Consider the following 115576-nt stretch of genomic DNA (forward strand, 5'->3'; position numbering starts at 1 on the left):
GAAATCTAACTTTTTTATTCATATATTCTACGTACATTTGTGCTTTTAGTAGATAATGTCTAATTTTCACTTTCTGGAAAAAAATGAAATAAAGAAATTGCACATTAGATATCACAACATTAAATCCTATAGTTTATAAAAAAATAACAAACAAGCAAGGTAGCAACTAATCAATTTCTCTTTTTCTTGGGATTTCATTGCCTAAATATACATTTCCCTTGATTACCTGGGCTCCCCAGAAACACTCCAGTTGTACTCCATCTACTTCCACCTCCTGAATGCTGAACATGCATCAAGCTCTGTTAGCCTGGAGGGACACACTGTCTAGTTATGTCTTTATCTACCTGCCTCAAAACTATTGCCACATAGCTTTTAACAGATAAAAATTTTCTGCAGTATACAATGAGATAATATATTGGTCTTTGTACCTTCTATTTCTACCTTCCCTTTCAGCCCATTTCTAGTTTCCCTGGTGACTTTTTCCCTGAAGTCAGCAACCAGTCTGCTAAGTTATATTCATTAGATATGAATATTTCCCTGTCTGCACAGGTAGAAATCACATATAGAGCTGAATGAAGTGACAATGTTATGGATTTAATAATACTAGCAGGTATGGAACTCATCTGAGTAAATGTAGCTAATGCACCTATCTACACCTGCGTAGTTACCCCAGCCCTGTTACTGTCAGCAGGGAGAAAAATGCTTAGATTAGAATATGGCTAATTTCATTCTAAAATACCTGTTTAAAATAAATTGGAAGAATTGCTCCCTAAGAGAACACAGAAAAGATGCAGGACTTTAACTCCTTTTTCCTGTTTGGAAAGCACTGTCCCCAGGACATGGTGCAGGTGCACTTGTCAGGTGGTTATTTTGTGCTGTTTTGGTTAAACTCTGATAAATGCTCTGTACTTGAGCAGAAATGGATATAGTAGAAAAATTGTCCCAGTATCTCCTATTTCAGTAAATATTTCCTAAAAATGGTTTACGGCTTTTCTTTGTACTAAGTGATGTACAAGGGTTGTCTGCTGGAAGAGCAAAAAAAATGGGCCCCCTGACAATCCCATTTTGCTGGCTCTTGGTAACACAAAGGGAGAGAGGAAATCAGAGTTTACTGCATATGACATCTTATAATCCATAAGAAATCACATCAGTATTTATTGGCAGAAAAGACTTAGTGGAGATGAGAGGGAGATACTAACTGCATCTATGTAAAAAACAGAAATGGAAACATAGTCTGTGTAATAGTAGGCAAAATACTTCCATTCAGGAATTGGGTCCTTGCTGCTCCTACAATGTTGAGTGGGGGGGTCAGGTGACTGTGATGAAGAACTTACAGCCTAAAAGATGGAGTCAGACAGGAACCATGTTTGGTTCATCAGCATTTCTGTCATTTATGGAAATGCCTCAAATTGCAAATATGATTCATAAATAAGCACTTTCTGCTACAATTCTCTGCTGTCTCTGCTATGCCTCATAACAGTTATATGTAGCTATGTACTACTGGCACTTTGGAGACCACCCAAAGGGCTGCAGAGTACCATTCTCACCAGTGAGAAGGTAATGTCCTTCATAAACATCTTAAATTAACACTCCTTATGGTACATCCCTTTCTTTTATGACTCTGTGTATAGCTGCATAACTGCTGCAGGAATCTAGGCCTAGGCTCACAGAATTTTGTTCTTTTTCTATTTAATACTGTCTATTAGTATGAGAATGAAATTAAAATGTTTCAGCTGTTTTGTTTGTGTTTTACATTGTAAACCAGTTGGCAAAAAACCCCTGCCATCTGATTGAACGAGTGAATGAATAGAAAAGAACAGGATCCAACATCTGGCAAAACGTACTTGGACTTTCTTCTTGAGTCTGTTTCAAACACCAGGTGTCTATCACCTGGGGTGTAGTCTTACTTTGGCAAAGTAAATCTATTACTAACTCTCTGAAGAATGCTGTCTCTGAATGATGCTGCTGCTAATGGAACACTGATTTACTGCCACAACTGTAGAGAACCTTTTTTAACATTGTGTTACACTTCCCATCAATTTAGATCAACCAGACCTACCATATGTGAGAAGTTATCTGCATTTTTCTCCAATAAAACTGAAATGATGAAAGCTTTGCTTTCCCTGAGGTATGACCCACTATTGGTAGCCCCATTGTTTTTCCTTTAGCCCTCATCTTCTTTGTCAGGGCTGGAGCATATTATCCCTGCAATGCTTGCCAGAATTCTATGGCTTATTTGTTGTTTGAGACTCACCATATGTGTCTTTGATCCTTGCCTAGTAGGCACCTTGGCTGCTTGCCAGTTTGGCTCTTATGATTATCAGCAGTATGAATAGTTCCCTTGCTTCTGATTCTGTCTTTCTTGCTGTCATCAAATCACTCTTTAAACAACTTTCTTATTTTCTTTTAGATGCTTTACCATGCCTCTCTTGGCCAAAGTTTTGTGTTACACTGCAGGAAATCCAGCAGCTTGGTTTCCACTCCTAATGATCTGATGGCCAATTACCTGTGTAATTGCATGGGGACAGAAACATCTCTCATGGTAATAGTTTAAGTTTCTCTGAATATTACATAAATTTGCTTCTTCTCCTCCTCTCTTAGGCATGGTGGCATGGCTCTTATGAGAGATTATTTCTTTTAGTGAAAACATTCACTTTAATAAGCATTTTAAAACCTTTGACCAGAATACAGTGTGAGCCAGCAACAATGATAGATTCAGAGGAGTATCAGAATGTTACATAATTTTATGAGACAGATGGAAAGCCAAAAGTCAGTCATGAGAAATTTCTATTTGCTAGTCTGATGTAGCACTAACATATCTGAGTCCTTCCATGTGTTCTAGTGAAGTGGAGTTGTTCCAAAACGCCAAATACTGTTGAAAAAACATAAGGAATCAAAATAAGGAACAGCACAGGGCATGTAAAGGTCCAGATCATGAGAGGCCTGTATGCTGTTGCAGAAAGATCTACCAGACGTCCTCATTATTCTTTACATGATTTTGCAAAAGCTTAAATCAGTAAATATACTGGTACTACCAATGAAAGTAGACAAGGTTAAACAGCATATTGCACCAAATTTACCTTCAGATTAACTCACAAAGTAGGGTGGACTAAGTTTTTAGCCCCTTCAAGCAAAGAACAGAGAGCAACCTGATTATGCCTGCCTAAAATGCACTCTTCCTGGAGCTACTTTTACATTGTGCTGTCCCATTCGTTTAGAAGTAACAATTTGATCTAGCTCTAAAGCTTTTGACACACAGTGCTTTTTCAAAAGATAAATTATCATGTCCACCCCCCAGAATGGGAGTTTCAGATGACTGCATTTTATTTATATGTCTCCTACTTTTGAAGCATCTGCATTCATGGAATTAGAAGCACTAGTTGAAAAATTCACAGCTAAATTGGCAAGGGTGAAAAACAAATTTTGATTTCAGGGAGCATGAGAGGTGCAACAGAAAAAGCAATGAGGGGATGTTGCATGAGAACCCAGATTATTGGGGATTACTTTATAATCTATGTCTGACATATATTGTCTGCCCAACAACTCTAGGATTTCAGTTAAAGATGCTCCTTTTCAGCATATCCAGAGGCACACAGTTTTCAAGAAGTTTGTGTCAAATTGTGCACTCTAAAAATGTATAGAAAAGTGCAAAACAAAATTATGCACCTCAGTAAAGTGCTTTTCTCTTCATGTGTATCATATCATAGATAAACTGCCTCCTGTTGGGAGAAAAAAACAGAAAGGCTTGCTACTATGGATAGTCTTTCCTCAATTTATCCCTACCTGAACAGGTAATATGACTAAAGTAAGTATTCAGAGTCAGAACTTAATGAAACTTTAGTGGAATTTGCAACTGTGAAAATATAAGAATTTTGACTACACAAATATTTTACTGGAAGAAGGCAGAATACATACGGCCTCATACTGTAGTCAGTAGAGAAACCCCTGGCAATTTTCTGTGGCCAAATTTAAAATTGCAGAGATGCCCACTAAAAATATTTTAAAATAAATTGTAAATATTTTATTTCTGAAAAGCTACTACCCTTGAAAAAGAAAAAAAAACAAACCACAGCATATGAATGAGCACACAGATTTGGTTTACAATGGCACTCAGGAACAGGGAGGCTTTGGATGCACAAAAGAGTTTGTAATGTAAAACAGCAAAAAGAAAAAGGTGATTTGAGAGCATCGTGTCTACCAGTAAATGACCAAAACAGGGAGATGGGTGCAAATCTGGTAACCTTTTGCAGAAAATTACAGGAGAAGGTCGTGAATTCAACAGAAAATCCCCATTACCCCGGAAAATGAACGATCCACAATTAATTTCCAATGCATACGGTATTTCACTTGAGAGTGTAAAGTTGGCTGACACAATGAAAGCTGAAGGAGATGACAAAATATAACCTGCTGCTTCTGAGAGCGCTGTTAAAAACCCAAAAGTATTCAATTTGCTACGTTCGAAGTTTCTGCTACCCGAATGAAAGGTGTAAATGCAAGCGTGCGATAGTCTCTGCCACCTGAATGGCGGAGTGACCACGGCGGGTTTTATTCCGCATCTTTTGTGCAGCCCCAGGATCCCACACAGCGACCCACAGCAGCCTCGTCCCTTCTCGCTCCTCTCTCTCAAGCTTTCAAAGCTTTGAAAAGAGTGACCCCCATTTCCCAAGGCCCTGCGGGCTGAGGGGGGGGGACGGCTCCCGTCCCTATGCTTGAGCCTCCCCCGGGCTCTGGGCCCGCTGGGTCCCCGAGCCTCCTCGGGGTTTTCTCCTCCCTCTCCTCCCGCAGTGGCAGGCTGAGACGGTGCCGGCCGAGCCCGCACCAACGCGAACAGTCAGCGCTCAGCACAAGCGTCCGGGAAGGTGAAAAGGAGGCGGCGAGGAGAGGCGGCGACCCCGCGGCGCTCTCCGTGCGGACCGCTCCCCCCTGCCTCCGAGCTCTCCCCCGTCCGCGGGCGGCGGCCGGCGGGCAGAGGCGGCGGTTGCCGCAGCAGCCCTGGGAGGGGGCGCGGCGGGGGTGCCGCCGTCCGCCAATCACAGGCGCTGCTCGGGGCCGGGCTGCAGCCAGCGGCGGCTGCGGGGGCTGCGGCGGGCGCGGGGCTGGCGGGGCCCCTCCTGGCCGGGAGGTTGCGCCAGGCCTGCGGCTGGCTGCCGGGCGCCCGACGGAGCTCCCCGGCGCCGCGCCATGGGCACGGTGCCGTCAGCACTGAAGCACTGCCTCAGCTACCAGCACCTCCTCAAGGAGCAGCTGTGGATCGGGGAGCCGGCCGCGCCGTCGCCTGCGGCTCCGCACGCCGGGCAGGTATCGCCGGGCGGGGGTGAAGGGATGCGATGGTGTCGGCCCTCCCCAGGCGCAGCCGCCGCCAGAGGGAGGCCGGGGCCCGCCGGGCTCCGAGGGCCTCCGCCCCCTCGCCGCCGCCCCCTCACCGCCCCTTCGCCGCTGCCTCGCCCCCTGACGCACGGATTCTGCGTCCCTGATGCTTGCTCTGCCATTTCGCCCCACTCCCTGCCAGACCCGGGAGCCTTCCTGCCGGCCACCGCCGGGTGCAAGGGTTTGCATGGAGGCGTGGCTGCCTCTCTTACCCCCAGGTGCCGCTGGGCCTTTCCCGGCCAATATTTCAGCGGATGGGTGGTGCGCTGACGAGTAGTGCGCACAGAGGTGGGCAGCTCCAGTGGCGCTGGGGGCTGGGAGGAGGCAGCGTTAAAGAAATCCACTCATCTGCGTTGCCCACAGCTGTTTCACACAGTATATCCACTGTGTGAAAAGTAAAGTTGTAGGATGACAGATATTTTGGCAAGGCTGCAGTGTCACCCTTGCTCCCCCGAGTTTGTATTTCTCGAACTGGAGTATGGTGGGCCCATCGGGTAGAGAGTGGCAGCAGCTGTAAGGGTGCAGTGACAGAGTCAGCTCCTCTGGAGCAGCTGTATTTTCCCTGTGGCTTGGGGTGAGCACAGGATTGAGGGGGTTGTTATGGAGCAATGAGTGAAAATGGTTGCTTGCTCTCCTGTCTTTCAGCTACCAACAGTTGTGGAGGGTGGCTGGAGAAAGGTGAGTGGAAGAGGAAGTAAGATCAGGAGGGATGTGGGGCCAGGTGGCCAACCAAGTGATGTCCATAGGACTTTCTTAACATGTCTTTGGAAGAAAAGAACTGAAGGGAAGGGAAAGCTGCCATTTGCTTTTAGGGAGAAGCTGCATCAATGTGGAAGGACATTTAAGGAAAATTTAATATGAAGTACTCAATGTTCAGCATGGCATTGCCTTTGTGATAACAAGACACTTAGTTGTTGGAGCATATTGTGTCTGCACTGCCATTCATTCTGGGTCTGACTTCAGTAACCAGTGTGTCGAACATTAAAAAATATGTGCCAAGCATAGAACAAAATTAGTTTAAAAATCCTGTATTAAAAAAAAGCACATTTTCTTCATTGCACTTTCTTTTTCCTACACCTTTCAGATATACTGGTAGTATTTCTTTGATTTTTCAGTAGCTATGTAATTTCAGAGGTCAGGAAATAATGAAAAATACAATATTCTGAGTGCCTTGAAAGCTGGCAGCATTGTAATTTTGCTTCAGAGGATCTGGGCGTAATACCTGAAAAGCTACATAAATGAAGTATTCAAAAGAATGCTGTTGTGAACACAGAGCTTTGTATAGCTGAACTCCATGTAGCTTCCACCTGTCGAAATTCCCTGAGAATAGTGTCTATCCAGTATTGACTTTTAGGGAAAAAAAAACAAACAGAATTCCTTCTGTTATTTCTGTATAAGTGGAAAAACATTTCATTACTCCTGTTTTATTTAGCCAATAATACTGTAGTATTTTTACAACTGTATTTGACTTCAAAACATTGACTTGCTTGAGGAACAAAGATATTTGAAAAGGTGAAAATAGAAGGTAATTGGGGTAATGGCTAGGTAGAAAGTAGAGAATTTTCTATTTGTTAGTAGAATTTGCTAATATGTATTTCACTTTTATTTAGACTTCTCTGCGATAGGTAAAAAATACCTAGTCTGGTAAAAATCAGTCTAGTAAAAAAATAGTCAGTACTGTTGATGGTTGTCCTCTGGCTTAGCAGGAACCCTTTGGCTGGGAAGAAAGGTGGTCTGAGAGCAACTGACATTGGTCTCATCCTACAGACAGTGCTTTTTTCATGTAGGTTTAAATGGAATTTTAATGCATTAGAAATATGCACACAGCAGGGAAGATCTGAATAGCTAAAGAAGTGGTGTAAAACACTGAGATTAATTTCTAGGATACAGAATGACTAGGTACTTTGAGAGTAATAGACTTATAAAGCAAACTAGAAATTGTGACATTATCACTTAGAAGCAACTGAAAAAGAGAAGAACCTTGAAATACTCACAAATCATAGGAGGACAATGAGCTACCGATACAATACAGCTGTTAAAAAAATCAAATTAAGTCCTTGTATATGTCAGATCAAGTATTTCCAGTCAAACAGGGAAATGTTAGTGCCATTGCAAAAGGCTAAGGCTTGTTCAGTTTTGGTTAGTCATATTCAAGGAATTGAATTCCAGCTGGGACAAGGTAGGTCTTGCACCACTGGAATGATCAGGAAAATGGTGATGAAATGCAAAATGACTTTGGCTTGTTTGATATCTAGTGTTAAGACATGGAGAATGGGAAGTCAGGGAGGGAAGAAGAGGAAATTGATGTTTAAAATAAAGGAATATGTTGCACAAACAAATGCTTATAACCTGTCTTCATATTAAATATAGTGTAGAAGTCAAAAGGCTAAGTATCAACTGGTGGCTTGAACAACTTAAATCAAAATAATGAGGGTCAATAACCTGTATGATTTAGTTTAGAAAATGGATTATATGATATGGTCTCCATAGTAGTGAAAATTATTGGATCCTTAAGAACTTTTAAATTTTATATAATAAGGAAGAGAGGAGTAGGTATTTAAATAGAGACAATTCCAAACCCAGTTTTTAATTACATTCCATGGCTTACAATAGTTTGGAAGAAACAGAATTAGCTAAGATCATTATGTGAATATTCATCTTTTGACACTTTAAATCAATGCATCCTACTCTGCTGTACAAGAGGTTAGTGGCTTGGTTAGACATAGCTCTGTGATAAACATCTTTCTCTTAGACCATTGTGGTTTAATGTGCCATTAGCTACTTGTACTAAGAGGTATAGTGTATTTGGAGTACATTAAGTGTTACACAGTTTTGTGAGGACTGCCTAAACCTACCACAAGGAAAGCAAAAATAAGCCAAAAATAAAACCCCAGTCTCTTGCTCTGATGGATGTAGCTGTGACTCTAAGAGGCATAGATTTATCTAAAAAATATGCTAATGTGTTATGTTATCCTGTAGGATTTCAGACACAGATTTAGGCTGTCATGTGGGATACAATACTCAGAATTATTAACAGTTGTTCAGAATGTTGTCATTGGAAAGAGCAGTGTACATGATTGTCTCTTTTGAAGGCAACACTGCAGAGTTGTCTCCAGTGTAACTCCAGTTTCCAACTGGAGAGGAACACAAATTCTACGTGATAAATATGTATAATAACGAGCAAAATATTGGATCCTCTAGTTTAGACAGATAACTTCTGTTTCAGTGCCTGGGTTGCAATGGTTTATATACTACATGTCTAAATATCCAGACCTAAACCACACAGTTTGAGATTCCCTTATCCCCTCACTGCAACAACACTCTTGGATCACCAGCTGGACACAACTGTCTTCATTTTGCAGACTTTATTTGCTGTATTTTTCAATGTATACATTTTAAACATATGCTAGAAACCTCTCAGATTTAAGGAAACTCAAGGAAAAAAGTGAAAACCACAGTCCATATGACAATTACGTGTATTTGTCTTAACCAACTCATGTACTTGATGGTTGATTTTTGTTTCAAATTACAGCATAAAAGATGAGGCATATGGTATTATGATACCTTAGAGGATAAGGCATGTCTGTTTTATTTGAATCTTTTAGCTACACCTCAGAGCAAGTGATTTGAGACAGACTATATTTTATGTTCTTTTTATCTTCACATAATTATATATTCCAGGAACAAATTCACACTTGCAGGCTTTCTTTAAATAACTGTTTGGATTATTTTAATTTTCTATTTAATTTATTTAGTATAGAAGTAAAATAAAAATTTGCTGTCAACAATATTGTAGTTGTATTTTTATCATGATAACTACAATATGCAAGAAATATATCGTAATTTACTTTTTTTTTCTGATTGCTGAATAAAGTGCAAATAAATAAAGTGCACAGAGAAAAAAGAAGCTAGATGTCCTGAACTCTGTATGCAGAATTCCTGTTTCTTGACTTTTTGAAGGGATGACAGTATTTAAAGAGACTTAATGAAATCCATATAGAGCAAGCACATTAATTGGATGGGACAAAGATCTTGTATCCTTGGGTTTCTTTTCTCTCCCTACCCACCATTCTTCTCTGTTTTTATCCTGAACTTCCAAGGTATATAGAATTTATATTGTCTTTCAAGTAATGTAAGATACATAAATTCCTGATTTAAAAGCCCATATTCCTCTGTGTGGGGAAGCCTTGTCAATATATAACTCAGTCTTGATGAATGCATCACAAGAATGGGACTTTTTTTGTTTTGCTGCAGATTCCTGAGCAACATTTGTGTTGGTTTTTTTTTAATGTTTGCAAGATGTAAAGCATGCAACATTATAAATACTAATATAAAAATAAAGTAGAATAAAGTATAAATAGCATTTGGTACATGCTGGCACTGGAGTTAATAAATAAAACACAAAACTACAATCCATCCCACTGACTTTAACTTGAGAAGAGAGAGTTTAGTGCTCGTCTCTTTCCAAAATTTTATTTAATCAAGAGGAGGTTGCATTTTATGCGATCCGGTCAGTAAACTCAAGCCATTTTTTTTCAGCCAGGTATTCTTTATGCTCAAGAGCATTGCTGTATAAAATGCAGAATAGAGCAAGTCCCAAAAGGCTAAGTCACTGCTTTGCTAAAGGTGCCAAATAGCATGTTAGCAGTTAAGAGTCTGTTAAGAGTTGAAGTTTGACCTCAAGTTGCTGGAGTCACTGACTTGTAGTACTTCATGCCACTGGACTGGAAACAGTAGAAAGGTAACGGGACTTTTTTAGTTGATACAGATTTATCCTACATTGGGATTATTATGTGGGGTTAGAACTTTCATAGAATCATAGAATGGTTTGGGTTGGAAGGGACCTTAAAGATCATCTGCTTCCAGCCCCCCTGCATGGGCAGGGACACCTCCCACCAGATCAGGTTGCTCAGGGCCCCATCCAACCTGGCCTTGAACACTTCCTAGGAATGGGCAGCCACAACTTCCTTGGGCAACCTGTTCCAGTGTCTCACCACCGTCAAATTAAAGAATTTCTTCCTAATGCCTAACCTAATATGCCTAACTTTATAATACAGCTGGAAATGTTGTAAAGGATTTCACAGATCTTGCTTTGCAAATTTGGGAATTAAAAAAAACACACAGGAAATTTCTACTCAGCCCCAACATCTGTTTTTTGGTGAGATCCTGTTTTTGACTTGTCCCACCTCCACCTCCTTCAAAGCCTACATATGGGCACAGTGATGTTCATTTCCTCTCTTGCCAGCTCAAGGAAAAATTAATTTCAGACACCCCATATATCAAATCATCATTTTAAAATTCATACATCTTGAGATCATTCCTCTTAATTAACTTTCTCATTTGCTTAGATGAGAGTGAAGATAAATGACTTGTCTAAGATCAACTAGATCCGAATTTAATTCCTACTGAAATAAATGGGAATATTATCTTTATATCAGGTTTTAAGAAGGATTTTATTTACAGTTTGTGGATCTTGTAGTTTCTAGTTAGAGTAAAGAAATCTCACAAGTGCCTTATAGGACTACAGGAATTTTGTATCTTTGAAGTGTCTGATAAGGTGACTAATAAATAGTACTAACAGTTGCCTGCAAAGTGCCTTGGATCACAAGTTATTTTTTTTTCATTTAGACTTGGCTTAAAGGTGGAATCCTGGTACCTAGAATGAAGTTAAGACTTATTTTCTCTCAGTTTTAATGATAGGAATTTTTTGGTATTTCAGAGGAGGAAGTTATCTCCAGTTCTTGCCACATCTCTGTTGAAAGATTAACTTGTTTATGAAAGTGTGTGTTCAAATTTCAGTTTCTATGTGAATATTATGCATTGAGAAAGTGGTGCAATGTAGGCACAGTTTGGAGATAAAGTTGAAATGAGTTCCTGTCACCCTCTGCTCTTTCTCAACATAAATATTTGAGGCATTTAACAAAGGTGATGATTTTCTGAAATTTTTGGAATTGGAGATTACTGAGATCCTTTGATGTGTTAAATGTGGAAGGAGTTGTGTTTAAAGAAGCTGTGTGGGACTTCAGAAAAGTAGTTACTTAGTACTTCAGGCTGCGTTTGCTTCTATTGTTTAGCTCTATCATTCATTTAACAGAGGTGAAATATTTTCTTTAGCATTCTTCTTTTCCCCCAAATGTATATTTAAAAAGATAAATGAAGTATGAAAGAAATGTGTATTAAAGAAGGCATGTGGTATTGGGAACTTACTGGGGAATATGTACCACCTTACAGTGTGTGCCAGTGCACATGGTAATACATATGTGAACCTTGACACACAGTGTAACAAAATACTACACGTTCAGTAAGGCTCATCTATTAATGAATTTCAGAAAACAGTGGAACAGAAACATTTTAAGAATGAGAATAAAAAGCTATCAGGCACAAATTTATAGGGAAAGGTTCTCTCTGGCTGTCTAATCCTGCCATTTTCTGTCACATAGAAAAACTCAGCAGGATATTGGAACTCTGAAAAGGTTGCTTTATTGGCTGATCTGGAATTTCTGAGATAAGAGCATGTAATATGAGGCCTGTAGCTCCATGATCAAAATCAAGCTTTCATACTGTGCTAAGTACCAGGAAAGCTAATTCAGCTTCTTTCTTTCCAGCAAAAGGGAAATATTTTATTACCACTATATTAATGTAAAGTCCTTTTGGGGCAGAAATGTCAAAATGTGGTGCATCTTTAAGTAGTGCAGTATTTCTAACTTTTTCTATTTTGTAGTATGTTGATTTTACATAAGTTTTCACAAATAGTTTATTAAATATGAGGTTATGAATCAGAGATAGCCTTTTCTTTCACCTGAATATCTGGTCTTCTGATCTTTCACTCAAAAGGAATCAGAAAAATGATAAATGCATGATTTACATTTCAGGAATAGTTTTATAAGGTTTCTTTTTCAGTCTTAAAGTATTAGTGTTGGAAGTAATCATCTCATGACTTTTCAGACTATTACTGGGTTATACAGAATAATGGCTAGTGAAGATTTTGATAGTAGTTTGTGACCAAAGTTCTAATGTTGCAAAAGATGCTGCAGTTAATAAGTAGATTATAGTTACTGTCATAATGTTGTTATAACTGATACTTTTAAAAATAGTTCCCTTGTTATATGGGGATTTATTTTGTGGTTTGGTGTGAATGAGTGAAAGTTACTCCATTATATTACATTTAAATTTGTTATTTAGATTAAATATACTTATGAGAGCGATTCTCAACAGCTCTTATGACAAAAAAACCCAGATTTATTACATGTAAAGACTGCTAAAAGGTGCATTGGTAAAAACCTCTGCTGGGTAGACATTTCTTCTTTGTTTGACTTCTTTTGTCCACAGATGTTAGCTGTTTTGTATGGAAATAAAGGTGTTAGTTTATGAGTTTCTTGGAAAAAAAAGGCTTTGAATGCATGAGATGTGTGGACTGAAGCATTAGAGGACACTGGTGGAATGTTAGATGAAACCCATAGGGAAATAATTCCACAGCAGCATCTGGAAAGGTACTGTATGTGGCTTTAGGGTCTACTTTTAATGCAAGTAGTTAAGATGAGATTAAATATAGGTGTTAGTATGTGAGAAATGGGGGAGCAATGTAAGTGATGAAGGTATATCATGTGGAACACTGGGATTAGGAAAAAGATTTAACAGAATCCACAGCTGATCACAGCTGAATTTTTAAAAGCCTGGGAACATAATTTGAATTGAACTATATATTGGATTCATATAATGTAAAACAGCTTACACAAAGAATTTGTTGAGGAAAGAAGAGAGGGTAGACAAGTTCCTTGGGCCTGATGTGTCTCACTCCTTGGCCCTGAGTGGTATGAAGATGATGGAAAGTTAATGTACTACACCAGCTGGCTCTTGGCTATGCAGAGAGAAGGCAGCTGGTGATTCAGGATTGTGTCTTATCTCCCTGCCTAGGACTTGACTCAGTGGGTTAAGCACACTTGTCTGGTACCATGTGAGGTGCCCTAAGTTGGCTGAGAACACTTGTAGGGTTGGCAGGTACTAAGCAGGGTATAAGGGAGACCTGTGCCTTCTGGCTCAGTAGTGAGTATTTAAGTGGGATGCATCTCAAATGCAGTAGTTGGCTGTAATTAGCCATCTGACTTGTGCCCTTCCTGTGCAGATAAGTTGTTTCATAATGCTTTGGGCAGTTGCTGAAAGGTAATTCTGAGAAATGGCTCAATTCAGCTGACCATGCTTCATTGCTGATGCTGTTTAAGCTTTGCTTCCAGCTGCCAAAAAAAGGCACAGGTCCTGAATCCTATGTGCCATATTAAGGGAACCTTAAAACATTATATGTGAATATGTAAATTGACTTTATTGGGATACCTAGCACACCTCTAGGCATTAATCTGTTGTAGTTAAGTTCACTGTAGTTAGTTAAGTTCAAATGTCTTAAAGTCCACTGACATTCTGACATAAACATTGCAGGACATTTTGAGCTTAGTGAATAGTATGGCTGGTTTGTCAATTAATCCCTAAGAATATTCTCTGTCATCAAAGTTTAGAACAATCCTTTGGTTAAGATTATGTGTTGCAGCAAAATGAAAGTACAGTTTGTAATAATACTTTTAGATTTTATTTATTTATTTATTTATTTCATGCTTAGCTTAAACTGACCCACTGGTTTTATTAGCATTTTTACAAGAGCAGAAATTTCTTCCTCATCTGTTATACAATTTATTATCTGGAATATGGAAGCTGAGAAAAAATCTTCCTAAATTTGTGAAATTTAGTAGTGGAAGCAATAAAAATTTAGGAAATCTCATAATTCTTTTTGCCATGGCAACCTTTAATCTTCTCAAATAGTCTGAAATTAAATGATCCCACTTTGGTTTTGTCTGTCTTGTAATTTCAACAGTGTCAGTCTACTTTCTTCTTGCTCCAGTCCCCAATTTTCAGGTTACATGATTAGAATATGCTAAATCTAATGTAGTAAACTGAAAATGGCATCTATTCAGCAGAAGCTGTGACATATCATTATATATAAGTATTTTTTAATAAACTCATGAAAGTGATAATTTTTAAAAACTTTTTATTTAAAAATAAGGCATTATGTTTTTTTTCTAAATCTTATAAAAGGAGAATTTTTAACAACTCTAGTTATTATCAGTTAAATGGGCAGAAAACTATGTTCTTTAAATATGCTCACATTTGACTGTTTCCATTGTGAAAATGTAACATTTTTATATTATCAAGAATGTTGTAGCATTCAGGATATCATAATTTTCTCCCTACTATTGGGAAATTATTAAGGTAACACTTTGCAGATGTTATTGTTCTAAAGAGCTTTATCAATTTGAAATTCTCATGAAGGATGAGTTGCCAACAGTGGCTAAATAAGTATTAAACTACTGTCATTTTTATCAGTGATTTTTGGGAAGAGAACTATGGAAAACATAGTTGTGGGCCAGCTGTACTTGAATTAAAGATTTCCTTGATCTTTTAGGCACTGCCTTTGACACAAGGAGGTGATTTTGATGACAATAATAATTGAGAATACTTGATTTCTATCCAGCTTTTTACTTGAGTTCTTAAAGATGTATGCATAACACACTTTTATTGACATTAATGTATTTAAAGAGACTTATCTTATAGGGTAGATGGGCTGGCTATATTAACTTTTCTCCCCATTGATATCCCAGAGCATTGTAAAGGGCAAATTACTTTCACATGTTGGTCTTTTAAGGGTGATCATATCTCTGCTTTTTCAGTGTGTGTGGAAAAATACCACTGTTTCTCTGCTAAAATTCTGTCTTCAGTCTTGCCTGTAAAACACCATACACACCATAATACTATTACCATAAATAATAGTAAAGGAAAGTGTGGGAGGTTTTGGCTGAAGTGTCATCAGTATTCTGTTGATCTCAGTTCTCTGTATGCTTCTCATCCAGCCCAGATGGCAAAGTATAATTGCTTTTCCAGGCTTTAACCAAGATGGGGATCTGGATGACAGTGAGTTGGCTGCAAATTAACTCGGTTAATGGAGAAATGATGCCTGTTAGCCAAGGGAAGCATTTAGGGAAATAGGAAGAGGTAATGTATGCACCATGTCCTGAAAATACATTTTTAATTTTTGCTAAAGTGACCGTATTGGTCTCTTATTAACAAGAGGTTTCTGGTACCATTTATTATTAATGATTCCATTGTTCCATTGTAACACAAGTCTAACTGTGGCTGTCTATGCCTCAGCTACCACCTGACTCTAGTAATACACCCTCTTCATAATTATTTTGCAATTTATCAAAAATCATCTGGGACTACAGCATATGTCTGCTTTTTTGTTGCATGAAGTAATTAGTTGCAATTCACACTTCTATTCAAATCTCTGTGATTCCATCTGCTCTTCATTTACTGAAAATAGCAACAAATGTTTTTAGAAAATAGTAAGTCAAGCCATCAGTGATAATTCAGAAAGTTCAGACTTATCTAGGAGACAGTTATTTGACAGATTTGGTCTGTTTTTTTGTTCTTTCAGATGGGAAGTAGTTTTATGTAAAAAACTGACATTAATATTAAAGGAGGGTTTTCTTCGTTTTCTAAGATCGTTAACAGTCTTTGGACTTGGTTTTATCCTTCTGAGTGCTTGTCCTGTAATACTACAATTTTTTTGTCAGAGTATCCAACATTATGGAAGAGAATTGGACATGGTTTGCAGTCACTCTTAGAGCTGTCTGTTAGGCATTAATTTCCCAGTTTCTGAGATTTCCTTTTAGCAGGGCTATCAGAACAGCAGTTTCAATAGCCTGCATCTTCCTGCGGAATTTTGTGATCCACTGGAGTTTGTATTCAGCAAATTTTAAGGCATGACCACCAGAGTTGTTTGTGTTATTCTACTGACATGTGACAAGTTGTCCTTGGCAGTATTGTTAGAATGTAGCATGGACTGGCATGATTTTGACAATCACAAATTAAAATGAGTAACTTCATGCAGTTCATGAAGTTTTCACATTTCTTACCTCTGCTTACTAAAGTTAAAGGCCTTCAGGGGACTGTAAATATCTTCACATCGTAATAATTTTTAGACACATTTTCCACTATACTTCTACTGGCTTTTTTAAAAAATGGAATATCAAAATATTTGAGCAATAGGTTTAAAACTCAATTAAAATATGTAAATTAATGATAAATCTAGAATGTTCATATTTATGTCTATACTTTCCTACAATATTGATTCCTAATATTTGAAATAATACTAGTAATTGCATTGTATGTAATAAAATTATGTATGTTTCTTCATGGATGTTTATATTTTGAGTGGATGATCTTTAAAGAGATTTTGCTCTTTTCCACTATGTAAAGTGAAAAATACAACTTTTCTTCATTTTCTATCCAGCATAGCAATTATTGTGTACCTATGATATAATCACTGGTTGTGTTCTGTCATTTCACTGTATCTGGGCTTTGCACAGTATTGGGGTTGAAATCAATATATGAAAAGTTACAAAACAAGGATATAATCAGAACTGAAGGTAAAGAATAAAGAGTAGAAATTCATAATTTGTGGTTTTAGGTATTGCTACTGGGAGAAACACCTGACCACTGTATTAGTTCATTGTAGCTGTCATTCTTGGAAGAAATAGTTTCATTTCTGTGTTGTCTTCAAGTAATGGAGACATCAAGAAGAAAATCTAGTTTATGAAGAAACTGAGAAGATCTTAAAATACAGGAGAATAGTGTTGCAAGGTCAGTATGGTAAACCATGTAATTTGTTTGACTAAGAGCAGTAGTCTCAGAACACATGCAAAACCCACAACAAGATTTAAAAAAAAAAAAAAAAGAAAAAAAAAAAAAAAAAAAAAAAAAAAAAAAAAAAAAAAAAAAAAAAAGAAAAAGAAAAGAGTGAGGGAGAACTCTTAAAGCTTGTTTCTTCTGAGCTCAGCAGTTGTTCATGGAAGGGAGGAGTGAGAAATAGTCTAAGAATGAATATCACATTAGTCTTTGATGTGCTATGAAAAAAAGTACAGCAAAAAGCAACTGCCATCCTCTCGTGTATTTAAAGATAAGTAAGTAAATTATTAGAGCTTATTCTTGTGCTTTTAAAATAAAAATGTAGGTGGACACCTCCAAACAGTATTCAAATATATGACTACCATTTCAATTAAAGAGAGTGGCAAGAGTTTCAGTTTGTGTGTGTTCATAGTTCAAGGTGAGTTCACTTGAATTGGTTATATGAGGGAAGTTGTGTGTTGGAGGCAGCTGCAGGTTTTGTTTGTCTCCACTGTCAGCAAAAGGGTAAACTGCAAATCATAGAAAACAATATTCAGCAGGTGTTTCACATGAAGTATGTGAGATTTGAAGTCTTCTGATCTAGTATAAAGAAAAGTAGCCTGAGAAGTGAGGAATTCCTTCTCTTATTCCCTCAGTTAGACTCCTGCAGGCAGAAATTATATTGATTTATTAACTCTGTAACTCTTGGAAAGTGTGCTATTTTGTGTTTAGCCTGAAAGGAATGTCCTTTCACATAGAAGGTAATTGCTTATTTTGTTTGTTACATCGTGCTACATTTTGCTAAGACCTGGGAGATGCTGTTCTGTGAAATCAGTTGTACACTTGGTACACCTTCAGTAAGTCATTTAGCACAACTCTATACCATGCCTCAGTTTTCTCACTTATGAGTGGAGTTGTACTTGCATATTTTTTACTGCCGGATTTTGGGGTATTTTTTTGTGTCAAACTCTTGTTTATTGCTTGACAAAGACATTATCCTTTGGGATTACTCTCATAGCATCTAATAGCTGTAGCCTCCGCTGGATGAGAGGACTGGAGATCCAGCAGGATCAGAGAAAGTGCTAGTGTACAGAGCACTAGCATTCAGACTTACTTGCTGCTGCTGTGATCTGGAGTATGTATTATTACTGGTCTCCATCAGCAAAGCTTCTGCTTACAGTGCCATTATCAACTACTGCACTTTCTTTGTAGGTAAATCTGATGGAAATGGGCAAAGAGAGGGAGAAATAGGCTACATTCTACTCATAGCATCTATGATCTACGCCTGAGGTGAAGAAATGCTCAGAGGGTATTTATATGAACTGAACGTCAGCAAGTAATTGTCAGATATTGCAATAAAATTTGGGATAAAATTTCTCTCAGTTTGCTTTTCAGGGAGCAGTGAGGGCCAACAGCTCCCTAAGGGCAGTGGTAACAGGGCAGGCCGGTCACCAGTCCCTCAGTAGCTATGTGAGGTGAGTAGGGGAAGCCCAGAGGTGGAAGCCAGGTACAAGCAGGACTACAGGTCATCAGGCAAGTTTGTGATGATAAGGGATGTCCAAGGTTCAAGTGGGGAGTGCAGGTCGGTGAGTCAGGGTCAGGATTTGGTCCAGTGATGGTAAATCAGCGTTGACTACCCAGCCTAGTGACAATTGCAGATGTCCATGCTGATGAGAGGGGCCTAATCTCAAACTGGAAAGTCAATCCCTGGGTCAAGGTCTGGGTCAATGTCAATCCTTTGATTACAGAGGAGTTATGGGAAAACAAGGAGGCAAGAATTCAGTTATCTGAATTGCTTCTAATGCATAGCTTGGGCAGAAGAACAGAAATCAGGCCAGTTGCTCTGAATAGATGCTCTGAAACAGGAATTAGAATCCTCTTCATTGGATGCTGCTTAAATATCCATGTGCTACATGTTACCTTTCATATAACTAGGAAATTGTTGATATGTAAGGCATCAGTTGCAGAGGCAGTGTTTTCAACTGAAATTATCAGCTACAAAGGATAATGTTACTTCCTCTTGTATATTTTTCTTTATTCCAGTTTTTCATTGAAGAGTTTAGTGGCAAAGAGGAAATGTGACAGAAGGATGGATTTGGAATCTTGTAAGCAAGGAAGTGTGAAAACTGATTTTAGAATGACAAAAAGAATGCAAAAATGCAAAAAAATACCGAGCTCTTGGAGGAATTTGAAGTTCCTTTGATTTGTCTTGATAGCTCATTAGACGGTGTATAGTTCATTTAAAGCAGATGTTTGGGATTAAGATGTCTGAGTTCACACATAAGTAGGTGTCTACAGCAGCTGAAGTTCCTGTGATAGCCAGTGCAGATGTAGGACAGGATTGAGATGCCTAAGCATAGTTGTGTCATGCTGTTTGAAACACCTGGGATATGTGGATGTGTACTTACAGGGTAGACACATATTGTAGATAGAATCATAAAATCATAGAATTGGCTGGGTTGGAAGGGACCTCAGAGATCATCAAGTCCAACCCTTGATCCACTACCACTGCAGTTACTAGACCATGGCACTGAGTGCCACATCCAGTCTCTTTTTAAATATCTCCAGGGATGGAGAATCCACTACTTCCCTGGGCAGCCCATTCCAATGCCTGATCACCCTCTCGGTAAAGAAATTCTTTCCAATGTCCAACCTAAACCTCCCACAGCACAACTTAAGACCATGCCCTCTTGTCTTGCTGAGAGTTGCCTGGGAAAAGAGACCAACCCCCACCTGGCTACACCCTCCTTTCAGGGAGTTGTAGAGAGTGATGAGGTCTCCCCTGAGCCTCCTCTTCTCCAGGCTGAACAGCCCCAGCTCCCTCAACCTCTCCTCATAGGGTCTGTGCTCGAGTCCCTTCACCAGCCTGGTTGCCCTCCTTTGGACCTGCTCCAGGACCTCGATATCCTTCCTAAACTGAGGGGCCCAGAACTGGACACAAGTATTCGAGGTGTGGCCTCACCAGCGCTGAGTACAGGGGCATTGTAAAATACACAAGAAACCTGTTTTCTTCTGGATTAGCTTTCAGTCCCCAAGCAGTTTTACAAACCTGGTAATTGAAATCATCAGCAACTAGGTGTGTACCTTAGGGTGACATTAATTATTTTTTGTGTCATTCAGCTGCAGTGGAAATTTAGACATCTAGCATACCTAATTTAGACATCTGCATGAAGGAACCATTTAGGAGCTCTGTTAGGTAGTAGGTAGGTATACCTTAGTACACCTTAGGTGTACTTAGTAGGTGTACCTAGTACCATTTTCATAAATTGATTAGTGGAAATAACAGTAGCCATGTTAGGGCTTCTAATGCTAGAAAGGAAGGCTCAGAGAGATCTTATCAATATGTACCAATACTTAGTGGGGTCAATAAAGGACCCAAAGTCACTGACAGGACTGGAGGCAATGGGCACAAACTGAAGTAGAATAAATGCCATTTAAAGATCACTATGAGATTTACTATGAGGGTGGTCAAAACTTGAACCACAGCCCAGAAGTCTCCATCTTTGGACATATTCAAGTCCAACTGAACATGACTCTGGGCAACCTGCTTTAATTTACCCTGCTATGAGCAGGAGGTGTTGAACTAGATGATCTTCAGAGATCCCTTCTGATCTCCATGATCATTTAGTTTATACCGTGTAAGTTAACTCTGCTTTTAACTAATTTAATTCTGTGATGTTTTACTTTTATTTTACATTTTATTTTCCTATTGATCTCCGGTTGATTTAACTCTTGTTTGAAGTAGGATTAGATTATTTGTATTGTGATTAAAAAGAAATTATTAAAATTATTTTTTTGCCCCAAACTAGACACAATATTTGTACTCAGTAAGTGGCAAGCCAGTGTTTTATCTGTGGCATAGGATGATGTTACTGACTCGTGTTTAGTTTGTTTGTAATTAATTTTAATATCCCAGTCTTTTTCTATAAAACTCTTTACTCAGGTACTCTCTGTCTTCTCTTTTACAAAAAGCCTTTTTTTTGGGGGGGGGTGTTAAAATTATGATTGAGAAATAAGTGTGATAGAATTTGTAAAGGACAATATGCAAAAATTCTTTTAATTAGTCAGGCATCATCAGATACAATATGTCTTAAACACCGTGTTATTGATTTTATTGAAATGTATAATATTTATTTCTCTAGTATGTCAATGAATTTTTAAGTTTCAGACCTTTTGTGTAAAGCACTTGCAGTTGCTTTGTTTGTAGCATTTCTGTGTCATCTTTCAGGTCATAGATCTACAATGATATAAATGAAAATTTACTTATTGAAGACTGATGAGTGGCTTTACTAGTCATGGCCAATTCCTGGCTGCTTTTTTTCCATTGGTCACGTCAGCAGCATATGGCAGAAGTTCCAGGACAAATATTCAGTTTGTCTTTACTGAGGGATATTAATCAATTTTTGTCCCACTGTTTCCTGATTGTTTGTAAGTGGTATTTATATCCCATAAGTGAATCTTCCTCATTTCCCCCATGGTTAACTTGGTAATGAATATGTTTTCTGTGTTCCAGTACTGTGAACTATATAAAGTTGTCTCTGCAATAACCCTTCAATCAGTATTCGCTTATGGACTAGGTTTTAAATTTCATCCTGTTTATTTCCTCTGTGTCTCATGAAGTTTAGACACATCTGTGTGTTCAGAAGATTGACCATGTTCTCTTTGTTCTCCTTCCAGCAATCATATTAATCTCAGAGCCTTCTCCCAGTTTTGGGGCATTTGCCCATGTCACTGCACTTACATGGAATTATTGAGCCACTTCCCTGTTGATCCATGGTTAAAACTGCTCTCCTCAATAATTCTTGCTTGTACAAAATGCATCTACCTTTGCTCAGTTGTCCTCTGTGCCAGAACACCACCTTGTGGAAAAGGAAAGCAGAGCTTCATCTGCTTGGTTACAAAGATGGAAAAGACCTGAATCTCCAGATTCTTCCCCCTTACTTTTTGGTCCTTTCCTTTTTGAGCATCTCCAGGGAATACCTGACAGTGCTATTAATGTCCACACAAATGAGCTGCATGGAACGAAAATCAGAAGGCTGAAGGAACCTCAGCACATTTACCAGAAATAGTGAAGGAGTGAGAGCTTGAAAAAGTGTGTTTCTTTAATTTGATTAGATTTATGGTTATGTTAAGAAGATTATTCTGCTATAATTACAGGTTACTAGGATTTTCTCTAATAAACGTGAATTTTCAGCTATTTATAGATCAGGAAATATGTTTCCATACAGAAATTTGGCATTCGGTGTCATGGGCTGAATGGTATGGTTTTCCTTTTTCTAATTTTTTTAAAAAAGACTCTTTGGCTGCATTCTGTTTTGAGGAAGGCATTTTTTGTGGTTTTGTATGCTTTTAGTTCTCCGTTGGCAAGGCTTGATACATGGAAAAAACAAATTTTCCAGGCTCTTGGTCTTTTATGTCAACTATTTCCTTTTTGATATTTCAAACATTACTTTTTAACAGAGTCACTATGTAATTCAATAAGCAGTCACCCCTAAGTACCTACCATATTTACATTTTATACTTGTTACATAAAAAAATACTACATAGAATATAATTTAGTCAATATTATTTTCTGAAACAAAATGATTTACACGTTTAGTGTCTAAGTACTTGTGTATTTCTGTAAAGTTCACTTTTCTATGCTCTTAAATATATAAAAATATTTTTATTTTTTAATTTCTATTTGTATTTTATATTTATTATCTGTGGACCATTTAATGACATGTTTGAATGTGTCAAAATTCTCTATGTTTGTCTCATTGTTGGTTCTGAAAATCATTTTTGTTACCCAAGGTAATAGTGTACATTTGGAATGCTCCAGTTAGAGTTTCATGAACTCGATCTCTCAGTTAAAAAAACCCAAGTCCTGCTTAAGGTCTAATGCCATTCAGATAATTAAGACTTGTTTAAACTGCTTAACTTCTCAAAAATACTTCAGTCTGTTCTCTGAATTTGAAGCTTGCCTAGTGAATACAGAGGGCATTAAGCCTGGCACGGAATGTGACTGGTGGCTCAAGTGACTTCTTCAGTTGTGTTTCAGGACATGTCCAGATATTCTCGAGTGTTACATTGTGATCAGAAGGCTTCCCAAGAATGCAAGGAATCTCTTTCTTTCTTCTCAGGAAGTCTGCAAGTATATATCTCCAAAATCTTGAAAGAATGTCCTAATAGGTAGTTACACAGTATGCAAGGTGACAGGTGACATTAAAGTGAAAAGATACTTACTTACTCCTCTGATTCAGCTTAGGCCACAGAATGGAAAAATGCTAGAGTCATCTTAGCAGAAGATGGTACATGTACTCTCAAAGTCCCTAATTTGTTTCTTCATTTTATAGGGAGATTATCCACTGCAAAATGCATAAATAGTACACCTAAGTACACGAACCTAAGTATTTACCTTCCTTTTACTTGCTTGTTATCTAAGCTTCAGCATTGCAGCATCAGAGAAATTACTGGTTATACTGGGGAGAAGGATGGTCAGTGGAGAATTTGTTGGATGTGTAAGAAACTGCCTGAGGAGGAAATAAGAGATAACATAGAAAGCAGATTTATTAGACAAAACAAAAACTGCTCGTGGAGTTTCTCAGGTGTTTTCTAGAATGTGTTTCTTTTATAGCACTAACACATTTTTTTTTACATAATATATGTTTGTGTTAAAATAAGGTTATCTTGTTTAGCCCAAATGATTTCACCAGAGACTATCAAGATGGTAAGATCTGCTGAAGACTGAAAGACAGGAGACATTATCAGTGACACATTGAATGCCATACAGGAGAAGCTGAGGGATCTTGAAGACAGGAGCAGTCAGTGTGCTGTAGATGAAACTAGATGAAATTCATTGCAAAGCAAGAATCTTCTGGACTCAGAGCCAAGATGTTTGCTCTAAGCTGTTAGGTCATCAGCTTGCAGAGTGTAAGGTTTTGTCTGCCTTGAGTTGCCCCTGTGTGTCCCCTATGATAGTCATCCTGTACATGGTCCTTAGGGTTGTGTCTGAGAGCAGTGAATTTGGGTTGGGACTGACTAGTGGGCAGGAAGGATGTAGACAAAATCAGGGGGTGAGAGACCTAGACTGAGGTTCAAAGAGATTGTGTACATGTAGTATCACAGGTGGAGAATCAATATCAATACTTGTATGCCTTTTGGCAATGTCCCTGCCAAACTTGTCACCTGTGAAATCCAAGTCTGCAGACATCCTCTGAACAGATGTGTGATTTCAGCAAAACCTTTATGACAGTAGGAACTGTATAGTACTTATGAGATTTGGTCTAAAAATTGAATTTTTTTGTCACTGAAGTTTTGTGGACATTTCTTGTGCTCTAAGTTTTGGGTAACATAATCTATTCTAGCTCTTTTTTTTTATTATTATTTTTTTTTTCCCCAATCCTTTTTGTAGTCAGTCACAGCTTTACTCATAGAGCAGCTGTGGCATTTGTCTTGCAACAAAAAGGATCTGATAATCATGAAATAACCCAGATTTATGCCTTTAGTGCTGAAGCAGTGCCATATTTGTGAAAATAGCTTAAAAAAAGGGAAACCGTGTGCAGCATATGTGAAGGTTTTACCTTCACATATAAGTAGGTTTATACAGTCAGGGAGTGTGGGCTTAGCAAAACCTGACAGAGTTTTACTTTCCAGATGTTCCACATGATCAAATAGATACTATGCAGCTGTTTCCCATTCTATTTACTGGGCTGAGATAAATACACAGTAAATGCTCTGAAATATGTTTATTGTATTTTGGCTAGAGTTGAGGCTGTTGCTGCATAGATCTTACTTCCATCCATGGACACTGAGAATGCAGGGGAAAACTGAAGGGGCTGCAGGAATGCCCATTTTCTGTTACTGTGAATAAAAAACTAGTGACTATCTGACTGTAACAACCCTAGTGATACCAGCCAAGGAGGGATGAGAAATGGGTTTTCCTCTGTTTGCGGATGATATGAGATTGGTGACTATATTTGCACAGTGCAGAAGTGACTTCTGGACTCAGGGCAAGCTGTGACTCCTGTGGGCAGGAGCTGACTCCCTGAGCTGCCAGTGTTGTCCTTCCCATTGCATTTACATCCCAGAGGAGGGGGTGGGTGCAGCAGGAGCTCCTGCTTAGCGTGGCGTGGGCTTTCAGGACTGGCATAGAGCCACCGGGTTGCCTTTTGTATTCAGCGCAATACAAAAAACGGGGCATCTCCAAAGCTCCTGGTGGAGCTGCCTGCATCCCTCCTGTCTACTCATACAGGTGCAGGCAGTGTGTCCCAAGTTAGCCACAGCTTTTTGGGGATCTGTCTGAGAAACTGCTGTGAATGATTTCAGGACTGAAGAGCCCGGGTTGGTTGTGTTAACCACCACACGCGTCGACTTGATTCAATAGCAGAGCAGCGAAGTAATGAAAAAGGATGTTTCATTTCCCTTCACCTGCTTTTCTGATCTTGTTTCTCCTTCCTTCCCCTCCAACTCCCCATGCTCCCCTTAGCCCTCTGACCTTACTGTGCCTTCCTTCTCTCCTTTCACTGTTGGTCTCCTCTCTTTTCAGATCTTCCCTTTCACCTGGAAAATTCTTCTTGTCTACCAGAGGCCTTCCTTGTTCTCTTTAAAACCTTCATCTTCAGGCAGAGGAATTACTTTTATCTTTCATTAATAATCTCTTCAGCATTTCTTGACTGCTCTATTCTTTTCGAATTTATTGTCTTGCAAACATTTACAGAAAAGTAACTGTTCAGTTAAATTGAGAACATTCATGTAGAAGTTTCAAGGACTGTATCATTTTGGGAAGCTTTTTGAAATGGAAATATTTCTCACTCTGTAAAACACAATGTTCAGTTATGGTTTTATGTACATTTTTATAATAAACATTTGTGGCCTCAGAGGAGCAGTGGGACGTGCATGCAGATAACTTTTTTTAACTTTTACTCTCTAACTCAAGGTGTGGAATGTGTTCTCTAAGATTTTTAAAGGTTATGAACAATGTTGCATTCATGATGGGACTTTATACCCAGAATAATATGAGACCACAAATACAAGGTGTACCTTCAATCTTAATGACTCTATTGCTTTGTGTTTCAGTATTTGTTTGTGTTTCAGGAATCTCAAGCATCTGGACTACCCGAGTATATAAAGATTGTTGAAGTTGGGCCAAGGGATGGATTACAAAATGAAAAGGTAATTTTTCTCTTTTTGGGGGGTGTGTTATGAGCTATATTTTCATTGTGTAAAATACGTTTATCCTGCTTGCTGTGTTTCTTCTATTTTGTACTATAAATATATACTATATATACTATAAATATATTTATTGGGTTTTGGGTTAATAACTGTCTCCTAAATTAGAATAAAAGTACATTCCTATTTAGTTAGATTTTAAATCATATGAATTCTTGCTATACTTGGTTAACCAGCCTTTCTAGTACTCTACTGCTGTTTTATCTCTGGTATTTTTACTGTCAGTCAGTCAATTCTGCCATGACAGAACTGGTAAATGCTGTTAAACACCGACCATTTTCATAATATGTATTTGTGCTACATGGGCTACTCTAGTAGGGCTGGTACAATAGGTTTTGTCAGTCTTCTTCATGGACAGGCATAGAAAGAAAAAGAAATTACTCTTTTGATAATATTTGCCTGAAGAGTTAGTAGGGAAGCATGGAAGAAGAATGAAGGAGACAATGTAAAATATGGTACATATCTTTCCAAGAACAGAAGGATAATCAGTAACAGATTTCATTGTTACTGAAACCAGAAGTATAATAGTATAAGCAGAATAGGAGATTCATTCTGCCTCAGCTGTGGGAGCTTTTTTTTTTTTTTTTTTTTTTTCTGGTTGCACTATGCTGTGTTACTGTTTCCTTTGTCTGGTCTTTGCTAGGATGGTGTTTGGTTGCTACCAATTAGCGAGGCAAGATCTATAACAAATTAAATGCAAGTGCTTCCTCATCCTTATGTGGTGGACAAAAAATGTAGCAGGGTCATGTGTACTGCCTGGTGCTTTCCTTTTGGGGTAGCTTCCTACTGGTGTGAACCAGTATAGTAATGGTGTAATATATGAGTATAGTTCATAATTTAAAAAAAAAAAAAAAAAAAAAAAGAAAGAAGAAAAAAAAAAGAGGTATTGATTATGTGCTTAGGATATTTCACTTACAAAAATTTCTTACTGCATGAAATAATTCATTACACTGTCTCCATGTCCATCATAGGTGATAGTCCCAACTGATATCAAAATAGAGTTAATCAATCGGCTTTCCAGAACAGGCCTGCCTGTAATAGAAGCAACCAGTTTTGTTTCATCCAAATGGGTGCCTCAGGTATGTGAAATCATCACCACTCAGAACTAGTTCAATTTAAATGCCATTCCATGTAGGTTCCATAGTTCCTGTATAATTTTGTAAGGAAATGGAACAGAAATAATATGTTGTTTATTTGTCAAATAAGATGCTATTGTCATACACAATTTACACAGTTTTCAGGTTTTATGCTTTTATTCATATTATTGTGACCTTTTATTCAGGTCAGCTGAAGTTGGGCTAATTATTAAAAGCAGTCAAAAACTAAAATAACCCCAGCAAGCTCTGCAGAAACCTGGTGAAATCCCTAGCTCAGTAGCATTAGGGATCAAGTTGATCCAGAAAGGAAAGGGAACTCAAAGCCAAGCATGATAACAAGTGGAACAGAAGTATTGATTTTTCCAAAATTAAGCAATGCTACATCAGCATTAGAAATACCAGGTTTTCACTTGAGATTAAACACCACAAATTCAGATTTAGTCCTAAGTACAATAAGTAGCTTCTCTTTGTGAAAATTTAATAATCCCCTTCAAATAAGGAAATAAGTCAATGCTTGTCTATCTAATTTAAATTGATTATCAAGGAAGTAGGCACTTGTTTGCATAGAAGCATTTGAGTACTTATATGTACACTAATCCTGCGAAAGTTATTTGCAAAGTAAAACATGAGATTACTTTATTTGAGGTAATACTTCATTTTTTAACATTGTTGCATGTTTTCTGTAAACATCTATATAAAGTTTGGCCTTTTTTAAACTGAAAATGTATCCTGGGCTATATTCTAGGCTTTCCTCTGAGAAAAACATGGTATGATCATAATTTTTTCTTATTCATGAGTTAGCAGAGCAAACCAGCTGTACAGCACTCTCTAAGGGACTCTGATTTATTTCAGTGTTCCCAGGATCACTCGGGAAGGGCCCAAATTAAGAATAATAAGAAAGGAGAAGGGAACAGCAAAAATGCAGAATTTCTTGGTTGTTAATGCTGGGGCAATGAGTTTTCAGATCCATTTAAATTGGCTAGACTAAGTTTTTCCAAGTGCCATCAAACTTTGGCAGTTACAGTAACAAAGAATCATGGAAGGGTTTTTAAACACTAAAAGTAAAAGTCCAAAGCAAATGTGAATTTCTTCCTTTCTTGTTTATTTCCTTTTCCTGTGAGCCATTAGGAGTACCAAAGTTAGCACAGATTTGTCAGTATTGGAAAAAATGAACAATCCCTTCTTATCTTACACTCATGTCTGAAAACTTTATTATAATGGCCTAATTTGTGTTTAAAATGTTTTTTATTTAAAAGATAAGATTGTGTTGCTTTGATACGGAATGCAGTCTTGACTTTGTCTTTTCTCCTTTCTTTTTTCTTTTCATAGGTCATGGGAATAGAATTCACTGTTATGTTTAGATCACTTTCACTTATTTCTTTTTTTAGTATTTTAAAGCTCTTTCATGGTTTCTCATCCACTGTTTTTTTAGCAGAGATTTTTTTATTCACTGAAAAAAGTGAAGAGAAAAAGTTCCACAGTAGCAAGGTGCCTTGCTACTTGCCATATAAAACAGGATCCCACACCTATAGCCTAAATGGCCAAAAATTATGAATACCTACCATTAGAAATCTTTTTTTAAAGAAATTTGGAATATAAATATTTCATTACAATTATAACATGCAATATGTGTTAAAATGGAATTTTACTTACAGGAAAAAGAGTAATAGGACAAAATATAATACATATAATATTATTTGGACCTGGCTGCTTTATACTGGTTGAAAAAGTGTCATTTTGGTTTCCTAGTATATATTTTGCCAGACTATGATTTTCAAGTGTGGAATTAATTCCAACATTTGGCATTTAATTAATCATTTGGTTTCATTCTTACTTGCCCTGAGAAATTTAGATACTATTTATATTGAATTAAGGTATGAAAGATTATTCTTAAAAAAACTAAGGCATTGCCAAAGTTTTTTTGTGAGGTTACCAGATATGTTAGCAGTCACACTGATTTTGATTATGTAGAAACAATTACAAAAAGATGCTTTTTTCCATCACTTGTTTCCTGATGACAAATGAGTTGTGTCTGGCTACAAGATACTTTTCATACCATATGCCAGTGGGACAAGAGGGCATGGACTTAAGCTCTGTTAGGGGACGTTTAGGTTAGATATTGGGAAAAAATTCTTTACAGAGAGGGTGATCAGGCATTGGAATGGGCTGCCCAGGGAGGTGGGGGATTCTGCCTCCCTAGAGGTTTTTAAGAAGAGAGTGGATGTGGCACTCAGTGCCATGGTCTGATGATCACAGTGGTAGTGGATTAAGGGTTGGACTTGATGATCTCAGAGGTCCTTTCTAACCCGGATGATTCTGTGATATCCACTTCCTTATATGTTGGGCTTTCATTTGAGGAGGCATACATGCATTTTTCTGATGTTTCCTTCTATGAAAATGTGTGGAATAAAAATTAGTGACAGGAAGATTCCAGTAGTATTGTCACCTTATCATCTGGTGTAATATCAGATGTTTAGAATTGTGGTGCTGCAAAACTATCAATAAAGTATCTGTTGAAATTAAGGAGTAATAAAAGTTTTGGAGTTCATATATCTTTTTATACGGTACTCAAATGACTTTTCATCAGTGTGGAAAGAATTCAGAAATCCCAATTAATATTGTTTGCTTGGAAGATTTGCTTTTATGAGAGCTGATTTCAAACCCATTCAAATACACTATTCAGTTTTGGAAGAAAATTCCAAGTATTAAAACGTACACTGTGCAGAGAACTGGATTCTTCTATGTTTTTAAGGATAGACTTCTGATTAGTCTTTTTAAATATGCTGATTACAGTGTTCATTTCAGAATCACTTATGCTTTAGACTGTGAAGAGTCCTGATGTTTTCAAGATTTGGATGGTTTTAATATGTCAGTAATTCTGGTAATTCCACTTATTGAGTCCTTTGACGCAAGTATAAAGTTGATTAGCATGATCATAAGTCTACCAGTTTATCATGCAAATTATATTTTTACTGATACACAAAAGAAAAAAAGTGCTGTGGAAATCTTAGCCCCAGTTCTATATTGATATCAAGCTGGAAAGCTTGCAACTCAAATACTCAAAAGTTAACAAATACCAAAAAAAGTGTGTTTGTGCAACATGAATTTGTTTTTGCACTTTTTTGTATGAAATACATACCTGATGAAGGCAAAAACACAGTCTAAGGCAAATACTACTTAGCTATATTGAGTCAGACAATAAGTGTTGATCAATACAAATTAATTATATATTTTAGATGGCAGATCATAAAGAAGTAATGAAGGGCATTGAACGGCATCCTGGAGTCCAATATCCTGTTCTCACGCCTAATCTTCAAGGTTTTCATTCTGCTGTAAGTGCCTTTATAGAAGATGTACACAATTACCTCTTTCTTGTTTCAGACACTTTCAGTTAAATGCTTAATCTAATCTTGTAACATAGTGTTATGATCCCTTTTTATTGAAATGTATTTTTCAGATTGCAGCAGGGGCTACGGAAGTCTCAGTATTTGGTGCAGCATCTGAATCTTTTAGCAAAATCAATATTAATTGTTCTATTGAAGAAAGCCTAGAAAAATTTGAAGAAGTTACTAAATCTGCAAGGAATATGGATATTCCAGTGCGTGGGTAAATATGAAGATTCCTTAGTAAAACAGTTGTGTGTTTCACTGTTAGAGGTTTTATCTATATACTATCAAATTTTTACATTCTACATCAATTAAAAATAATCTTTATTGTTATTTTATAGATAGTTGGATATATTCAGGAGTTTTGCTTTATGTTTTGTAACTGCTACTGGTGACTAGTTTTCTGTGAAAATGGAACATAAAATAGCTGTGTGCATAAGCATATAAATTTTATTTTGAACATTAATTTTATCATCACAGATAACAATAAAATTTATTTTGTGCCACTGAGAACTCACTGTTGCCTGCATCTTAAAAAATGCCCTGCATACCTTTTTTGTATCACTTCATACACTGTAGAATCAATGTATAAAAATTATAGAACAAATTTACTCTTAAGAAAAAAAGTCTCACTATGAGTTATTCTGAAAACTCAAGTTGTCGAAAGTGTGCATGAAACTCTGGAATTGTCCAGTATTTATGCTTCTTTGGACCACCTTCTCATAACCTTTAAATAATTCTGACTGGTACTCACCCTTGAACAATCTTTCTTTTTCATTTCCATTTTCTTTTGCACTACACAGAGCTACTTATCTGAGATTACTTGCAAAGGTCCTTGTGAATGCAAGAAGGCTTATGTAGGTTCAAGATGTTCAGCAGTGAGAAAGAACTACATCATGCTCAGAAAATATCTGGACTTGAAAATAGATCTCTCGGAGACTAAGTGCTTGAAAACCTGTCTGGGAATAAATACTGGCATCTCTCTTTTCTCCAGAAGTAGTGATTTAGTCATCCTGCTGTTCATCTTTTGCACAGTAGAGTGATAGTTTGAGCATTTGCTTTGGGAAAGGGAGATCTGACTTGCAGTTGTATTTCAGCCTCAGAGGATCACAAAACAACAGAATGGTTTAGATTGAGAGAGACCTCTAGAGGTCATCTTGTTCAACTCAAAGATTTTAACACATCCCCATCCAACCAAGGATAGCTCATAAATGCTCGGGTCCTTACTCTTTATCTTGGTTGTGTTTCATTTGGAAAATCACTAAATAGAGAAGTAAGAAATTTCACTGTATTGAGAAGCAATAACTTGTACCAGAGTTTTAATAATCTATCTAGCTGCTAATTGGTCAGGTAGAGTCAGGGTTTGCTTTCCTGAGCAATTTTCCTTATAAGGGATCTGTTAAAAAGGTTTCTACTACCACCATTTGCCACATTTTTCTCAAATTCTGAGCTAAAAACATAACTAGAAATCTGAGTTCTCCAGGAGTATTAAGTGCAGGGATACCTGAATTTTAGTTCCCAGGTTGGTGTGGTTAAGAGAATAGACAGTCAGTCCAGAAAAGACAGCATGTGTGAGACAACAAACCTTAGTCACTGGTGAAAATTTTTACACTAAACTTTTGTTTTCTGGTTTTCTCAGGTGTCTAGGCATGTCAGGCAATATTTTCTGTTTCATATTCCTGTATCTCATTAAGAAAATTCAACCAACTGGCATAGTAGAAGCAACCAATCATCAATGGAATCCTCAAAGCTTATGCATTGTATGTTTTTGGATAGCTATGAGTGTTGACAAGTGGACTTTGCAACTGGCCCAAAAGCAGTAAACTGCCAGTGATGAAGAAGCTCTGGTGTACTCTAGATTGATGTTGGAGCTTAAAATGTTAACTTATCTTCTGTGCACTGACTTTCTCATTTTTAAGAGAGTGGCAACCTGCTGCTTTTTGTTACACAGGTTGTATGGCTAAGGCATTTGAAATTTGACAGTAGCAGTTATGGTGGCACAGGTACAGCGATGTGATGCAAATGACAGTTCCCATGACAGGATTCTACAACATTCCCATACGTGTATTGTCAATTATCTCTGCACAGAGCAGAAAAAAAAGGAGGAAGAAGCAGGATAGAAAGGCAGGCACAGAAAGGAACAAAAAAAGGTCAGAAAATAGCGGAACAGAAGCAAAGCACAAAAAAATCAAAAGAGAATATTACAACAATTATGACTAAAAAGAAGGAATATAAAGCAAGGAGATGTAAAGAGATGAGTAACAAGAACCAGGTAATGAAGGAAACAGAAAAAACAGCAGTATAGAATTGAAGAGAAATATGTTAATTACACAAATAAATAAACTCTGATAAATCAGATAATGATTTAAAAGTGCTTATTTTGTGCACCCAGTACAAAGATCTAAGCAAACTTCACACTGTGTATGCAAGACAGTATCTTGAGTTTGTCATGCCAGGTGAAGTATGTTACACCATGCTTCAGTAGTGGACTGCTTAATGTCATCTATCCTACAGATTCATACAGATTCAAAGTTGTGAATGAAAATGATGTAAATTCACTCCAGCTATAGATTTTTCTTAGGCTTAGTGGTCTAAGAAAAGTGAATCATTCAGAAGTAGGAAGCCACAGAATCATTCACTTTGTGGGATTATAATCGAGTAAAGAATTCAATAAAAGATGATAAGTGTATTGAAGAGAAACTACATTTATGTGTAAGTTACAGCTATCTTCATTTTAGGATATTATCTTGGGAATTAATTTATCTAGAAAAAATTAGATGTTGAGGCATCAGGAGATAAGATGCTGGACTAATGTTACACCTCAACAAATCATACATTTTAGGATAGGACTGTCTGGTGTTTGTCCAGGGGGATTTAATGTAACTCATGGTAAAGCAGCTAATCTGCTTCAAATCTGCTGAATCTAAACTACGGAATATGGAGCCTTATTTCATAACACAACTGGGGAAATAATTCTGAATATCTAAAACATCCCCTGAACATGGATTTCAGCATATAAAAATGTTATATAGAAAGTTTTGAGCATGCTAGATGATAAAAGAGAACTGGTTAGCATAACCTTTTTGCATTTGAGTGCACTTTTAAAAAAACCCTCACGGGGAAAATTTGAGGAAGCAAAAATTAATGAGAAATAAAATGTTGCTGTGGATCAAAGTATAGACAAATACATTTTCAAGAGAATAATTACCACGTACTGTGATACAGATTAAATAAGTGACATTTTTGTACCTCAGTTTCATTCAAAAATTCCCTAACTGCTGAGACAGCTAAAGCTTTGTGGCAAGTTGTTCCTTATTCCATGTTCTTTATGCTTTATATCTTGATCTGTTAGTATCACACAGACAGGTCTAGCAGGGACAGAAACTGACAGTTTCAGAAATTTGATACTTCCTGTTGAATGACCTCAAACCCAGCATTTTAGAAACAAAAGGTTGGAATGTACGTAATTCATCAGTTGACATTCAGTGTTTAGAATTGGTGCTCATGGTTTGACTGATTGCTATTTAATTTTCAAGAGATTAGTTTCAGGCTTTATTTTGTTTTGTGGCTTCTATTTACTGAAAATAATTATTGTTTAAATGATTGTTGTCACATGAGGCAAATCTAAGCATGACCACCCAACAAGTCTGAGCTTGTCATCCTAAATCTGCTTGTAGTTACTTGAAGGAAATAGGCAGCCTTCAGGCTGTGATTTATCATATGTGCTTTTTTGAGTTCCCTCCTTTTGATTAGATAAACCACTTTCCTGATGATCCACCCTTTGGCTGCAAACAAGCTTGGGCTCTATCCTATATTAGTCATCCTGTAGGTGGCCTTTGTAAGATGTAGGCTGTAGATTATTATCTTTGATATCAAAAGTTAGATAAATCACATCCTACCTCTGCATAGGCTAAGGAGTAGCACCTTGTAATTTGTCTAGATTACAGTAGATACAAGAAATTTATTGATAGGCTTTGTGCTGCAAGGTAAAACAAAACTGATTAATGGGCTAAATAGACAAAGATTTGTACTCTGCACTGAGAATCAACACTTTGTTTCAGATCACCTATTTAGAAACTTTTAAAGATCCATGGCCAAAACCTTTGCTCAAGCAACTCTCAGAACTGCATGTTTTGGCTTCTACTATAGATTTTGTAGGCTAAGTATTTTGCTTGTATTACTAAGACAATAAAATACTAATATGCATAAATTTTATTTGTATTAATTTCAATTCAGAGATTGTTTCCTTTCTAAAGCACTCATATTGTTTAAAGTGTTATTTGCAGGAAATGGATAATTTAGTGCCTTGCCTTAACTCCTTAGCTGAGCAGTTGAAAAATACTTCCAAAAATAATTCTAAGGGCTTCAAATTTTATTTCCTATTTTTACTGGCAATTTAGAATTTATGTAGCGAGCATAAATCATTTGCAATCTTTGGATCTTATAAAAAATGCACTCAAACAGTTGAAACTAAACTTTAAGCTTTTACATGTCTTACTGTTGCTACAGCTGCACTAACATTGACTCGATCATCATCCAGAAAGTTTATGTTGTCAGCTGTCACATCGAAAATCTGTAGCACAGTACACAGTTTTCTAAATGTTTACTAGATTAGTTCAAATATTTATGAAGAATTGAAGTATTGTGTATGGTCTTAGAAGTTAGACTATTTATTAGCGTCATAAAGGGGTTTTTGGGGTTGAGGGGTTTTTTTGTACATGCATAAAAACTTTACAATAACATCTGGGACACATTCTGTGAAGACACTGAGCCAAATCACTTATAAACTGTGTGGTCAGCTAATTACTACTACGGATATTTTGCATGTGATATGACACAAAATACTGCTGGTTTTAGAACTGCATTTTTTTGATGCATAATTCAGGTACTATTAAAAATATCACAGCTTTTTCATTGATTAAAAATGAAGTCTAACAGCCAGGACTGATGAAAAACTGTGGCAAATGGTAATTGCAAATAGTCACTTGGGCTGTGTTTTAATTTAAAATTATTTTTTATATGCACAGGAAGAAAACACTAAGTAAATTCTGATTAAGCTAAGTTCTTCCAAACTTTAAAAAGACGCAGAGAGAAATTGCAATTAGTACAATAAAAGAGTAAGGAAGTGAGGACTTGCATTTCCCCTTTTTTAGAAATGGTACTTCACCATCTACTTTGTGTCCCGTGACAGTGAAATAATGTCCGACTGTCTCTCCCTGAAACACTCAGTTCTGTTCTGAACATTCAGTTCAGTATTAGTCCAAATAAAAATAACTGGGAACATAAGAGCTGAAAGGTTGTAATTTTTTCTCTAATAAAAAACACTTTTTCATGACCAGCAGTTAAAGACTGTATTTATATCCCAGCCCTTTTGAGGCCATCTGGACTATTTGCATGTGCAAATATGTATGCGAGTGTTTAGATGTTCAGTGTAAGAACAGATGCAATATTTGCTGTCAAATAACTCTAGAAGCATTTACTGACAAAGCTGCTGCTTCATAAAGTAAATGTAATCACACATTAATTCTGAACTGATTTATGCAATTCCTTTGTTTATAGTTTTATGGTTTTTAATAATGAGCAGCGGGAGGAAGTTCACAATATGTAAAAGCATATTGAAACATATCTGTCTGTTTAGAATTCAAGGACTGGTTGATATACGTGAAATATAGCAATATTTTTTGCTATGACAAGTAGATAACAAGATACTTGCAACTGGGCACTAAATACATGGAGGATTTTGTTTTTTTTTTTAACAAAACAAATGTGGGGGGAAAAAAATCGTGGCCTTATTTGCACATTTTTGGTTTTGGCTTGAAGATTCTCTTTCTGAAAGAATCTTGTTTACTTCTCCTTTTCTTTGTATTTCCCCTTTCCATATAGTAAAGATTGTCTGTTTTTAACAAATGGCTTCCTTTGCAGAGGGACAGAATATATCAACCTCAATATTATGAATTCAGCAAATGATAGACATATACATTTTAGCACGAACATCCAATAAAAATAAATACATCTGCAGTGAACATGGTAAATTATGCGAACTTACACTATAATAATAAACAGGAAACAGCAGCATCTGAGTCTGCAACTGCTTTCTCAGGAGGCTCTGTGCTTCCAGCTGTGGTAGCAGCTGTGGATCTGGCTCTGGAGCTCTTGCTGAAACAAGCTGACAAAGGGCTGATTACAACATGGAGTTCAGTTTCTGCTTGGCTTCATTTTCCTTTTAACACACTTTGGTTATGAAAGGTTTGCTCATTTACCCTGTTTGTGGTTTTATATTCTGCACTTCACAGTCACTGGGCTAGTGTGGTGATTATCACCATTCCTAGTGACCTTGATCGTAGGGACCTTACACTGTCTGTACCATTTGTGGGACATTGCACTTTGGTTTTGGCTTAGTGGAAGAAATTGAAAACTCTCATCCTCTTCCTTCTCCCTCCCCATCCCCTGAGGCTGTTCAGCATTTTTGTTAAACAGTTACTATTACTATCCATGTCCACAGTAATGTTAATGTCCAAAATGTTACACAGTAAAGTTGGTGTTTATTTTTTTTAAACTGTGTTTGTATGCATAGAAAACAATTTAGGAGAAGACAAAAATGATGCTCACTTGCAGTGAAGCCTGTAGAACAAGCAAGAGACTGCGTAAACTCTGCCGACTGAAAAAGCTAGAGAAATTCTTTTTATAACTTTTTATTAAGGAGAGGAATTCTGATTTCACAAAACCTGAGTAAGAAAAACAGCATTTACTTGTGTTCCTAAAGCAGCTGTATGGATACGTTCAGTTATTGCAGGTCCTTCTATCTACCTCTTGTTGCATGAGTTCCTTTCTTGATTGCATGCTAAAGGCATTGTTAAGCTACTAAAACGTCTGGCCTGGATTCAGCAAAGATTTAAGCACATACTTGGAATTAAACACTTCCATTGCAGAGCCTGCTTTGTGAACTCCCAGATATTTGCTTCTGCTCATATTGCAGTGTCTCTGGTGAGTGTCCTGAAACCTAGACAGTCTTTTTCATTACAAAGTCTTTTTTCTTTCAGTCCTGCCATCTTTTTAGAAAACATCTGTATCTTCCAATTTAATTGAATCTTTAAATTAAATCCCAGTTGCCTCTGTAGCTTATTGCTCAAACTCTTCCCTCTTTTTTCCTCTGCTGCTCTTGCTCACATAGGATCATGCTTTTCCTCCTAAGGAAAGGTAGATACAGTATGCTTTTTTTCTGCCACTCTTTTCTTCCTCCCCCTAATCCGTCCTTTTTCTCCTCAACTGTCGGAGCAGCAGGAGTTTCTTGTCTACTTTCCATCTGTACCCCTTCCACTTGCCCCAGTGACCCCATGTTCTGTTCTTCCTCTTATTTCTCCCCTCCCTTACTCGCTTTCTTAATCTCTCACTGTCCTCTGGCTCTTTTCCACTGCAATATAAGCAAGCATTTGCCTCTTAAAAATTGCACCTTTGACCCTACTTGGTTCCTCATATCATATCTCATTGCCTATCTCTCCTTCATTCCTAAGCTCATTGAAGGCGCTGTTTATAATTACTGTCTGGAGACCCTCTTCTGTGATTCCCTCCTACAACTCCTACACTTTGGCTTCTGTTCCTTGCTTGCAACTGCAACAGCTCTCACCGAACTCCCTGATGACAAAATCTCAGAAACAGTAGTCTATCCTCAATCTTCTTGACTTGTCAGTAGTGTTTTCTGCAGTTGACCAGCCTCTTCTTTAAACTTGCATCTTTTGTTGCTTTCTGTTGTTCTGTTTTGTTAATATTCTCTCTAAACAGTTCTTCAAAGTGTTCTTCAAAGATGTCTTGCATTTTGGAGGGGTATGGGTGGAAGTCTTGGGGCTCTGCTTTGGCTGTATTCTCTTAAGCTTCTAGTGCCTTATGGGTTATTTCATATAAAAAAAAAAAAAAAAAAAAAAAAAAAAAAAAAAAAGGACAAAGGCAAAAATTTAACAGCCAAATATATCTAGATAACAGATCTACCTTCCTATTGAAACATATTTCCTCTCACTTAACCTTGTGAATTTGGAACCACACAAATACAAATTGGCTCACACGGTGCTGGCTTAAGTCTAGGATGTCTTGACAAATGCTCAGATGAGATGTATGATTATCTTCCCTCTCTTTACTTCTCTCTTCCTTCTCTCTTTTCTTCTTTCATATGCTAGGCTCTCTGTATCCCTGCTAGCTGTTTGCAGCATCTGTTGCAGCTTGCATTACTTTTTCTACTGATGATTCAAATTGTAGATCTTATTTCCAATAATACAGCAAGAACTTGTCAAATAGAATTTATATTTTATGTCCTCTATTAAAAATGCTTATCTTGATATATAGCTGAAGTGTATTTTACTCTTCTAGAGCCTCATTTTAAGAATTTCACTTTCTTTGTCCCTGCCATCAACTGAGTCCCATTTCTATTGCTTCTGTTCTCTCTGCATGGAATCCCAGAGCTTTTTTTTTTCTTTTTTTCCCTTCTTGTATTGAAGAAATTTAATGTTATCACCACAAAACTACTTTTCATGCCAACTCATTAAATGAAAATAGACAAAATTCTTCCACACTTGTTCTTGATGAACTCTACTGAAAACCAGTTCTTTCATTCTCCACAGGACTTTGTTTTCTCTCTGGCAGGAAGTTCTCTACCTGTCAAATTCTTTCCGTAACCAGTTTAATATTGAATATCAGATGTCCAGATAGATTATATCTTTCATATTTTCCTTGTTTAAAATGTCAGTCTAGTTGCAATGGTTTAAACATGCAGAGAGTTCATAATCTCAAACAGATTTGTACATTGTAGTAGGCAGATTTCTCAGGTCACCACATATTTTCATATCCCAGCAGGCCCAGCTGAATTGTGTGAGCTCAGGCAAGTTTCTTCTCACTGTTGTGAACTATAAGGAGCATTCCCTTGTTCTCTAGATACCTTTTGGCTTGCTTTTATTTTTGTTTGCCCTACTCTATTGTAGATGTCATTCATGCCACTTTAGCCCTACCAAATACACATCCTCTTGCTCTAGCATATATAGCTGTTAGGGACATGTGGAGATATCTGTAATTAAAGGTGAAGATATATGTAATTAAAGGGAACATGTGCACATGCAAACCGTATGTCTTACATTCATTTTGTATTTAGTTCTGGGTTTGCTCACTTCATAGTAAGTGCTGCAAAGCACTTCCAGTATAAGTCTGTATTCACTAGCTCTAGGTAATATTATGTAAAAAGGAATCCTTTGGGTCTGAAATTTTTCATGCTTGGTTTCATTTGAAAAACTGAATGCATAAAAAAATTAGAGTTATTTTTCTGAATTGTTTTTGAGTTATATGCCACTGGAGAGGAGGGCAGTGTTTAACGAATACCAGTAGTTACTTTTTTATCATTAATATAGATAAGAAAATCTAGAATTGTGAAACAGTGACATCTAAATTGGGGGTGATATTTAGTGAAGGCTATCGCCAAGTTTCAAAAACCTGGTTTTCATAATGACATACAGATAATTGAAATAGTGCCTGATAGTCATCTGGACTAAAATTGTGAGAAGAATGTAATAGACCCAACCACTTGTTGAACGAAAATTCATTTCCATTTCTTTGTCACGGCTAATCAAGTTCTTTTTAGGTTCAATATTTGCTTCATTTTTACTGCTACTTCTAGTGTGCCAGAACTGTACCTTTGTGTAAGAGATGGAATATGTTCTATGCATTAAAACACTGACTTTTTTCACTTTTTTTTTTTGCCTGTTACTCATCCTAATTTCACATTCTATCAATCAATTTTTCCTTCAACTGCAATGAAATAATGCATCCATTACCCTACAGACCTTGACTCATACAAAATGTGATTTGGACATTTGCATTATACCATGTATAATTTTGCATGATATCCTTCAGTGCTGAGGGAAAAGGAATGTTGGGAAAGAGCATCTATGAAGCCTCTTGTTCTTCTGTTAAGCAGTCGAGCACCCTACCACTGGGACTGGTGATCTGCCTGCCTCAAATCCATTGGAAACCTCTCTACAGCCACTCTTATTTTGATTCAAAATGGCTGTTTCTTGTTACTTTAATCCTACTCCTAATCAATTGAAGATAAACTATTAGAGGTTTAATTGGAATTTAATGTCTTTTAATAGCCATTAAAAAAAAGAAAGTTAAACCAAACTTTAAGACAACATGGCATTAAGACTGAACAATAGAGGCTTGGTTGTGACTTTTGATTTTTGTGCTTTGTGGAGCCAATAGCTTCTGGGAGACACATTCTGGCTTCCCAGTTCCTACTTGTCCCAAGGCATACCTAAGCTGCAGCTTGCAGTGGAGTTATAATTCTTCTGGGGCAGTAGAACAGAAATGCCTGTACAGAGAGGGAGAAAGCTACCCCATTCACCACAATTCTAGTGACTTCTGAGGTGGCAGAGTACTTATAAGTTGCTTGTGTCCATGTGTTGCTCTCTATGATCTGGGAAGGTGGCACAAGGAAGAAAATGATACCTTCTGAATACCTTGTGTGGGCTGGTCAAGGCAAAACTGAGCTGTCTCTTACAACTTCAACAGAAGTTGAAGTATCCTGCAGCAGGATTGGCTTGGCTGCATTACTAGTCCTTTACAAGTTGTGACATAGATTGAGCATGACTGAAGTGATAAATCTCTGTTCTGTGATTTATAAGGAAAATCATAGATGCTATTTTCATTAGAAGCAATTTTAGCTCTTCACTCAAATATATATTCCAGATTGACTGTCTTAAATATTCAAAATTATATTTAATTATTTTAATGTACCTTTATGTACCTATGTAACCTTTTAATGTCATATGGATGGATACGGATACATCTATATAAAACAGAAGTATGTTCATATCTTCTTTTTATTGTAGGTATGTGTCTTGTGCTTTGGGCTGCCCATATGAAGGAAACATCATGCCAGCTAAAGTGGCAGAAGTAAGAATGAATTTCTGGCTTGTCTTTTTAATGAAACTACATTTTCAAATGTTTATAAATAATCTTCTCTACTTAGTCCTAAAAAGACTTTTAATGAATAAAGTTTAAGGAAGACAAACACAGAATATAGCTAATACTAAAACTCTGTGTGTAGTCCTACTCAACCATAATCAGTCAAATCTAAGGAAAACAATATGTTTTGATAGTTATCAGTCATAAGAAAGAATACTATAAGCTATTTCCTCCTACAAGAAGGTAAGGAAACGCTTAAGGAAGTAGACTCAAGCACAGAGGACCACATTGTACAAAATTATTCTTGCCAAAGGTATCTGCTTTTAAATCCTTTTTATGCTGGCGGAAACATACAGCCCTGTCAGCTACTTGAGCCACTACTACAACACTCTGCTTCTGGTGAAAGCCATGTGATTGACACATGAACCAAAACTCATCCCCAAACTGATTTCCTACTAATTAACTAGTTCTACTGCTATAGTAGAATAAGCTGCACCTTACTTTCCCACTCCATTTTCCCATTTAGAATAAAAGAAAGACAATGTCTTAGTCCAGCCTTTTTTTTTGCAGCAGAGAAAGAGACTTGTAGAACATTTTGAAGGTAGGCAAAGAGGACATGAAAGCTGAAATGGACAGTGGAGAAAGTGGAAAGAATTCAAGAGACACAAGGCAGAATGCAGGGGCCTTCTTCATGGAGACTGACTTATCTTTGCTAGATTTGATCACCTACTTTGATGATCTAGCTGAATCTCCAAACCATTTTTGTTGTTTGTAGCACTAGCAGCTAATCAACATTCATCTGGCATACTGTGTTCTGTGTGTGTGGCTTTCAGGTTCCATTCTCCTGCCTCTTGTATACATTCCAGATGGAACTTGTGATAATGCTTCTCCAACAGAAGCCACATATACTCATACTCTTTGAAAAAAAATGGCTAAATTGGAAGGTACTCAGTATTTCTAAATTAATTTGGTTTAATATGAAGTGAAAGTTAGAAGTGACACAGCTTCAGTTAGAGTGGTGATGACAGATTCAGCTGTGCTGTTGGTGAATTGCTTACTGCAATCTCATGTTCCCCAACAGGCTTTTTTCCACGTGTTGCTTGTTTTTTCACTACTACTCTTGCACAGAAGATCTTCTCTTCTGTTTGCTAGAGGGAGTGCTACTTAATGTTCCAAACCAGAAAACTTGTTCACAAACAGATATTTTATGTTCTCTCTAAATACTAATTAGTGTTTTCTTTCGTACCTGTACTCCATTACGTATGTGCTTAGGAACAAAAGCTGCCTCATTAAAATTATTGAGGCCCTGATCCAGCAAGCACTGATGTTTATATAGAAGCATCTGATTAGCTGTTAATGGATTTTACATAAACACATGCACTTATCTTTTGCTGATTCAGAATTAGCAAAATTACCCTTTTGGAGAGCTGCCTCTGGTCATCATCTTTCTTGGCGTGGGAGCATGTGACTCCCTTGACTGCATTGCAATCGACAGCTCTGATTGCAAGGTTTAAACTCCTTCTTCTGCAGTCAATGACAATGACCAATTTTTAATTTTTTTTTAAGAAAGAAATTTAACTGAAGCAAAAGTAATTATGAAAGGTGGCTCTATAACCAGTCTGCTTGCATTTCTGGCTTACTAGGTACATAACTGCTTTACGCATAGCTATCTAGTGACCACAAACTTCATATGACTTCAGACTTCTAGAATATTTCTAGTACATTCATATCATCCTTTATTTTAAAAAATAATAATGATATTTTAAAAAATAATAATAAATATAATTAATATTATAATAAAATAATAATACATTAAAAAATAAAATCTCATCAATTAAATTAAACTGCCTAGTCCTAGTCCTCTGCTTTTTCTTGAAATGGAATCCCGTGTTTTGTGAATGTCAACGTTAGGCAAATAAGTCTTGGAAGTTGTTGGAAGCACCACCATGAAGCCAATTACATTATCCATTGTCTTCCAGTCATATACTTGTATGCTTTTCTCTTTCTGCCTGCTTCTTTCTCTCCTTAGCTTCCTTTTAGCCTAGAACAGTGGATTCATATAAGTACTATGCAGGCTGATCAGGCTGCACTAAATGTACCTATTCTTATTTGACTGCTGTTGGATTTTTACAAAGTTTCCTCCACAGCACAAGGCCTGCAGTGTATTTTTATGGTGTTACCTCTTAAAATAATCTGTAACTTAATTATCACCTTTTGTATTCACTTTAAGAGTATAGTTTTAGATATTATTTCCAGCAGTAGAATTGTTCACATGCCTCAGAGGCTGAGGTGTTGGGTCACCAGCTCCCATTTTGATCAATGCTTGGTGTCAGAGCAGGGCCCCCAAGGGGAGTAGCACAAGAATCATGCACAGTAAAACTGCTCAGTGCTGCAGTTCAGTCAACAAAGCTGCAAGCTCATAATCACATTCTAATTACACTGACAAAACAATGTGTTCTCTTCTCCCCCATGGTCCTCCCAAAAATCTACATCGCAAAACTTACATGACTATAACTAATGGTCTGCCTCCTACTATGGTAGGATAGAGAATCCACTATGAAAAACTCATGTCCAGCTTCTAAGCATGCACATTCTTCTTGAAATTAAATATAGATCTCATTTCAAGGGTCAGTTTAAGGTTAGATCATGACAAGTTAGTGATGATGCTCAGCTTGTTAGCAGTTTTCCCCTCTCTCATCTTTCAGAACTTCATTTTCAGAAGCCAAAAGACCTAGGGAATGAGCATGGAAAAGAAGTGAATACAACATGATTTCTAGCAATTTATATAGTGTCTTCATTATCCCTAAAATGCTCGTGTAGAAAAACTTTAAATCATGAATGAAAAAGAACTTCAGAAAAGAATGCAGTCTGCTTCTTTTACCTTGATCTTAAACAAAAACTGAAGTTTGGGGATTAGCCAGAGGTAATCTACTAATTGCAGATGACTTTTTTTTTTCTTACAACAGTAGTCCAGTAAAAACACCTGCCAGGAGCTGATGATATAAAAATATGCTGCAAGATAGACTCTTTTTTTGCAGCTTGGTGAATGTCCCTTTTGTAAAGCGTATATTGAGTTTATGTTGATGTGAACCAGGGGCTCTTAGAGAAAGTTTTACTACCTTTGCAGTAGTCATAGCACTTTCAATCTTTAAGCAGAGTGATTCAGACTACTTGAAGTTCTTTTTCAGCTGTTCTTTGAATTATGTGAACAGTAATATTAATCCAGCACTTCCGAGACTGCTGGTACAGCACTTTGTCAAGCTTTCTCAGACATTCACAGCAATCCCACTGATGAAGTCCTGGGAATTGCTTTAACAGCAGAGTGCAGTGCAACTGAAGATGTCTTGGAAAAAGGTCATAGTTTTTCATTTCAAAACAGTTAATTTCTAGACTGGGATTTTGTTCCAGTGGAGTGGCCTTTCAGGATCATTGATGCACAGTGGGGAATGCTAAAGGGGACAAACATACTCAGCAACTGAAAATAAGGTAAAATCTTTTCCAAATCCATTCAGAACATTTAAGATAGAAGGCTCCTACATACAATTTCCAAAGCACTATTTTTGGTGCAAGCATAATTTTTTGCTTCCTAGTGTATGTCTCTCTCCATACAAACGATATGGGGCCAGATCTCAGATCTCTTTGTTGTACAAAGAACTGCTCAAAGACATAACTGTAGAAATATTAGGGGCTCTGCTTACATAAGTAAGAAGTAGATGTATAGGGTTTTGTTTGATATTAAGAAAAAGTTTAAATCTTAAAGTCTAGAATGTTAATTAAGTTACAGTTTTGCTTTGTTAGTATTTTAATGTTCAATGTAATGGAAAGCAAGAAAAATTAAATATTAACTGCGACATGTTAAAACTTCAGTTTTCATTGATGTTTTTAGTTCCAAAAGAAAACAAAATCATGCTTCTTGTTAACTATTTATTGTCATATTTCAGCCATGTGTTTGGCTCCGTGTAATAAGCAAACAAAAGGCAGGTCTTTATCCTGAGCAACTTTTAAACTGGAAAGTACATGGAGAAAACCAAACAGCTGGGAAATCCCCAGAGAGAGGAAAATGTTGAGAAAGGGATTGACAGAAATTTAATTCATAGTGTAAAATCTGGCTTATTTAGATTCTGTGCGAGACTCAAAAAGCAAGTTTTTGACAATTTTGGCTTGGTTGGTTATTCCATTCATGGAAGAAAACTATAAATATGAAATAAGAGGACCTATGGGACTTTTCTTTTGGGTGGCAGTTTTCAAGAGGGTCTTTGATACATAAGCCTATCTTGGTGGGTCAAAACCTGACACACAGAAGTGTGTCCTTTTTAATGCATGTTCTTCACCCTGTTTTATGTACTTTCATCTTGACCTCTTTGTATTTCTCTGTTTCTAATCAGGTATCCAAGCGGCTGTACAGTATGGGCTGTTATGAAATCTCTCTGGGGGACACAATTGGTGTGGGGACCCCTGGAAGTATGAAAAGAATGTTGGAAGCTGTTATGAAAGAAATTCCTCTGAGTGCCCTTGCTGTTCACTGTCATGACACATATGGCCAGGCATTAGCCAATATCCTCACAGCCATACAGGTAACTCAGGTTTTCATTTTATAGATATGATAGTAGCAGTTTTAGTTTAATTCAAATGCACAATTTAAAAAAAAACCAAAACAATCTTAAAAGAAATTACCAGAAAAGGAAAGACGCAGTCATTAAGCTTTCAGAAAGTATTGCTCATGCTCATTGTCTATAGATATTACTGTTGTTGCTTTTGCAGGAAAATGTCTTGTTGCCTTCAATTCTGTACAAAATCACCAAGAAACAGTGATCCATTGATTTTTGATAAAGGAGGGAGATTTTTTTCTGATGTCTCAGATTCCACTTTTCTTAGGAACACCTTGTCTGATAAACTAAAATATCTATTTTACTTACAGAGTGGTCTAAATATAAAATAGAATAATGTATTTTACAAGGCCATGTAGCAATAGAACAAGGAGTAATGTCGTTAAATTTGAAGAGGGTAGATTTATGTTAGACAGTAGGATGAAGTTCTTTAGTGTGAGGCTGGTGAGACACTGGCACAGGTTGCCCTGAGAAGTTCTGGCTGCCACCTCCCTGGAAGTGTTCAAGGCTGGATTGGATGGGGCTTTGAGCAACCTGTTGGGTTGGAACTAGATAATCTTTAATGTTCTTTCCAACCCAAACCATTCTATAATTCTATGATAATTACATCTTGATTTCAGATGCATAGATCTAAATTGTTGTTATTTATGTACACAGTACATAAATAGATCATTTTATCACTGTTAACATGCCTTCAATATGCTTTTTTATTCATCAGTTACACCTTCCAAATATTAGCAACTACATTATGTCCTATTTAATCTGCTTTTGGGTCTGTAGCTAAATAATGAGAAATAATTAATTTCCATAAGAGATATTTTTGCCTTAGTGTTTAAATATATTTAAGAATAGGATACAATACAAGAAACAGAATACCAGTTCTGATGTAGTTCTTGTAAAGATAAAATCTTGAAAAGTATCTTCCTGTGTACATCATCCCTAAGGAGACCTGTTTTTACTAAATCTTACAGTAGGCCTTTGCTGTTCTACTTTATTCTTGATTTCATCTTCTTCCTTGCAATTTAGACAGCCATTTTTAAGGTCAACTTTCCTTTGTCCTGACTTGTTATTTTGGCAAAGCTTATATTATTTTGTTTAGGCATAAAAGCAGTGTTACAGCATTAGCGAGACCAGCAACAAAAAGGAACAGATGAATGTTTTAATATGGGAATCTCTGCAGGTATTTGATTAAATGCTGAATGACAAAGTCTTGTCAAAAGGTTCAAATTTTTACTCACAGTGTTTACTATTGACCCTTGCTCACTTTTTACTGTTGCAAATGTGTGTATGTACCATGGGATAAATAAACTGCTAATTTCACAGTTAGGTTCAGTCACAGATGTAATAGCTAAAACCATGAAAACCCTTGAGCATGGGAGGAGTTTTCTATAAAAATACTTGAAGCATTGTTTTTCAAATCATTCCTTAAAATAATTGCTGTCATAGTGCCTACTAAACAATGAATGATGGCTATGCTTTGTTAACCCAAATATTTGTTGTGATTCTTGTTCAAGGATTACTTCATGCTCCAATGTTTTTGTTTACTTCTTAAATCAACTGTGTAAGAATTAAACAGGAAAAAAGCTCTTAGGTACCTAATGTACGGTTCAGTGTAACTAACATGTAAGTTCAAAAGAATAATAGACCTAAAACAGGAATCCCTGTGCGGCCTTCTCTGATTTCTGGGAAGCAGGGGATGCCTGAGACCCACCAGGAAACTTCCCTATGAGTTCCAATTCCGCTACAGTGCTTGTGTAAAGGTGGGGTGTTTTTGGCTCAGCTGAACTTGTCATAGATGTTGCCAAAAGTCCTTGATGAAGCAGGCATTACACAGTCTCTCTGACTAGGTTTGTTCATGCAGTTCCTTGGCTCACTATAAGGTAGGTCCCCGGGCACTTGGATCCTCAACATCCTCTCCTGTGTCTGGTCAAAGAAATGAGGCAGTTAGCAGCGAATTGTAGGTAAGCAGTAGTATTTCTAAAAAAGACCAATTTTACAGGTCAGCCAGATGGTGAAGTGCCAAACCCAGTGCATGAGTGCCTAGGCTGCCTCTAACTTCTGCTCTCAGGCTTGCCTCTCTGCTTTTCTCTCTGCCAAAGAAACACAAATGGGCACAGTACTGGAGTAAAACTCCTTGTCCTCAGCTCAGGAGTTTCTTTCAAAGCTGAGACTCTTCACAGACGTAATTCCTTACCCTTCCTCCTTTATGGGTCTGTGCGACCGACACGATGTTTCATCAGGAGTGAAATGCGTTTGAGGGCTGTCAGAAATTATGGGCTATGGTTATTGTTTGAAAACAATTTTAAAGCACATTCAGCAAGCAAATTGCTCCTTTCCTAAGAGACTGCAGACCACAACCTCAGACTGAGTACTGTTGTATTGTACATTGTATTTCCTAAGAATTAATGAATGACAGCTGGAAAGCCACAGATCACTCTACACTAATTCAGGCGTTGCTTCGATGGGAGATCTCCTAGGAGTGGAAAGAGGTGCTGGTGATTCACTAAGTGATTTTTTATACAGATCACATTGTTTCATGCAGGATTATACTACCCAGAATATTTTCTTTTGTTTGGGACTGATCCAAAGTCATCTAGAACTGACAGGCCATATCTGTATAAGAAATTAGCAGGGAAGTAGTATTGTAATTTTAGTATTTGGTTTTATGTGTGTTGTTTTAGCAAAAGGATAGGTAGTGAAAGATGGGGGAGAGATTAGCTGGCTTTTAAAGGATAAGTAATTTTTTAAGTTGTTGAAGGGAATAATATAGACAGAAAGCATTGTCTAGAGAAAGGAAATTAACTTTCTTTTTTTAAAGAGAATTGAAGAAAAAATGTGAGGAACATACAGTGGTATTTCCGAACCAAATATTAAATATTTCAACTAGAAACATGAATGGCTTTTGGTTAACTGGTTTAATATTAAAATATCAGAGTACACTATTTACCAGAGACAAATTCAGAACATGGGAAGTGGCAATTTAGTTAGGGGTTGTGGTATTTTGAGTAAAACTACATATGTGGGTTAGCAAATGTGACAAACACAATATGTAGCTAGAAGAAGTAGTAAAACATTTATGGGAAATTGTTACAGACCTCCAAGGAAGAGTAAAAAGATGGGTCAGGAAACTTCTGTGCTGGAGAGGCCCCAGCAAGGCAGACCATTGATCTGGTGAGGTTTGAGTTACCTTGACAATGAACTTCTGTAGCATGCACAGAGATGGGTAAAAAAGGGGAAGTTTTTTAATGGAAGTGATACAGAACTCTTTTCTTCAATAGCTGGTGTAGTTGCCAGAAATAGCTTTTTCTGTTTTCATAGCAGATATCTGAACATGAAAAAGAGTATGTGAAGAGGCAAAGAGTTTTGGCTAGCAGGGGTACTTCAGTGAGTTAAACTGTTGCCTGGTTATCCCATAAAACTCAATCAAATTCACATCAGTATATTCATTAATATAAACTGGTCTCTACACTACTGAGATCAAATCCTACACATAGAAAAAATAAGCATGAAACTAATGACTTGAAGGGAGCAGGGATTTTTACCACCTTGTAGAATCATTTCCGCTCTGTTGGACACAATGAGATGAATGAGTTTCATGATTTGCCAAATGAAGTTATTTTTTATTAGGGCTTTCTTTCTCCAGAAAGTAAGAATTTTGAAATAAAATCTATACTTTAGTACCATAAACATAACTTTTCTTGGGGATGGCTTTAAACCTGAAGCTCTTGTGTTTGCCCCCTGCCTAAGCCACCCAGCAGTAAGGTTGCAATTGTGCTTGCTGTGAGTCTTGTGGCTTCCTGATTCTCACTCTCATCCTCACCCTCTGAGTTGAGTTACTGGTTTTGCCTCAAACCTGGCTCAGCACTGGGGACCTGCTGGGTGATGACCAGCATTTGACTGATCTTGATTACTGTCTCCAGACCTGATTCTAACTTGAATCACTGACTTGACTTCCTAACTCCTTTTTGGTGAGGTTGCTGCTACTGCCTGTTTAGCTGTGACTCTTGGCTCCCCTCTTGCTTTCCTTTATGGAACAGTCTGTACTTGTTGTTGCTCAAGATAGTCAAGTATTTAGAGAAGGGACTAGTAACCAATATCTTGAGTTTTAAGGCTTTCTCTGAATGGCAGAGTAAGCCATTCATGCTAAGCTTGGGACACAGCTTTCAAGAGGGTTAGAATGTCTTTGATCTTGGAGCTCAGCTGGAGTCTTTGTCTTTCAGAGGGGCCATATATTGCCACTCAATTAAATTCTGGAAGCATTTACTGGTGTCTGGGTGCACAAAATACCCTAAGAGTTCACAGAGTCATAGAATATGCCGAGTTGGAAGGGACTCATCAGGATTATTGAATCTAACTCCTTTCCCTGTCTAGGACACCCCAAGAATAACACCTTGTGCCCTGTTCTTCACTGTGAACCCTGCCTAGGAAAAAAGGGAGTCCAAAAAGTCAGCCTGAGAAATTGGTGTCTGTGTTTGAAGGACATCATGAACTTCAACATCTCCTTTATATGCCACACTACTCTCTCTGCCATTCTCTTCCCAAGGGTTTAGACTCATATTTCAGGGATTAAAGCATACCTATGATGATGAATTTCCAAATAAATACAGAATCTGTAAGAAAACTGACATAGAGTTTGTATCCTGCAGTTAGTTCTTTCACCTTTGATTTGTCCAGCTTATTTTAGTAGATGTGTACAAGGATGTAGGGCTCATGCTAGCTTATGTCAGTGAATAACTGCTATATACAGCTAGAAGCCACATAGGTTAGAGTAGCTGAATAGAGAAGTAATAAAAAAATATAATGGTAACATATCATGTAGTTATGGATAGCAATTGTGGGAGGTCAAATTGGAAGAAGGCAAATAGATCTGTTACATATTAATTGTCCTAGGGCTTCTGGTTGTGTGTTGTTACCTTTTAACTGAGTTACACATAAAAGCATTCATACTATCACATTTTAAAATCTTGATTTAAAAAGAAGCAACAGGATAAGGTTTTGAAGTACAATTTTCCAAAACTTGACATTGTAAAAACTCATCAGCACTTCTTCCTTCAGTTTAGTTTCCATGAGCTTTACACTCTGATTTCTAATTTGGATTTCATTTCCAAACAGATACAAAGTTAAAACCAGCATGTTTCTCCTGGATTTAGATTGAATTTCCTCTTTTTCACAATTTTAATGTAAAACCATACCTGGGCTGTCATCTTTTGAATGCTTACCTGGAGAGAGTCACAAAATATGAGATTTTAAAACTAGGTGAGCTTTGTTACAAAATGCTGTTTAGAGAGAGCAATGAAGTAAGTAAAAATTAAACAGTTAAACTAAAAACTCCTTAAACTTTGTTTTTTAAAGTATGAAACAGCAATGAAAAAAAATCCACAGGATGCTAGGAAACAAAGCAAAGAATTTAAAGAAAACAAAGAAAGCAAGTTTAACTCAAAGCATCATAAATTAAGGTATGCACATTACTTTATGTGCTGATACAAATGTTCCATTTTGGAACAGTTAGGACTGCTTTTTATCTGCTGATAGTCTAGTTTTAACCAACATCTGAATTCCTTCACTTTCCCCCTGTAAAACAGAAGACAAAGTCTTGAATAAAGATGTAAAACCTTATGTCCTGCCTCCCAGCTTTATCTGCCATTGATTCCTATCCATTATGTTCATCATTGGTAGTTGAACTTTTTCTTGACTTTTTCTTTCTTTTCAACTTTTTCTTTCATTGACTACTGTCATGGTAGAATTATAAATTTATAGATCCATATCTCTCAACTCCTGCCAAACTAATTAGCAAGCTAAAATTAGGCCTTCAAGATGGTGCCAAGAAAGAAAGACAGACATCCAATAATTCTTTGTTTCCAGTAACTGCTTTTAATTCCCTGCGAAGTACAGTCATTCAGAGCTGTAGTGTAATAGAATAGCTTGACACTTCTGTTATAGGCTACAGAATGTAGATAAGCAACCATAAGACAGTGTGAGCCTTTGCATGTACTCACTGTGTTAGATTTGAGCCAGGAATTTCTCACATAACTGCATTTGAACTTTCTAGCTGGGGAAAGGTTGGCCATAGTTTTCTGTTGCTACACAAATCAAAAAATGCTGGTCTGGGGGAGCTGTGTAGTAACTGAGGAAATGAACTTGTAAGTCGTGGGCTGCCAAAGTTCTCGTTTGAATAATACATTAAATACCACTAGAATTCTGTTTTATTGTCAGCAGTGTGCTGGGGTACCCACTGCCTAGCACTGAAATTATTCATGTCTAAACTATTTTTTAACAGAGAAAAAATAGTTATGAAAGTTTAGTTAAAATTTCAACACTATTCTAAAGACAGGAGTTTTAAAGCCAGGAGGGAGATATTGTATTAAATTAATGAGGTACAGGAGGCAGGAAGCATAACATCTTGGCTTCTCCTTCCCTTATTCAGCATGTCACTGTGCACATCACTTTTCTTTTACTTTTTTATTTGTAAAACAGGCTCATCTCTTTTAATTTGTAAAATGCTAAAAAAAATTTACAGAGGAAGAGCTACAGGCAAGTACATTATATTCTTTATGTATTAGATTTATGTAGTCCAGATTTAAAATTCTTTTTTGAAATTGAAGTTTTGAAACTAGATGATTTTAAATTTGACATAGAATGTAATTTTGAGACTAAAAAGGTTAAGGTGTATGGTTAAGTGGGCAAATGATGCAAGTTGAATCAAGCCCATTCAAATTACCCGAGTTCTGTAACACTCCATTTCGTCTCCCCTGCAAAGCCTGGCACTCTGAAGAATCTTTGTAGCACAATGTGAGGGTGGGAAAGATATGCTGTATGAAACATGCATGTATTTGGGGGTCTTGAAAACATATTAATATTTTTTGCATTCTTATTTTGAGAAATACTTAGAAAGGGAGATGTTTCTGCAGACCCCACAGGTCCCCACAGGTTTCTTCTGCTGTTTACTAAGAAATACTAGGAAACTGCAGAAGACTTAACAGAGATCACCAGAAGCTTATTTCAAGGTTCAGATAGGGAAACATTTGGAAAAATAGAGCTTGACTGAGAATAGCTGTACAGGATTCAGGCAGGGTTGATCATGCTTCAGTATTTCACTGGAATTCTTTAAGACAGTCACTGCCATAGAAGACAAAGGATATACACTGGATATCATAGGCTTTGATTTTATTCAGAAAACAATTTACAGTGTACTATAGTAGAAGTTAGTATTAAGGTGTAGAGGCATGTATTAAGTGGAAAGTTGGCTAATAGCAGGGAACAAATGGAGTTATAAAAAGGAATTTCTTCAAACTTGAAAGCACCCATCAGCAATGTTGTGGAAGCCTTAGCCTGTGGGTCCCAGGTTTTTCCTGCTTGAATGCATAATTGGCACCACTGTAATACTCTTGTAAAGGGCAGTTGTTCTAACTAGAAGAAATAACACTTTTGTAATTTTAGAATTCCATTGTGAGAAACAGGATAGCTAGCACAGTTTGTGAGTGTAAATCTAATATTCTGAAATACACACAAGTAAAAAAATGTGATCAAAACTATGAGTATAGTAATAGATATAATAGATAGATAGATAGATAGATATAATAGATATAGATATAATAGATATAATTTTAGGTAAACCAAGAGATTATTTTTTATAACATACCTGTCCTCTTGAAAAAGGGTCTTCCCCTTATTAATTTAAAATTAATTTATCGTATCAGGTATTTTTTGGCTTTGAAAGTGTGAACAATACTTCTTGAATTATTTGTCAGCAAACTGAAAGAGCCATTAGCAGTAACACAAAGATCCATAGAAACCATCAGGTTTTTTTGTTTTCTGTTTTATTCCCTTTGTCACAAAGAAATAATACTACACTTCTTTAAAGCTGGCAATTTAAAAAAAATAGATGGTTGAGCCAAAGGAATACACACCATTAAGAAAGAAAACAGTGACTAGAATTGTTAAAGATTGAAAGCTAAAAATCCCAGAGGTGAATAATAGTATATTTGAAAGCAAGTAATTTAGAGGGCAAGTGGCAGGTGAATTGTGAAAAGGTATCAGGCTGCAAGGTTTATGTGAAGAAAACTTTAAAGGAGGGTGTGCACTCTAGGAAAGTAGAAAAACACCTGTGTTTTATCAAATAATAATACTACTATGAGCAGTCAGCCAGTTGCTTTTGTAGATGAAAAAACATATTGCAACAAATGAAGAAATCAGATGTACATGATGGGAAAAAATGAAAACATAGACATTCATACTAAAAATCTGAGATGTTTTTAGTATCTTCTTTCTCTCTTTTTTCTTTATTTTATTTTATTTTTTTTTTTACTTATAGGTATTAATTCTACATTGTTGCCTGTTATTTCATTAAAATAAAAACAGGCAAATGAACAAACACTGCCATTCCTGCTCTTCTCTCAAGTCAGTAGAAAAGAAGTAGCAACACTGTTTTTATTGTTTTCTGATGCTTTTTGCAGGATGTACGTAGTATGCAGTTTCTGAGGAGTTTTTGACCTTTCTCCTTAAGTTTCGGAAGAACCTGATAGCCTGACAGTTCAGAAGTAAATTCCTCATTGTTATTATTGCAACTGTTACACTGTTACTAGGAAAAAAAAAAGATAATACACTAGACTTTGCTTCAAAATGGTTGTATTTTGGATTTTTTAAGATAGGAAAGGAAATATAAAAGGGGATATGTTTGTATTGTGTACTGAAATAACAGCTGAAGTTCCTAAGGCAAAGATGTATTTACATGTATATACCAATATGTAGCATGCATATTTTTGTGGGGTTTGTTTTTTATTTTTAATGAAATAATATATTGTAAATAATTCAAAATTATAGAAAAAGAAGTTGTTCTAGCTGCCTCTAATGTGATGATTGAATTTCAGAAACTTTCAACCCTAGTTACTGAACCAAAAAACCTCAGGTCTAAGTCTGTTTCAGGGTACTAATCATACCAAGAGATCCTTCATCAGTTATGGATTATTTTCATCTCCATATTCCCTCACTAGAGCTGACTTGAAGCATAGAAAAAATTTCCCTTTGGCTTAAATTCAAATCTCAACTGTCTTTTAAAACATTTTTAAACCTTGAATTGTCCTGGAAATCTGTGCAGTTCTCTTTACACCTCTGCACGTTCATGCAGATTTGTCAACCTAGGTCTAAATGGAATATGGGGAAATCACCAAGACAGGGTGAGAAATAGGGGGGCTGTAGTTTTCTATCTTAAAGTCAAAGATAATTTCTATACTAATACCACAATAGCTGTAGATTTATAGAAAGAATTAGTTCTTTCTAAATACTCCATGCTCTTTTTTTCTGTGCTTGTATCCTTCTTGCTTACTTTTACTTTTTACTTGACATTATTCTATTGTAGCTTCCTAATCACATCTTAAATGCTTTAATTTCTGAGTTTTCCATTCTCTAAGTGACGTTCATTTGCACATTTCCTTTGCAGTGTGAATGGCACGTTCCAGTTTCTGTTTCACTGCTTATTTTCTGATTCATTAAATATAAAAGCAGTAAGGCCATACTGGTTTGGTTTACCAGTACATAAAAGTCATCCTAGTATTGCTTCCATTTCTGCGCATCTTTCCTCTCGTGAATGGACTTCTTCCCATGCAGAAATAAACAGATTCAGATAATCTACTTGGATTGATTATTAGGCCAGCATCAGATTCTGTTCTGCTGCATCATTCTTGAGTTACATCTGGAACTATAGTTTGCAAGATGGAAAGAATTAGTATTAATACAGTACAAGAAGATGATTTGGGCTTATTTAACCTTTTTGCCAGCAAATACAAGGCTTGCAAATCCATGTTTGCAAACAAGGCTCACACAAAATGCCACTGAATGTAATTATAGATACAAATGCAGCAGGTTGTAGGTCCATTTCAGGATACTGCTCTGTACAGACTGTTCGTGTCAGCTTCCTCTCTCCTTTGTTCTCCTTTGTAATGCCTTTTATGCCTTTCTTTGTCACAGTCAATGCTTAAGCAGATTAAATGTATTGCTGGCAAGACGGGAGAATGATATGAACAGATTCCGGGCTTCTACATTCACCTAATCCTAACATTTTCCCAGGCACTTTTGTTATTTTTTTCCTCTCTCTTGCACTGTTTTCCTAGCCAATGTTTGATAGCTGTAAGTCCACATGGCCAGAGCAATAGTTATTTTACAGACCTCCTTTTATCATCCCAACTGTGACTTGTTTAACTTGACTATTTAAATGGCTAAGAGTCAGCATCATCCAGTTCTGAAGTGGACTGGGCATTAATCCAGCTCTTTCTGTTAGAGACAGACATTCATTTTTCTGGACTAGAAACAAATTACTTCCAAATGCTGGAAATGTAAGAAGGCTTTTTCAAAAATGTTCTCAGGTGTTTATAGAACAAATTAGTATAAAATAGTTTTCAAAACGCTAAGCCCAATTTAAAATAAATATTTAGTACTTTTAGGAGTTGAGAAAATATAGCACTAGAGGACTGAAGTCATTGATCTGTAGTATGCATAAAAAAATATGGTGAGGGCACACTGGTGTCAGATTCCACATGCATTTTTCTATCGTGCCTCAACTGGATTGCATGCATAAAAAAGCACAGTATTTTGTTGTGGTTATTTTTACATGAAATTACATGACTGACTGTAGGTTTGAAGAGATCGCTGCCTGTAACAGTCAGAAATTGAACTGATAAATGCTATTTTACAAAAGTTCTTTATTCAGTTCCTGTGAATCAGAGTTGTCATTATCAAGGTGACTGGAAAATGAAGTTTTCCTTGGTCTGAAGGTTGGTGTTTGTGCCTCATTCAGTCTCACAGGACATTCACAGAAAGACAAGCTATTTCTCTGCATCTGTGACCTGCCCCATTTGATTTTATGGTGCCTTCCTTGTCTCTCACACACCTTCCAACTTCCACAACAAATGAAATGAGGTTTGCATGAGTGAGTGTCCTACACAACTGGCTCACCTCAGAGCTGCTCCATCCTTGCAAGTCCATTCTGTACTCTCTCCTCAGCATCCCTCCCACAGCATGCATTTCTTCATCAGTTCCTATCTCCTCAGCTGCCACATTAAGTTTAGATATGAGACTGCAGTCTGAAGAGATGCTTTGCACTCCTACCGTTGCTGTTTCAGTCCTTTAAAGTGTTCCCAGCCCCAGTACCTCTTGGGCCTCTCTGGCATTAAGGCCACTTGATATGAAAAGCTGGCATCCATTAAGTCAAATTCTTACCCCCAAAAATAAGGTCAGCACTTCCAAACTGCCAACTATGAATCATCCCTAAATAGTGCTAGTTCCCAGACTGTGCCAAAAATTGTTTGCTACCCATCCTGGGCCAAAGCTGTGCCAGAGGCTGTGGCAAGGGTTATACACAGTGAACAACTGATTTCCAGTCCTGTTGCCATTTAGTTTACTGGTCAGATATATAGCCACGAAAGAGTACACACTCCTGTGTATTTACAGCACATAGGAGAGATTTTTGCTCTCATTCCTAGTGACCATGTGGGGATGTCTCCAGAGTGAGACTTCAGAGGTTCTGGTCAGCTCTGCATCTGCTGCTGGCCTCCCTGGGGATGTCACTGCAGAGCTGTTTTCCTTACAGATCTGCACACTGCATCCATCTCTACAGCTAATGTGGGACTCCCCACATTACATGACTTTGCCTCAGGGCATGGGATTATGAAAAACTGAGAGTTCCATCGCTATTTTATGGCTTAGTTAAGGTCTTGTCAGTGTTAGGTTATGGCTGGACTCGATGCTCTTGAAGGTCTTTTCCAACCAAGGTAATTCTGTGATTTACTAGCATGATGTATTTGTGTATTTTTCATTCTGAGAAGCTGAAATATTCTGGCTAAATTCTTTGAGAGGACTGCAGTTCCTGGCAAATATCCACCCCACAGGATAGCAGCTTGATAAAAAACTGGCAGAGCTCTAAGCACCATGCTGTAGGATCTGAATATGTAAGAGGTTACCCAGTCATTTTATCTGAGATGGCTAACATGCCAATGTAAATTTAATTTCTAATTTAAATACATCACAAAAAACAACATCTGTGTTTTAAAAAATAGTACTATAAACCATCTTCTAGGTGAATACTGTTTATGTTTGTTAGCCATTTATTTGTTCCTGTGATTAAGGTATATTTCTGATTCTGATTCTGGGATATATAGTTTCAGATATTTTCTAATCTAGAACATATGAGTATGCCAGTAGCTGTGTTTCTGGTTTTGTGTTTTCAGCTGGTCTCCTATGAGATTGACTGTGGTAAAGTCTTACTCCTGTCTCTTTGTTTTGAGCTTAAATACCACACACTAAAAAGGTGTGGGGTACAATATTTCAACATACTTTAAAAAATAATTATGAGAAGAGAAGAAAAGAGAAAAATTAGAGGTTTAGTGAGGATACAAATTGTTTTAAGCACCTTTAAAGACAGGTTTTTATTCAGGTTTTAATTCCTCATTCAATTTTCATGGTATTTTGAAAAAGAAAATTCTGTAAAAGCTGCTTAACTTGTTGGTTTTTGTAAAGAAATTTCCCTATAATCATATTGCACTTTAATCAGGCTGTGACTCCATCTACATTAGCTAGAAGAAAAGTTGCTTTTAGACATGTTTGTTTTCCTATGCAGAGGAAAATACTCTCCCTTCCTTTTTACCCTGAAGTAGTTTTAGTTAAACAGCGAGTGTAAAATAAGGGCAGAATCACTACTGTGCTTCCCACTTGTGACTGTTTCTTTACTTTACCTTTTTTACTTGTAAGGATGTCTGTTCTAGTTCCTGCCTGAAAAAGAGAGTATTGCATGGAACCTGATGTTCAGACCCAAAGATGAGCTTGCCATGGCAGGAACAGTCCTGGGAAATCTCAGTGTCTCCAATAGGGACGTGCAGTGTTTACAGGATGATGTTTCCTTCCTTTTTGGGCAGCTCTACAGACAGCTGTGCTGAGGGGGTGGAACTATACCTCTGGTCATTCTTGCATATTTATAGTTCCTCAGAACCAATTTTGTTATCATCCAGCAAACAATGAAAGAGGGAGAGTTACTTCCTATTGTTGAAATACATCAGGTGGCTTTAAACAAGCTCTCAGAGTGTTTCCTAAGGTAAACTGAACTGCAGAAGCTCTGGGGAGAATATGATCAAGCAGAACAAAGTTCCCACACTAACTCTGCTTGAATGTGTTGGGTGGATCTTTCTAGCTGTATGACAACCGAGTGACCACTTTCAGAAGTGGAATAAGTCGAAGATGACTCTTCACTTAAGACAGAAACCAAAGCTGATGCAGTACTTAAAAGTATGAAAAACATCTCTTTCTTCCCTGGACAGAAGCAGCACTGAAACCAGTCTCCTGAGTCAATTAATTTGTCATTTATCTTGTTTTTGACTTTTGAAACATTGCAGTGCAAATTAAAACCACCAGGCTTTCAGAAAGAAAATCTTTTTTTGTTCATTTTTAAAGATAATTGGATGATAGTTTTATATACTCCATAATTTTTGCCAGCTTTCATGTTTTCCTGTTTATTTATTTTTTTTCTCCTTTGTTGCTTTGTGTAATTGCTATATAGTGACAGATTGTCAGAGGCAAATTTGCTTAAATTTGCTAAAAACAGAGTTCTTTCAAATACATTAAGTAAACAGTTCTAGAAAGAATGATTTTTCTCTGTTCTATGTTCATAATAGATCTTGCTTGCATGAATAGTTGCAGAAGTAGGTAAGAATTTTTAATCTGATATAGTGTATTGTTCTCCAAAGAGTAAACTTAGTGAACAGAATAAAAGAACACTTAGCAAGGCACTGTAATGTACATCTATAGCAAAAGGTAAGATGATAAGTTGCATGCCTTTTTAAACAAAAGAAGTGTTCTGGCTTTACTGTTGGCAGATAATACTGGATGACCAGTTTGTAACTGTCTTATTTCTAAAGGGAACTTTAATGAGAATAAGGGGAAAAAATTGCAAGATAGATTACATTTTGTTGCTCTCCACCTTAATGCTTCCACTTAGGCAATGTATTGGTACTTTTGGAGTTATTATAATATGATGAATATTAAAAAAAACTTATCCAGTTATAATGGAATAGCAGAAGAAGAGAAACTCACACTTCTTTCAAAAAAGTTTACAGCATGATGGTGAAAATCATGGTGAAAACCATATTTGAAACAAAGGTTTGTGCTGCCTCTGGTATCCAAAAAGATGCCCTATTTGACTGCGTCTTCTTTGGTCCCATTCCTGCAATTATTAACTTTTTAATCCCTCCCTGGAATTCTATTCAAGACATTTGTGAGCACAAAATGTTGAGTTCTGCTTCCTTAAAATATAGATGAATGAGTAAAACGTATATTCCAGAACTCTTAAAGGGAGTTTTCTCCTTGGTTCTGAATGTTTGCAGTGGATGTTATATTTTCCAGCAAGACGTTAGTGGTCCCATTTGTTAAATACATTTGTCTGAGTCTTGAATCAAATTAGGCATGTGCATAGCTTCTTGCAAGTTCAGGGGCTTTTTAATGAGAATTAATTTTAAGGAAAAAGGATATAATGGATATATGGATATAATATATTTTTGTTGTTGTTGTTTCAAAAGATGCAAAGGGATTAATAAAATAGAAAGAAAGAAGAAATATCTAATACTCGGTTATACCATAATGTATACTGCAATATTGCCATATTTTTTGCTTAACTAATTGGAAATCTAGTCTTTAGCCCCCCTAGAGAATGAGGTGTGCAAGAATGAATAATTTTTTTGTTGTTGTTGGGCTTTGCTTTATGGGTTTTGATGTTGTATTTTTTCCCTTGCAATGATTTTCAGAACACAGATAACAGTGAATGAAAAAAAGAAGCAATGTAACTACTGTAAATGTTTTATAAAATTTCCATCTGAAGCCCCTCAACCTCTGGTAATTAGAGGCCATACTGTGGAGACTGACAGGGTAAATTACCAGTGAATGTTTACACAACAAAACGTATGCCCAGTACAATATCCTACACTGATGTTACTGAAACCAGAGCCCGGAAATGTACAGTGGAAACAAGACGTGGTACTTTTCTTGTGCCAACACAAACAGCAATTACAGCACAGTGTGAGAGAAGTCATAAGAAATACTACTGCATATCAGTAGTTCAACAAAGTCAGCACTTTTGTGTAATTGCAGGGGAAAAGGGCTGAAAAACATTACAGATCTCAGCAAGAAATAGCCCTTTATACTTTTAAACTGATCCTTGATAAAACAATGCTGGGGTCATGAGAAGGCTGCTCTGCCAATTTTGCTTCACTGTGGGATCCATTGACATCTGGCTGAGCTGCGGAAGCTGGAAAACTTCTTTAATATTCTCTTGACAGTAGAATGGACATGTGGAAAACATTCTAATCTGTTAATCTTTGGTGCTCCTGAAGAAAAAGGACATTTGGCTTTATACTTTGTGATGATAAATATTAAGTCTCCAGATCTAGCTGTAAATAAGTTAAAAGCATTTGAACGGAGAATGCAGTTCTGATTTCCCAAATATGGGAGAAGATGGATATGCACCTGTGTAACCTAGAGGATGTAATAAATGCCAGGAGGCTTTTTCTAAGGGTGGTTTACCATACATTTTGGCAATCCACTTTTCTGTTATATCAATAAATATTAGGGAGCAGAATGCTTAACTTCCGTGTGTCCTATGTATTAGAATAGAATAATGTAGTGTTTCGCTCAGGGGATAATGAAAATAGAAGAGTGATTTGAAATAATAGTTATGCCTGTATAAAAAGGGAAGCTTTTGATTTAATAGCATCAATGGTACAAATTATTTTTTACCCAGACTTTAAATCTAGGATGGAGTGATAATGAGTGTTAGAGATATGCATCTGTTTGACTTGAGATACAGAAATGTAATTTTCCATTTCTATCTTGAGAAATATCTCCAGAAACGAAAAAGAGGAAACTCTCATGTTAGAAAATAACTCCTATGACCACGTGCTATGTATTGCAACTATGAAACATATATTGTGTCTGTTAATATAAAACACAAAAGACACCATGAAAAAACTAAACTAGAATTTAAAATCTGCACAGTCTATTTTTTTAAATTAAATTAAACACCTAAAATAATGCGTAAAGATAGCACTTTAATTCACTTCATGAAAGTTTAAGTGATTTACGAATTCTAAATAGCAAATTATACCATTATTACACATATACCCTGCTGGAAATGTGTGACTCCTATTAGAAAAAATTCCAGTACCTTCATTTGCAAAATAAATAGCCTCAAGAATTAACAGAAATGTTGCTTTGGGGTTTTATGGTTCAGTTTTGTTTTTTCCCAAAAAAAATGAAAACAGACTTTTGTTCTTGTTTGTCTCCCATTTATTAATAAATTTGGGTATTTTGTTGATTGCTACTGAGATCTGCAAAATGAGGCAAATCTTTGAACTCCAACTTCAGGTTGGAATTACAACTACTACTGCTGATACAGTCTTGAAATCTGTGGCCTTTCTTAAGAGAGTTTCTAGTGAATAATGATTTCAGTGTAAGTATTACTCAAATCTCTTTTTATGTACAGTTGAGGAGTTTCAAGAGATCTGTGTCTGTACAAAATATCAGACTTTTCTAAGAAGTTTAACTGTGCCGCTAGGACTTTAAAGCTGGATGTTGCATAAAAAGATTGAAATTACAGCAAAATCTGATTAAAAAGGGGAGGTGCAAAGGTGAAGTTAGGGAGGGGATAGGTTTCTTGGGTGCATGCACAGCACCCACCACCATCCTGGAGTTTCTGAAGTAGATGAAAACTTAAGGAGGATCTTCCATTGAGATGCTGCCATGTGCTTGCGAAACACAGTGCAGTTTGTGTCCTAAATGAGAAAAAGCCACAGGCAGGAGTTTTGTGCTTCACTGCCTGGGTGTCCCAGGTTACCCAAGAATTAGGACATTTATGTAGAAGGAAGGTGAAGAACAAACCTCAGCCCCAGGTAGGATAGTACCACTGCTAGACTATTGGATGTATTTTTGTTTGGATACCTGTAGGGGTTTTTTAGGTCCACTTCATATTTAAGTCATCTAAATCATTTTAGGGGTGTGGTTACTAAGAGGAGGCGGGGAAAAGTGTCTGTTTAAGCTACCTTTGTTCCTATTAAATAGGTGAAATGGGAGGGAACATGTTATACTTGTTAAAACAAGTAATCTGAGCAACTTTCCAGAAAGCATAGAGGAAAAGCCTTGGAAGCATGAAATAGGAATAGTCAACTACTTCAAATTGTAATGTGCAACAAATCATTTAGTATGTTGTTACTGCCATCATATTTGGGATAGCACCCAAAACCTTCATCAGATGTTCTGATATGTGGCAGAGACAAAGGATACTTGAAGGATATGTGGGATCTGCTCTTCTGCTTTGTATATCACCACATCCTGGAGAAAAAAGTGTAAATCTAGTTGTCAAGGTATGAGTGGGAACAATATCACTAATATCAAAAAAGGTCTTACCACTCTAAAGATGGATGCTCATTATGAAGTTGTGATGGGAAGCACTCGGTGAAGCTGAATTAGTTATGGAAGAAATGTCCTTGTGATAGAACTTAGAGGCATCAATCTTAGCTACACGGAGGGCAGAGAAGAGGCTGACTGCTGCACACATTTTCAGACTCCTGAAGAACCTCTTGGAATTCTTGATGTCATGTTGGGGTACCCTTTACCTATGTTGGTCCATCGAGCTTCCACAGCTTCCACATCAAGGAGCAAGTGGTGGTTATCAAGATATGAAGTCCACACATATATAGATAGATAGATAGATGATCAGTCCCAGACAAGTAGCTGATACTTCTGTAGGACTCTAGCACATCTGGAGATAAGCCCCAGGGATGTGCAGGAGGTCCCTGTTTTTGTTGACTGGCTGGCAGGTGGCTATGTTTTCAGAGATATGAGAATGAAAGACAAATTGAAGTGGGTTTTGCTTTTTTTATTATTATTTTTTTTAATTTATTTATTGTTGTTGTTGTTGATTTTAACTGCTGTTTCCATTTTGGTCCTTTATATATACCCTGATGCTGAGAAACCATAATACTATCATGGAGTGAAATAGTTCCGGTCTGTTTTCCCAGTTCTCTTATTAATGTCATCAGTGCTAAAAAATTATTTTATAAAAATAAATGTTTTCTGCCACCCACCTATTTTGTACAAGCTAGTGTCCTCTGCCACATAGTGTGCATCATGCTGAAAGTGTTCTGTTTATAGAATGAGGGCAATTAGATGTCCAGGAACAGTTTTGGCCTCCCAGCTTAAGCTGCAAAATGAATAATCAGAAACTGGTCTTCCAGTAACTAGAGGGGTTGGGAGATGGCATCAGCTGAACAAAATGATCAGAATTTTGAAGTTTTTTGTAAGGTATCAATACCAATAAAAGGGGTGCTTAGGGTAGATGAACTGTGTTGTATGTTTCTTGAATGTCAGGAAAAGAAGCCTTTCAGATACTGTGATGCTTGGGTCAGATTTGCCATTTTCATTGATGGAATTACATGTTCCCTATTTGTTCTTTCCACTTCAAATATTATATCAGTGCCTTTCCCTGATTCTCTACAGTAGCACTGTCCTTTCTAAATACTGTAACTCACAGTGAAGTGCATTCCCTGCAGTCTGCATTTCAAATAATTTTTTATCTGTGGGTTCATCCTTTATTCAATGCATTCTCATCTTTTATGATAATTCAGCCATCTTATTTTAGTAGGTATGTCTCTACTCTGCTTTCTCTCTGTGAGCCATCCCTTGCAAAATGAGTGGGTTTTGGTTTTTTTCACTGGGTCTCCAGGGTCAGCACTTCCCAACATGCTCTCTCCAGTCCCAGCAAAATTTTCCTTTCCCAGACCAACTCTCAGTAACTTTGCCATCAATTAAAGTAATGTTTTTTATTTCCCTGCTCATTCAAAGCCCTCAGTTGATTTTCAGGCTTAATTTTGTTTATTTACACTGCCGTTTAGCACATGACAAAGAAGTAGTTGTCAGGTGGCTGCTTGTAGAGCACACACAAGTCTATGCAGTTGCATATTTGGTGTAGACAGGTCCCTTCCTCCCTACCCTGAAGCTGCCCTTTGCTTCCAGATCCCAAGGTTATGCTCTTCTCTGTTCTCTGCCTGTTTAACTGATTGTCTGACTGAGTCCAGAATTAAAACTATAAAATGAGCATCCCACATTTTTAGATCAGTTCATTTCACAACACAACACACAGCAAGCAGACAAACTGTTAAACCACCAGAGGTTTACTTGACAGCAGCCACTTCTGCTGAAGAGCATCTGGGGCAACAAGTCCTGACCTCAAATCAGCAGCAGCTGAACTGGGAAATCTGGCAATGCCCTGAGTTGTTCGGGTTGGGAGGGAAGGGAGACAGCCAAGCCACTCAGTGCTCTGATACTGCCTGCAGCTTCAGGGTTTCGACAAAACCTTGGAATGTGTCTCCTGCTCCCCCTGCAGGTTTTGTGTTCTTTAGCAAGGGAGCAGCTCGAATTGTGTACACCCACGAATTAGCAAACATATACTTGTCTTGTAAATAAAAATTGGTGCAAGAATTCATAAAGGGAGAAAAATATGCCGGCATAGGCAATAATAAATGTTATTTGTGAGCATCTGCATCCCTTTATTAATTTTGCTATGGTGTAGGATTAGGACTGCCTAAGTTTCAAAATCTCAGTATTTCACATTAAATGGCATCAATTACCCCTAAACATCCCTAAACATTCTCTGAAGAATAGATCAACCAAGACAGACCTCAGCTGCTCCAGCCCAAATGTGAGAGGTTTTCTGTGCAGCTGATGCACTTTCAGCCAGAGGGACATATTTCCCATCTCAATTTCAGAGGAGTTGCTGCACAGTTCTTTGTTGAGATGAAGGGAAAGAACATGGTCAGAAGCTTCTTCCTTGACTTGTTTTAGCTACAAGACTGACCAGTTCCTGACGATGGGGTGGAACTTTCCTGAGCTCATAACTGAGTCCAGGCCTGTGTGATCTGTTAAAAATCAGTATTTCTCTTGTGCCAAATTTGAGTGTGCAAAGCTAAAAGAATATCTCCAAGAAGCTTGTGTTAAAATTATTTAATATGAGCATAAGAAAGCTTTTTTCTTCCCCAAAACTTGTTCTCGGAAGTGGCCAACCCCATTTTTCACTAAAACTTTCCAAAACAATCCAGCCCAAGGCAGAGATGAGGCATGGAAAATATAAGATCCAGCAGTTAAAGGCTGTATGACAACGTAATAAACAACTGAAAGTAGGGCCTTATGATGGAAAGTGTTAGGGAACTTTTACTCTAGACATCATTGCCAGCTTTGCTTATAATAAACGTGTCAGTAGCAATATGAAAAGATGTGTGCAATAAGTTAAAGGAATTCTCTGTGAACCTACAAATTTTTTGCATCTCGTGCTTTGGGAGAAAAGGATTTATTTATTTATTGTGAATGTATTAATTTTGTAACTAACTGAACTGGGAATTTATAGATTTTAATGTAACAGTGACACCCTGTGGCCAGCAGTGATGGGATTTATACTGCAGAGTAGTGTTTTCTTTGGTGATGCATTGATCTTTAGCAAGGCTGGAGAGAAAATAAAAGGCAATGCAGTTCAGCACTTTCCACAGAGAGTTGTCTTATATGTAGAAATATATTTTTTCTATTTGCTCAAGCACGAAAATAATAATTATTTACCTACATTTGCCTTACTGTAATAAAGACACATTTCTTCCTTCTCACCTTCTTGGAACAACTGCTGAAGTAATACACTGATATTTTGTCATATCAATGTGCACCTATCTTTAAGGCACTAACTTCTAGTTACTGGTTTGCGCTGCATGCATCCCTGGAGTTGCTGATGCTGATCTTGCCATTTTTAAGACAGGAACAAAGTTAATTTTGTCAGACAGAGCCAGGTTTTAAGATCATTAAGGAAGGAAACTGACTGTCCCAACAAGAAATTATGAGGTGCTAGTAAAGCAATCTGAGAAATGTGAAACATTTATTATTCACTGGCAGTAAGGGTTTCCTGTTAAAGCAGGCTATTTGACAAAGGTGATGAATTTAATATCTTGCTCTCTCATTGGGAAATTGGGAAGTTAGCATGGGACAGGAACAAAAAGTCTTCTGCTTTCTCTAGAGAATAAGCTAAAGCTAGCCAAAGCCATAGTTTGGAAGGAGTTCAGGAACCACTGTCAGGAATTTAGGGATTATCAAAACTCCACTAGTGTCAAAAAAGACTGGAATACTGAAGTTGTCCAGGAAGCCAAGCCATTGTAAACCCCACACACATGTCCATGAGTAAGCTTCTCGGTGAGTTCTGATCCAGGACAGATCCAACAAGATAACTGCAGTGAAACTTCTCCTGATTCTCATCACAATTTAGTGCCTGTCAGGAAGTGACAAGACTGGGATTTTTTAAAGATCTCATATTGACAGTGAGTGTTTTGCAGGCTCAGATTGTTGAAAGGCTTGAAACTCATTATCTCTTTTTAAAGCTTGACAAATATTGGACACGTGATGATGGAAGACGCCTTATTTTACTTATTGTGTCAATTTTTAGCTTTTCTTTTAGAGCCCCTTATGCTTTTAATGGCTGCAAAAGCAAAACAGCTTCATAGCTGCTCAAACTTGCAGAGAAGTTATTTATTAGGTGCTATTTCAGACTCTGTGCTTGGACAGGCTGGGCTGTATTATTAATTAGTTAGCAGTGCTGCTGGAGGATGTTTTCCAACATCTGTTTTTAGCACGGCTAGGATGGAACTCAGACTATGGATTATTTAAGGACTTTTTGAATGGGGCCACACTGGAGATGAACTGCAGTGATTCTGAACAGAAATCAGAAAGCACATTATATTTACCCATAGCATATGCAAGAGCAGACAAATGCATCTGAGCATACTGCTGAAATATTAGTATATTGCAGTAGAAATCTTATCAGAAGTGTTGTGAAGAGGACTTTAAAGAACCATATCAGAGGCACCTGCTCATTGCATACGAAGAGCACTGAGTTGAAGACATGTCCAATTTGGAGGTGAGTCAGAGCTGATGTATTATACACACTGTGTCAAGACCTTGCCTACAAGTGGCTGAACATTAAAGTGGCAAATCCATCTTGATACAGATACCATTAAAGAGACATACACTGCCTCTGGGAAGTCATGGTTTAAATGTCCTGTATCTGAATGAAAGACACCATAAACAACATAACAAGGATGCTACCAATGTGAAGCTGTGACTAGACTTTCTCCCTTTTCTATCTAGCCAGAATAGTTGATGGCTTAAAAACCAGAGTGATTATCACTGTACATCATCTGGAGGTTACTGCTCTCATTGCTTTCCCAGCAGAAGACATAATTTCCTATGCTCTTGCATGTACTATATACTAAAATGGTTGAGCTCACTCCGGCTTCCAGGGGAGGTAGTATGGATTACCTGAGATGAAGCTGCCCAACAATACTGGAATGTGCTTAGACAAAGATGCATATTTTGCCTTATCTTCATGTTGCTGTAGTATCCCATACCCTTCTGGATATTCACAGGCACTTTCAATAAACAGTAATAAGCAATATGTACCCCAGTGTTACAAGAGTTGAACTGCAAATGCCCAATTACAGTTGCATTATGAGTGTTTGTACAAGCATGTCAAGAAATTAGTATGTATATCACAGAATTACAGAATTATCAGAGTTGGAGGGGAACTCTAGAGATCATTCAGTCCAACTCTTCCACTAAAGCAGGATCACCTAAAGCACATTACACAGGACTGCATCCATGTGGGCTTTGATATATAGCCAATTCCTTTAGACTATACAGCCTTTTAGTGCTAGAAGGATATTCCTTGTTCTTTTCTCACAGTGAGAGCTCTGTGAAGTGTTGGAGCAGGTTACTGATAGTAATATAGTTGACACACCACAGACAGAGACTCTCCTAGCTTTGAACTTGCAAAGTTCTCTGGCTGTTTTCAGATGGAACTTTAGTTGTCATGAAATAGAGTTTATTTTTTCCCCATTTTTGCAGGAAAAGCATTTCATGGCACAGCTCACTGGGGTTAGAAAGTGGCAGCTTGTATTGCTACTCAAACTGTTTCCAAGTGTGTCGATCTTTCTTGGGAATTTACCAGCCCATTATCTGTCCACAGCTTTTATCACCATGTAAAAGTTACTGAAAATAAGTACATCTAGAAGAATGCCATAGCCCTTATGACATAACCTGACAGCTGTTGGGAAACTCAGTGAAGAACACTTTCTTCTGCCTTTCCACCCCTGAAACAGTAGTTTTTAGTGGAAAGCTTGAAGTCACCCTGGAAAAGCAGGCATGGTAGTGGGATGCAGGCTTGTATCAAAGCAGCACTTCTATGTGTTAGTCTCCTTTCTTCCCCAGATCTTCCCTAATTCTTCCCACTAAGAGGCCCTAGGTATTTTTCTTCTGAGACATTTGCAAGCCTGATGGCTGCCAATATGAAGCTTGGAGTAATGACTTCCAGAGTAAATGTATGAATCTTAGCAGAGAGTGCAAAAAGTGAATTTCCAGTTGAAAGCTATCATAAACACATCCTCAGTGTATTGGACCCAGATGTTTTGAATAACACATTTTCTGACCAGTGGGTTACACAAACAAAGTGTGTGACAAGTGGCTGAAATGTGAAACTTGTACTTTGGTGATTCACTCTGTAATTCACAGATTAGTGTACTTTAAAGTGCAATATCCTTTCTCAGAGAGACTCAGTCTGAGCAATATTAAACAGAACTGTCTTGCCTGTCACAGTTATGCACCTTGACTCTATTGAGGTCTTTATTACAGGCTTTGGGCAGCTACCTAGCTCAATATAATATTCCCTGCCTGAGAATAGGACCTGAGACAACTCTTCATAGAATCACAGAATAACAGAATTGCTCAGGCTGGAAAAGACCTTCAAGATTATCAAGTCCAGACTTGCTCTGACCCTATTTCCCTATTCCTGATGGCCCACCACTAACCTGTGTCCACAAGCACCACATCAAGACAGCTTTTAAACACATTCAGGGATGGAGACTCAACCACCTCCTTGGGTAGTTGTGGGAATCCTCCTTCATTAGACTTCTCTTTTTAATTGCCCACCAGAAATGCTGGCACTTCAAAGAACCTCTAAGGCCAACGTTAAAACTGTAGAAAGCAATGTTAAAACTAGAAGCAAATTTGGGTTTCCAGCAACAAAGAGTTGGGGAAGTTTATTGCAGAACTTAAAAAAAAAGTCTCTGATGGGTATATTCAGAAAGAGAACTCAGCAACTGCAACATGCAGGACACCATCTTCTGCCTACCTTGCCAGCAAGTTGTATTCATGGATGTGACTGAGAAGCTCAGGCTCCCAGCCTGGCCTATAGAACACATAGGTGCCTTAGGAGAACAACAGAAATCATCTCATTTTGCAGTCAGGCCTCTAAGATGATCTTACTGACTTGGAAATGTGAATAACAGGCATGGTTTAACCTCTGAGTCTGTCAGAACCAAAAGTAAAAAAGTTAGAGTTTTGAAAACTGATCTCTCTGCAGGAACTCCTATCCTGAATTTGAGCCATGACTGTATCCTGGTTCAGTCTGCCTGACTTCTGCATTTTTGAATTATTTCGTTCTAAATGAGTGCTAGGGAGATGTGCTTAAAGTTGGGAGAAGCTTTGAAGATCTGATGACCCTTCTGCCTAATGTCATTGCCCACCTCTGATTATCTGTATGGTCTCAATGCCTCCAAAGGCATCTAATCTTCTTCAAGGGGAAATCTGAAGAGCTTTCTCTACCATGGGATGCACTGTGTACTGGAACACATGCTTGAAGTGCTAAAAGGAAAAAAAAATGCTTTCTGATTTCAACTTCATTTTAAAATCTAATCACAGAAAGATGCAGGTGCAAGAGCTCATTAAACAAGTCAGTGGAGATCACAGGCTCCATCCCTTTCCTTCCCTGATCAATATCCCAGGGAAGGTCTTGTCTCATAAAAATTTTAATATTTTATTTTAATATAATTAAATATAATTAAATAATAAATAGATATAATAATAAAGATAATTTAATATTATATTTTTGTCACTATTCTTTATCATGAATATGCTGAGAAAGGAACAGGAGAGAGAAGAAACTTGGATGCTGAGAGAAGAAAATAAAAAAGAAGAGAGAGAAATAAAAATCAGAGAATTATGAATTTATAACCCCTGGCTGTTTTTTCAAGTCTTTATTTAAATGAGAAAGGTTAACAGCCTGCATCAAGTACACTCTAAAAGAATATTCAGAGATTTTCAGCTGTATTTATGGAGATCTTCACGATATCCAAGATATTCTGTTATTCCAACACCTTAAAAACTAGGGTTTTTAAAGCTGCTCCAGGACTGTTTCAAGATGTAAAATTTGCTGTTTTGGGGGGGTGTTTTCTTTTAGACTGGAGAATACAATAAACAATAGGTCTGACTCACCAGAGTAAAGTTATTTGAGATTTTATTTAAGCAGATCTGACAAAATTTGTTTCTTCCTTACATGGTGGTGTTCAATTTGGGTGAAAATACCTGTAGTCTTGCTCTGAAACAAGAATTAATATATTATTTACATGGTGGTTTCATGATCTCTGATAAAGAGGAAGAAAAAGAGTGAAAATTCTGGGGAGAAAGTTCTCAGTGGAACAACAGACCTTAAGACATAACATTTTAGAGGGCATATGTGTGAAAATCTTTTGGATGACATGTAAATCAGATGCTAATATTGAGACATCCAACTTGCACGGACCTATACCTACATATGCTTAAAATTACACAGTTGAATAAACACATTGATTGTATTTGGTTGCATGTAAGCTTTTGCAGGGAACTTAGATACATGTAGAGAGATAAAGAATGAAAAAGCATAAAAGCTCTCTTTGGCTCTAAACTAGCACTCATCTTATCTGCCAAAATCCCATGTAATGGACCATTAGTTTTCTGTTCCACATCCTGTGTTTGAGCAGTTTTACCTTATAAAGGTGTCAGGACTAAAGCTGTTATAAGGAATTTCCTCTAAGAAACACATCCATTTGTGCAGAAATGTGTATTTTATCCATGGTAGCTATTATGTATAGCCTGATATTTATGAATAATTATAAATAATACCCTGTGCTGATGCAGCATTTTTGTGTTGTTGTCTTCCAGATGGGAGTTGCTGTAGTGGATTCATCAGTTGCAGGTCTGGGTGGTTGTCCCTATGCAAAAGGTGCTACTGGAAATGTAGCCACAGAAGATGTGATATACATGCTTAATGGTCTGGGGATCAATACGGTAAGATATTTTACTTTCTAATCAAGACTGCAAGGAAAAAAAAAATATTTTCTATAAAAATATATTACGCTGAGGGAGCTGGGGCTGTTCAGCCTGAAGAAGAGGTGGCTCAGGGGAGACCTCATCGCTCTCTACAACTCCCTGAAAGGAGGCTGTAGCCAGGTGGGGGTTGGTCTCTTTTCCCATACGACTTTCAACAAGACAAGAGGACATGGTCTTAAGTTGTGCCAGGGGAAGTTTAGGTTAGATATTAGAATTTCTTTATGGAGAGGGTGATCAGGCATTGGAATGGGCTGCCCAGTGAAGTAGTGGATTCTCTGTCCCTAGAGATATTTAAAAAGAGACTGGATGTGGCACTCAGTGCCATGGTCTAGAAACCGCAACGGTGGTTCAAGGGTTGGACTTGATGATCTCTGAGGTTCCTTCCAACCCAGCCAATTCTATGATTCTATGATTCTATGATTATCATACTTGACAGTTACCTGTGCCGTACATAGTCAGAGCAAATAGCAGATTTTTGCAAATTCAGTGCTTGAACATGGCTTGACAAATAACATGTATCATATTGTCTTCACTAGCAATTTAGAGTAGAACTAATTTGTATATTTGACAGGAATTCGAATAAACTCCTCTCCCTTCCTGGAGCTATGAGGAGCTCAGTAGTAACTGCTTTCAGTCTTTGTTCTGCCTCAGTAACCACCAAACAATCACTAGTATAGACATTTCCCAGAAGGCTGATCAGCTCTCCAGTGGAATGACTGTGAACATCAAATTTTTTCACAGAGCTTTGGATTTTGTTCATAGTGCTTACTAATCTGTTGTCACTTTTTATGGCTTCAAAGTAGAACAAAAAATATGGTGTTTGGAGCAGCCTAGGCACAGGATATTGCAGTTTCTACGGTATCCACTTAGTGTATTTCAAAATTGTACAAAATCTTTTATTGACTAGCAGGCTTCACAGTCATTTTTGTTTTCAGCCCTGTTCTTGGAGGGTAGGGCAAAGCAGGCTATCTGCACTGAACTGCACTTTAATGAACTTCACAAGTGAGCATCCACACTTGAAGAGTACACAGTTAGTATTGATGTCTTCACCGGCACGTTAATTGTTCTGTATTATTCCTGGGAACCAAGGAATACTTCTTCCTCCAAAGAATATGTTCTTCCTGTTGGTCATCATTGTTCTGGACACATGGCTTAATGAGCTTGTGCTAACTCAAGCAATAAAAAGATTTACCTTTAACAAAGACATGGAGTTTGAGAATCAAGCTCAAAGCATAATATACAAGGGGTAATGGTTTTAATGCTGAAAGAGGGTAAATTTAGATTGGATACTAGGAAAAAATTCTTTCCTGCAAGAATGGTGAGACACTGGCACAGGTTGCCCAGAGAAGTTATGGATGTCTCCTTCCTGGAAGTGTTCAAAGCCAGGTTGGATGGGGCTTTGAGCAACGTGGTCCGGTGGGAGGTGTCCCTGCCCATGCAGAGGGCTTTGGAAATAGATGAACTTTAAGGTCCCTTCCAACCCAAATCATTCTATGATTCTGTGATTCTATGAAATCATCCATTTCACTTCACATTGCTATACACCTTTGACTTAGGCTTTCAGTATAGTCTTTCCTTGGGGAAAATACTCACTGACTTGTCTAAATGACTGGTAGCAAAAGGAATAAATTAAATAAAAATTGCCAGATTAATTTAAATATATGTTTTTCCAAGTTTCTTGATAAGACTTATTGATTTTTTAGTGATCTCTTGTCCAAACAGCAGCCTAGCTAAAAACTAATACTAAATCCCATGGAGATAAGTAGCTTACCATCAAACACTTATTCCTCTTGTTGTTTGTTTTTTTTTTCTTTTTCTTTTTTTAAAAATATTTTTTAAATTTGGAATTATCAGTAGCAAAACACAATGCTTTGCTTCTTGACCCTTTTTTGACCCATTAAGAAATGAGATGTTTACTGAATGAGGGACATAGAGGCTCAAAATTATTAATATATGAGCTTTGGTCTTTGCATTGTTGGTTGGTTTTGGTACCATGGCCAATTCTGTAAAATAATTATCACAAAAAGCTATTAATATGACCTTTCTGCTGTAATGGCACCAGATGAAATTTTAATTACTAATGCTGTCCATTTGCAAAGAGTGCTTTCTCATGTTCCTCTCAGCTATATCTTATAGCTTTCATTTTGTTGACTGAAGTCACTTAAAGTGTAAACCAAAGGGTGAACAGTATTTAAGTATCCATTATTGTGTTCAGCTTGACTAGATAGATCAAAATGTGTTAATGCTTGATCTATACTGTTCTTCAGAACACATAACCAAGAAGTGGTGTGTGATATGAATCTCTAGAAGTCTAAATGTGAAATAATTTTCTATCAGACCCCATCTACAAAGAGATTGTGCCATGGTAATGGATAGATAATTATGCCATAGATCATTAATGCTTATGAAATGTTGTAGGGGGACATGTTCTTTCTATCAAGAGTGTCTATATGGTTCCTATGTAATTACAGCAATAGTACTCATGTTGATGATGCCTTCAAAGTGCTTGGCAAACAATAAGCTTTTCTGAGAAGCAGCTAAGTACTGTCAGCCCTGCATTACTAACACTGAAACCAAAGTTCAGAGAGATAATAGACTTGGTATTTATGAAGGCTGAATGAGAATTGATTAATTGAAGTCAATGGGAGTTAAAGGACTTTGCTTTCTGACTTAAGGCACTCATCCAAGTGCATAGTTACTTGTCTTTGTCTTTCATCATTTTGTTCCTTGGTGTCAAGGAATTATTCTGGATATGTGGAATGCTTACCAAACACACTAGAGAGCTATCTGAAGACATGGTTTTGCCTCACAACCTTACAAATACCCATCCCATCCTCATCAGTGAGTCCTGTCTGTGAATGGTGGGGTTTGTCCCCTCATGGCAATTCTCTTCTGTTCATGACACTTACATAGGAAAGGCAATGAAAAAGGCAGAGATGCTTGTATTCCATTTAATGAATGTGAACTCCGAACATGTGTTTCTTATCACCACATACCACATTATGCAGTGTTACACTGTTGTAAATGAGAATTTTGGATAGTTCAGGGGTTTTATTTTGTCATCTTCCATAATCTAACTACCAAGTACATGCATGGTGGTATGTTTCTCATTTCTTCCTAGGAAAAAAGCAGAGATACTCTAAGATTTTTTTTAGATTTTGTTTTGTGCCATAACAATCTACAAACTAAGCCTAAGTAATGGCCAATAAAGGATAAACAGAATGAGCTGAAGTCACTCTTGTTATAAGCATATTAAAATGAAACAGTTATAAAAGGATATCTTTGAACAGTATGTTTTAGGTGGTGCTATATACCAGAGCTGATTAGAAACTTTGAAGCCTTTTTGGTTTTGATTATATTTCTGTAAAGTAACCTATTCTCATTATCATTTTTAGCCAAAACCATGAAAGAAAAAGGTAAATGTATTGTACAATATGGAAATAAGTGCTAGACCAAATTAAAGGATTAAGCATTTAAGTCAGGCCCTGGTCTGAACTTCAGGGTATAAATCTATAAGTATGGTGAACGTTTTTTGTGGTGCAATGCATCTTGGGTTCCTTAGTATTGAATGATAGTTCAAATTTCCTTTTCACATCCCTTCTACAGGAATTTTATTGACTTGTAAATTCCAGTCTTTGGAGCAAGTACTTACATAACTTACATGATCTAACTCTAAAACTTTGCTATACATGAGAAATCCAGGAGACTAATAATGAAGGGATTTTTTTCCCCTCTTTAATAAGTGATCTGATTCCATTTTATTAATCAAGCAGTACTGATATGTATCTTAAGGTATTTAGAAAAACATTTGGTTGCTCAAGGAACATTTTTGTTTTAGAATGGATAGAATAAGCAGCTGCAACTTTTTGCTCAGTTACTCTAGCAATGTAAATGGCAATTTTGTATTGAAAGTAAATTCTCCAAGAAGGAGGATCCAGTTTTTCACTGAACTCAGGTTGCCAATACAAGAGTGTTTCCTCCATTTTCCTGAGCTGCAAATAGGGTACTTATAAGCATGAAATATCTCAGTGTTGGGTGATAAATAAGTACAGCACAAATGTAGACACTGTTTTTCTTCCAACTTTCAGTTGTTATTCCAGTTCTTTATTCCAGATTCTTTTGAGTTTACAGTCTATGTGCCTTTAAATCTACCAATACCTATTACCAATCTATGGCATGAATCAGGACCTTTGTTTGCAGAAACTAAACTCAGGAGCAAAAAGAGTGGAGCTTAAGCATTTTCAATATATGCATTTACTGTTCTTAACATCTTTCACCTCTTTTTTAGGGAGTAAATCTTTATGCAGTGATGGAAGCTGGAAACTTCATCTGTACAGCTTTGAACAAGAAAACAAACTCAAAGGTTGCACAAGCTTCCTTCAGTACTGGAACCATCAATTAAACAGGTTGGGTTTTTTTGCAGCTTAATTACATTTCACATCTACCAAGGAAATTTGTATCAAGAAAACAAATATAAGAAAATCACTTCATCAAAGAACCAAAATAGAACCTGTATAACTTTTTATTATGGGAAAAGTTATTGTACTGTACTGTCTTGTCAAGAATTGTTTAATTTGTAAGTAAGAAATAAATTATTGTAGTACAGAACCCTGTGCTTGGTATTTCTACAGATGAGAAAAATGTATAAGCAACAAGACATTGCACAATGTTTCAAACTGAATTTTAGTTCTTTTCAGGAAAACTGGATAGAAATAGTCAAAATATAGTTAATTTAAACAAGTTTACTCTTAGAACAGTCCAAATAGTTTATGAGATAGCACACTACATGTGGCCATTCTATTATGGATTTTATTTATCTGAATCTTTACATTTTGTCAGGTTAGATGTGTTATGAACATGGAGCCAAATCTGAATTCACTATCAGAATTTTTTATCAATAGCACTTTTTAATTTCTGTTTTGTTTAACATCTGTTAAGTACATGAATGATTTTATCTTGTTCCAAGACTTTGTGGTGGATGGCAGTCTGACAGATCTGCCAAATCTAACGCAAATTTAGTTATTTTTTACATATGTTAAATTTGTTGTAGTTGCTTTTTTTTTTTTGGTCAACTATACTAAAACCTAATTATGTAATGCAATTAAAAACTGGCAAGGTTTTCAATCATCATTCAGGATAGTAATAGTAGTGTAGAAGGGGCTACATTTTTGTCCAAGGTCTCATTGAACAATTTGATTTTTTTATTTCATAGTCTATGAACTGACATCCTCAGTACAAGTCATAAATTCTTGAGGAAAATAATACTCTGCTCGACTAGCTTACATAAAGGAAATTACAATTTTTCTTTGTGCTCTGCTGATGCTATGGTACTTTTCAATGTCTTAGTACAACAAAGTAAACCGCATTGTCATTTTTAGATCAGGAAAGAGCAAATTCAAAGAGCCTTATCTTTTCTATAAACTGTTGAAATCTGCTATGAATATGTTGTTATTTTTCCAGTCTGAAACATCAGTACTGTTACTGGTTGTTTGTGTAGGATCCTCTGTAATTCTCTGTGTACTCAATCTTGATTTTTTTCTGAAAACAACCTATTAGCATGAAAGTTCAAAACCCTGGATTGTGATCTTTTCCCATATTCTTCATTTTCCTCCAAAATATGAATAGCTGGGAAAAGGTAAAATGAAAGAACATAAAGATAGCATTTAAAGAAAGAAAAGGCTGAATAATTTTTTCTTGTTACTCAACTCTGCCAAGTTACAGCTGAGTCTCATCTTGTCTTCAAAATTCCAAAGTCAATTTTTTTATATCTTTTAGCCAGTATTGTAGTTTATAACTGGCACATCTTAAGAAAGTCAGACTTTTCATGCAATGTAACTCAAAGCTGTAAAATTGGTATAAATCCTCTACCCTGTTTATGTGATAATGATAGTCAAAACTCTGCTCATTGCAAGAGTCAAGAAATAAGCAAAGAAATGTGTTCAGGTGAGACAGGAGATATCTTGCCTGTCTACCCAAAATATTAATTAAACTTTTTTCTTTTGTATCTAGTGTGAAGACCTTCAAGTACTCTTAATGACACGAATACTCAGATTTGCTTGATGTGCTCTGTATAGATAGTTGGATCACTGCAGAAAATGCTCCAGCCTCATTTTCCTTTGTTTCAGCTGGGGCTTTGATATTTAGCAGACATTCTGGCTCATGTATCACAACACAAAGTTTAATTAAACTGGTCTTGAACCTTTCACATATTTAAAAATTCTATAATAGATTAGATACAATGATGAATCTGCAGCAGTAGTTAGTCTGTACTTAGTCTAATTATTAGTAGTTCATCCTAAAAGAAGTGTCAGAGTTGACATACTAAAAGCTTCTTAATTCAGGTGCCATTTACCTCTGAAGGTGACCATGCTGTAATAGTTCCTTGTTTAAAAATAAAATTTCCTCTTTAGTTTGCTTTTGTACAGGCACAGAAGCAGCTAATCTTGAGGTGAAGGATGTAGTCCTCATATAGGGTCTGATGAATGTTGTTCCATCCAAGATCCTATGAACACCTTTATCTGACATGAGCAAGATTGAACTTCTCCTGGGAAGTGAAGCCAGCCCTTGAAAAGAAAGTAGTTGTTCTGTAAACTACCTTTTAAATACTACCCTGAATGCTGGGCTAGACAATTGATCTGAGATGAGCTTGTTACCCAGCCTTAGGAGATTCAAATATACATGTTTTTAGCATCCTAATCGATGGATCTAACCACTAGGCTATATACAGAACTGAAAAAGAACTTACTTGCTGGTAAATCTAGATGAAATTGTGTCACTGGGTAAGATGAAATTTAAAATTCCTGAGACCAGAAAGATCACAAGAAAAAAAATGTCTTTGCAATTGATTATAGGTTTTTTCCTTGAAAGCAGTGGTGAGGGCTTTAACCAGGTTAGGAACTGAATTGATGCCATCCATTTTTTTGGTAACTATACTAACTACAATATCTTAGATAAAAGTGAGTGGTTTTACTACTGCCACAGTTTTTTAATTAAATAAAATACCTGTGTTAAACATGGGCTATAGAATAAAAAAGCTGTCTCCAATCAGTTCTTTGACAGTTCTAGATGTCTATGTTCCTACCTCCCATGAAGGATTGCTTTGGCACTAGGAAGACCCTTACAGACCCCTGTGCATGGTGCATCCTAGACTTCTCTGCATCTGGGCTGTCCAGTTTGCAACTCCAAGGTTCTCAACAGTCCCTAAGCACTGGAACAGGGTACATTCCCCATTAAATTGTGGGAATGAACAACATAAAATGCCTCAGTTCTTGATCGGGGATTGGCTCTGATTTAGAAACTACTTTGGAGCTTGTGTAGAGCCTTAAATGTAGGTCTGTTATTCTGTAATGATGTGAGCATTGGAAAAGATGAACAGTCAGATCTGGAGCCTGTGCTTTACCAGCACGTTCAGCTTCAACCACACACTGAGTTATAGTAATCCAGGATGGAGGGCACAGACAAGTAGATTATTTGTTATGAATGTTACAAGGGAGGAAGAAACATAGAGCCAGATTAAAAAAACCAAACCAAAACAAAAAGCCAACAATGTTTATTTGCCAAAAGTGCCACCTGGGATGAATTTAGTTTTGTGGGTCAAGGTGAGCAGTCCCCACAAAATCTTTCTTTACTTGTAGTGTGACTGAGAATCCTAAGACATCTCATGTTCTTGCTGCTAAAATTTGTTGGGCATGTAAAATGCTGCTTCTCTGCTTTCCTGGGCTGGCATCATTCTGAGTGTGTAGTACATTTAAACACCTAATCTTATCTTTGGCTTAAAAAAAATAGACATATATAGCCCTTAAACTCAAGGGCTAATGCAGGATCTATGCCATGACCATGCATCACTCCGATAGGCAGCTTTGAGTTCAGCACATAATAAAGTAGCTGAGACCCTATAGCTTCAAAAGCATGGCACTGCAGCCACTAGTGGTGTGATGACACTACAGCTGCCCAGTGCTTCTCAACTAAATCTTTATGCTTATATTAAGAGTGACCCACCACTAGACATGCCTGCTCTTTTAGTCCCTATCCGTGTCACCCAGTGAATACATTGTCATTTCAACCTGAAGTAACCCCCTGGCTGCATCTAGGTGTTTGGCTTCCATGAGCAAGTATTCCTATTAATATACTGTATCATTATAAAAATTTTGTATGTCTTTATTGAAAGGTATAAAGAAAAAGCAACATTGTGCTGAATATTGTGATCACACTGTTGGAATGTGGGCATATGCTGCTCCCTGTGTCTTTTGCTGACAGCCCTCTCTACTTATGGAAAGATACCATAAACTCTAAGGGAGCCTGCAGAAGGAGAGCAGTACTTATACTGACTGCTCCCTCTGAATCTTATCAGAGACAAATTAGATGTACCAAGTTATTTACTTATATGCTTTGGAGACTTTCTTCTGTAGTGGAACAAAGCAATCAGACGCCTCTGATTACTGAGAAGTGGGTGTGAGCCGGTATCAAATCCACCTGTGCCCAATTAGGGCAGGCCCCCCATTGAGCATGTGCAAAACCAGGGGGCCAATAAAAGGTGAAACTCACAGCCACAGACTAGCTCACTCCTGAGCACTGTATTACCTATTACCTTTATTGCGCCACTAGCGCTCATCGCCTCCAAGGTGAGGCTCTCGTGGCGCAGCTGGTTAAGACCCAGTACTGCAATGCCGAAAGTTCCAGGCTCAAGACTCCACAGAGAGCTCAGGAGTGAGCTAGTCTGTGGCTGTGAGTTTTACCTTTTATTGGCCCTCTGGTCTTGCACATGCTCAATAGGGGGTCTGCCCTAATTGGGCACAGGTGGATTTGATACCAGCTCACACCCACTTCTCAGTAATCAGAGGTGTCTGATTGCTTTGTTCCACTACATTCTTCTGTTGTTCACTGTATCAAAGTCACTGAGCAATGTACTCACAGAACAATGTAGAGCTCAACTTACTTCTTCCAAGGCTATGGAGTAGGTGAACTGGAGTCCCCAGGGCACTCTTTGGTCTGCACCCTGGTCTGAACCTGTGAAAGTTCAATGGGTGATCAATGTCATATTACTGGAAATTTCTTTACTACATTCACAGTGTTTTTTCTTTTTCCCATGTTGTTGGCAATAGCTAGAAAGTCAAATAATGGCTTCTTCAGCTGGCCAAGATATTATGTTGTTCTAAAGGCATGGCTGGAGTGGTTTTTTGGAGGAGAAGTTGATCAGTTCCATTAGTAATAGTCATAACTGCTCTTCAGTGCCTTTCACAAGACAGTAATGATGTGGATCCCATACATGGATAGTGTTAATGTCTTCCAGCAGAAGCTTGCTTTGTAGTTTATACTTTTATGTATTAGGGCAACTTGGCTCTGGATGAGCACTTTAATGTTTCATTTTCATGTATAACCAGAGTTTATGGAAATAAGAAGTGAATATTCTGGTCTTGTGAATAAGTCCAGAGAGGCTTTGGCTAATTTTCCTTTCTTAATAGCGTCATTTGAGTTCATAAAACTTTTATTATTGTAATAAGGAGTCACAAAATGAAGACTGCAAGTCTGTGAGGTAAAGCTCCTATGTTTGGGTTCAGTGTTGTTGAAGTGAAATAACACTTGTCCAAAGTGTTATTGTGAATGTATAAGATATGCCTATTTTTTCATGGAGTTATTTTCAAGAGGTAGAAATATTGTTTAGTTACTGTGATACCTGAAAATTAGTAAATCTCTGCTACTGAATTTTTCTATGATTTATCAGACTGCCTTAAGTAGTCTATTGATTGTGAAATGCCTCGAGAACTGACTAAACAGAAGAATCAGTCTGGAGAAGTGAATGAAAGACACTTGCTTTCCAGTTCTTGACTTGCTGATCAATGCTTTTCTTTCATTATAATATATTTTTTTAAGATTATTTTTCTCTACAGTCCTGCTCTAACACAGTGTTGATCTTCATTGCTGCAATAACACAGCAGGCAGAAGGACCACAGCCAAAGTCAACTTAGTCCTTTGAAACCAATGTCAAAGAGATGAAATAATTGTTAAGGAATTGTCATGTACCCTCTTGGCTAAATGCATTTGTGATTTTGCAATATGTGGTGTTAAAGCTGAAATAAAATCTATCTCAGTGTTTACTGAAACTGATACACTCATGTATTGTGCCAGATTCAGCAGCTCTGACTAACCAGCTCACACGTAAGGCATTAACAAATATAAGCTGTCACTCTGACATGTGTGTCTGTGTTGACTTTGTTACCTCGTAATCCATTTGGAGTGCATTTTCTCAGAATTACCTTTTTATCAGTTGTTCCTGTGTGCTTTTATAGCTGACGAATCTCTCCTAAGTTACCAGGGAAACCTTTCTTCCCTCCATTAACTAACCATTGAAAGCTAAAGCCAGGAATGGAGGTAGGAGTCAAGAAATTCAGTGAGGCATTATCTAACTTCAGATGTTGTGGAATAGAAATCTTTGACCTCTAAGTGATGTCTAAGGCCCCCTGCACACTTCGTGGGAGACTGAATGACTTCAGCTGGTGGTCTGAAACCTCAGCTTGCTGATCAGGGAATTTTCTTGGAAGAGTCAACAGGAAAAGTCCCTACCCTCTGCTACCATTGAAGTGTCTCAATATGAGCTGCAGTTAATTATCTTTACCAGCTTGAATCCAACAGTATTTTTCCTGGTGGAAATACACTCACAGTAATTTTCTGAATGAACTGAATGTTGTTCACTCTTAAGGCACTTCGTGAGGATGGTGTTGGCACTGTGTCCATCCGTCTTCTGTGTTACTGGCTGGATCTGGCATCTAGCTCAGAGTATCACAGTATGTTCCCTTTCAGATGAGAGCGCTGTAAGGCTGAAATTCATGCTTTATCCTTCTGGCTAATCATTCTTCATTTCTTAAAAGGGGTGAACACCACATTTGTACCCAAAACAACCTGTGTCTGGGAATACCAAGTCATCAATTAAAGTTAATTTTCTTCAGCTGATAATTAGGTGCAGATGCCTCACTTCAGGGGAAAAGATTTAATGGTGAGGCTGTTACCAAGATACTACTTTGATACCAAAACTGTTTATGAACCAAACAGTGACCTGAATACAGATCATCCCAGCAGAAATTCCTTTATTTAGTGATTAACACCTTGATACAATAGGCAAAATACAGTCTCACTGAGAAATGTAAATCATAAGGATACATTTTACTAGTATAATGGAGAAAATTTTGTTTTCCATTAAGCATTAAAGTCAGTCCTAATGAAAAACTACAGAAGCAACACAACAGCCACTAAATAGTTTTCTGTTTCAGACTAACTCACTTACTTACCCTTTACATTTTACATAATTTCCTGTGCATGTGTATGTCTAAGCACAAATATGAGAATTCCTAGCATCTAAATACAAGGCAATAAGAAAACCAAAAATATTATAGGATAGAAAGTTACAAGAGATGCTTTTATAACTGAGGTTTAGTTAAATCTGACTATAAATGGTTCTCTTCAAATAGTGTGACACAAAGGGTTCAGTATTGTGTTGTTTCTTGAAGACAGACTGAAAAGCAACACAGGGCTCACTTCATACATATATTTCCTATATAAATAATTTTTTTTTTACCAGCACTGTGAGAACATATCCTCAATTGTATTTTCGGCATGAGCTATTTCCTCTTCACAGTTTTTAGATGGGTATTGATATACTAATTCCAAAATATCTACATGGTGGTAGGTAAACTAAATGCTGCACATGGCTAGACTGATAAAAGAGATTGTTTTTATTAACAAACTAACCATCTTTCCAGTTTTCTGTTGTCTTTTTTGTCTAAAGGCTCATTTAGTAATGTGATAGCATTTGACTGCAAAACAAGAAGGATAATTTGCTTTATGTAGATCCTAAAGAAAAAGGAAATGCCTGTTGCAATTATGTTGGAAAATTTCTAAAACTTCTTTTCCCAAAAGAACTGCACACTTAAATAATTTCACAAGCTACCAAAGCCAGAAGGAAAAGTCACACTGAAGAGCAGAGGTTCCTTCTCTTTGGATCACATCATAGATTTCTAGCCCTAGATATAAATCAGTCATGATCAGAAACTGAGGCTGAATTCAGTGGAACCAGTATTTAATTGCTGACCCAGTTTGTTGTGTGAGTTACATTAAGTGGGAATTCAGACAAAATTCAAAATATTCAAATTAAAATTACCTCACCAGATGCTAGCATTGACAGATAATACTTACACTACTCATGATTAACAGTTGTATAAGATGTCATTATCTTGTGCCTGGCAGAACCAAATAGAAAGATATAACAAGGACAACCAATTGCTACTAAATAGAAGCTTCAGTGTGGCAAAACAACTCCTCTACATGGAGAAAATGAGAACTCATAGCCAGAAAGTGGGATCCAGAGTGGTGTGTTGGGGACCACAACCCCCAGTAGAATTAGGGAGAATTGCTATGGAAATTCCAACTGTTACAACATCTATACCATTGCCTTGTGCAGCTAAAGATGTAGGAAATGTGCAGCTCAAGACAGATATGGGAATCTATGCAAATGAAAGAGTGCAGTTCCACTTTTTTTTTTTTTTTTAGCTTGTGAAAGATTTAATATGTGTTAATAAATATAAAAATCTTTTGTATGCTCAACTACAAAATTCCATAATTTATAGTTGGTTTTCTAATGTATATTTTATTGTCACATATGTATAACAGGCTGACTTTCAAGAATAGCCTTAAAAAGCCTAAGCAACAGAGTAGTTCATCTGTGGCTTTTATAGTGGACCATAAATGTTTCAGAAGACTGGTCTGGCGAAGGACTTCTTGACTCATGTTTTGCTCTGCAGGCTCTGAAAACAAAGAATGTGCATGTTTTTAACAGTAAACTATACAGCTTTTGGTTTGAACTTTGACTTAATTGAAATCAGTGGCAAAATTCCCCTCTTTTTATGATGAACACTGTGGTATAAAAGAATTCCTTTCACCATTATTAATGTACTGTTCATTCTTCCATCCCTTGTATTCTTAAAATCTGAGTTTTATTTATATGCTGATATCCCTGTTACTGCAAACCTAAAGAGAAAGCCTCTGTTCCCCTATATCATTCACTTGCCTTTTGCATTTTTCTGCATGATTCCTCTTTGATCTGCCTCTGAATTTAATAATGGCATTTGACTCAATATCCCTCCCACTATATATAGCTCCTTCTACATCATGGTCTGTTCCCTATCATCTGACAGTGTAAGTCTTGAAGTCTGGCCATTTAATTTGGTCCAAGAAAATGTATCATTTAAGAAAAGGCCATTTTCATTTGACTAAGTGAATGCACATTTCTGTTTTCTTACCAAGCACTGGTGTATGGGTAGTTTTTCATACTGCGTGGGGGGAATGTTTACAGAATCCTATCAGCAAAAAATGGCATTTGGCACAAATATTAACTACAATAGCAGCATTCATGGTTTGGTTTCTAAATATGTTATAATGCTGGATATTTTCATTTCCTCTCTGCATTACTTCTGCCTGCTTCAGGGGTAGGAAGGTAACCTCACAGAATTTCTGAATTCAGATTTTGCCTTCCCCTGCATTGGGACAGGAAATGAAAGCTCCTGAAGCCTGGGATCTCTGCATGAATGAGGGGCATTGTAGATATGCATCATATTTCACTCCTTCCTGCTGACACCCACAATGTCAGTTCTTTCCATCACTGGGGCATGCTGGACTGGTTTTAAAGACAATCACACTGCCAACCTCTTAATTAAGTCAAAACGGTTTATTCTCTGCTTTTCCAATTTCCTAGAACCAATGATTAATACCCTTATCAAATTACCTGAGCTTTAGGAGAATCAACAGGACTATTCCCAGGATGAGAACTATGCAGGAGGAATAGGCAACAATGTAGACTGTTTCACCTGTAAGTAAAAAACAGAAAGCAGACATGAAACATACAATTCTTCAGTAATGAGACTCAGATTTGAGATGTGAATGGGAAATCATGTGGATATAAATAAAATTAGCTATCAATTCTGACATTAGTTTTAAAGGAGTAATTAAAGGGAGGGAAAAGACCTAGAAAGTATGCCAATAGTAGGAATTATTCTTCCTTCACCAGCTGGTGCAAAAGCATTTTCAGATTGCTTTCAGTAAATACCAGCTCAAATAACCCTGGCTATTTGCAGCACTACATTCTCTTCTATTCCAGAGGAACAGCTTGTTACTCTGATTTGTGTTTTGGTATATTCTCCCCATTGATTTTAAGGTGCTAATTTTATTCCATGTACCAGAAAAGACCTGGCTAGTATCTACCTGCTAGACATCTTTTCCTTTGTTTGCATATTGCCATAATTACAGTGTTCAGCAATACTTCATCTAGAATCAAATTAATGTAAAGTGGGATCTAACACTGAGCTTCTGGGCCCTGTGCCCATGGAGTTTCCTCTTTCTCTTAGGCTTCTAACCAAAAAGTCACTTAGACAGCTTATGTGCTAAAAGTTCCAACTGCTGAAAAACTGGGAGTTGTTTCATATTCTGTTTTCCAAATGAGGAAAAATGCGTTTTTCCTGGAGGAATGTATCCATTTATTTTTATCAGATATTCTGAAGGGAAAGATTCAGTTGAGAATGTAATGTAAGCCCTTTTCTTGGGATGGAGAGGTTGGATGACTTCTCAAGAGGACTCAAATGCAGAACCACAAGCATAAAATATGAGACCCTTCTGCTGCTTTCTGTTTGCATCAATTCTGTCATCTTTATACAATTAAATAAGTTCTGTTTATATAGGAATTCAAACACAGAGGGCCTTAGCTGTTCCCAACCTGTTCTACCTTACATAGTCAGTGAAACATTCCCCAAGGATTGTGTCCTGAATCCATCATTGGGCCACTTACGTGGGCTGTGTGAAGGCCAAATTCTGGTCTCTGACTCAGTTATTGTGTGTTGTGTGTGTTTATGCACATGCACACACAGCCCCTAAATGAGAGGTTTGTGTATACCCTTACGAATGCAATGGATGTGGTATATAGGGTCAGGTAAACACAGGCAGTATGGACACTGGAGCAATTCCAGTAGGAGAGAATGAATATATATTCATACATATATATATATATATGACTACCTGAAAGGAGGATGGAGCCAGGCGGGGGTTGGTCTCTTTTCCCAGGCAACTCTCAGTAAGACAAGAGGGCATGGTCTTAAATTGTGCCGGGGGAAGTTCAGATTGGATATTAGAAAGAATTTTTTCACGGAAAGAGTGATCAGACATTGGAACGGGCTGCCTGGGGAGGTGGTGGACTCTTCGTCCCTGGAGACATTTAAAAAGCGACTCGATATGGCACTCAGTGCCATGGTCTAGTGACTGTGGCGGTAGTTGATCAAGGGTTGGACTCGATGATCTCTGAGGTCCCTTCCAACCCAGCCTATTCTATGATTCTATGATTCTATGATTCTATGATTCTATGATTCTATGATTCTATGATATTCTGCAAGCTATGGGCAAGAGCTGAGCAGGGGTTGGACCTGCCTGGTATTTATTGCAGGATGACACATTTTCTCAAAAAAACTCCCAACAATTCAGAAGTCAAATTTTCCAATAAAATAAACATTAAAGCAGTGCTTGAACCATCACAAGTTGCACAGAATGAACATAACTATGCAGCAGACTACTGAGATGTTTTTGTTGTGTGGAAGTCTTGAACAGGGATGAGGTCTGTCTTAGTCTCAGTGCAGGACTGCTAATACCATTAAAACTAAATCGGCAGTTTGCCCTCCTCTCAAGTTGCAACATTTCTTTAAAATGATGAATTTTAGGAAAAGTATATTTTTTAGGGTTGTTTGGTTGCTTTTTTTGCAGTTTCTGAATTGTAATTGTATAGTCAGCCAATTTTTAAAACTTTCTACAAGCACAATCCTAGGGGCAAAAGTTTCCTACCTTTTTGAAGTGGAAAGTGAGGTTCACACACATTTAAGGCAAATGGTTGTTTTTGACATATATCACCACAAGACTAGGAAAATTATTAGGTGCAAAAGTCATGAATGGTTAAAATTGAGCTAGTATAATGTCACCAAAAGATTGTAATATTTTTCTTTAAAAATTTGGAAAAATATTGCTTTATGATTAAAAAAAACCCCAACAGTTAAATGATCAAATGAAATAAAAACGGTCTCCTTTTTTTTCTGTTGCAATCTTAAAAATGTTAAGTTTTGTTGAATTAATTGCCAGTAAGAGATGCTGATTTTAATGTTTTCAGTTCTATGGGTAACACAAGAAAGATGATAATGATCAGATGATACTAGAAGCCATATATTTTCTCCTGCTTTCTGAGAAGTAAGGGAATTTGCAAGGCTGGGAGAGGGCACAATCTTGTGGTTGAAAAACTAATTCTTCATTTTATATAATTTTTGTGGTTTAACAATTCTGGTTATTCATCTTCCCTTAAAAATGTTGTTGGGATGTGCAATCCACTCTACTTTAAAAATCAAAAAGAATATTTTACACAAGTTTTCACTATTAATTTATATCCAACCGGTTCTTGAAATGGGAAATTTTCACTACACTGGGGAAGTTAAAAATATAGATATGAAATTTTGAATTTCTCTGTGACAAGACATGCTGCATTATCTAATTTTCATCTCTGTATACATCATATTGTTCTTCTGAACATGAGCTAAATAACAAGCTAAGGCTTAAAAATGAATGACCGACAAAAACTCTGACTGAAATTACACACATTTGGAGTTAGGGATCTGTAAAAAAACTTAGCTCCCATGCTGTGTGCCCATTCACAGTTCACTGGAGAGCAGACAGATCCATCACAAGAATTAAAGCATGATTAAAAGCTAGAATACTTCCCTGTTCTAAGCAGAAAATATAAAAAATGTAGTGTACATAATAACAAGGCTCATTACTCTTTAAGGAAGAGCCATTCCTATTTCAGTCCTTCAAATGACTGAATCTTGTGACCCAAAGGGAGGCTTTCATTAGCCTTAGAGCCTTATTAGACAAAAACTGTTGACCAGGTCTGGGACTAGGAGTGGGTTCAGCCTCACCTCGACTACTTTCTGAGAAGGAGTTTAGAAAGCAAGAGGATCCACTCTGAACCTCACGATTCAATGGGAGGACCTTCCTCATTCTAATTCCTGTCCACATCATTCCAGCCTATCCCCAACTAAGTCTCCTCTATCCCTGTGTTAATCATTTTCTTTTTTCCCAGTATAAATCACTCCCATCCATTCCAAATCCTTGTTTTGTCTCTTCTACATAGTAAATTATAGAGTAAACCTTGACATCAAGTTCTACATTAAAAAATCACCTTCTCATTATACCTTTGTTGGTGATTTTTAAGTGACTTTAAGACCTTTCACTCTCATCTTTGACAATGATGGAGAAAGAAAGGCACATGACATGCTTAAAGACTTACAAGAGGGGATGGATAAAATACAAGATGTTCCCAGCTTGATCCTGCAGGGAATGAATAAACACAAGTGGAGAGCACTCATTTGCATTGCAAGGGGAAGGCAGTGTGTGGGATGCTCTGCCTCATACACCTGGCCTGGAGTTGTGAGCAACTTGTAGCCCTTCTTACCTAGGGGAAGATCTATAGCAGGGGCACTGTGACTGCATGATGCACGTCTTGCCCTTCATAGAATGGGCTGCAAACCTCAGGGACACAGTGACGGGCTGCAAGTACCACTGAAATACTTTCTGGAGCTGTCTACATAGACACATGGACATTTCCAGTGATGAAGTTTGGTAGAGGATGGCTCTGGGCTCAGCAGCTGAAATGATTGGTCAGATACACTCTCTTGTATATCTACCTGCATATGTATACCTAGTGAAATTGCTGTGAATATTCATTGGACAAATTAATTGTGGCTGATGCTCAGAGGTTTCTTGGCTACCCAGAGCTTGTCACAGGCTTTTTTCCATATTTATGGAACAATCAGATTGGTAATGTTTCATACCTTACAAATTAAAGTCACTGGAGCTGAACTAATCTCAGTTCCCAAGCAGCTGGTATAATTATAGATAAAACCTGACAATTACTTGTTTATCTAGAATCTCAGCATGGCAAAACTCCTGGGTAGGAAATATATGATAGATCTACAATTTAAGACACAATAAGATTAATTTCTACAGTTTTGGGTCAAGCCCAATTTTATTGTATCTCACAGGATAAGTGTTCTGTATTTCTATCTTTGTCTTCCAGCCAAAAAATACTTTAGCTCCAAAGCTTTATGCTGATGAAAGTAAATGCTTATCTTCACACATGAATCATTTTGCAATTTAAACTGTGGGAAGCAATCTTTTAAATTATGTGGATCTGTAAAATCATGGAGTTAATTTGCATACGATAAAGTAAAAACCAGGCAGAGAGAGCATAACTAGGTAGGCAATAGAGGCATTTTTGAAGCTTGATAATTTTGAATTGATTTCTCACTTTATCACTGATCTATATTTGATGTTTTTTTCAAAAATTACATAAAATTCTGGCCCCATCCAATCTTACAGCAAAAGTCTCATTAACTTGTATATGGTTAGGACAATTAGGACACTGCCCACATCACATCTTGTTCACAGGATAATACCAGCCCACAGATGACTGGGCTACCTCTACCCACCTGGGTATGTAGATAAGTGTAAACCCAGTCAAGGTTTTTAAACAATCCTGTTATCATAACAAAAGCTGGAAAAGTATTCTTCCAACAGAACAGAATTTGCAAATATACATGAATATATAGATATGCTTAGATTTATTTTTTATTTGTTTATTTATTATAATTATATTATAATTATATACTAAATATAACTATAATATAATTGTTATGTAATTATATCTTATAATTATATTATAATATATTATTTATTATTACTCCATTTATAAAAAACACCTTATGCAATGGCATGATTCCAGTGCCACTAAACAGTATGGAGAAATCCTATTGATTGTGAAAAGTACATGCTTTTTGAACTATAAAATAAACAGTTGAAGAAATTGTGAGTTTTTTCTGAGCATGTTAATCTATAGGTGGTCATTAGTTGAACTGGCTAAAGATATCCTGTCTCACAATGACAAGCTAACTAAAGGATTCTTCTGAGATTTTGATGTAGCGACAAGACATTGCCAAATTTTATCTCCTGCTTTTCAAGCAGAAAATAGCCAAAAAGCAGATTTCTTCAATAACTTCACAGAAAGAAAAGGACTTATTTGACACCTTAACTGTTTTGCCTCCGCGCCCTGGGATTCTTCTTGGGAGTTGATTTCAGCAAAGATAAATATTTTGTGAAGATGAAAACTCCCTTTGCATCCTGAGTAATGCACATTTACTATCACATGAATCTTGGATACTGGGTTGGATTTTTGGCAGCAAGATTTATGAAACAAATTGCAATATGGTTTTTATCATCAGGCAGATATCCTACATCAGATTCTTCTCCTTGACCTAGTTTCCTATGAGGCATTTGTAGTGTAGAGGTTTTCCAGCTAGTGTACATGACAGCTCCAGTAGAAGGAATATTTTATTGTATGGTTTAGGCTGGTCAGCATTCTTTTTATTTTTCTAAGGCCTCTCAAAATTCTGTTAAGGGTTCAAGGGCAGGTTTTTGGAAAGTATTCAGACTTTGGTGGGAACAGAATTAACTGGGTACAGGAAGCTTTTTACAAATGTTTATCTGAATCACTGGGGGGAATGTACAATACATTTTACCCACTGAAAGAGTCTGCAGTTAGATCTCACATTTTACATTTTCTCACTTGGATCAGGATTTCTTGCATTATAACCTGCATTATTTCACTATTAAAGTCTCCTTCTGAGAGTCAGGCTCCCCCTCTAACTGGCAAAGAGAATCCAACACTTCCAGCAAAGACAGTCTGAAAAGATAATCCTCCTCTGAAGGTCCTGACTTTCTTCTCCAGCAACACAGACCACTTGAATGACATACATGGTTCTAAAATAATTTTAATGATAGAATTACAACTCAGTGCTCAGTTACACATACAGATCTCAGATATCCCATTTCCATGAATCTATTTTTATGCTTCTCAGGTTGCCCCCTTCAGCAACAGTTGAAGGATGGAGATGATAGAAGTCACTTTATTTTGTACTCCATGCAGAACTGAAATTATTTTTCACTGCTAAAGGAGCTCAGTATGAATAGCTTTGGGAACTAACTTGTAGTAGGGTCTGGATCACTGTAATCTGCTCCATGCAGGGTAGAACATTTACAGTACAAATTGATGTTTATGCACTAAGCTCTTTAGTGTTCTCACTCTGTAACTGTGTCCTTCAAAGGGAAATATAAAATTAATATTATTTCAGCCATAAGAAAATTTGTATATTAATTCAATATTCTATATGTCTCTATATGTCTCTATATGTCTTAATTGCTTACTGGAAATGCATGGATATAAATCCAGATGCAGATCTTAAGCCTGTGGTATATCATGATCCTCAACTGTGTGTTTTTCTCTTGCACAAGAAGGTAAAGTTTGATAGAGAGTAACACAAGTCCTTCTCAAGGCTTCCTAATTTCAGTGTTGTAGCTACAATAGCATAAAAAGTCAAGAGGGGTAGGACAGAAGTAGATGTTACATCAAAGCAAATAATTTGTACTGCACATTATGACTACAGCTCTCTGATGGTTGTATGGAGACTCGGGGTCTGGCAGGCTTGGTAGCTTAATTTTCCCCAGTTATAATACAGAGATTTGGAGACATCTTTTTCAAAACCACTTACCAGAGAAATTGCTTCAGTCTCATTATCTTTATTTTGTGGTTGTATAAGCCTAGCCAAGCAGGTAGAGAGATTTTTCCACCCACGTTATCTCGAATGGGGGATGCAATAGGTAGAGCTGAACCCACCCAAGAGACCCAGCCTTAAGTCCTCCTGATGATATATGAGGGAAATTTCAAGAGCACTTCTACTGAAATCATGGAGTGTTTTGCCCAAACTCACCACTAATTGAAGAAGAGTGGAGATGTGCTCTGGAAAGCTTTTGTCTTGGCATTTCTGTGTTTACCCAAGGAAAACCTTTCTTCTTAATGGAAATTTGACCTGAATATTTGAAAGAAAACAACCATTCAAAACATTACTTTAAAATAATAAATTAATTTGGCTGTGTGGTATTTTGATGAGAGTCACAGAATTTATAAAGGCAGCTATTAAAAAATATTGTTTACTGATACCTGATGAACAAAGTGAATGAGTGATTGAGTGTCCTTCCTTTGGCATCTCAGTTAAAACTTCCTTTTAGGTTGTCATATGGGACAAAAGCATGCTTTTAAAATATCTGTTGCCTCAAAGCAGATTAAAATCTCTTTTCACATAAACTGCTTTAAAAATAGGGTCACCAGAAGAGGTAGGCCCATGAGAAGAATGGGGCCCACCAAAACAACATATGTGTGAGATGATGAAAAGGTGATGAGTAGTTTGAAGTCATTTCCAAAAGGCAGAGCTTATTCTCCAAATGAATTTCTAGACCTCAATCAACTTTTTCATAAAGGCCTGTCCTCTGAGTGGGTGTATTTTCATGAGTGCATCTGAAAATTTGTATCTTCTGTTAAAATGAAAAAATAAAAGTTTTTCCTAAGTAGAATAGTTTACACAGCAAGAGGTTAAACCGTATCAGACTATACATGGTCACTCACTATACACTCTAAACTGAGAAATTTTTATTCCCTAGAGGAATGAAAACAATATGACAAAGACTCATGTCTCAGGCACTGATCCATATTGTGCTTCTTTCTCATATGGCAGCCAGTTACTCACAGTTCTTGCCTTTCACTGTCTGCAGCAAGCTTTAATCCTGTGAGCACAGCCTCAAGAGTAAACACTTGTAGCAAGGCAGTGCCACACAAGGGTAGGAAGATGTGATGGTGTAACCACCTTGCAGGTCTGTTGACACCACTTCTAGAGGCAAAGACCCCTTTGGATAGTCCTGGGTATTTGCCTAGTGAGAAAGACTTCAATCTTAAAAGTCATCACCACTGTAAGAGTGAAAATCATTTGAAGTTCACATCCAGAGCAGATGAATGAGTTTGCAGAAGGGGATGGATGAGGTCTGCAACAGGGCACTCAGTCCAAGTCTCTGAACTGCCATGCAGATAATGACATTTACCTCTGCACCATACAACCAAACCCATAATCATCTCTCTCTTCAGTTTATCTGTGTTACAACTAGGCATCTGGAAAAAACAAAAGCAAGATTCACAAGACTCTGCACGTAATCTGCAGAGTAGGTACCAACCCTTTACTCAAAGACCCTGGAACCCTAAACTGTTTTTGTTTAACTAGCAGGAATCCAGTGTGCTACAGGAGTGAGCAAGCTCCTCCTCTTCAGTCTAATTAGGTTAGAGAAGTTTCCATCACAAAAAACCCAACATTTTATCCTGAGACTGCTTCAGGGAATGGCAAAAGCTTATGAGCAATTATATGATTATTATGACATGAGACTTTTTTTTTTTTTTTTTTTTTGCTTTGAAAGTAAAGAATGACTAACACAGTGATCACTCATTTGGACCATTGAATGCAGCTGTAAAGCAAGAAAAAAACCAAATAAAATTCATCAGCAAAATCACCACCAGCAGTCTCAAATCTAAGTGTGTTATGGTATCACATTTCCAGGGGAGATGTTATATGATTTTTAAACTTTTCTCAGAGTCTGTATTTTAGCAGTGATTAACTAAGCTTAAGGAAAGTGTTTTAGCAGCTTGTTTTTAATTTCTGAGTAGATTTTGAGTGACAAGAAAAGGATTATACCATAATTAGTGGTAACATTTTGGCTGCTAAAACTAAAATATTGTCTAAATAATTCAATGGAAAGCATGTGAAATAGTTCTTGGTTGTCGTTTATATCTTTAGATATAGCCACCTATCCCAAGCTAGGTTGAAAATATATTTAATTACATATAGAAGATGATTGGCATAAGTTGTGAGATTCTAGCAAGTATTGTACCCTAAAAAGGATTTCTATAACAAAATAGCTACTGTGTTATATCAGAGATTTGAGAAGAAGGTACTTGGTCCATGGACTGAAATCAGTGCGAGCAAAAATACAGTAAGGATTTGATGTAAACCAGCATTTTAATACTCTTTAAAACTAATTGTTCTTTAAAGTCATGTGTGTTACTCACGTAACTCCCTGAAGCAGGATTTGCTGTGAAGCATGTGATGGAAGAGCTTGCACAAAGACTGCTCCACGGGTGCTAAATTCTGGCAGGCACACTCCATCCGCAGCATTGTGCCCCAGTTGCTGATGTAGGCTGCCTTGCAATCAGTGTTTGCAGAACAGGGCATGTCACCTTTGATTAAAGTTTCAAGACAAACTTCATCCTGGTAGCATTTTTTTGTCACATGTCTCCAACATTTTGATTGAAAAGTTTCATATTTTTTCCTGGTGGGAAACAACAGAGTCTGCGATGACAGTTTGGAAACTGGGATTTCACAAAAATACATTTAAGGGTCATAATGAAAATGAAGTGGATTCACAAGGTACCCCTTAAAACTTAAAAATCACTATATATCTTGTGGCCACTGGCCTAAATTCTGCTCTGACTTGCACCTAATTGGTTTGATTGAAATCTGCAAAATTATAATTTGAGGAAAAGCTTGGTTTTACTGAAAAAATCTTTGAGAAAAAGCAAATTGCATTTCTAATCAGCACTTGTGGGGATTCAGCAAAAATCAGTGTGAATACCAACAGTCTCAGATCCTCAGAGAAGAAATGCAGATAAAGGAACTACACCAGTCATCACAAACCAAAATAGAGGTCATTCTAGTGGATCAGTTTGAGGGGCAGTGTGAAGTACAAATGAATATACAGTTTATTTTACATAAAAGAATCTTCATCCTGTATCTAGCCCTCTATCTTGGGAATGCTAACAAATAAAAATGTCCAAGGCTCAGGAAAAATTAGAAGTAATTCAGTTGACCCTGAAGAGTAATTGCTATCAGAGACAAGGTATGAGAATAATTAACTTTCTAGCGCAATAATCTCAAACAATTTTGGTTTATTTGCTCTTAGGATAGAATAAAATTGGCCTTTAATGCACTAATAGAAAATATCTACTGAAAGTTAACTAAGAAATCTAGAGATTTTAATTAAAAACCAATTTACCACTTACATTAAATGAACAGAGATGATAAAGGCTAACTGATGTATTATATTGTACATAAATATATTAAAACATTATTATCTTATTCATGAAATTAGGCTATTAATTTACTATTGATACTGTGTAGCTAAATAAGCAAGTTGCATGGAGAAACGTGGACTGTTACAATCCCAACTAGGAGATGATTTTAAATGTTTTCATTATGCAACTAAAGGTATCAAAACAGATGTCACCTCTGTGCTAATGAAATTATTTTTATTCATCAAAGGATTTATAGATCTGGTTAGCCAGAACTGGCAGACTTACTTTACTAATTTTATCCACATATTGTCAGAGCCAGGAAACATTAACATCCCCAAAATAATGCAGAATTGAGCAACTCTCCATTATGTTGTTATATGTGTACACATGCACAAGCTCAGATATGCATTTGTAGTCCAATTCTTTACATAAAAAGGGTCAATTCCCAGTGATGTCTATCTAAATAACTTGCACAGACCTGAAAACATCTCTTGGCCTCCTGGTTTGTTTAGTGAAGGTTAATTTGAGCACAGCTTTGAGGTAAAATTCAAGTCTAATCCACAAGGATCACTACACTAAAACCCAAAGTGGGCCAACTGACCATCTAGAAACAGTAGCAATTAAGCAGAACTATAAATACAGGCTAATTTTGTTGCATGTTGTCTAAAAGAAAAACAAACTTGTGTTATTCTTCATGAGTTTGGTGGTTTGTGCATGTTTCAGGAAAGTTTTTTTTTCAAGTGTTGGTATCCTTGAGATGAAAAGAATAAGACAAGTTTTCTGAAGAGGCCAAGTTGGTCATCCAGCCATTGAGTACAAAGGGTCAGACTCTACGATGGAAGAGGTAATTACTTTATCCAAACAAACTTTGTCTGGTCTGATGCAAGATTTGTGCAAACTGCTAGAGGGCAAAGGTGCAGGCTGGCTGGTGTTATCTGAAGAAAGCAGTAATGAAAACACACAATGGTGTAGTTTGTCCAGCAGAACCAGCATTAAGGGACACGAAAGTGGCAGAAGCAAAGTCCACACTAGATTCTAGATATTTCTGAAAATGAACCTTTTCAGTTTTTGTTTCCTTGGGGAAATACCACAGCTGATGCAAACACTTGTGAAGATGTCAAACACAAGTGATAATATAAAAAAAAACAAAACAGTGCAGAATTATTTTTTGTTATAGAACATCTCTATGGCATATATCGATATAAAGAAAATGGATCAAATCCTTATTCATAGGCACACTACTAAGCAAAATCTCTTCTACTTACCTGCACATTTCATTCTCTTCACACATGTGGATTACATTCAGGCATGATGGGGGTGGAACTGCAGTAACTGCACAGGGCTTTCCATGGAGCAGTTCTTTGGCTCTGTGGCAGGATTCATCAAGCTCAGTACAATCACAAAATATCATAATTTGGGCAATTTCAAAAGGCATGTTTTGATAGAAGAACCTTATGGCTGCTTGACATTCTTCCATGTTGCACTTCTTATTTACTGAGCAAACCTTAAGGTACAGGGACAACTGTTTGTTACATACTTCATCTTCAACACACTCCTTGTTCACATCCAAACAGGTTCTGTTTGCTGTGTAAGCTAAAAAGAATAACAGTTTTTAAAATGAAACCACAAAAAAACCCTTTCTCAAGTGGTGCTTGTCATTCCTGCCTGCAATATTCCCATTATAACCAAATTTTGAACCCAAAACCTCTAATCCAGCTCTTCCAGCTTTGCCTGTTTTATATGCATTCTGTCATCTTCCTATTTCTCCCTGCAATTGTTTGGCCCCCATCAGCAGCTCTCCTGCAAATTTCTGCCCCTGCCAGATAAGTGAGGGAGAAGAAAGTGAAAAATGGCAAGGTGGAAGTTTCTTTACAGTAGCTGACAGCTCCTGGGAGCTACTGCCCAGTGGATACCTGAAACAGCTGAAGTCTCCAGCATGCAGTCTTATGGTAGGCTACATAATAACTGAGAGAGTACAGAATAAAATGGCATTTCCATGTTTTTAAAACTAGTTGAGGTATATCTACTTTATGCTATAAACCTCCCCAAAAGACGAGGTAATTCTGCCCTTAAAATGCTCATGGGGAAATTTGTCTCTGCAAATTTATCAATAACAGGACTGTCACCTGCCACTTTTGTATTCTTAATACCTAGTAGATTAACTGAAAATTTGTTGGATCTGTTCAGTCCCTGTCCTTCAATAAGTTTAGTGGAAAGTATTTATTTTAATTTTAAGATACATCATAGACCACCTGAAAACAGAGCTAAAGCCATTTGTTAGGATTCATAAGTAAATTCAGACTTACCTTGTTTGGAGAGAGAAGATAATCTCCACTGTAATTTTGTTTCTGTACTAATTGCATCTAGAACAAAAAGATAAGGATAAGTGGTAAATCAAGTCATAGCTTAGCTCTTAACTCATAACTATGGACTGTGCTGCTGGCTTTGAACCAGTAGCAAAATCAAAACCAAACAAATTATCTTGAACAAATAGGATCTGTCAGCTTCTTAACAAAATCTAAAAGTGTTGTCCTAAGTTTTTGGGATGAAGGCACAGTTTATCAATCAGTTCTGATAACATTCTCTACATAATCATAGAACCTGTGAGCTCAGGAGTTCTTATTGCTGCTTGGAGCAGTATGAAGTCAGGTTTCCTGTGAAACAATTAAAGGCCAGAGACACTCAGGTGTGCATCAGTGCCCAGTTTTCAAGTTTTCAACTGCTTGGCATTATCTAAAGTCAAGGCAGGCAGACAGTTCTTGCAATCAGAAAGCTGTTGTTATTGATTATTTCTAGTTATAGTGCAAAATCAGAAGGGACTGCTTTGGATAAGATTGTATCAAATTAACACATAGCACTCAGGCTATCATTATAGTATCAGATTATTCATTTGCATCTAAATAAACTTCTTAAAACTCCTGTTTTCAATGTGAATCAGCAAACTATTAAGAAAACCTTATGCACAGACACATGCACAGCACACTGTTTATAAAAGCATTCGGACTGCTGGAATACCACCAACCTGTGTCAGTGTCTTGGTTTTTATCACCATCATCATCGTCACCATCATCATCATCATATTCACTCATTGCTGAAGGCTGGCTCTCTTCAGAGTACTGCAAACAAGGGTTGTTAAATATTCTCTTCCATATTTTAAGACATCTCATCTGAAGTGGCTCTGAGCACTTGCACTCCCCCAGCTCTGTTTTCCTCAGTTCTTTCCATACTGTCAAACACTCTTGGTTGACCACTGGGAGCCTGCATTTTTCTGCATCCACCTGGCATGCTTGCTGGAAGCTCTTATACACTAGAAAACAGTGAGGGTCCACTCGACAGCGTTGCTTTGCAATACTGCAGTCCTTCTCTAAGTCTTCCGGGTGTCTTTGGTCTTTGGGATATCTGTGTTGTCTAAAACTCAGTTCTGTATCTGATCTTGTGGAAGTTTCAAAATGTTCTGTGCATATAAGTACAAGCAGAGATATAAATCAAATAGAAGATGGAGCATCATCACTGGTCAATTGAAAACAAACTCAGGAAAAGGATAGCTGTCTTAATGCAATAAATGAAACTTAACAGCCCTGGTTTCATTCTAAGGTGCACATTGATACATAAAAATTTCTGAGTCTTGCAGACCGATGAATCTTCTCTTTCTCACTATGTCCTGGTACCTGTATGATACAGTCTACTTAACAACTCAGCCTTCTAACAGTAATGCAAGAAACTCTCATTAAAATTACTGCACAAAGGGATTCATCTCACGCAATTTTAACCTACAGATTGGATATATCATGGTTACCATCTTAATTAAATGCCTAATTTTTAAAGAGAGAATGGCAAATCCAGAAGATAATTCACTCATTACCTGATACAATCATTTAGGATAGGCAGGGAGAATTACTCCTTAAAGTATCTGCCAACACTGTAAGCTCTCATTTGTAGATAAAACCAATGCTATGTAACTCCATCAAAACATTTTGCTATGATGGGAAGAAACGTAATCTCTATCAGCAAAAACTATACAATCATTTCATTTTGCTAGAAGGAAAAGTAGCAATGACATCAGCATTAGGTTTTAGATATCCACCCTTCTTGTTAGGACCAAAGAGTAATGGATCAGAATGTTACCGTTTCCTCTGCAATAAAGCCATATATTTTACCACTATAGAATGGACACTAATTTATGGCATTAGTGAGTGATCCCCAGAGCTGGAAATCAACCTTGGGGATAACTTTCCAGACTCATTCACTGATTGATTTTACCTATTTATGTAAGCTTTGCTAATCATTAATCCAGGAGGCATTGGATCTGAATCTGCAAGCACTTCAGGCACCAAATAATCCCTAGTTATACATAGATAGGTTTTCTGATGGGAAAAGAGTTCTCAGGATATTGAAGAATTCACTTAAAGGAGCTAGGCCCACTGATTACAATGGAATTTTTTTAAAGGGTGCATTTTGCATATTAAGTACAGTTTTCTGAGGGTAGTAACTGTCTTTTCCACATCCAGTAACCTCTCCTGGATGTAGTGAGAAGGTTCCTGTAACACAGTGCAACACAACTGCACGGGTGTGGATCCCCATTCACCCACACTCCCGTTCACAAGGTGGCTGGATGTGGCTCTCTATACATAGATCCAGTGGTGCTCAAACCTCCTTGAGCAACAAGTGTCCTCAACACAAGTAGTATTTTCACTCTTGTTTTCCTTTGAATTTATCAAGTACTTGAAAAGCCATTTTGATTTTTCACATCCCTTCCATGGGTTTTGTTTAGTTTTAAGCAGATATGGAATTCACACACATGCTGATGTGTGACTATCATAGAAAAAGACAATTTGTTTTAAACTATCAGATTTGAGAAATATGCAAATAGGTTTGGATCTAGTTAAAATAAGGGTTATATAAACTACATATTTATTTTTGTTCTTCATAATTCACATTATGTGTTTAGTTACCTTTATCAGTGGTGCACTGTTTCCCAAGAAAAGCCATGATGCTACAGAAATCCTCTGTAGTGCAGACACAGTTTTTAAATTCAGGGTATTCGTCAGCCAAGACCTGGATGATTCTATTACATCCAATAGTGTTTTCTGCCTTGCATCTATTACCTAGAACTTATAATTAGAATTATCATGTTGTTAATGTTTATGAATGCTTAAGGGTTACATAAAGCAATTCAATTGAAGCACAAAAATAATAGGTTTTGCCAAGAGAAGATGGTGGGAAACCTGTCATAATTTACAAGTTTAAAATAATATTCAGAGAGGTATAATAACAGTGTGCGCATGATATTGCTTTCTTTTATTCAATCTGACCCATTGCCAGAATGTCTGTTTCTGTTCTCATTTCCAAAGTACATAAAACCTTAACCTCATACCTTTTATTCTAGGAAGATGAGGTACAGAGACCTAACTAAAAACATGCAGAGGAGTTGAGGGGCACATCCTGAACTGAGGCACTGAGACATACAGCTCAGTCCTGTGTAGAAATGAGGTGCCTGGTACAGGGAAGGGACTTTAGAGTGCAGGCTAAGGTACTGCCACGGATGGAGTGGGAGAGGGGATGCAGGCAGGCAGGTGCAGTCCTGTGGGAATGATGATGCTAATGATGTGGTAATGATCAGGCTGAGGGATCTCAGCTCTGGTTCAGATCTCTCACTCATGTGAGGATGGCACAAGTGTGCACATGCCTGACTGGCTGGATATGCTCTTGGACTGCTACCCTACAGAACAACTGCACTGCCTAAGTTTAGCAATGACAACAAATTTGAAGACGTCAAAAAATATTCTGATTTTTTTTTTTAATCAGAGAAATGAGAAAGAAGTTAACATTAAGAAGTGCAGAAACCTTAGTTTGCCAATCCAGGTTCAAGCTCATTATTTGTGTGTGCTCTTGGACTCAAAGACACTCACACATGCTGCTAGATCATGTTTTTCTTGTATGTGTAGCAAAAATAAAGAGCAGCTACCAGTTTGTGGCTCAGAGGTAAACCACCCAGTCTTCAGTTTTATGGCCAATGATTTTAAAAGAATTTCATTACTTGTGTTTGCTTAAGAAAGTTACAAGTTACTTAAGGAAATTACATAAGCAGCAGTTCAATGTCATCTAAGAAAATTTTGTTTTGTGAAAGCCGTGATCTACCTTGTCAACAAAGGTACAGAGCTGATCAGACCAGCACACTTTCTCTCTTTTCTTCATGTATATTAATTGTCAGACAACATATAGAATAAGGAATGTCTGGCTCACAAGATCCAGTCTGGTCATGGGGCAGCAGGAGGACCACTTTTAATCTATGAGCATGTGTGTAATTGTGTCTGCTTTGTCAAGGATGATGTCTGGCCCCCTGCCTTGCTGATTCCCAGGTGAATACAGGGCAGTAGCAGAGACCAGGCATTCTACTAAAACTCCAAAGCCAGCAGCCATGTGTCACTGTCCCCATGGAGAAGCTTTAATGTGATTAGAGCTTTAATGTCTTTTATCTTTTTTTGATTTAAACAGCAGCAGAAGGCAGTCTAAGAAACGGCCTGCAAGGAGAAACAGTGTGTTTTGCCTGTGCCTCAAGGAATGAGTATTTGCTGTTCCAGAATGCACGTCCCCTCCCTGCCACCCAAAAAATTCATTGCAAGCAGTGTCTTCATTGCCCTTGCTCCAGTTGCTGATGAAGGAGGATTTGGGGATGGATGATGATGATGTGCACTGTGACAGGGGGATATCACAGTCCAGCAAGAGCTACGGCTCCCAACCTCTGCTCCCACTTCACCTCCTTTCACCAAAACAGGAGGTCACCATTCCCAGACTTGCCTGTATCTCTTCAATCCTCTCTCCAACTTGCCTTCTGCATTTTTAGAAGTAGAGCATGATCCTGACCCCTAGCCCTCACCTTTCTTTCCTTTTCCAACAGGACCTACTGAAAATAATACACACAGGACACTCCCTGACCATAAAGATAGAATGAACAATATGTGATAGTGAGTGGATATGCTGCTCTACATTTTACCAAGTGAGTAAGGGATAGTAAAGGTATCCCAGCAGGAGAACTTCTAGGAGCTGAAAAGGAGCAACAAAAATCAAGAGAGTTTTTTGTAAAAATTTGCTAATTTGAGACTGACTCCTCCAAGATTGTGAGGACATTTCAAGGGTGGATGTGAGTACAGGTAGGAGGAGAAGAAACACAAATTCCAATATATTCTATGCAGCATCCCAGCCTGACTTAGCTCAACTATCTTCATGGAATGGAGAAGTGTGATTAGGTAGAGGGACTGTGTTTGTAGTGCCCTTGTGCACCTTGAACACATTGCACTAAGTTGCACCAGCTGATAACCAGGGGGTGAGCTGCAGGTTGTGGGGTTATGAACATACAAAGGGCATGGGCAGAACTGAGATTTATGGGGTTCACTTTCCTGGCCTCTTGAAAGCTGTGTAGCAATAACCTATTATCAGTATGAGGCTGTGCACAGTGTTGATTCAGCTGTGAATAACAGCAGAAAACATTTTATTGCTTGTTTTCAATTATTGTTGCTGTATTATTGATTAGTTCTAGGTAATATGTTTTAGCTCATACATGTGTTTCCAAGGCATTTACAAAATTTGCTCTCTGATCTGATCCTTAGCAGCTGCTATTCATCTGATTTGTACATCATTTGTACATTTATTCATCTAATATGTACATAATTTATGTCCATGGGACCACCGATAGAAGCATGACAGAATAGAAGCCACCACTTACAGAGTGATAATCTCTGTTCTTGCACAGTCAGCTGTTCAGTCATCTCAGTGCGAATCCCATCTAAAGACTGCAGAGTACTGGGTTTTGCCTTTCAGCACTTGTGAGAATACATGTGGACTGCTGTGTCCAGTGCTGGGCTCCAGAGGACATGAGGGGCATGGGCATACTGGAGTGGGTTCTGAAAAGTGCCACAAATGTGATTAATGGGCTATGAGGAGAGACTGAGAGCTGGGACTGCTCAGTCTGGAGGAGAGAAGGCTCAAGGACATCACATATACATATCTGTGTGTATAAATACCCAGGGGGACAGGATTGAATAAAGCAGGGACAGACTCCTCCATGGTATCTAGTGATAGGACAAGAGGTACAAACTGGAGTGCAAGAAATTGTATTTAAAGGTCAGAAAAATATTTTACTACAAGGGTCATTTAGCAGTGAAAGAGGTTGTCCAGAGTGGTTTTGGTGCCTCCACCAAAGATAAGATATTAAGATATTAAAAACAACAACTGGACACAGTCCTGAGTAGCAGCCTGTGGTTGACCCTGCCTGAGCAGTGGGTTGGAATAGACCTCCAGAGATTCCTTCCAACCTCAGTGATCCTGTTTCCCTAAGAAAAATAGACTCTTGCTTTTAAATCTAAGTCAGAATATGATTCCTTAATATTTGAGCAATCTGAGATATTGTTTTTCTTTTGAACTTTCATGTTTGCAGTTCATAAAAATTAAGAATATGTATACTTGTGGTTAAATCAAAGCTCAGAAAATTATATTTTTTATGTGATTGAACTAAAAGAAAAAAAACCCAGCAAAATCCAGACCTTAAAACCTTCCTTCTGCAGTGCTGAGACATTTATGACATTTTCAAAGACAAAACTTTAGATTTCATCAAAATTAAATATGTCAGTATTTTTCATCCTGATCAGAAAGGTGACTCATTAGATATTTTCATCTCCCTTTTTTCCCCCCAGTGTATCTTGGCACATAAAAGGAAGCAAAAGAAAGATTGAATACATATTAATATAAAGTGAGACTCTGGAAATGCTGCTGTAGTAGTAAGGGAGCAGTGATGGACATTTTGACAGAGAAAAGAGTAACTTCATCATCTGGAGAGCTGGACAGTGCCCCGAGACTTGTTCCAAAGAACAAAAGATAGAATTTAATTCCAAAAGATGGAAATAAAAATGGAATTAAAGATGGAATTAAATGTCCAAACAGAAGGACATTTAATTTGGGTGTTACGCTCTGAGGGACTGAGTTATTGAACTCATACCACAGAGAATGTTAAAATCATCATCTGCAGTTATGTTTCTCATAAAGAAACTATCAAAAGGAGTATTTGACCCACCACCTGTTGCCTCCAAGTAATGTTCTCCTGCTCAACCTGTTCCATTCATACAGCTCATCCATGAGGTTTTTAGGCTTGCACACACAGATTACTTTTGACAGACAGGATAATGTTACTCTTACTAATAAAGCTATTAGTAGATTTTCTGTCACCATGTCTGTGGGCTCTCTGAGAGGTATCATCAGCTGTCTTACTGTGAGTGTACACCCTCTGGGGTTGTGGCACCTAATAACCACATTTAGAGCGTTTGTCTGAGAGTCAACACAATATCTGAGAGTTGTGCAATAGTGGAGAGTCCTTACCAAAGGTTGTATCCTAAAGAAATATACAAATACAAAACCAAATAAGCAATCACAAGAAGAGTTTATTTGAATCAAGTTTCTCTGGCCCAGGTACAAATACCATTAATATCAGTGAATATGTGCCATGGTCTAGTAACTGCAACGGTAGTGGATCAAGGGTTGGACTTGATGATCTCTGAGGTCACTTCCAACCCAGTCGATTCTATGATTCTATGATTCTATGAATATGCACACAGGAGAAAAAATGAGGGAAATTGCATATTATAGAACATTGCAACACATCCAAAGGAGAGACCATGGAAATAAGCAGGCTGGCTCAACACATATGCTTGCAGGGCGTGGTGAAAAACAAGCTACAGCACAAAATCCTAATCTTTATGGCAAGTAGTCTTGTTGCTAATACCTTTGTGAACTATGTGAGAGAAGCAAATTCTAGTTCTTCTGATTTGGTGAAGAAGCTTGGTTCTAGAGAGCTCATCCTTAGGTCACTGTCTTGATTCTGAAAGTATTACATATCCCAATACTTTTTTTTTTTTTTTTTTTTTTTTGAACAACAGACGTAGCTTTTGAAACTGTTCCACTTCATACAAAATATTTTAAAAAATTCATTATAACAGGAGGTGAAACTCAGTTCCTTTGGAGACTGTTGTAACCATTAGGTTGTTGTGTATTTTTCATTTACTTTGTCTGTTCTTAGATGCATTCATCCATTCTGTGCAAAGCAGATACATATCTGGAACAGGACACACTAAGAAGGAACCCTGAGAGAATTTTCTGCTCTAATTATTTTTAATACTGCCTTGTGACTCAGGATAGCTGGGTTCAAATCTGTTCAACAAATCAGACAGACGGAGGTATTCAGATGGAGGTAGCTCACACTGCAGGTGAATGTTCTATCAATGGGCTATTGAGAATGAAGGCAGGGAGCATCTTCTGCTGCCTGGCTTCCAACACAGACTAAACTGGGTCCTGATATTGAGAAGGACAGAGGGACAATCTCTTTATCAACTCCACTGTAGCTGAGATTCAGAACAGATGATGGTGTCAGGACATGGCTGGTTTTGTTCAAGTAATGTCAACATGAGGAAGAGGGAGGTTTCTATGGAGATATAGATACCTCTGATTCCCAATGACAGAGAACCTGCCTTATGTAATTAAGTTGCTAGAAATGGCAGGTATGTACCTAAAGAACCTTGGCTTTATTTATGATCAAAGCATGGGCTAAGCTGATGGCAAGAGTCTGTCTATACTGCTGCACTTTTGCATGCCCTGGACTAAACCAGATAGACTGTGGGCCTGGGGTCACTCCCAGGTTTTGTGTAGCCAGCATGGAGGTAAAACAGTTTAGTTGTTCAGACTCTTTAGTTTACATGCTGCCCCATGGCAGTGGAACTCAGGGCCAGAAAGTAGTCCTTGGCACACTTTATTTGCTGGTACTGATGTAAGCTTGGCACATCAAGGCTTTTGACATTTATCAGTCAACAAATGCATCATTACTTGCTTGCTCTATTGACACTGCCATACTTCTCCTCCCTTCTGCATTCACAACACATGGCAAGTTACTCCTCAACATTTAACAGCAAGGTCTTGGAGGGATTTAAAGAAAGGGAGATGGTGACTGATAACCCAGATTTGTTCAAGAAGATAATAGACCTTCCGAGAAAGGAACATTTTCTCTAAATGACACCAGAGATTTGGATGAGTCTCAGGTCAATTTATAATACCTGGTCTTCCCCCACTTAAAACATAATTTACTTGGAAATGATATGCCAAGCACTGGAAGTGCACTAAGCAAACAGAGACTGATTTTCTGCTTTCATTTAAGTGAGAATCTGTTTAGTGATTCAAGGAGGCTTAGTCACATCATAACCTGCACTTTATCGTACCAACGCTCCCTGCAAGTGAATCACTTGGACATTTAGGTAATATTCACTCAATAAATATAGATTGTCTCCCTACAACAGTACTTTCTTTGAGGCATGCTTTATTTGATTTATTTTTATTTTAACACAATATTTGAAGATTACTCAAACTACCTACCCCTATTTCTTTTTGGGTACCGTGAGATCAGAGACCACACATGTTCTATGGTTTGTGGTGGCAAGGCCTGAGAGATCAACTATTTCCAACCCCCCTGCCAGGGGTAGGGACACTTTCCTCTAGACCAGGTTGGTCAATACAGCCATGAATTCTTCCAGTGAGGGGGCAGATCAACCTCTCTGAATTCATAAAATCAAGGTTGAAACTTTTTTCCTGGTGCATATTGGGCTTGTTTAACAGTATCCCACAAGAGCACAGTGGGATAGTGGGAACACAAGACTTTGTTCATAGTCCAGAAATTTCATTCATCACCTTATTCAAGAGACACCCTGACTGCTACTGAAAATAGTGTTCACCGTTGTCAATTATTTCAGAAGCTGACTGTCTTCTACTGTGATTTTACCTTTGAAATCTCATTGACTTAATTCAGTTACCAGAGCAAGAATATGACAAACTATGAATCTACAACAATTCAATGATTCAAAACAAAGCAGTGAACACCATGAAGAATTAATTACCTGATATATTGCAGGCATCTTCAACAACCTTCCAGACAGTCTCACACCCATTTGCAGCATTTATACATTGCTCCCTCAAGTGCAGACAGTCAGTAGTCTGGGCAGTGGATATACTTGTAAAATACATGAACAACACTGTAAAAACAAAATTACTATTTAATACAACAGACATTGTACTCACCTTTTTCATTTACACGTAGATTTTATCAACATAACTTACCGTAGTTTATTTATAGATTCAAATTTTCTACTGAGTTACTCTTTACAGAATAAAACTTTTCCTCAGTTTCACAACTGGAAAGCTGAATTAAAATCTCAATTGTTTGGGGTGCAAACTCATCGAGTCAGGGATTCCAGAGGAATTTCTATGAATAGACCATGTGAAAGAGGTTTGAGAGCTACAAAACTGTTAGATAATGAGATTTTATTTACTAATACAGCACATGGTATTCTCTTTAATTTTACTTCACAGATGCATCATTTCTTGAAAGTAACCCCCTTGATTATGTCTTTATTGGCTTTCCTGAGTGCACTGAACCTAAAGGACGTAGTAACTGCATTAAAAAGTTATGAAACTAAAGACTAGTACAGAGGTTTCAAGGTAAAGAATTTTAAATCAGTGCCACCTGTGGCTTATCAGTAGAAAATTACATAGCTTTGCCACGAAAAGACAAATCAATTAAGGTTTAACTCTTTCATCAGCATTTCCATGGTAACACAATCTCTAATTTGTAACCATGTGTCTTAATTTCCTATAAAATTAAGTTTCAGACACTGATTTCAGACCTTATCAAAGTAGCTGCTGAAGCCCTGATGGGAGCATTTTTCTTAGGTATTGAAGGACACAGCAACTTCCAGATCAAGTCTCTTTTTTGTTCTTAACTTCAGGCAAATTCATATGGACTTTCCAGCACAGCTTAATTCCTTAAACATCATCTGCAAAAGGCATAAAAAGTTCCCTTGGGACTTGCCCAGGCCCTATCAAGAGAAATTAAATGTTTCCAATTATATATTTATGATATATCATTAAGAAATGATATATCAAATGTCACTCTGAATAACCTTAAAGAGCCACTAGTGTTTAGAGGTGATGTCCCTTCTGGTAAAGATGCTTACCTGTGACATATTAATGCTGCTTTGGGGAACACTTTCTGGATGCATGATGATAAAGATGAACAAACATTTAATACCTTGTCACTGACAGGTGCAATAGCATCTGGCATGCCTCAGAGACACAGAAGGGCCCACATGTGCTTACCATAAGAGGGTGAACAAAACTGGTGATAATACTTTCCCAGTTCTGCATATTCCTGCCATTTCTCAGATCTATGCAGCCTGGTTGTGAGAGCAGTGATTTCCAGCCTGAAACACTCTTAAAGGCTGCTTGTGTCAGTCAGCCCCAGAGACTGATTGACAGAGCAGCTCCTGCCACTTGACAATGAGGAATGTGCAACTGGCCCATACAAAGGGACAATTTTGGCTCATTATGACATTTTAATTCTAAAACAGTCTTTAAAAAGTTCTTTCTGATTGTGATATTACTCACTATCCAGATGACAGAGAAAAAAATGTTGTCATCTACCTTGCAGATGAAAATGACTATGTATAAGACAATGTAAAATTACGAACCCAGGAACTTTTTAAGACAGGGCATTTTTCTGTCTGACCGGTTTTGCAGGTACTAACATAATGGAAGATTTTTCTGTCTAATTAGGGTCCACAGGACAAAGCCTCTGTGCTGTCTCCCTTCTATTAAGACAGCCTTTTAGGACCAGTAGCTGAAAATCAATAGTCAAAGTAGGACTGATTAAACAGCCAATTAGCACCTCCTGCTCCTTTGCAAGGATTATTTCAGAGTGTGTTTATTTCAAATCCACCTGGAAACTGTGCCCACAGAAAGGAGGAGATGCTTTTCTAAAATAAAGACCTGAATGGTATAATCTATGATTGAAGCTAATTCAATCTAAGGCAGGGTTTTTCCAGATGTAATCACATACTGTTGATGGATCTTTTGTTTCCTTAGCAGTACACAGGCATCATACTGTGGCAAGCCTTCATGAATCAAACTGGCATTTTAGAATCCAGTGCACTATAGCTTGTACAATTGCTTAACTTGTCAGCTATTACTTTAATCATTCCCTTTAATAATTTGCTCTCATGTTTGGATTACTTGGTGACTTCTTTCTACTTAGAAGAGTTAAGGTCATCAAAGAGTTTTTAGAGGTATCTCAGCCTAAGCCAATTCTATAGTTCTATTATTTAGACACACAGATACCTAACACTAGATTTCCAAAGGTGTCTGTATTTTTGGGTGGCTATTGATTTAACAGCATGGTGTAAAATTCCGCATTCTGAAGAATTTGGTGTCTAAAGCAAAAAGGGGGGGAAAAAGGATATTTTAACTCCTTTCTCAGACAGGAAAATGAGGAAGGGAGGAATTGCTGTATCTCCCCCACGACTGTGAAATAATTATTATCTGGTAGATAATGATGCTTAATGGGAAACAAACCTTTGATTTATATCTGACAGCAAGAGCTGCAAGATAGCGAACACCAAAGGAGAAAACCTTGGCAAACTGAGATTTAATATAGTTTGAATATAGGTGAAGAGTAATAAAGGAAAACTTTACAGTAACTTGTTTGTAAAAGCTGGGGCAGAAATACCTGCAGAATGTTATTGTGATGGAGAGTTGAGTTTAGGGTATTGGGATGTTAAAGAGAGAAGCAGCACATATACAATATCCAGAGAGAGGAAAAGAAGAATAAAGGAAGTTAAAATACACTTGTCTCATTGTATTCTCTTTTACCAATTTCTTCAGTAGCAACTTCGTTAATTTTCCCATTTTTTCCATTCCAACCACAGGGGAAATGTCAACATCCCTCTGTGTAGCACTTCAAGCACTAAATGCAGCACTTAGCAAACAAGTAACTGTTTATTTAGACAAGGCATCCCATCTGTGGGTCTCCTCGCCCTTTCAACTTCTTATCAGTGCCGGCCCCGCTACCCTGCCTTACCTCCCGTTTCAGGCACCCTACCTGGAGCCGGGATGAAGACGTTTGCACCAAGCCTCAGGGCCTGGATGTCGCTGGCTGGTGCGAACCCCCGGCAGGCACATGCTCGCCCCCGCCTCGAGACTCTCCCAGGAGGCGAGGCAAAGGACGGGGCTGTAGTGGGGACCCGCGGAGAGGACAGGCCAGGAGGCTCGGGGCAAAGCGAGGGTCCCGGCGAGCCTGGAGGCTGCCTCCCTCCCCGCCACCCGCCGCACTTACCGAGGCAGAGGAGCGCGGCCATGGCCGGCGGCTGGCGGCTGCAGCTCCGCGCCGGGCGGGTGGCAGCGGGCGGCAGGTGCCGGGGCGGCACCGCCCCTTCAGCACCCGACACGGGGACAGCGCCACGCCCGCACGCCCGGCCCCCGACCGGCCCTCTCCCGCCTCCCCGCCCTCCCGGCCCCTTCCCGGCCCCTTCCCGGCCCCCTCCCGGCCCCCGCCCGGCCCCCTCCCATGGCAGCGCTCTGCATCAGTGGGTGGGCGTCGCGCAGCCAAGGCCACGGGAAAGGGCGGGAGGCGGCAGGTCTGTCGCCCTTCCCGTGTAAATGTCGCCTCTTTCTCTGCCCGCCTCTTTCGGTCTTGACGGAGCTTCTCCCCCGGCCCCCTCCGAGCTATCTTGCCTGCCGCGGGGTTTGGCAGCCTCTCGTGTTCAAGCCCACTCGATTCCTGGAGGAGCTGACAGAAAGTCTGGCTGCTTCCTACAGTCTCTGATCATGCCTGTTGTGATGTCTGATAATCTTCTGCAAGCGCTTTTCTAGGCGTTTGATAAGTTTGCATTTTAGAAGTTTATTTGTTTTCGTCTCAGACGGAGAATAGGATCGTGATCTTTTATTCAGAAAGAGAAGCTTTGCTGGAACACAGGCCAGAGGAAGAAAGAACTATAGGTCTACAGTCTGGGTCTGTACTGGGTCTTACTTCAGGAGTTTCAATAAAACATAAAAAAAACAGGTTGTCATACAGAACTCAGCAACTCACTTGGATACTTAATAAAAAAAGCAATCACATCATACAAGCACAAACCTTCTGACTTTAATGAATGCCCTTTGCTTTTGCACTGGAAGGGGCACTAATCAACAGATCCCCACTGATTTTTCCATGCTACTCGTGAGTCTTGTTTTCAAAAGTTGCTTATCCTATACAGAACACTTTTAATTTTCCAGAAGTGTATGCAATAAACTACTATTTCATCCAATATAGCCAACATCCAGAAAAAAGAACCTTATTTTCAGTTAAAGGGAATAACCTGAGCAATTATTTTAATTTTAGCTGTGAGACAAATTTTCCTTGGCCGTAATTCGTTGCAACATGAAGGTTGCCTTGCATTTCACAGCGAGGGCTGAGTTAAGATAATTTTTAGTGTACTGTCCTTCCTATAATGCACTCTCCAGGTTAAAAACATACATCAGTTCTGCCAAAATTAGAGAATAAGATGGTGCTTCAGTCCTGAAAAAAAAAAAAAAAGGGGGGGGGGGAGGGTAGGGAAATATTTAGGTGGAGAGGGGAAGAAATGATGTTGAAGTCATTGTAACTGTAGGCCACAAACTTATTACTAGTGGACAACAGAAAAGAAGGACATCAGGATATCAGACTTCCAGAACTGTGAAATATGTTAAGAGACAAGGTACCACAGTGATGAGGGCACAAAAATTTTCATATGCAGGAATAAATGTTTTGATTTAAGCTCTGTGTCTGATGGTGCTACGACCAAGCAGAAACAACTCTGTGAGAACTCCATTTCTATGTTTCTGACTTGCTACTGGAAATGGTGGAATACCGAAGCAGTTAGAGGTAACAAAACGCAGCTAAAGCTCAGTTTTCAAATAGTTTTCAGTATTTACAGACTGAGTAAGAAATGCTAATTGCTCCTCTTTGCTGGATAAGAAGTCCATAAACTTCTTCAAGATCCTTTAATTTCCATTACATGCAAAAGGATACTGAAATACCTGTCTCCATAAGCATCCACCTCTCGCTGTCGGGTTTATATTTACTGAAAACTGCAAGTGATTATTTTTATTCAAAAATAAATCCAGCTGGATCCAGCTTGAATCTTTGTGGAGTAAAAGGCTCTAGAACTTGTAAAAAACCCTCCACTACTTTAAACAGGTAGGCAACAGAGTTTTAAATGCCTATGAATTTTTCTGATGAAATGGTGTGTGAAAACACCATTAATCTGAGTTAAATAAGAAAATGTCTAGGTATTTCTCAAACTTTGTAAAGTAATTAAATAAATACATATAAAAATACATCAAAATATTTGGCAAAGACTCACAAACTTTGGGATGAAAAACCTTACAATCAAAGTAACTGATTCTTTAACTTGATAACCATAGTCTGTTAAAAATTAGTTAACACTTCCTACCTATCCCTAGAATTTTAAATACTTAGATAAGCTCTCATCACATAACTTCTGTCTGAAAGATATGCTGTTTATTCAATAAAAAACAGTCCAGAGAATAGCTCCAAACCACTTGTCAATTAGTACCTCACCTTTTATTTATACTGTAACTCACAAAAACCAGTTAAGTTAAAGTTACAGCTAAAATAAATTCCTAGAAATGCTGGTATATTTTAATTTTGGAGATCTAAGTGAAAATAAGAAAAGAGAACAAAGATAATAAAGGATAAATTTTCTCTTAAAAAGGGAAAATTAAGCCAAAACCCCTATTTCTAGGATATCACAAGGGACCTACAGGAGCCCAAAGCTGCAAATGAACTTCAGTGGTGTCCTTACCCTAGGTTCACCAATACAATTTATCCCATTGGCATTGAGGTAGCAGTAAAAAGAAGGTAGTTGGCAGGTTGAATTCAACTCTCTGTTAGAAATATGCTGCTTATGTTGCTTTTCCTAAAGGATCACTAACAACAATCTGCCACTCCCTCCCTCAGCACCACCACCTGGCCCTCTCAGAGGAACCTGGGGAACATGCCTGACACAGCAGGAGAATTTTGTTGGTCTTCCACATTTGCCCATTTTATACTGTCAAAGTTTTCTTAGCCATTTCATCTCTACTTTCTTGTTCTCTCTTCAAGGAAAGGATAAAAATACATTTTCTGAAAGTACAGGCTTTCAAAATTTTGACATAATTGGCGTTTTTGAGTAGCAGGTTGAGGCAACCTTTTATGGCACAGTTAAATGATTACTGATAACAATTTTCCATCTAGATTATTAGTTTCTAGCTTCTTAACTCTTCTTGCTTTTATCAAAAGAAAAAAATTAGAATTAAATTGCACTCTCATTTCTGAAGTGTTTTCATTCAGCAGCTATTTGTCCAACCATTTCAAATACTATAGGAAAATTATATCTTATTCCACACAGTTTAAGAATACTACATTTTCTATGGCTGAAGAACAAAAATAGCCCTCTGAGGCAAAGGAATTGAAATAGCTATGAAATAAAATTCTGCTGTAATTTCCATGATTATTTGGGTTTTCTTTTCTTAGTGGAGGCAAAGTAGAATAGTTTCTTGAAATAACAACCATATAATAGCTATACTCAAAAATGAAGTTTATGAATAGGGATGTAGGAATTCTTATGATTTTCTTTTATGTTTAACCACTCTTCCCATTTAGGCATTTCTCATTATTTTTAATAGAAAAAGAATGTTCTACATTTTTTTTTCTTTCAATAGAAAAAGAAAACTTTAATATACAAACAAATTTTTTTTCTCTCACTTTACACCAGTGTAAACTAGGAATAATTGCAGCAATGTGAAGTAAAACGCCTGTTGGGAAAGACTAAAGCATGAAATGATTAAATGTTTTGTAAAACAATAGCTGTCATGATAGTACATCACAGAACATTAGGTCAAAGTAAAACCTAGAAAAATATTTACAGAAGTTAAGCAAATACCTTGCCCATGAATAATTGGCTTTTCAGAAACATTTTAACACGTGAGAATACCTTAGCTTTATGATGCCAAGTGCTTTTTACCGAAAAATCAGTCCTGCTTCCTATTTTA

General features: G+C 37.5%; 2 protein-coding genes across 3 annotated transcripts; one reads left to right on the plus strand and one right to left on the minus strand.

The window, feature by feature from the left end:
• Positions 1–5109: 5109 nt before the first annotated feature.
• HMGCLL1 (3-hydroxymethyl-3-methylglutaryl-CoA lyase like 1) lies at positions 5110–78617 on the plus strand. Of its 2 annotated transcripts, XM_030448675.1 has the most exons (11): positions 5110–5298; positions 6013–6045; positions 26152–26229; positions 27258–27365; positions 30620–30715; positions 30841–30989; positions 41635–41698; positions 46096–46284; positions 72406–72531; positions 76862–76979; positions 78583–78617. In XM_030448675.1, exons 1-10 carry the CDS (start codon positions 5182–5184, stop codon positions 76973–76975), a joined length of 1074 nt encoding a protein of 357 aa, XP_030304535.1. In that variant the 5' UTR covers positions 5110–5181; the 3' UTR covers positions 76976–76979; positions 78583–78617. The 2 variants fall into 2 exon arrangements, with proteins under 2 accessions (XP_030304535.1, XP_030304536.1); XM_030448676.1 differs by lacking the exons at positions 6013–6045; positions 78583–78617 and having other exon boundaries at positions 76862–77180.
• A 6662-nt stretch (positions 78618–85279) lies between these two features.
• On the minus strand, positions 85280–111906 carry GFRAL (GDNF family receptor alpha like). The gene is made up of 10 exons (XM_030448118.1): positions 111840–111906; positions 108571–108705; positions 101596–101754; positions 99666–100097; positions 98950–99006; positions 97909–98236; positions 95642–95901; positions 93465–93563; positions 86345–86426; positions 85280–85367 (listed from the first exon to the last, which is right to left on the minus strand). The coding sequence occupies exons 1-10, from the start codon at positions 111859–111861 to the stop codon at positions 85280–85282; spliced, it is 1662 nt and encodes a 553-aa protein (XP_030303978.1). The 5' UTR covers positions 111862–111906.
• Positions 111907–115576: the final 3670 nt, after the last annotated feature.

Source organism: Calypte anna, chromosome 3 (assembly GCF_003957555.1).
Source record: "Calypte anna isolate BGI_N300 chromosome 3, bCalAnn1_v1.p, whole genome shotgun sequence".
Classification (NCBI taxonomy): domain Eukaryota; kingdom Metazoa; phylum Chordata; class Aves; order Apodiformes; family Trochilidae; genus Calypte; species Calypte anna.

What these genes read in the sequence shown, in the direction of transcription:
- HMGCLL1 (XM_030448675.1), top strand. Translation starts at nt 5,182, where the DNA reads ATGGGCACGGTGCCGTCAGCACTGAAGCACTGCCTCAGCTACCAGCAC. An exon ending in CGGCTCCGCACGCCGGGCAG is followed by an intron (nt 5,299 to 6,012) that starts GTATCGCCGGGC and finishes CCTGTCTTTCAG; the next exon opens with CTACCAACAGTTGTGGAGGG. An exon ending in TGGAGGGTGGCTGGAGAAAG is followed by an intron (nt 6,046 to 26,151) that starts GTGAGTGGAAGA and finishes TTTGTGTTTCAG; the next exon opens with GAATCTCAAGCATCTGGACT.
- GFRAL (XM_030448118.1), bottom strand. Translation starts at nt 111,861, where the DNA reads ATGGCCGCGCTCCTCTGCCTCG. An exon ending in ACAGTGCACCACTGATAAAG is followed by an intron (nt 100,098 to 101,595) that starts GTAACTAAACAC and finishes TTATATGCACAG; the next exon opens with AACATTTTGAAACTTCCACA. An exon ending in CCACTCTTCTTCAATTAGTG is followed by an intron (nt 86,427 to 93,464) that starts GTGAGTTTGGGC and finishes TTTTACTTACAG; the next exon opens with GTGAAACAGTCTACATTGTT.